The sequence below is a fragment of the Melanotaenia boesemani genome, chromosome 3 (genome assembly GCF_017639745.1).
Source record: "Melanotaenia boesemani isolate fMelBoe1 chromosome 3, fMelBoe1.pri, whole genome shotgun sequence".
Taxonomy (NCBI): Eukaryota; Metazoa; Chordata; class Actinopteri; order Atheriniformes; family Melanotaeniidae; genus Melanotaenia; species Melanotaenia boesemani.
This window is the reverse complement of record NC_055684.1, coordinates 30,606,739-30,748,766: the sequence shown is the minus strand read 5'-3', so window position 1 is coordinate 30,748,766 and position 142,028 is coordinate 30,606,739. Positions and strand designations below refer to the sequence as shown.

At 37.9% G+C, this 142,028-nt stretch overlaps 12 protein-coding genes across 20 annotated transcripts in view; 5 read left to right on the top strand and 7 right to left on the bottom strand.

Moving 5' to 3' along the window:
* The window catches only part of tsfm (Ts translation elongation factor, mitochondrial), a 4,080-nt gene extending 2,577 nt beyond the window's left edge, over positions 1-1,503 (bottom strand). Inside the window, exons 1-4 of the mRNA XM_041981626.1 lie at positions 1,373-1,503; positions 627-779; positions 381-509; positions 145-267 (exon numbers count right to left, since the gene is read on the bottom strand). Of these exons, the coding sequence (XP_041837560.1) occupies positions 145-267; positions 381-509; positions 627-779; positions 1,373-1,426 (459 nt within the window). The 5' untranslated portion in view covers positions 1,427-1,503. The remainder of the gene's footprint in view (positions 1-144; positions 268-380; positions 510-626; positions 780-1,372) is intronic.
* A 906-nt stretch (positions 1,504-2,409) lies between these two features.
* On the top strand, positions 2,410-8,725 carry endou (endonuclease, polyU-specific). The gene is made up of 8 exons (XM_041981438.1): positions 2,410-2,520; positions 2,629-2,751; positions 6,252-6,423; positions 6,509-6,714; positions 6,809-6,922; positions 7,892-7,998; positions 8,088-8,230; positions 8,387-8,725. Exons 1-8 carry the CDS (start codon positions 2,463-2,465, stop codon positions 8,502-8,504), a joined length of 1,041 nt encoding a protein of 346 aa, XP_041837372.1. The 5' UTR covers positions 2,410-2,462; the 3' UTR covers positions 8,505-8,725.
* Positions 8,726-12,474: 3,749 nt separating this feature from the next.
* Positions 12,475-15,802, top strand: LOC121637046 (neurogenic differentiation factor 4-like). Its single transcript, XM_041980943.1, has 2 exons — positions 12,475-12,574; positions 14,701-15,802. The coding sequence occupies exon 2, from the start codon at positions 14,707-14,709 to the stop codon at positions 15,703-15,705; it is 999 nt and encodes a 332-aa protein (XP_041836877.1). The 5' UTR covers positions 12,475-12,574; positions 14,701-14,706; the 3' UTR covers positions 15,706-15,802.
* A 13,952-nt stretch (positions 15,803-29,754) lies between these two features.
* Positions 29,755-57,208, top strand: LOC121637487 (zinc finger protein 385A-like). Of its 2 annotated transcripts, XM_041981681.1 has the most exons (8): positions 29,755-30,169; positions 42,692-42,837; positions 46,720-46,830; positions 54,361-54,541; positions 55,066-55,374; positions 56,025-56,212; positions 56,292-56,378; positions 56,466-57,208. In XM_041981681.1, exons 1-8 carry the CDS (start codon positions 30,160-30,162, stop codon positions 56,691-56,693), a joined length of 1,260 nt encoding a protein of 419 aa, XP_041837615.1. In that variant the 5' UTR covers positions 29,755-30,159; the 3' UTR covers positions 56,694-57,208. The 2 variants fall into 2 exon arrangements, with proteins under 2 accessions (XP_041837615.1, XP_041837614.1); XM_041981680.1 differs by having other exon boundaries at positions 56,292-57,208.
* A 5,150-nt stretch (positions 57,209-62,358) lies between these two features.
* Positions 62,359-64,326, top strand: gpr84 (G protein-coupled receptor 84). Its single transcript, XM_041980774.1, has 2 exons — positions 62,359-62,447; positions 62,949-64,326. The coding sequence occupies exon 2, from the start codon at positions 62,950-62,952 to the stop codon at positions 64,177-64,179; it is 1,230 nt and encodes a 409-aa protein (XP_041836708.1). The 5' UTR covers positions 62,359-62,447; position 62,949; the 3' UTR covers positions 64,180-64,326.
* A 1,515-nt stretch (positions 64,327-65,841) lies between these two features.
* Positions 65,842-77,472, bottom strand: stat2 (signal transducer and activator of transcription 2). Of its 2 annotated transcripts, XM_041980281.1 has the most exons (24): positions 77,217-77,470; positions 76,718-76,860; positions 76,466-76,610; positions 75,936-76,031; positions 75,409-75,501; positions 75,215-75,293; positions 74,999-75,078; positions 74,726-74,877; positions 74,462-74,620; positions 74,273-74,362; positions 73,916-73,975; positions 73,758-73,778; positions 73,561-73,654; positions 73,362-73,409; positions 73,186-73,269; positions 72,951-73,049; positions 72,705-72,840; positions 69,374-69,426; positions 68,973-69,058; positions 68,299-68,435; positions 67,981-68,169; positions 67,777-67,831; positions 67,511-67,602; positions 65,842-66,567 (listed from the first exon to the last, which is right to left on the bottom strand). In XM_041980281.1, exons 2-24 carry the CDS (start codon positions 76,846-76,848, stop codon positions 66,350-66,352), a joined length of 2,397 nt encoding a protein of 798 aa, XP_041836215.1. In that variant the 5' UTR covers positions 76,849-76,860; positions 77,217-77,470; the 3' UTR covers positions 65,842-66,349. The 2 variants fall into 2 exon arrangements, with proteins under 2 accessions (XP_041836215.1, XP_041836216.1); XM_041980282.1 differs by lacking the exon at positions 67,511-67,602 and having other exon boundaries at positions 66,374-66,567; positions 77,217-77,472.
* Positions 77,473-79,151: 1,679 nt separating this feature from the next.
* Positions 79,152-81,393, bottom strand: LOC121636916. Of its 2 annotated transcripts, XM_041980776.1 has the most exons (3): positions 81,253-81,393; positions 80,918-81,016; positions 79,152-80,771 (listed from the first exon to the last, which is right to left on the bottom strand). In XM_041980776.1, exons 2-3 carry the CDS (start codon positions 80,974-80,976, stop codon positions 79,421-79,423), a joined length of 1,410 nt encoding a protein of 469 aa, XP_041836710.1. In that variant the 5' UTR covers positions 80,977-81,016; positions 81,253-81,393; the 3' UTR covers positions 79,152-79,420. The 2 variants fall into 2 exon arrangements, with proteins under 2 accessions (XP_041836710.1, XP_041836711.1); XM_041980777.1 differs by lacking the exon at positions 80,918-81,016 and having other exon boundaries at positions 81,253-81,392.
* Positions 81,394-82,438: 1,045 nt separating this feature from the next.
* On the bottom strand, positions 82,439-85,044 carry LOC121637044. 2 transcript variants are annotated; one of them, XM_041980940.1, is made up of 2 exons: positions 84,999-85,044; positions 82,439-84,517 (listed from the first exon to the last, which is right to left on the bottom strand). In XM_041980940.1, exon 2 carries the CDS (start codon positions 84,484-84,486, stop codon positions 83,179-83,181), a length of 1,308 nt encoding a protein of 435 aa, XP_041836874.1. In that variant the 5' UTR covers positions 84,487-84,517; positions 84,999-85,044; the 3' UTR covers positions 82,439-83,178. The 2 variants fall into 2 exon arrangements, with proteins under 2 accessions (XP_041836874.1, XP_041836873.1); XM_041980939.1 differs by lacking the exon at positions 84,999-85,044 and adding an exon at positions 84,664-84,762.
* Positions 85,045-86,184: 1,140 nt separating this feature from the next.
* LOC121636906 lies at positions 86,185-88,818 on the bottom strand. 2 transcript variants are annotated; one of them, XM_041980764.1, is made up of 2 exons: positions 88,745-88,818; positions 86,185-88,263 (listed from the first exon to the last, which is right to left on the bottom strand). In XM_041980764.1, the coding sequence occupies exon 2, from the start codon at positions 88,230-88,232 to the stop codon at positions 86,925-86,927; it is 1,308 nt and encodes a 435-aa protein (XP_041836698.1). In that variant the 5' UTR covers positions 88,233-88,263; positions 88,745-88,818; the 3' UTR covers positions 86,185-86,924. The 2 variants fall into 2 exon arrangements, with proteins under 2 accessions (XP_041836698.1, XP_041836697.1); XM_041980763.1 differs by lacking the exon at positions 88,745-88,818 and adding an exon at positions 88,410-88,508.
* A 15,544-nt stretch (positions 88,819-104,362) lies between these two features.
* On the bottom strand, positions 104,363-109,623 carry c1galt1b (core 1 synthase, glycoprotein-N-acetylgalactosamine 3-beta-galactosyltransferase, 1b). The gene is made up of 3 exons (XM_041980334.1): positions 108,690-109,623; positions 106,073-106,737; positions 104,363-105,417 (listed from the first exon to the last, which is right to left on the bottom strand). The coding sequence occupies exons 1-3, from the start codon at positions 108,910-108,912 to the stop codon at positions 105,106-105,108; spliced, it is 1,200 nt and encodes a 399-aa protein (XP_041836268.1). The 5' UTR covers positions 108,913-109,623; the 3' UTR covers positions 104,363-105,105.
* A 2,305-nt stretch (positions 109,624-111,928) lies between these two features.
* Positions 111,929-123,161, bottom strand: os9 (OS9 endoplasmic reticulum lectin). Of its 3 annotated transcripts, none has more exons than XM_041980589.1 (15): positions 122,965-123,161; positions 122,412-122,594; positions 120,953-121,016; positions 120,800-120,876; positions 120,095-120,193; positions 119,066-119,267; positions 118,725-118,880; positions 118,263-118,372; positions 117,809-117,869; positions 117,623-117,705; positions 116,731-116,934; positions 116,448-116,643; positions 115,867-116,034; positions 115,364-115,473; positions 111,929-113,141 (listed from the first exon to the last, which is right to left on the bottom strand). In XM_041980589.1, exons 1-15 carry the CDS (start codon positions 123,130-123,132, stop codon positions 113,004-113,006), a joined length of 2,019 nt encoding a protein of 672 aa, XP_041836523.1. In that variant the 5' UTR covers positions 123,133-123,161; the 3' UTR covers positions 111,929-113,003. The 3 variants fall into 3 exon arrangements, with proteins under 3 accessions (XP_041836523.1, XP_041836524.1, XP_041836525.1); XM_041980590.1 differs by having other exon boundaries at positions 117,623-117,702; XM_041980591.1 differs by lacking the exon at positions 115,867-116,034.
* A 741-nt stretch (positions 123,162-123,902) lies between these two features.
* On the top strand, positions 123,903-140,695 carry b4galnt1b (beta-1,4-N-acetyl-galactosaminyl transferase 1b). Of its 2 annotated transcripts, none has more exons than XM_041980724.1 (12): positions 123,903-124,249; positions 125,674-125,761; positions 129,403-129,626; positions 129,732-129,908; positions 130,451-130,557; positions 132,179-132,216; positions 132,291-132,471; positions 133,716-133,808; positions 133,907-134,094; positions 134,169-134,309; positions 134,392-134,629; positions 138,832-140,695. In XM_041980724.1, exons 2-12 carry the CDS (start codon positions 125,711-125,713, stop codon positions 139,047-139,049), a joined length of 1,656 nt encoding a protein of 551 aa, XP_041836658.1. In that variant the 5' UTR covers positions 123,903-124,249; positions 125,674-125,710; the 3' UTR covers positions 139,050-140,695. The 2 variants fall into 2 exon arrangements, with proteins under 2 accessions (XP_041836658.1, XP_041836659.1); XM_041980725.1 differs by having other exon boundaries at positions 123,905-124,249; positions 125,674-125,775.
* Positions 140,696-142,028: the final 1,333 nt, after the last annotated feature.

Here is a 142,028-nt window from a genome sequence, read left to right as displayed (position 1 = left end):
TATACCACTGAATTGGCTGTGGTCCAAGGCTATAAACACAAAGTTTCCCTGAGGACTTTCCAAAGGGATTAATAAAGTATATCTTCTTCTTCTTCTTAATGCAAAGTTTGATTTGTACTGCATGCCATCAGTGGGCATAGTTACCTTTACATATCCTTCCTGGCTTTGAGTTTTACTTCGATGGTGAGCCAACGTGGCAAATGTCACATCCTTCACCAGCTGCTGGAACTTTTCATTCCGAGCAACAAAGTCTGTCTCACAGTTCACCTGTAACAAACAGACAAGAGTCCAACAAGAGAAATCACAGAACGCTGAAAAAAGATGGGCAGGTGAATGAAAACAATGATGTTGTAAGTTAATTTCTGTACAAATAACCTTACCTCCACCATCACAGCAGCATTTTCTCCTACAAATAGGCCGATGAGTCCCTCTTTGGCTTTTCGACCTTCTAGCTTGTTTGCCTTGCTCCAGCCCTCCTTCTGGGCCTGCTCGTGTAGCCAGGTTTCAGCCTGAATATTTGTCAAATTACATATCAATAACTCTGTCACGGTTTCTTTTTTCAGTAGTCTCCAGATTTGTTAAAATATAACACAGGTGAGGACACACAGAGGCTGGGAGTGGGTTACCTGTGTTATATCATTATCAAACTTCTCCAGAGCTTTCTTGCAGTTAATGAAAGTGTAGCCGGTACTTTTTCGCAGTTTCATCAGGAGGACTTTATCTGCAGCCAGGAGTTGGCATCCCATGTGTAATGATTGCACATGCTGGCAAACGTTGCCCTGAAAATGACAAATGGCAAACATGAGCTTTAACTGCAGTGTAGTGGAAGTAATACTCTACCTTTTACTAATGTTTGTCATAACTTATGATTTTATGTAATAATATCACACTGCCATAACCTTTACAATAAAAATAACTTGTGTATATTTTGTAATGACCAGCTCAGTCCGCAATAACATGTTTGAGCTTAACCATCATTTATTTTGAAGACACACACATACACAGAAAAGCAGAAGGTGGACTCTTTCTTGTTACAATCTCCCACTGTCACGGTGTCAACAATAAAACCGGAACTACAAGAACTACTTAACATGAATTTAACAATGGATAAAAGTAATTTGATAACATCACTTGACCTCAACTGCTGACAACAATCAAAGGACCCTGTTAAAACATGCATACCCATGAGTCGTTGCGGCTATGTTAGCTTAGTACAATATTTCATATAATATTTTAGTTCAAGTTTTACTGAAACCGGCGTATGAATGTTAAATGGGAAATAATAAAGTGGGGAAGGCTAATATTTAATATCAAATCCATCTAACGACCAAATCAGGTATAAAGACTCTAATTTAAATCTGTATCTACTCACCTTTACAAAGTCTTTAGTAACAGTTCTGAATAAAAAGGTTAACGACATTTTCATTTCAGGAATAGCGAAATGTCTTGCAAAAGCTCAGAATGTCATTGAAACCACGCTGGGAAAGAAAGGAAGCTTTAGAGGGACAAAAAGACTCAAACAAAAAAGTTTTAGTAGCTTTTTAGCACCACCCACAGGACAGGAGGATAACTGCACCTTCTACGTCCTTTGACAAGAAAGAAAGAAAGAAAGAAAGAAAGAAAGAAAGAAAGAAAGAAAGAAAGAAAGAAAGAAAGAAAGAAAGAAAGAAAGAAAGAAAGAAAGAAAGAAAGAAATTCTTCTTCTTATTCTTCTTCTTCTTCTTCTTCTTCTTATTATTATTATTATTATTATTATTATTATTATTATTAATAAGTACACCCATGCTGGGCTTTAGTCAGACTAAAGGTTAGTGGAGCAAGTTGCATGATCATTATGTTTCTTATAATCTCAGTCGAAGACATATCTTGTAAAGGTAGATGTGCTGAGCAATACAACTCTCAGAACAAGTGCCACTGCAACCCTAAGTGCACCCAGTACAACAACTGCTGCAGCGACTTTGCAGACCTCTGTGACAGTAAGATTATATGCCACCTGTTGCTGATGCTTTTTATAAATTACATAGTTACCCATTCTGTTCTTTAATGTTTGTTTTCCTATAATTATCTTCTCTGCTATTTGACATCTGGTAGCTTTCACACAGTGGAAAAATACAAGCTCCCTGATACAAACTAACCAAAATTTTCTTAATCTTTATTTTATTATTATATTAAAATAAATTTATATATGATTTTTTTAGAAATGCTTGAAGCTGTAGTGGGTATGATGGGTAATACATTGCTTTAGTCATATTTAGCATGTAAAATCTTTCAGAGTTGAGCACCTTTTTGTAAATTTAGTTTGAGGTTTGAAATTACACAACACATCACAAACACCTCCCTATGCTGAAATGAATGGCATGGGTTCAAGTGTCTCCATGTGGATTGGTCAGGGGAAAGCTGTTATAAAAGGAAGGTTGTGATAACAGTCAGCTCACCTTGTTTCAGGCTGCAGCTGATCCAAGATGAAATTCGTTCCTGTTCTTGTACTTTGTATGACCCTGTTCTGTCAGGGATACGGCAGTAAGAGATTTCTTTGCTCTATTATCATCATAAAACAACTTTACTGGCAAGATTGGATCTATGTATTGTTACATTATTAAGGTATCAATCCATTTCATTGGTTTGCAGACAGTCTAGACTCATGTCAGGTTCGGTGCGGTAATGGGATGGACAGCAATTTCTCCTGTCAGTGCAATCCTTCATGTGAACTCAACAACGACTGTTGTTCAGACTACACTGAACTATGCAAAGGTAAGTGACAAAACAGTCAGACCAAAGGTTACTGGAGCAAGTCACATGATCATTATGTTTTGATGACTGCTGAGAGTGTAAATATCAACATGCGGTTTTCTTCTAATCTGAGTCGGAGCCATATCATGTAAAGGTAGATATGATGAGAAATACAACTCTCAGAACAGTGCACCCAGTACAACTGCTGCAGCGACTATGCAGACCTCTGTGACAGTAAGATTATATGCCACCTGTTGCTGATTACTTCTTATGAACTCCATAGTTACCCATTCTGTTCTTTTTTAATGTTTGTTTTCCTATAATTATCTTCTCTGCTATTTGACATCTGGTAGCTTTCACACAGTGGGAAAATACAAGCTCCCTGATGCTAACTAACAAAAATTTGACACACACATTCACAGGAAAAGACTGTTTACTTCTGTTTATTGTTTTATAGTGGCCACCTGGTCCTTACACAGTGTTGATCTGATTTCTCTAATTTTTAATTGGATGCAGTATTAGTTGGGGGTTTTAATACTCATGTTGATGTCATGACAGCCTGGGCATAGGGTCATGTTCTTTAGTGAAATCAGCAGGTTTTTCCCTCAGTTTATCACTGAGCCCACTCAGACCCTATCTGGTTTGAACTTATGGTGTATAAACACCATATAACCAGCCGCATACTATTCACAGCTAATTGAGGGTAATAAAAAACAGTCCAAGTTCCAGTTCAGCAATGCGGTCAGATTAACTAGGAGCCATAGCACTATTCCTCTGTCTCACTGAAACCAGTTTATGGACTTTTTCTTTGATAAAAACCTGTCAATAAGAGCTAAAAGACATTTTTCTTGTCCAGCAGCTATCATAGCTGTATGAGTACTTTATGATGTTTGAAAACAATGAAAGACGCTGTTTAGACTGCTTCTTCCCAATTAATCTGCCTGAATTAATGTCGAAAGTCTGTCTTAAAATCATCAACTTGCCTGTTTGACCCTATATTTACTAGACTATTCAAAGAAGTTCTACCAGATTAACCAGATCATTACTTCCTGATCAGCTGACGATGTACAAAAAGCCTTTAAACTTGTTGTCATTAAGCTATTGCTTAAAAAGCCAACTCTTGATTATGTATTACGTTTACTCCAAAACTACTGCAACAAATCTTGACCTAAATTTTAACCAGGACTTATCTTTTAATTCAAAGATCATATCAGTTTCTAAAGCAGCATGTTTTGATCTGAGGAATGTTCCAAGTTCAGGAGCATCCTCTCTGAGGTGATGCTGAAAAACAGACACCCTGGATAGGTCGCCAGTCCATCGCAGGGCCAAACAGCCACTCACACATGCACTTACTCCAAGGGAGAATTTAGAGCCACCAACTTACCTAGCCTAACATGCATGTCTTTGGACGGTGGGAGGAAGCCGGAGTACCTGGAGAGCATACATGGGGAGAACATACAAATTCCACACTCCCTCAACGTTCAAACCTCCCCCCAGCCGAGACTAGAACCAGCGACCTGCTTGCTGTGAGGCTGCGGTGCTAACCATAACACCACCATGCAGCCCGTCTGCCAACTTAAGTCTAACAAATCCTACAACCCGGCTTGTGTTTAATTCACCATTTATTTTGCCCTGTTTTCATTTTCATATTTATGTTCTTTTTATATTATTTGTTGCTTTTAGTGCTATAAACAATATTTCTATTAGCAAGTTTTAGCACTGTGTGATGCACTTGTGTTTGAAAGATGCTACATAAAGTTTTATATATATATATATATATATATATATATATATATATATATATATATATATATATATATATATATATATATATATATATATATATATATATATATATATATATATATATATATATATATATATATATATATTTAAGCACATATGGCATATGCACTCCAGTCTTTTTTATTTCATGCTTGTAAATACAACTACTCCATTACATTCATGTAGTGAAGTATTTCAGTCCTGACTCAGCTGCAGTCTTTTGGAAATTTAATAACTGACATATTAATTTATAAATTGAGGCTACATTATATAAATATTTTCTGCTGGGTGAGAACTCTATGTGAATATTTTTGAAAGCACCTTAACTATACTTATCTAAGAATTAAAAAATAAAAGAATGAATTTAACTGATGATCAAGTATTTATTCACCGTGTGGACATGGAGATTGATTTTTTACCTTTGTAGTTTTTAAGAGCAGCATTTCATGGTCAAACTTCTTTTCAAAATATGACCAGCAGGTGCTGCTGTTTTGTTTCATTGCACAACAGCAGCTGCATCCATGTTAAGTAACAGTTTGCATTGACAGCGTTTAGAGTAGTAAATTATGAACAAAAAACATGCAGAGCAGGACTACAACACAAATATGAGTACTAAAGGACTCATTTAGGAAAATTGACTTTGTATATGAGTTTTCTGCTAAAATATTGAATGTGAGAGCTAGTTTCACTTTATATTTAATAAGGTGATGATTTTTTTATGTATATAATTTTTGCATCTAAGTTGAAGTTAATAAAAAAAAACACACATAAACACACTAAACAAAAAGCCAGTGATGCTGCTACCATGTCTGAGATCATTTAAAACTAATTGAAAGCTGCCAAAAAAAAAAAAAAAAATAGATAAAAATAATATATACTAATTAATATGCCAAACAGATATACAAATAATAATTTTAGAAATTTGTTTTGTAATTTCTAAAAAGTGACATACATTTGATATTTCTATAGTAATTTTCAACTGTTATAATTTAACATGGAATTAATACCCCCATTTATTTAATTTTCAAATTTTCAACTGTATTTATTTAATTAATTGATTCCCTTTAAATTTCTTCCCTTGTCTTATTTTTCATCATGTATTTATTTCTGTATCACTTTTCTTTCACATTTTCTTTCTACTCTAAATGTTTTATTTCTCTATTTTGTTTTTATTTAACACTATTGATTCATAAATTTATATATTTATTTCACCATTATTTCTAATCATGCATTTACTTCTTTTATTTATTTCTTCAAGTATGATCATTTCTGTGTCTCAGTCATTCCTGTATCTATTTCTGCTGCATTATGTAAAGCAGAGGGGTGGTCTTTCAAGGCACGTCTTGGTCAGCCAACAGTTGTGCAGGTCACAGGCAGGGATAAATTTATGGATGACAATACCTGTAGGGTTCAGCCTCTTGCCTTGGTCGGGTGACAGAGGTGTTTTGTGTTAAAAGGAGCAGCAAAGGACTGACTTTCAACGGGAGATTGTACCAGAGCTTTGACACATTGCTCTCTGAGCTGAACGTCACACCGTCACAGATGACTACTGTTTTGTGTGTGTTGGCTACAACATTGCCTGGACATTGACATGGAAAGTTTTTAAACGCCATTCCTAACGAAATGGCTCAGATAGGTTTATCTGATAAATATGTAGTACTGTACAGTCATTAAAGTGGATATTTAAGTGTTATGTAATGCATTATGTGTTTGTGTATGTTTGTAATATCCTGTAGGTGATGGAGAAAATAGGGCCAGTGTGATCACTGATGCAGAGATCAAGGCTCTCTCTGAGACACTTTATGTTCTAGACTCAAACAAAGCTTCATCCACTGAGTTGATTATTGATCCTCAGGCTCTGGTGTCAAACTCCGAGACAGGCTCCCAGACAGATCTCTCCTCAAAGCCGTGAGAAGACAGCTTAATCATCACACCATCATCTTACTAACTCCTGCACTTCTCTATCTGAATGTATGTGTTTTTGTGTTTATAGCTTGTTCCGTCACCTGGACGAGGGCATTCTGTTTTCCAGGCCTACCTATGCTGCTTTACTGTCTGTGCTGGACAACTACAACAGGATGACTGGACAGACAGAAAACTTCAGTTCTCAGCAGCTGGCTGAGCAGGACAAATTCCTCCAGGAAACTATGTCCAACACTGAGCTGGGCAGAGAGCTGTTTACCTTCCTCTACTCAAAGGGTAAAAGGTCCATGTGCATCTTGACATGTTTCAATTGACAAACTCAGAGACACTGTCACCAATGTTTGCAATCTTTATTATCCTATATTTAAAGGGGTTTACGCATCAGAGAAAGAGTTTATTCAGGACCTGAAGATGATGTGGTTTGGTCTATACTCCCGTAATAACAACAAGATGGACTCCAGTGGCTTTGAACACATCTTTGCAGGTTTGGATGATGCAGATTTCTTTCAAATGTCTATTATGTTAGTTTGTTAAATATTAAAGTTCATAATAACACAAAATAGATGAATAAATATAGCTTGATTGTAGGGGCTGTCAGGAGAAAACCTTTTCTTTCTAAAAAGAAAATGACAGAACAGCTTACATTCTCAGAGTTTCATATTAACAAATCAAAGGACTTTTGCAACAATGTTCTTTGGAAAGACAAGACCAAAGTGGATATGTTTGAACATAACAGACAGCTCCATATTAGATGAAAATCAAACAGCATATCAGTACAAACATACTGATTGTCAAGCATGGTGGCAGAGAACCGAATATTTGGACTATTTTGTAGCAACAGGACCGGGTCACCGAGCATTTTTTGAGTTGACCATGAACTCCTCAGTATAGTCTTTAGTCAAATGCGAGGAGATCTGCCTGACTAAAATTTGGCTGAAATTGGCTCATGCAACTGGAAAATGATCCCAAGAAGGGCACAAATCTCCAACAAAATGACTAGAAAATAAAAAACATGAAGAAGTTTTAAAGTCCAGTTCCAACCTTGTTAAAATTATGTGACAGAACTTAAAGAGATGTGTCCAAAAATGACTGTAAATCTCAACTGAGTTAAGAAATGTAAAGATAATGACCCAATATTCCTCCACAATGATGTGAGAGATTGATGACAACATAGAGAAAAAATTAAGACATTGCTGCTAAGAATGGTTATAAGAGCTATTGAATCACAGGACAGCACTAGATTTACACAAAGTACTTCAGCATTTTGACTTGTTGTTGTTGAAAGAAATGATGTAATGTGTTGTTGTTTGTCTGTATATATTTACCAGATTTAAAACCAGGTTAGTCTAGACAGTGTTTACTTCGATTACTATTATTATTATTATCATTATTATTGTTATAAATTATATTTCTTTCTTTTTTTTTGTTTTGTACACGATTGAAATCTCAATAGGAGAGATTAAGGGAGGAAAGGTGTCTGGTTTCCACAACTGGATCCAGTTTTATCTTCTTGAGAAAAAGGGAGAGGTGAACTACTTTAGCCACAGCTTTAATGGGCCTGTGAGTATCCACACACAACTTCGGTATATTAATCTATTTTGGATGTGCTGCGCCGCTTTTAATTCCCCTCCCCCTCCTCCCGCTGCCAGTGGACTACATATCCTGATGTCTTAGGGATGCAGTTCAATTGGGATGGCTACTTCAAGCAGGTTGGCTCTGCAGTCATTGGCTGCAGCCCTGAATTTGATTTTGCTATCTACAGCCTCTGCTACATTACTCGACCTGGAAAACGGTGAGTAAATCTACATATCAATGAGATTTCTGTGTCCATTGATTTTTTTTTTTTTTTTAACACATGACTGAATAAAGATATTAAACTATGAACCACATGTTTGTTTTTATGTGTATCTCATCGTATTTCTGCTTTTTTGCTGTCCGTCATCCTTAGGTGCCGTTTAAGTCTTGGAGGGAAGGAGCTCATCATCCAGACTTATACCTGGGATAACTCCTTCTATGGTGATGGAAAGAAATTCATCGGCTCTGCCTATCCTGCAACTCCTAGCTGAATGATAAGCCATTTGGAGAGCAGCTGGCTTCTGTTTCAAAACCCTTTTGAGATAGATGTTTTGAAATGATGTTCCCAATAGAAATCACTTTCATCAGGTATTACAAAACTTGAACAACAGCTTTAAGATAAATTAAAAGCTAACCGGTGACCTGAATGTATCACACCATCATAATTTAATTCCCTACATGCTGCAATAAAAAAAAAATCCAGAAAAATTAATCATCTTCTGAAGTTGCTTTCTTTCTGATGTACAACACATTAAGCTCATCAAACCAGTGCCTCTCTAAATCTATAAAACCCTCTAGAGCAGGTTTCATAGTGCATGAGAATGTGACGCTCTCACTGGGGCATGTCCAAGCTGTGCCTAATGGGGCAAAAAATGGGCGTTTACACACCCTTAGTGGGCACAATGCTGACACTAACCCTTTAGTTGTAAGAGCATGTGTGCATTTGGTACAATTCCTTATTGTCTTATGTAAGAGCAAAACAAAACATTAAAAAAGTAGATGCAGATTTTGACGGTATGAACTACAGAAACAAAAAGAGATTAACAAATCTTATTCTGCTTGACCTGCTCTGAACAGTAGCACCAGCTAAACCTGTTCTTATCAGCTGTCTGTAAAACAGTGTGTGTGCGTGTGTGTGAGTAACTCCCCCAGTGTGGGGTTAAGTGTCTGTGTGTATGCGAGAGCCTGTATGAATGGGCGCATCCTTGTGTGTGTGTGTGTGTGTGTGTGTGTGTGTGTGTGTGTGTGTGTGTGTGTGTGTGTGTGTGTGTGTGTGTGTGTGTGTGTGTGTGTGTGTATGTCCAGCTGGAATGGGGGTTGATTTTACTCTTTCACTCATCTAGGGTGACTAACAGGATAAATTCTGGTCTGCCGACAGAACAGGGGGACACACTTGCAGGCCTGTTTAAAGAAAGTATTACAGGAGATGGATCTGCCACTGATCCTATTGTTCATCAGTCTGTGTGCATTCATGCAAAAAAAAGAGCACAAGACCAGTCAGTTTGGAGAAAAACTCCAGCCTTCAGCAATTCATCTGATTTGGGCCTCACAAGCAGTCAATGTGTTTCAGCAGCAGACAATAAAGTTAGCCCTGGGTGGAATTTCTCTTGCAGTTTTGTCAGAACATATTACATTTTCTGAGCTGGTGACTCTAGAAATTAGAAGAGTAAATCTTCTCTCCTTTCACACTGCCCTCTTTTTAAAGCCTCAATGGAATCAAATTAAATCACAGAGTGGCAAATAAAAGGAAAAAAAAAGACTCAATTGTTTCTTTTGTCACCCACACAACTTCATAATCAAATTATAACTGGCCACCCGCCAGCGTGTCCTCGCATCTCCCCAAATGGGCTTCTCCTTGCAGATCTCGTGAGCCACCTGACTTTTGTTTTGTAATTATATTATCCCGCTCTCTCTTTAGCGTGTTGTGGCTAATGGCTGAGCGGGCTATCCCAGCTGCACATGCAGAAACAAAGCTGCTTATGGTGCCAGACAATGGACCCGTGGAAAAGGGACGCCTGAAGGCGGTCAGCCAATGAGCACGCACAACAGGGGGGCCAACACAGGGTTTAGGAAAGGGTTAAGGGGGTTTAGGGGTTCATGCAGAGGAGGGTGTCAATTTCATCCAGTAGTTAGGTCCATCAATGAGATGGTTAGTAGAGGGACACATGGTCAACATCACCTATGTCTCCCCAGGGTCGGTACTGGGCTGGAGGGAGGTTCAAGTTTGGCTTAGATGCTGGCCATTTCTAAAGTTGACAGAGAACCATGAAATACAGAGCAACATTCATTCTATGGCGTCGTTTTGTTTGCTTTCTGAACAATCTGATGACCAGATTGCCATCGCTGTTGCCAATGGTTTGGATTTTAAAGCGTTTTCAGTCATATGCAGAGTGAGAGATCCATTCTTGGTCAGCTGAAGTGACCTCAGGCTGATGCTCTTGCATTGTAGAAAAACTTTTTAGCTGCTGCACATGTAGTCTGTCCTCGTCCACATACATGAGTGCACACACAAACACACTCTCTGTGCTGTGGTGCTGGCATCTCTCCGTGGACTTCCAGTATGACAGATGGGCAAAAGCCACTTTTCCCCCACTGTCATACAAAACACACAGGGAATTTGGAGGAAGGTCATGCTTGTGTGTGTACTGAAGTGAAGTTTTATCTGTCCATTTTTTTTTCATTATAAATAAATTCCCATCTTGTAAGCATGGCTAGAAAACAAGGATGGGACAGAGCAGTCAAGTGAGAATAGATGGGCCTCTGAGCCACAGATTGTTAGGAGAAGACCATCTGCAACAGGACTTCATCATGTGAGTCCAGCACAGAGAAAACAGGGGACATCATGGCATACATACGGTGCTAGATTTGAACACCACTGGTGGAATATAAAGATTGGACCTCTTAGTGGTGATAATTTAGAATTAAATTAATTGAAAGAAAAACAAAAGATTAGTTCTGTTATGTGAGTTGCATAATTTAAATGCTTGGCTCCAACTTGCATCCAAGTTAAGATGAAATATTAACTGAAAGGGATTTTCCTTCTTGCAAACTATGCTATGAGCGTGTGCAATGGGGACACAAGGCCTCAGTTACATTCCCCTGTTGGTTTCACTCTGGGGATGCAAAAGCTTTGCTATTCCCATCTCAGGCTGCAGGTGTGGAATAGGACCGGAAATGATGCAGGGGGAGGAGCAGCAGGCAAGGTGATCAGCTTGGGAATGAAACAGAGTGAAAATCAAACTGTTTGGGTTTACAGCAGATCACCCTGAACCTACCTAAAGCCTCACTGTTTAGAGCATGCAAGCCCCTTACATCACATACATGACTTTCTCTGTAAATTCTTTGAGAATCTATTTTACCATCACAACTGGGACATGATCATTTAGACAAATATTCTCACCTAGATAAAAAAAAACAAACAAAACAAAACAAAACAAACAAACAAACAAACCAAAAAAAAAAAACAAAACAAAAAAACAAGGGTTGTAGTGTCATGGTTTGGGTCTATTTTGTTGCATCTGGAAAAACAACTTTCCTGTTTATATGGAAGATAAAAGAAATTGTAGGAGGTTCATTTCCCTTTTCAATGGTCCTCATCACCAGACGGGGGCTTGAATGAATAGACACTGTACTTGAAGCTTTTACAGACATTTTCTGATTTTGTTGAAATACCATGCAGTGGTGTTTTTGTCAAGCATCAGCTCTGAAACATGAGGATGCTGTGGTGGTTGTAAATGTGATGTCTGAGAATCAACCTTAAAACTGATTGGGTGGTCTGAAATGTTAACAGTCTTGCACTAGAAGTGTTAAACTTTAAGAACAAATTGACATGATATGCTGATAAGCAAAAACTCCTGAGGTCCCGCTGGATACATTCAGCAGCCTGTGGGGTTATACTCTAAAATACAGAAACTCAGCACCTATGTACTGTAAAGAGAAGGGGGTGGAATGACTCCCCAAGGTCATATTACCCATATAACTGCACACCTCATACGAACCTTACCCCTTCTGGTCCGAGCTGGCTCTTGGGAGAGATGAACTTGTTCAACAGCCTATCTCAGCATGGGGAAGGGATGGATGGCTGCAAGATGAGATGGAGCAAACACCTGCTCTCACGCAACTTCAAGCTGTCACATACAGTTAGGCTCACGAGACTGAGCGCGTCTCCCCTCCGTTCAATGCAAACGTACTGCGGATTTAGCGGCCGCCCTGGCATAGCAACAAAAGCCCGGGCCTCTGCTGTTTGTCTGGACATCTTTGACACACACGCGCACGCACACACACGAGAAGTGGAACTCCAGGGGGCCCGAGCCACGGGCCGGCCACGCGCGAGCTCGAGCGCGTCAACAGGAATTGGATGGGAGTGGGAGGAGGAGCTTTGACGTGGAGGTTAAAACCGGGCGCCCCCGCAGTGTGACCCGCACTGAGACTGAGGCACAACTCTGCTCATGGACACACAACCGAACCTCAGCGCTGTTTGATGAATAGACTCCAAATCCGTGGGAAAAAGACAAACATCTGACGAACTTTCTAACGCGGTCCCAGGACATCACCAGCACGGGTGAGTTTCTAAGGACACATAGGAGGGCTCAAGTTTGTGATGTGTGCCAAGCAGACAGTTGTTTTAAAGGTGAAATTTGTTTTTTAGTTTTGGAAAATTATAGACATTATTTATTTATTTTTTTTCATTTTCATTTTCTTTCTTTCTTTCTCTTATTGTTTTAAACTAAAAGACAAGCACAAAAAGCCAGGAAGCAATTTAGTTATACTTCGTTCAATATTCGGAGAAAAAAAAATGTATATAGACTGCAGTTTACAGACGTTTCATTAGGCATTTTGTGGCGACACAATAATAACTCGGTCTTTGAAAAAGTCCCTTTAAATTCTACCGGAGCTCTCTGTTAGGCCAGTGATCTGGGGGGATGTCGATCCTTCATTTAATCCCATGGTCGCCGCTTCATCCACTGAGTAAATCCTGCACTGCCCCAGATTGAAGTCCTGTCAGTGACTTGATCTTTCTGGAGCTTTAGTAGTTCACAAAATGACCGGGATTAGACTGCTGACCCCGAGCGAGGCGGAGAGGGGGGGACAGCAGGTACAATAGAAAATGCATTTATGAAAAAGAAAAGAAATTAAGTCTAACATATTCGAAACCACCTCTTCTTGTTGCTTTGATATTAAGTCAATCAGACAAACCCTCATGAGGGAACTGTCCGGTGCTGAAACTCATCGGTCCGTTTAAGGGCGGCTGTGATAGCCACGGTTACAAATTTAATAATATTATTGCTGTTTATCACTTGTTGCACCGTATCGTTCCAAGTTATAACTTGTAAAGAGGTTTAACAAGGCATTTTTGTATCACTGACCTTGAGATGTCTTGAATTCATCCGTAAGTCAGTAAAAAGGCAATGAACACTGTCTGTCAAACTAAATATTCAACATGATCAAGTTAACTTCTCCTCATCTGTGGAGAAATACTCTGTCAGTCTTCATTTTAAATAATTTCATCATTCTGTAAGTCACAAAGAAATCATACACAAAGACCTTCAAAATGATAGAAATCTGTTAAATTCAGATTCAGTAAAACAGCCAGCAGGTCATTAATACAAAGACTGACTATTGGTAAAATGAGTTTGATGTCAAGAATGAAAAACTGATAATCATGGTACCTTAACCCAGCTTAATGTAAACCTTGCATTTTTTATATATTTCCACAGTGTCAGAATTAAACCTTTTGAGACAACTTTATACTGAAATGAGTTAAGGGATGTGATGAGTGATGGAAAGAGTATCCAAAACCTTTAAAGGAACTGAAGCCTGATTGAGAGATGCGCTACAAAATAAAAAGTTTAAGCTTAAAAATATATTGAGGTGCAAAAGTATTATCAGAAAGCACTAGTGCAATGATTCATCATCCAGATCACATCAGTCTAGGTCTGTCATGACTTGAAGTTGTCATCTAGAAAAATATAATGCAACAAGCAGTAAAGAGAGTTACAAAAAAGACTTCTATGGAAGCTGTGAATGAACACCATGAAAACAAACTTTATAAACTCCAAGGCAACATTGATGATTATTTGTAAACCTGGGATAAACTGAACAAATGTACATATGTGTGTGTAATGTGTGATTTTTAGAGGTTCGTGGTGGTCGGCAGATGAAACACACAAAGTCAGAGTGCTAGAATAAATGTGTCAGGTTTATTCCCCGCAGCTCATGACACTCATCATTACATCTCAATGGGTTCAGCCTTATAAGCATAGCATAGCTTGCCCTACCTTTGACACGGACTGGAGAGCCAACAATCCCGGTAGAGTGGCTTAGAAAACCCCGGCTGGGCGTTCGTACGTAACCCGCAGCAGACTCTCCCGAGATGTGGGATTTCCCCGTCTTTATACTTATTTAGAAAAAACACAACATCGCATGAGAGAGAGGATGGCCGGTCCTTCCCACAGGCGAGGATGAGTCCTGAGATCCTGTCTTGTAAACATATTTACAAGACACCCTTTTCTCACCCTTCCAAAGATAGGCAGTTACACAGTTCCCAAAACAAGCAGAATAATATAACATGCAGGTGGTCACTTGGGAACAAGCAGTTATATAACACCAATAGTATACAGATGGTCATTTTAGGACACAAATTAGATATTCCCATATCAGTGTGATAAAGTGTTTTTTTGTTTGTAGAGTACTATGATGATTAAGCCATATGTGAGACAAGTGGAAGGAGAAGAGGTTGTCAGCCCTCTACAGTGGATGGATGGAGACATGAGTTCACCTGATGGAAACCCTTCAGTCTCATCGCACCGCTACAGAGCTGGTGGAGTGAACCAAAAAGCCAGAGAAATGGGAAGTGAGGATGCAGAAGAAGATGAGGAGGATGTAGAGGAAGAGCAGGAAGATGAAAATGAATCCAAGCGACGAGGGCCTAAGAAAAAGCGAATGACCAAGGCCCGCCAGGAGCGTTTCCGTGCAAGACGCATAAAAGCTAATGCTAGGGAGCGCTCACGTATGCATGGCCTGAATGATGCACTAGAGAACCTGCGCAACATCATGCCCTGTCACTCCAAAACACAGAAACTCTCCAAGATTGAGACACTACGGCTGGCCCGCAACTACATCTGTGCTCTGTCTGAGGCTCTAGAGGGGGGGCTTTCCACAGAGAGCAGGGCTTTCATGGAGACACTGTGTAAGGGCCTCTCACAGCCTACATCTAACCTGGTTGCTGGCTGCTTGCAGCTGGGACCAGCTCCTGGAACTGGGATGCGGTCCGAAGAAAGACACGGAGTCCGTCCACTAGCCAACCCTCTGGGTGGCTTGGTGAACTATACCTCTCCAGGCCTGCCAAGTCCCCCATATGGTACTTTTGACTCAGCTCACATGCTTCACTTGAGGGCCATGAAAGGAAGACAGTATGAGAATCATTCCCCACATGAGTATAATGCTGGTGGTGTGGGAACCCCTCCCTATGATGGCCCTCCTACACCACCTCTGAGCATCAGCAGTACCCTGGTGCCCAAACAGGAGCCTTCACCCCACTACCCACCTCCACATCACTACTCTCCTTCTCCTGTAGACCAGGTGCTCTATCAGACTCAGAACAGCTATGATGTACACTTAGAAGGGCCGTATGACTCCTACCATCCACCACACATGCCCCCACGACAGATAACCTCAGTCTACAGAGATTAAGAAGAATCTGGAGCTACAGCCATCATTAAATCAAGTAAATAAGTTGTATCTAAGATCCTTCATGAATTCTGACACTGATTTCTGGAGGACTTTTAGATAGAAGGATCTCTCTCTGTAGACAGACTGCTATTAGTAGAACAATAGTTGTTCAGTCTTTTTTAAGTGTGGTGCATTTAGACTAGCACTGCTCGACATTGTTAGACTGTGTATTAAAATACATTTGACTTGAACCAACACATTATTTCCAAAACTGATTACCAAATGATTCAAAGGCCTTTCAGGTCCCACTATGAAATGTTGCTTTAGCCATTTTGGCCTGTTGTCCTTGGTAGTATAAGATAAGCACTTCTATTTTAGCTTTGGTAACATCAGAAATTCTACATAAAATATCTTTTATTTATTCTTTAATTTAATACAGTGTATATGGAGTTTGTTCTGCCCTGTCCTTTTTTTTCATTTGCATATATTTCATGTTAAGACTTTTCTTTGTTTGCCTAGTTAATCCCCTCATCCTTCTTTTGTGTCCAGTGCCCTCTTTGCCTTCTATTTGATGTTTCACACTCGAAACACATTCAAAGGTAGATTTTGTGACCATGATGTAATTGATCTTCTTTGGGCACTGAGAGTAGAAAGGAAGGTGTTTTCATTCATGAAAATGTGGAAAATGAACTGGAGAATTTTGATGAGGAATGATGGTAAGGAAGCAGAAATGTAATACTCAGGTTAACATAATGGACATTTTGCATTGGATATGATGTTTAGTCTTTTTCATTTTTGTTTCTTTGGGGTAAAGGATGTTATTTGAATAAAAACTTAATCATCAAGTCAGTGTATTCTGTGCTTACTTTCTGTTAGAGTGGTGACAGATAGATAGATAGATAGATAGATAGATAGATAGATAGATAGATAGATAGATAGATAGATAGATAGATAGATAGATAGATAGATAGATAGATAGATAGATAGATAGATAGATAGATAGATAGATAGATAGATAGATAGATAGATAGATAGATAGATAGATAGATAGATAGATGAGCACCACCAGCAGTGTATCCTGTTTGCCTGCTACTTTGTTTCTCATTTTTCTCCCCGGCTCTCTGTGGTTTAGCTGCACTAATCCCAGGGCTGTCTTTTAATGAAGGACTAATGCGTGAGGCTGGATTGTAAGATAAAGATTTATGATTAACGTAGCTGCCGGCCTGTGCAGACTTTCCTCTTCACTGACACTGGGTTAGCATAATCCTTTCCTGACATCTACTCAGACCACAACTTAATATTCCCATAAATACCACTGACAGTTTATATAGACCCAGAGACAGACATTTCTAATACCTACATAAAGAACTAGAAGAGCTGGAAATTTCAGTTTATTTTTTCCTTAGAGTCTAAAACACAGAGAAAATTGATGAATGAACACATACTATAAAATAATAGAATATGAACAGAGTGATGAATAAGTCAATGATAAAAATAAAAGTGGTCTGGTCTGAGAGCAGCCACTTCTGTTGGGTCATTGTCCTTGCTGGTCAGTCTAAAGGCCACCCACTGAGGGGTCAGTTAAAGGGGTCATAAGGCCACATTGGGTCAAGGCTCACTGGTGGGAATGGTCACCAGTCATATCATCACATTTGTTGGACACCTTCTTGTGCATTTCTGTGCAAGATTCAACAAATTTCTCCATTTAGAGAAGAGAATTGTAAGTATGATGCCAAAGGTTACATTATGGATGACATTTTCATAATCCTGATAAACATGCTGATGAACATCCCATGCTTGATCTGTGCTGGGAGAAATATATCGCTTTGTTTTCACAAGGATTAGTATAAGCCTGTGTGTGTGTGTATTTGTAATGCATTTGCACTACTAACCAGGAAAAGCGTGGGATGACTTTGAAGGGCCGGGTTGAATTACAACAGAAGGACGTATCTCTGCTCGCTGGACACAGACTCTAATGGACAGAACATTTGGCTCTGAACTGCTGCTTCAGACATGACAAATGACAAAAATTTAATAAACCAGAAGCTCTGTGACAGAAAAAGGTTTGCCTTTTGAAAAGGCATCAAGACAAAGAGAGTCAAAGAGAATTCATTCTAAGCCTTTTTGACCCTTGACCCCTCTGACTTATATTCTGTGAGACACTTTTGACAAACACTGCATTTTGGTAATGCCTTATCTTTTTCCTAATATTTCTACAAGTTACCCTGACAGAACAGTGTTATTTACTGCAAAATAAAAAGAAATGTACAATTTTAAGTAACTGAAAAGACTGTGACAAAGTCTTGATGTTAGCAGAGGACAGGTTAGTTGAAAGAATGCAAACATTTGGCTGTGCTAAATTTACTGCATTTTTAGTGTGTTTTGTTTGCCTTGTTGACCACTTACAACCTTTCACCCACTTATACAGGGGAACTTGTTTTATTCTGTACATCAAGGGATTTTCTTCCCATCACCCATACACTCACACTGATGAACTCATTGGGGGAAAAGTGAGGTTCAGGATCTTGCCTAAAGATGTTAAAAAAAAAATCAAACGACCAAACTTAGCTGGTTGATCACTGGTTTTAACTCCAGATCAACAGCCACTCATACAGTGAAAAATGTGAATAATAAGCAATCCATCAATTAAAATTAACATGGATATAAATAAGGTTCCTTAGAGGAAATTGGTGAATTTATTGTAAGATATATTCTTAGATTTTCTTTTATAGAAACTTACACAATAAGCTTTACTCCACTTGTGTTTTTATCAGAGTGAAACTATTTATGAGAACATCTTTCAACAATGTGACTTTGCACTGCTAACTAATGTTAATGTTTATGGGTACAAAATGTGCATGTTTATATCTTGAGTCAGTCCTAATTGTTTTAGCCTCCATATGAATCAGACTTAACTTCAATCTTGATGACATATCACCGGCATATAACACTAACATATAAATCATTCAAAGTTATATTTACCCCAGGAAACAAACCAGAGTTGTGTCTTAATGTAAAAGACAACTTAGCTAAGAACCCATTTTAAACTGTGTTATGAGGAACTTTATAAACAACCTATTTCAATGACACATACTTTGTTCTCATTTCTCTGGTTGCATTTAAAATAAATAATAAAATAAAATAAAATCCTTAAGATAACATAATTTGACGGACATGTAAAAGTATTTTTGTGTTGACATGGTGATTTCCAAAGAGCTGTTAGCCAAAAACATATCTGGATATGATGAATTCAGAAAATTGAGCACATGTAGGAGAAAAGAAGTTCTACAGCAGATTGTATCCCAACATGATGTTCTTAAGAAACAGGAAAAAGATCCAGGAAAAACCTGAGGAATGCTAAATTATACAACACTACAGAAGCAGTGTGCGATCATCTTGATAAAGAATGGAACAAAAGACATGCAACAGCCAAGGTCCACCAGTGAATACCTTTTGTGTTACATTATTATTATTATTATTATTATTATTATTATTATTATTATTATTATTATTATTATTATTATTATTATTGTTATTATTATTATAAGAAACATTTTGTTAAAGGTCAATATGAAATATCATCATTTTTCAGAAGAGTTAAGGAAGAATATTTTTGAAGGGGGCTGTTGAACCTTTACTAAAAACTACTTACAGAAATGACAGGAAAGCTTACTAATAAAGGTTCAGACTATGCTGAAAAATAAATGTGGTCATCATGTGTTCAAGTGACCTTCAAACTCATTAGAATGGTTCTTGTTTTGCACAGTTCTGTATGTGCTGCATACTTGTCTGTGAAAGAAGGCCCCATCTTGCGTGCATGGTGGTTGTGTTATTTGGGATAAAACAGTATTAAGCAGCTGATCAGAGCTCAGTGTCTGAATGGTTGCATTAATTCACTAATCCTGCAGAGAGAGGGGCAGTCAGTGCATCACCTTCTTATCTCTACTCTTTTACAACAGTATACAGCAACAGCAGGGCATCTAATACAACAAAAAAACGTTATCTAAATTTATACAAATGTCATGTAAAAACATTTTTCTATATCCACTTATTTGATGTCATGAGATGCATTTGCCTTAAATAAATCAATATCAGAAGGGAAGAACTGCACTGCCACCCAGTGGTGAAAGCTTTCTCTTGATTTAAAATCATGAGCTGTATGAAAAAAAATTGGCATTTGTCCACTAGGTGTCAACAGCAGACAACCTAATGTATCAGAGACTTCTTACTGAAGCCTTGAAAACACCAGGAGAAACACTAACAAGATAAATGAATAAAGATTCAGTCATCTGTTAAACATGCTCTGTCAGAAAACTTCACGTCCTGCGTTAATCTGCAAATGAAATATTTGTTGCTAACATGTTGAATATTTCCTGCATGGTTGTTGTGGAGAGTCAACTAAACAGACATTTGGTGAGAATCCATCTCTTAAAGATGGCGTGCCAGCAGAGTGAGTGGGGAGTTGGAACAGCAATTAACCTATTTGCATGTAAACTGGTTGATGGAGTGTGTTTGGATCAAAATAATCACGCTAATGAAGATACCTGGGGACTGTGCTCTATCAGAAATCTGCACGCTGTCCTCTCTATCCAACAAGTAATCATATCTGTAATTATTTAGCGTGAAGGGACATGAAAAGGGATTAATCAAGAAAATCTGACTGATTAAATCTTCAAAGGAAGCACTGAAGTGCAAGGGCTAATAGGGGAGAGGGATGTGGTCGGTGCTTTTATCCTTGAGGTGGAAAAAGGAAAGAACAAAACCTCTCCAGGAGAGCTGGCATATTAGGGTGGAAAGAAAGAGGAGAAAACATGGCAGGAAAAACAACAAAACTGGCACAGTATCCAGGGGATATTGTAGTTTGATTAACAGGTCTTTGATGTTATATAATAATTTCCTTATAGATAGACACAAATAAAGTATGTTAATGTCCTCCTGTAGATGAGTGCAATATCCAGAAATAAATTCAAGGTGGTTTAATTTCTATTTTCAATTCTAAGTATAAATTTATCATTATACTTTACTCATAGGACAAATAAACACATAAAACATTAATTTACAGTCATACAACCCAAAAATATGTAGGTGTATCAAATAAGAATTTTCAGTTGGGAACTATGAAGAGGGATTGAAAACTTAAAGCAAGATGATAAAGGAAACTAAGTCATATAAATTTTTTTTGTAATTGAACTTTTTATTGACTTTTCATTTCAAAATACAAATACACAACCAGTGTGTCAGTTAAAGCGTTGCAAAAAAGACCAAGTCAACATTTTAGAAAGGAAAAAGGGCTAGCAGACCCAATGATAACAGAGAAAATAAGAAGCATAAAAGAATTAACAAAAAAAAAAAAACAAAAAAACAAAAAAAATTAAATAAGGTGCACATTCTTGACATTCACATTTAACATAGAGAAGCATTACATGACATTTCTCTTCCCTAGATTTACATACACATAAGGTCCATAAGGGAGTGTACGTGTAGTAATTACTTTCCAGTTATTCCTAAAAAGGGAGCCCACACCTTCAGGAAAAGACTGAAACCAATCTTTTCATGCGATTTCCAGTGTCTCAAAACTATCCTGTTTCCTGTTGCGAGAGCTAATTTCACCCATGTGCATATTTGTGTAGATAGGCCAGATGTCTTTGGTAAAATCTCCAAAATACACAAAGCTGGCCCTCCCCTGAGCTCCACCTTCAATACTTTATTGATACATTGGATGACAGCCAACCAGAGGCTGTGTACCATCTCACATTCATAAAGCATGTGTACCAGCGTGCCCCTTTCCTTCACACATCTCCAACATTTATCATTTTCCTTTAGTCCCAGCCTTGACATTTTTAGTGGGGTCCAGTAATTTCTATTTAATATTCTGAAACAAATAAGCCGTGTCTGCATGTCTCGGGCTATAGTGTACTGGGACTTAAGTGTTTCCTCCCAGGCCTCACAGTCAATAGATGCCCCAAGATCTTTTTCCCATGCTAGTTTAACACCTTCATAGTTCGGTGATTGTTGTTTTCTAAACATGTCATAAAATCTGGATGCCCCTTCTCTAAGCTTCCAGTCTGATCGCCATAGCTCTTGAATATGAGAGACAGGTGAAAATTTGACTTTTCTATCTGCTGTTACAACTCCAATACAACTCCTTAACTGAAGAAATTCCCAAAAATCTCTGCTGGGGATGCCATATTTAAACTGACTTTGCTCAAAGGAGATAAAATGCTTCCCGTCAAATAGATCTTCCAGTAACATTACTGAGTCATATTATTTTTAAGATTATAATTTAGATTCATATTATTCATATTATTCATTGTACTCTATTGGCTGGAGGATGTTTGACAGACAGTTCATACAGCAATCCAAGAGAGAGAAAAAATATCCAAGAGCGCATCTGAATGTGTCTGAGTATGAGGGAAAGAGACCAAGCTTGAGCGCAGGAGATGCGAACCTGCAACATTAAACTTGAGAAGAGAAGCAGAGTTTTGAAAGGAAGAAGGACATATCTAAGAGCAAGAAGGGACTTTTTGAATGTGAGAGCAGTTATGAAAGAGAGCAAGATGATATTTGAGTGTGAAAACAATAAATCTCAAATCTCTCAAGGCAAATAATTACGCTTTTGATTAAAGAAAAATATCCCCATACTTTAACCAACATCAACCCAATATCAATTATTACTGTTGAAATGTTCTCATGCTTTTCTTCAGGTAGTCATCTCTATATATTCCCAGTAGATCTGTAGCATACAAAAGTTTTGCCATTATTTTCTCATTCAATACAGATTTGTGAATCATCACTGAATATCCCTTTCATCAAATCATCCACAGTTCATGAGCCCTTTTCTTTAGCCCACTTTTATCTTGTTTTCATCTATTTAAGCATTGATGATGGTTTATGTTCAGCATTTCTGCATATAAATCCCACTTTTTCCAGATGATTTTCTATCAATATCCTGGGTCGGGTTGTGGGGGCAGCTGCCTAAGCAGGGAAGTCCAGACTTCTCTCTCCACCGCCACAACTCGTCCTGGGGGATGCAGAGGCGTTTTAACAAACAAAATTTCCAATCGCTGACACGATCAAACTGAAAAATCATGACAAAAGGTAAAAACTGATTGCATACATCATTCTCTTAAATAACATTTTCAGGGGTCATATGGTTAAGAAACAGAAGAAACTTTTTTGACTGAGGCCTTCATAATTTCATTCACTAATTATTTTAATTTTTGCAGAAAGTGCTCAGCAGATGGTCTTGTACTACCTCAATGTCAATACATGACAGATGCCAACTAACACAAACATAGGCAGTAAGCAATCTTGCCAAAATACAAGTGTAGCTCTGGGGCCAGCTGAAAATTAGTTTAGGGAGTTGTTACGTCAGTCCAAACAGCTCTGCATATCGAGGGGAATGGAGACCACATAAACACTGATGAGCCATATATACATCAGAGAGACTGGAATGCAACGTCCTGCATAACTCTGCAGGATGTTATGGTGAGCAATCTTGTAAAAAATTTATGACTGAGACAGAAAGAGAAAGGTTTTAAGAGAGCATAGAGGCGTTATGTGTAGTAGTCAAGCTGTGGGGACATAAATGTCACACTGTGAGGAACTCAGCTCTCATTCTGTGACAAAAAAATAAGTACATGTAACACTATCAGGAAATCTGGCTTAAGGCAGTGGTGCCAATGGTTACAGTAAGTCTCCAGGAAATCAATGTAAAGTCAATGTAATGTCCTCTGAAGTGATGGAAACAGTTTTGTGTGTGTGTGTTTGTGCATGTGAGTGTGTAACTGTATCCCCTGGTGAAATGTGCTTACTGCTCCAGTTTGCTGTCCTTCCTCACTGTCCCTTAACCTAACCTCATGGCATATTGCCAGTGGGTGTTAGTGTGTCTGTTTTTGTGTGTCCACATTATGCAAATTCAATTTAGGTGAAGGGGTCTGACTGAAATCAAACTGGCATATGAATTTACATGCAGACTTCCTGCCAAGTCAGACAAGACTGCCATCACTGCTTTTACTGTTTGCTTTAAACACTTGGTTTTTTAAACTGCCTGTCTTATTTACTTTACACTCTAAACATCTTTAAAGTGTTTATATTACTCAGGACTGTACTTAACCACACATTTATTCCCTGTTCTCTTTGTGACTTACACAAGGCAGAGTGCAGCCCATTTAACATATCAGAATTAGACTGACATTTACTCGACATTGCGCCATGCGTCAAGCTTACCTTAGCCCTTGACTCCTGCTCGTCTGCTCAATACTCGCCTCATTGAAATGACACTTGCAAGCACATTTAGGATATCCGATCTTAATCTACACCTTAACTGGCAGCAAGGAGGGATCCACTTGCTAGAACATAGAAGTCCTACAGTATCATGTTAGCAAATTTTGTGTGACTGTGTTCATGTCAGAACCATCCACATTCAATTTCAGCTATCCCAGCACCTCAGTTTGGATGTTTCTCTGGATGACAAATTGAACTGCATATTGAGTTACTGAGGGGCTGAAAGTGTTGAGGATTTGAAGCAGACGAGCAATTTAAAGAAGACAGCCATGTTAGTTTTATCGTTTGGTGTTAGTGGAAAGAAATCCAGGAGGCCAGTATCAGATTTAGACAAGCAGATTATGTCATCTAACATCTGGTTTAATGTCTGAGGTCGAGTCAGCAGCCATGCAAAAAGATTCCAGAAAGAAATAAAAAATAAAAAATTATGTACTTTTTTAATGGTGCAAAAATAAAAGTTTCATAGTGAAAAAAACCTAAGTATTGTTTAAATAATTTCCCTTAATTTTAAAAAGGATTCAAGCATTTTTGAGGTTACAGTCTATTGTGGTCCACAACAAAGTAGTGGACCACAGGTCAAGTCGTGTGTGATATTGTTTTGTTTTCTTTCGGACAGCTGTTTGGTTTGTTTTCTTATTTACTCTATTTGATTAGATTTAAAAATTAAAAAAACTTAGGGTTAGGTAAATACAAAGTAATTTTATTCACTACAAAAATGTGTATTTAGGAACGTGTTACCTTTTATTACTTCACTTAAGTTTCTGACGCAAGTCCAGAGACTGACAAGATTGATAAGTTGTTGAGGCAGATTCACCTAACTACCAGCATGCTTACTCAGATCGTTGGTTCAGTCCTGCTTATCACAATCTTTTCCACAATCATTTTGCTTTTCTACTACTCTTGTAGTTTTGAATTTACGTTTTATCTTCACTCACACTTAAGGTGACGCAGTTAAAAGTAGATGATTAGAAGGAAAATGGTCCAAAAATACTGTGACTTTTATTAGGAAGCAATACATTAGCCAAGTTTACATACAAAATTTCTTCAGTCAAGTAACAATTCTGATGAGATATAATTTAAAAAGTTATTCTGATTATGATGTGCTACAATGTGTTACTTGTTTGAACAAAACAAATAATTTTGACATGCACAGAATTGTCTATCTTTTCAGAAACAGCAATAGAAGAAGAAACAGTGATCCAGACAGTTTTTTATGAATGTGCATATTTATTGCAGTCTCACTGATGTCAGTTTCTCCACATACAGAGTACATCAGTATAGGTCAGACAGCCAGGTCACACATTCCTTATTATTTTTAGTCACTAAGAATCTACACGTTAGATATGAAAAGCAATTGGGCCAAGCCATTTGTGTAGGAACTAATTTGTGAATTAAACAAACACAAAATAACATTTCTGCAAGTATACCATCTGTTTCATCCACCAGTCCTTTTGCTCCATCATGTCAACATTTTCTTTCAAGTTTTGATGACTTGCCATCCCCATGCTCATCCACAACTCACACCCCTCAATCCTTATTTCCTCTGATCTGTCATCCATAGCTGGGTCTCCCTTCTCTTCCTCAGTTCTGCCCCTCCTTCCTCTCACATTTTCTCCCTCTCTCTCTCTGCATGCATCTTCCCCCCCTTCCAGAGTTGTCCTCACATATTAGGTTCCCTCGTCCTAAGAAGCAGAATTAGCCTCTGGAATCTTGTGCACTTGTTTCCTTCAATCCCACAAAGGAGGTGACGGGATGAAGGGAAAACAGAGAGAAAACACACACAGACCCAGAGAAGGATTACAACCAATTTGAAAGAAGGAGGACAAATACAGCAAAAGGAAGATGAACAAGCAGATGCTTAATGTTTGATGCAGCTACACTGTGGGCATGTGGCTGCCTTCACTGAGCCTTTCCCTTTCCACTACCCAGCTGACGGGTGGAAGCTCTGTGCTCATGTTGCTAAGAGCTACTTGATTTATCTCTCCACAGCAACATCAGCATAGTTTCATCTTCCACTAAAAGAGGACATATATCCATGTTCCTTTATGCTGGCTGACACATTGACCTCTGGACTCTACTGTACAAAAGGTCTGGACTGCCTTGAGCATTGTGAAGAGCAGAGACAACCTATGTGGGGCTCAGGTAAGATTCAAATTGTCCACTGAATATTGAAACCCACCCTCAACTCTGACCATTCATCCTTTGATCCCCTTAAAATAAACTGAGAAGCTATAAGCTGGGATTCCCTCATTATTACAATATTCTGAGTAGAAATACAAAGCATGTGACAGAGAACGCGAGGCTTTGAAGGTTTCCCTCTTTGATGAAAGTTAGGGCAGTTTCCTGCAAACATCAGCACTCAGTGCCACACAAGTCTTTGCACTTAGATCTGGTCTGACCCCAACCTTTCACATAAATCACTAGTAGGTTGCAGGGATGGGGTGATACAAGAATGAGGGGTTGGTAAAAAGAAATAATAGGCAGAGAGTTTGGGCTTATATTAAAAAGAAAAAAAAATCATATATGTTTCCTGACATTCAAACTGTTCCTCCACTGGCTTTGCAGCATGCTAGAACAGTTGTGCACATGCACAAAGCCTCAGGTGCTGGAAATGAAAAGTCAATAAAATTCCAATTCAAGCATCAAATTTTGCCTGAGGGAGACATGTAGTTGGTTAAAATGTCAAACATAAAAAAGAACTATGATTTCAGTATGTGTGCATGTATGGTGAGATTTTGCTGAATGCATCAAATTAAAAGGTTAATTTTTTCTTTCTTTAACTAGAAAATGTTGACCTGGCAACAGCTTGAGCAAATTATGAAATACATCTTGTCTTAAAGAGATAAAAAAAACAGGCAAGTTAAATTGAAAAAGTATTGTTCACTAAATTTTTATGAAATCTAGCACAAATATTGATTAATGTGGCATTATATGATGTATTAATATATGACAGTTTAAAATACCTGATGGTTTTTTGTTTAACTGTTTATTTGGATCACCACAAGTTACATGTTTTATTGGATTCCAATAACGTGGGAAGCATTGGAAATACTTAAGCGGGACTGCTCATTTATTTGCATGTCTATTGTTTCAAGGCCCAAGATTGAACATTGGAATCTTTTTTAGTTAAAATTTTTTTTTATCATATATGATAGAGTGAAAAATGTAATAAAACAGCATATTGTGCATAAAAAGAAATGATATCAGCTCAACTTATTGTTTTACGTTAAAGGATTTAGGACTTTAGGTGCATGTGCTGCTTATCTGCTCATGTTTACTCTCCAAAGGCAGTCAGGCATGTCTGTGTGTGTATTTATGTATGTGGTCATCCCCAGTCTTCATTCTAACAACCCTTTTTTTAAACTCTGAAGCGCAGTAAACTGCCACTCACCCGGCTCTGTGCCTGAGGAGTCCTTATTCTGCTCACGCAACTTATCACACCAAACAAAACCAACTTGAATTTTTAAACTTTGCTTCAGTTTGCTTTGGGTCAGTTGAAGGGTCTAAACACAAAATACAAAGAGTAATACCAGAATCAAGTAACAAACAAAAAACAGCTGTATATTATTTTCAAGAAGCATATTTTTGTTCATTTACATGTATGACAAAAAAAGAGACAGTTAAGTGAGATTTTTTTGCTGACTCATCTTTGCCTGATACTTTAACCTTTTAATGGCTGACTAAATGTATGTGCTTTAGTCCATTTCACTGGTGCTACACATTAAATTGAAGACTTCATTTTGACATTGGTAGGACTCTCCTTTGGACTCACTGTTAACGACCAAAGCTAAAATTAGAGTTTAACAAGTCTGTCGACACAGTTATGGTCTCTGGAGGCAGGTTGTGAGAATTATAGGATGTTAGAGGTCCCAAGCACATAATCACACATACACACACACACACACACACACACACATACACGCAGAACTACTGACTACACTGCTCTCACCTAACAGATCGTCACAAGATGTGGTCCAAAACATGCTCTTCAATTTTAACATGTTAGAAATAGGTGGTAAGACATATTAAAATCTGATTCCTTACATTTGACTCACTATACAATGTTAGCCCTCATTAAGCGCAGGTAAAAAAAAAGCTATATCTCTTTAAATGAGTTACAAAACTTTCAATCAGAGCTTTAAAACTATTGTTTCATCATTCACCAAGCAAATGAACACAAGAACCACAAATAATGTATCCATCCAATAATTAAGAGGTCAAACATTGCACTTAAACTGCAAATATGAAGCACATGGTGGTGCTAGAGAGAGCATCAGGGGATCACAAGCGTGAGGTGGATATATGAGCAAGGAACCACAAATACCCATTGTAAATTAAAACAAAAATCTATTAAGCCTGCATTAGTCTTAATAAAAGTAATGGGAAAATGTAATCCATCTGTCTTAACTTTGTGAAATTATAAAATCACAAAACCTTTTTAGAAGTTTAAACTTTCCTAAAAACGAGTTTGAAAGTGTTTTGTTTTTTCTTCTTCTTCTTCCCAAAATCACATTTACACAAACATGAAGCGCTGTTGTTTACCCTTGTAATGCTATTAGATGATAAACTTCTAGTATATATATGAGAAGAACCCATGTTTGAAGTTAACAAGAGAATCCCAGTAACATAACTTTGTTATAAATCCAAAAGTAGCATACACACTCACAGTTAACACACATGCACAACGGTTTGTCACATGAGCCCAGTGGTCCGGTTTCATCTTCCCATGGCGACATCCATTAAAGTCATGCTGTGTCTGACCCTCCAGCCTTAGACAGCCACATTAGCACCTGGCCCATTGGCCACAACAATACACCTGCCTACATTATTCAGGCAGGCTCTACTAATGAGGAAACCTTATCACACAGACACACAAGTCCTATTCTGCATTCACAAAGGCTTAAACACACAGAGACTGACACACAGAGTCATTATATTTACTTAATATGTTAACCTGTTGTCAAGATTACTATAAAATTCCATAGAAATTAATTTTGCTGACTGTCTGATGTTGTGTGAAAGTGTTTATGAAACCTTTTAAAAGTTCATTAACATAGTGTCCTACTTTTAATACATTATTCTGGTGAATGTTGGTGCAGACATCCATGCAGTAAGCTTAATATTTGAGCTAATTCAGCAGTCTCCGTCTCTGCATGTCAAACAGCTGTCAGCGTCCCCCTTCATCCTGCTGTTTCACCATATCTTCCACATTTCCTCTCCCAACACTTTCATCCAAGAGTCAGTCTGCATTAACCTCAATCTCTCCTCCCCTCCCCACAATGTTTCATCGAGTCTCTCAAGCTGTCAGTCTGTGTTGCACCTCTGTGTCTGCTTCCCTTTTGTTCTTCTTGCACAGTTGTATGTAGTGGCAACGTTGTGAACTCAGCATTTTTCAAAATATGCCACTGACCTAACAGCCCACAGACAGGTAGAAAGGGACACTAGGGGTTACACGGGGGAGGATCCTGTCAGAGCAGGCATCAATCCAAGAAATACTTCAGCTGACAGGAACGAGGCTGAGTACAAAGTTAGACAAGGGGAGACGCGAGAGAGGAAAAACAGTCAATAGTAAACAACAAAGAAAGGGTGATGGAGAGAAAAGGAGAGCAGAATCGACAGCAGCATTATCACTCTGCCTCCTGATTCAAACATCACAAGAAAACGCTCAGCTCTGACTGTTCTCATTGGCTGCACCGCTGGCCAATCACAGCTCGGGAATGCAAGGTGCCTTTAGGTTATACCCAACCCCAAAATATGAGCGAGAGAGACAGAGAAAGGCATGCAGTAGTGCAGAGGTTCCTCCTGTGAGGCAAGCCTCCATCTCTCTGGTGTTCCTCCTGCTGGAGTGAATATGTAACAGTGAATAAATTACAGGCTTCATTGCAGTAGAGTGAGTGCATGTTGTGTTGCAGCCTCAGCTGCTGGGTTTCTCCTCTGGCAACAGCTGGTGGAACCGTGTTTCGACATCAGAGGCTGAAGAAGCTTGTGTGGACGAAGGGTACCGGGAAGGAGAAGGGATTTAGTGTAGAGACACAAAGTGTAGGTTGTGATGTTGGTTTTCTTTTCCACACTGAGTTTTAAGTGCCAGAGAGGTGGGCGCTTTAGATTTGAGTCACCCCAGTAGCTGATCGAGGAGGAGAGGAGTAAAGCGGGAGGATAACGTGGAAAAGAGAAGTGGAAGGATACAGGATGATCTTAGGTAAGACAACATTGGAAGACTTTTTCTCCTCTTTGCCTTTAATGTTCTTATTGATTCACTTTTCAGTTACACTTCTCTTCTCTCAGGATGGTCACTCATGTCTGACGCAAACTTTTGGCTGCAATTGTGCTGCTATATCCAGATCAGCTTGTAGGCATCTGAGAGGATATAATTTGTTGACATGCATGATCAGTTACCCTTTAGGACAATCTGGCCAGTGGGCACACGATTTGTTTTGTTTCAGAACTTAACTCTCATGGTCATTGCAGTCATATATGTTTGACCTTTTCATTCTGAAACGTAGAATAGATAAGACTTATTATGTTATAAATATGTAAACATGAGGTTTTCTAATTTTGTAAGACACAAACAGGAGGGAAATAGGCTGAGGATGCAGAAGATTAAGTGGCATTTTTTGCCCATACAAACTCTCAATTAATCCTCATTCATTCATTCATTCATTCATTCATTCATTCATTCATTCATTCATGAGTTGACATCAATAAACCATCCACTTAATTAACAAGTTTATCGTAAACCAGAATCATCATTTTTAGTTTTCACATTCTGTCTTCAGCCAATAATTTTATTTTTCTTTAATTTTACAAACCTAATTGGTTTTACTGCTTCAATGTTCCTGCATGGCTTCAACATAATGCATCTATCAAAAATGGTTGACTTGTATCCACAAAACAGGATTTGAAAGAAATACTAAAAGGCTGTATTACTATATCTTCTGCTTTAAAAGAAACTAAAGGGATGTTAGTAGAAAAACAACAAAATGTTGCACACATTTAATTTGACTTGAAGTAAAAAGAAATACATATCTGCATATATGCAAATGAATGGTTATTGTTTTGCTCTAAGCATTTTCTATGATTGGTTACATCTTGCTGATCTGCAAAATTTTACAGCAGCCGTTTAATGTCCTACATTTTTATTAAAAACCTGCTTGTTTTAAATGGATATATTTTACCGTTATAAAGGAGTAACATTTAATAGACTTTAAGACATGTTTCTTTTCAGTATCAAAATGTCATCTTCTCTGTTTACCAATGTCAGTGCCTACATCAAACCTTTCAGTGAATTTGATTAAGTGTGATGACCTTGTTTTATGTATGTGTGTGTTGACTAAATATTTGCTTGCTCTTCAACTGCTCGAGTCTTCCTCTGATCTGAGTGTGAGCTTGAGCTTGTGGTAATCCTTTTCCCAGTCCCGAGGATTTAACTCTGTGTATATCATAAACGCTAAACACACAGAAACATGATCACATCAGTACAGACTAATAAGTATAAGTAAACTGTATTAGTTCTCCTTTAGAAAGAGAGAGATCAAAATACCAAAATAACATGTGTGACAGTAGCAACAAAGATGGAGAGCTCTTCAGAGAAAATATCCACTCCTGTATTCAAGGTTTGTTAATTCTCTCTGTCCTTCCATCCATCATCTCACTGCATCTTTTGTTTTTTAAAGATGGAAAAATTCAAAAGCGTTGACACAATCTGGAGTGGAGGCTGAAAGAAGTGAGCTAAAGTTGGCTCACGTCCCTTGATGCAGAGCAGAGTGGAGCACGGTTTAGTAACTTGTGTGATTTTTATGATGAATATTTCAGACATGGGGATTTTATTTATTCAAAAGTGAGCCAAGGCTTCCTCTCGTCTGACGCAAAGAACTCACTCAGCAATATGTAAAAGTTCATTGCTTGCATCATTTTTCAACCAGTGGCACACATGCACAGATATTTGTGTGTCACTGGTTGAGTGTGTCACTGAGCAAACGTGTGAGTGCCTACAACCGTCACACAAAAGGATTTCACAAAAAACTTCCCCAGTCATCAATGCCTTCCAAAAAGAATCACAGGTGCATGCTGTCCCTGATAAACAGCATGACCTTTAAATCGCAGCAATGCAATGAAGGGTGAAAAGTCTTGACATTTAAAATAGAGAAATGTGCCGGCCACTCTGTATGTTTGACAAACTGACACGTTTAATACATCTGGGTAGCTTAAATTATTTCATAACCTCAAGAGGCTGCATGAAATCAGATATGAGAAGGTCAAATAACAAGATCATATACTTATTAAGGATTGCATATATTAGTCTGTGAACTGGAGATCTATGCTTCCTTCATTGCAGTGTTGATCTCTTCAAAGCTATAAATTGATGAGGGTGGACTAGAAAGTGGACAAAAGTATGTTTTTTAAACTTTAAGACAAATACCTTTAAAACAAATTATCTTTAGAGAGGCCACCAGCAAACTGATGGAAGGAGTAAACATAACTATATACAAACCGTGGGGAAAAAACAAAACATACTAATCTAGTACTTCCTTAAAGAAGAAGAAGAAGTTGACTTTATTTCTGTGCAGGACACCCACTGGCTTTAAGTGGTGTTGCATTTAGAGGAACTTCATGCTAAGCAGCTAATGACTATATTATTATACAGTCTGAGATTCTTACTAACCTAATCTCACAGATGCATGAGAAATAAGCATAACTGCTTTAATGATGCAGAATTTGGTGGTAACTCATAATGTGTTGAAATGATGAGTTTTATGTGTGAATGTGAATTTCATGCCTCAATCAAGGAAGCAAAAAGAAAAAAAAACTTAAGGATAGTGGTCTGGAGAGACATAAAGTTTTTCAAACAGATTAAATGAAAAAGAAAAGTTCCATTCATCTAGTCCTGTTTTTCATACTTGTTCTTTTAAGGAAAACATTACTTAGGTTTAGGCCCCAAACATACTTGGCAGACGTTAGGAAAACGTATATGGTTTTAAAAGCCAGGGACTGCTAATTAATGTACTCGTCCGTGTATAAATGAACCTCTGACCTTTCCACACGAGTAATGACGTCAGCTCAGAAGTAAGCGATTTGGTTGGTTTGAGAGTTAAACATAAAATCATTTCTTTCCACACTCCAGTCAGCCAATGAGAACTTTGCTAATTTCTGTAATGCCAAGATGTGATCTAAAGTTTTGCTTATGTCACTTTCTTCTGACATCATATGCTGCCATAAAGAAACTGTATTATCCCTTTCATACATAGTGACGACTACAGTAGACACTTATTCATTATAGATTCATTATTATAGATCCGTCACTGGACCCACAAATTGCACTTGTAGAAGTAATTTCTCATTTTGTGTGGTGCAGCATGTGACAGTGGACGTTTCCCAGGATCTTTAGGATGTTGCAGCAAAAATGCTTGTCAACACCATTTTTTTGTTTGCTATCTCTGATGATGTGTCATATGACATTGGCCTACAAGAGCCCTGTTTACACACCTGTAAACATTGCAAAATAAAGTAGATAGGTTGGTGGGACTTTGAAATGGAAACAGATAATCAAACAAATCTTTATTTCCAAAACTCTATAATAAAATAGTCAAATTTGGAAATGTATGACTGCTTATAAGCATCCATATTTTCAATGTTTTCTTTCTAGAATTGTACATTTCTGATTCTATGATCAGCTGATCTGACAGTATAATCTGCAGCCTGTGCAACCATTGGGTCACAGGTCAGCAAATGATTATGTTTGGAATTTTGATTATTTATTAATTTTACAGTCTTGAAACATGCAATGATTAGGAATCAGATTTTTGTCATTTAGTGACGAAGTTGACCATTACGACAAATGAAAGACCTACAACGCAAAACATTCATGTCTATCATTAGCTAGTCTTGAGGATCCTAAAAGTAGAATGAGGGCACATAGGTCGAGCACTGATTCTGTTTGTTGTTTGATGCTTATTGTTATAAAGTTATGTAGACCACAGCTGAACCACCGCCCAGTTCTTACTTTGTATAACCCTTGCATGTATAGCATATAACCACACTCTGCCTCTCAGAATTCAATCTGCTCCCAAAATACAGCCTATCATTTCTACTTTTGTGGAAAAACATATATACTATAAAAAGTTTAGCTGTATAATCACCTCTTTTAAATTTTCTGTGTTAAGTATTTCTTGCCTCTGTTGTATGCACTGATGATGCATCTGTTTGCAGTTCATCTGAGGCCATTGTTGTGTGTTCAGTTGTTAGCACATGGGGTTGCTTTTGTGTACTTGCACGTCCTGTGTACTTTACATTCTCAGGTTTCTGTAGGTTCGTATCAACAGCCGTGTGTTATTCTACCTCCCAGCAGGTGTGTAAATGATTTGAAAGGAGAAATAATAACGTGGATGTGCAGGTTATGTTGACATGGTGGATCTCTTGATTGACCTCACTTTGCTCTCAGTGGTTTTGTCCCCTGTTTGCCTCAAAGTAGGAAATGTTGTGTCCCAAATATAATGAAAAATAATATTGGTTGCCAGATTCAGGATGTTCCAACACTTTTATATAGACTTAAGTGGAAATATGGAATGGGAAGATCAATGCAAACCTCATTGTCAAACAAAGTTCTTCATGATGTTACATCATTCACACAATATACTTTAAAACTGTATTACATAAGAACTGTATGAAGTATCTTTTTGCTGTGTGGCTGAAGCTAACCTACAGAATTAAGTTAAAATACGCAAAACATTGTTTGTTAGCCCCCTAGAACAACATTATTCATCCCTTAAAAGTGGAAATTTCTTTGCCACCACACATCTCACACAATGACAAAAAACACGAAAAAACATGAAAACATGAAAATTAAAGGATTTTATAATTAGGTCATTTTTGGGTTAAAAACTCCCACAACCTTCATTGTCCTGGATCCAGAAGGAAACTCTTACTTAAGATTAAGCAATGATGGTGGAAACAATTAAAAATGCAGAGGTGTGTGGACAAGAATAAACAGAATCTGTTGTTCCTCAGTATCACCTCACATTCTTCTCTACTATTATCTACCATTTTTGGTTGTCTCAACATAAACATACAGTAATTAATGCTGTTATCAAGTTGTTCTTTAGGGGGAATCTGTTGGGACTTGAGGAAAAGATATATACTTGCCATTTTACTCTTTTCTAGTTGAATTTTTGCATCATCTGTTGCATTATCATTACAAATAAATGGATTTCATCCAGAAATAAAGAGCAGGACTACACAAGATTATTTTTCCAATGCAATTTCCACCTGCTCCTGTTTTTGACCATTGTCTACCACCAGTTTCCACATATTCTAAACATTCTGACTATCCTCAGAATTAATCATATTTGCCTTTTTGTTCCAAAAAACATGTAGATTAGTTGAACTGATTGTGTTAGAGTGCCTAGTTGTTTAATTCTGAGTTGGTCCTTTGATGGACTGGCAACCTGTCCAAAGGGTACCCAGCATCTTGCCTTTTTGCAACTGTTATAGGCTCCAACCAGCACTCCCCTGACCCTGAACAGAGAAACTGAATGAATGATCACAATGGACAGTCTGTCAAGATGTGCGACTCCTGTATGACTTTTGTACGGTAATCCCTGCATCAACAATTACCTTGAATTCATTTGTTGACACCATTATTGTGGTTAATTTTCAGGGCTAATGCCTTCCTGCAGAACATTAAAGCTATCTACTCCACCCACCACCAACAGGACCTGCAGGGTCTCAATCCTAAAACAGTTTGCTAATTCAAGATTTTTGGCAAAGACACAGTCATTTGGGCCAATCAGCCATTTTTTTAAAACCAAAAGCTACAGGTGGATTACAGGTGTGACATGGTGCTTTTTAAACAATTAATCTTGATGCCCTTATTGAAAGACCAGGCTGTACATATTCCATCATGAGCTATAAGTTGTGCATACCATGATATTTTATAGATAAACATGAAATGAAAATAGAAGAGGAAAGACAGGAATTTAGAAACAACAACAACAAAAAACAGTCAGGCTTGGAGCTCCTGTTGGTCAGCAAGTCTCACTCCTTAGCTGGTGGCACATTAACCTTTGACGAAAAACAAAAACAAAAAAAAAAAAAAAAACAAAAAACAAAAAAAAAGAACATCAATATAGCAATTGCAGCCTCGCTTGATATTTTAAGGTTAAAAACAGAAGGAAAAAACAGGAGGAAGCTAGAAACACAGATTGCTGCTCTGGTTTTTTGTGGCACCATGGATGAAAAGCTTTAGGATAACGCTTTCATGTTCTAAGCTGGCAAAATGCTGAAACATTTTATGTATTAAATTGATTTCAGCTTGTTTGATTTGATGCTAACTCAAAAAGGGACATGTCAAAAGATGTCCCTCAAGGAGAGCAGCAAAATAATACAAAACTGTTCATGCATGTATGACATTGTACATATGACAAGCAAATGTTTGACAGCTGTGTTGACTAGATTTTTCCTCTACTCTGACAGTTACAACAGTGTCTTTGAGGGACATATGCCATGTTGTAATCAAGTTGCATGGTGTGTGGGGTAACTGTCTTCAAAACAGATGGCCTTTGTTCTGTACATTAACCTGCAGGTTAACAGTGCTCTTTACCTCCTTTGGTCACCTTGAACTCACCTCAAAACATGCAGCTCCCTTCCCCCTCTTCCGATGCTTTCCTTCTCTTTCTACCTCATCTCCCCCTCCTCATCCAGACCTATTTTCCTCGCTCAGTTGACTCTACCCACCATCATTATGTCTCACCAAACTCCTCTTGTCACCTCCAATTCCTTGCTAATCTTTTTTTTTTAACCTCATGATGTTTCAGAATCAGGCATAAGAAAGAAATGAAGAATTCTGCATGAGAAGCTTTCAGTTTGGAAAAGTCTAAACAAGCAATATCCAGCTGTATTATTATATAATGATTATAATTCTAAAGAGAGCTTTGTAGAAGTACTAGTTAATCACAAATACTGCATAAAATCAGAGTGGAGCTGCAAAAGGACTAGCTAATCTCAAGAGCGCTGTATAGACACACATGCACACACACGTTTGCAGTGAAAGAGGACCTCTGAGAGTTCTCTGGAAGGCGGCATTTAAGTCTGGCCACTGGAGTGCAAAGCATCTATCATTAAAACAAAGTGCAGGCTGAAATCAAATGTGTTCTCCTTTACCAGCACCGGGCTTCTCTCTTCACAGTGCCCTTTCCTCACTGTCCAGATCTCACAAACACCAACAACATTAATCAGCACTGAGCCTATAACTTACCACTTTAAGATCATCATTCACTCAGACTATAAAGGTTTGTATGTGCAAAAGTGTGTGTGTTCTGTCGTCTGTCTCCAGCCTATGTTGAAATAGCTGCCTTTGACTTGAGGGTAAGCTGAGCTGCAGTAAATTGGATTTCATGCTCAGTCCTTCGGAGAAGCAGTATGCGACACTAACACAGAGCCATCTTCTCCCCATATTCAAGGCAAAGTTAGTACTATGAAAGGTTAGAGTCTTAAACACAGCTGCATAACATCTACACATGGATAACTGACGTGACAAATGATTTAGTACATTTATTTAGCAGAGGATGGGTTATGATGTCAGCTATGTCAAAATGTGGCAATGAGCAGTTCAGCATTCCTGCTGCAAAAGTAGAAACAGGGGTCATAAATCAAAAACACACTAATGGTACCATCTGCTACCAAATGTGCGATCAACTCTTTCACATTGTTTTGTGCACAAACCCGCGGGGAAGGCAATCCAAAATGCAATGTAGTGGTTTTCTGCTTAACAGACACACGGCCACCACAGAGCTGCAGCTCTGCTGCAGTGACAGTAAGCAGGCTATTTTGTTAGGGGAAGCTAATCCACCGAAGACACTGATTTCAGAATCATCTTTGCGCAGCAGGCCATTTAGATGCAGATGTGACATGGGCGATATTGTGCTCCAAGACAGTCCAATTGAGCTGATGGGCCTGGAACTAAAGATGGCTGCATTTTTTTTTTCTTTCTCTCTGTTTTTTTTTTTTTTTTTTTTTGGCAAATCCTGCAGCATTTCTGCCTCTCGTCAGATTTCGTTTTTGGTAAGCAGCATGTCGCACAGTCTTCTGTCCCCTTCCCACCTGGTGCTATCATGGAGCAGAAAGATAGAGGAAGACAGGGAATACAGAGAGGCTCCCAGGATGCCACTGACATTGACATTACCTCTATGATCATTAAATCTAAATTGGCTAAATGAATTGCCAATTTGAGAGCCCTTAGTCACCTCATATTGGTTTGTGCATGCCTGCATGTGCACACAATGTAGCTTTGTACTATATGGACAATAGGATTTTGTCTCTGCTTGTGTTTTTATTTCTTTTTCTTACGCATCTCTTCATTTCTATCCAGCCACCTCTCTATCACAATCTACACAAAAATTCAATAAGCTATTACACAGGCATTGATCTTTTTATCACCCAAACATTTGCATTAGAAAAAAAAGTCTGTAAAATGAGGCAGCCGTCTGTTCATTTCTGTGGAGGGAAGGAGGTGTAGATATTGGTGCCTGGATTTATTGACTTTGGCAGCTCTTTAACACTTTAACGCTCCTCAGAATGTGTCCAATCAATGCTCTCCCTCTCGGCGTGGTTGCTGCTGAGGAGTCGCAGCATTCACTTATCTGATGTCATTGTAAATCACTCAGGAGGCGGGTAGGTCAGAGGATGCTGCTGCCACACTCACATACCACACTGAGCAGCTATGGGATGGTGCAGAACATGACAGTGAAAATAATGTGTGGTAACTTTAAATACATCACTCTAGTGTGAGTGCCTGCATTGTAAATATAGATTTATAATAGAAGACGTGCATTGACCTTTCAGTTGTAATGTAGCGTAAAATGAGCTTCAGATTTACCAGAAGCGTGTCAGGAATATGCTTCACTACCCAGAGGAAACACAGTGATGATACCGACACTAATCCACACAGCTGAGACATTATTGGCCCACTATTCACTTTGTTGACCACAGGTTTATTGAATCTATATCTATTTTTCTATATATCTATATCTATCTATCTATCTATCTATCTATCTATCTATCTATCTATCTATCTATCTATCTATCTATCTATCTATCTATCTATCTATCTATCTATCTATATATATATATATATATATATATATATATATATTGCTGTATTGCTGTCACATTTTGCCATGATTAAAATTCATTACGTACATCTTCAACCTCACCTGAGATTCCTGACAGAAGACAACAGTTAAAAGACCGATGTTAACATTAGGAAGTCTTCCTCTAAAAGGATCTGTTTCAATTCAAATAATTACATTACCAGGCAACTATGTTAACACAGTATTATGTAGGTGACCTTTATTCAAACCATTAACATGATTGCATTTACAATAAAAATGATTCATGGCAAAAGAACAACATGAACTATTCAAATCTTAACAATTCAAAGAAAACTCTTATGGTCAAGAAAATGTTATTCAGACCCACCAGTGTCATGTAAACTGGCAGCAACAGTCAATAAATGCCTGTAAAGAGGTTACTGTATTGTACTAACTTTATAGTAAATTATAATCTTTCTTTATTAACAAAAAGAAAAAACGTGTTCTGTTTAGATTTTTTGTTTTATTTTTTTAATTTTTATCTGCAAAGCACAACACATTAAAAAATCTAAATTGTTTGACATAACCTAATAACTTTGATTACAAAATCATAAAATATAATTGTGTGTAAACAGCTGGATGTAACTGGCCAAAAATGCCCCAATTTTCAAATTGCTTGTCATCATCTTATAGAGTTTTTTGACTCGTAAACTTACACCCTTTAATGACTTTATGTTTGTTCTTGTCTGGTTGCATGCTTGTCCTCTGCTGTGTTAATGGCATATCTACCATGTGCACTTTTTGTTTGAAAGGCTGAAAGGTAATGGTAAAGGTATAAAGGTGAGGTGAATCATTTTTAGTAGCTTTATTATGCAATAGAGGCATAAAAATAACCGGAGACAAATTGGTAATTGCAGTTATTTTTACAACAAAAATGCATCAACTATTATATTATAATAATAAAAGCCTTTCACACAGGTTTATTAGGAAGAAGTTCATTGATCTGAACAAAGGTGTGTTTGGTTTAGTGATAGGCTGTGGTTTTGATAGACAAGTCAGCAATGACCTCCAGATTTATCTTCAGAAAATGCAGCATGCTCAAAAGTATCCACACACAAGTGACAACATCTCTGAAGGACAGTACCGGTATGAGGAGAGTTTCCCCTCCATCTATTTTTGATCCTGACAGCACATTTTTTGTGTCTTCCCTGCTGCCAGTGACAGGAGTTTCTGCTACTGCCATGAAAATAGCCTTTTCTTTTCCGTGGGTTGAGAAGTGATCATTTTTGTTTTTAAAGTTTAACAAATCTCAACAGTCATTGTACAGAAGAAATTAAATATATCAACTGCATAAGAGTGCAGAAGTGGAATACAGAGGCAGGCAGACTGAGTGAGAGAGCATGAAATGGGAAAAAAAATGTACTTGGAGAGGGAGAGGCAGAAGGAGAAATGGAGAAAAGACTGATATCTGCAGCGCCCCAGCTGTGAGGCTTTAAGGAGCTTAGCCCTCCTGCCCATCACAGTAGACTCCTCAAGAGCCAGCATTCACCGCTGCAGAGCTACTACTGAGGGTAAAACGAGCAAGAGAAGCAGAGAGAGAAGAGGTGTGGGTGGGGAGTAGGGCTCAACACTGGAAAATAACAGTGCATGATGATGTGGGTTTAAAATACAGTGGAGTGGTGAACTTTTTTTAACAGCTATAGAAAAAAAAACACTGACATGAGTCATAACTTGTTCTGCAGCAAGTACCCATTTTTTACATGATATACAACTTTAAAGAAACAGCTTCAACATTTTAGGAAACACTGAATGCAATGAGTTAGATGATAGGACTAATACTCTTAAAACTGTCACATTTGTATGTGTATGTAATGTAATGGAAATATGAAGCTGGTTAACATGCTTAACGTAAAGATTAGAAAAAATTTTATGCCGTACAACACTTTTTTAAGGTTGCTAAATCTGCAAAAATACACCTATAAAGCAGGTTTATTCATGTTTTACATCTCATGTGATAATGCTGTATTAGTTTGAAATAAAAGTAGAGTTCCTGACTGCAGACAAGATGACAGACAATGGACAAGCATGCTGCAACAGGGAAAGGGCAAATTGCGTAGCGTATCTGGTGAAATGTGTTCCACTGGAGACTGTGTGTTGTGTTCAGCCCATTCTTTGTGTGCCCTAGAGGTCAGGTTCAGATGGCTGTATTGTGTTATTATTCATGCTTTATCTTATGCAGATACATTATTTTGGTAAGATGTTTTTGTGTGACAAAGGGCAGCAGCACTGAATATGATTGTAGGATCTTTAAATAGCGTTTGTCTTTCATTTGACAGGAAAAAAATATGCTGTTTACCGATTGATAACGTACACACTGATACAAAATTACAGTGATCCATCACAGCTTTCATGTGGAGTTTTCTGGCAAACGACCTAATTTCTGAGTCGCTGATCGAAGAGCTGCATCCCTCACCATCAATCTCTATTTCTTCATGTAAATAATTTGAATAACCTCTGTCCACATTAGTTCATGTGGCTTGGCAGGACAAAGAAAACAGATGGAAACAGATGCTAAATACTTTGAGACAGGTGCAATTGGTGTAAAAGATTGCATTAGCAGTTTGCAAGCATTAAAGCTTTGTAACTCTTCTACCCATCAGACGTAAACTGTGTATGTTAGTGAACATATACGTACTTTCTGAACTGACTGGTTGTACAGGTGCTAATACCACACTTAAGAATGTAAAACATATCTGGCGTGTTAAACAGAGATAGGAAGCCACGATCAATTATTTTATTAATCTGTAATGGATCCAATCTATCCAATCTATTGACACATTCTATTTATCGCATACAAGTTCCTGGTTTCCATCCTCAACTTTCAACTCTTCACTTTTCTCAGTTTTTTTTTTTTTGTCATAATAATTTTCTGTGGTGGTCTTACAAAACTATTTATTTGTTGACTACTGAAGCTTGTTACCATAGATACCAAGTTTGGAAATCACCACATCACATCAGAGCTAAAGCAGCAGCTTTGATTTAAAAAGGGCGACCAACTCATTTAAGAGCTTTACATAAAACCTTAAGTTTGCAAATAGTCCAAGAAAAGTTTACCATCCTTTTAAATATTATCTGTCAACTTGTTTAAATTCAAAACTTTTTATGTTTGAAAAATTTTCTCAAAAAAAATGTTAATTGATTTGAGTCAGGTTTAAATGATAAAGCTAATTTTATTGTAACAAGTAGCTATTCTTTTTACTGTTTGTTTTATAGTGCTGTAGTCTGCTGTGTTGACTGCAGACATCCTCCTTAAAATTCCATGAAGTAAATAGTTCAGCATGTAGGCTACCGCACCTATATGACATTTCTAGACTTTGCTTCTAGCTGAACCTGCACATTTACAGCAATGACATGATCAGTAATCTCATTCATCTCATCCATCTTTAAACTATGTGCAATAAGCATTTATGCAGCAAATTATGAATTCTTTGAAGTACTTTATATCTGTAATAATCTTACTTGTGTGTGATTTTCTGTACGTTATTAGTTCTATAATTACTTGGTCAGGTGTAAATGTTTCTGCCTTTCTATCTTTTATAATCTCTCAAATGTCTAATGTCCCTTTTTCTCTGCAACAGGAAGTGTAAACCGACCAGGGCCGGTCCCTGCCTTCCTCAGGAGCCCACCTGTCATCCCAACCCCCCTGGATATGAAGCCCTTTCTTCAGTTTCCCTTGGAATCGCCTCACCCAGCAAGCATTGGTCTCTTTCACAACTTTAATACAGTAAGTGCTCACACACCATCAAGAGCGCCTGTTTTCGTGCTGTGTGTCTGGGATTTGTTATCTCTTGTCTTAATTGACAAGAGACACAGCTGGTATTCAACGGTGCCTTTGGCTTACTGCCTCATTGTGAATAAGACAAGTGATAAAGTGTTAGGAATTTATAGTATGTAATCTAAAATGATTAGATGACAGCTGTTTGCTTTTTATTCAGCACAGTGAGTTTTAGAATAATTGAAAAAATGCCCAGCTGAGTGGTCCACTGCAATAAAATGACTTACAGCTAATCAATTGAAAAAGAGGCACAGGCTGTGTTCTCTGCAGTCAGCAATTTCTGTGGCTCCTTCTCATTTCTAGATTGGGTTTCATGTGAAGGTCAGCGTGGTCACAAACAGAGATGCACACACATAGGCACAAACATACATTATCAGTCAGCTTATCTGCATGCTCTCAGGCAAAATGACCCCTCTGCAGGTTTATGATTCATCCTTCTTCACTGAGGACATTTAGCGTGGGCGCTATCGCTGCAGCATCTTAATCCAAATCATTCTTTCTCTGCACATAAACATTTGAACATTTATATGAGTGTACAGTAGTGCATTCAGCTGATCACAAATCCATGTAAGCCATTCTTTAAACAAAAGTCAGGCTTGGCTTTAGAAGCTGACATAGCTGTAAGGACACAGAGAAGGGCAAATTGGCTATTAACACTTGACTACAATGATTATTGTTTCATACATAATTATATTCCCATTCTTTGACTAATGTTCTTCAGGGATTTTGTGAGTTTTGCAGATATTTCTCATGCTCATTATGTTTAGGCATTTTCTATGTTCTTAACATTCTCCAGTATGAAGAGGTCCCGGTTCAAATGAGAAATAACTACACTGCAAGAAAAAGATGTTTTGGTTGTGCTATAATTCTTCTTGTCTTAGTCAAAAGCGAACTATTTAAAGTGACTTTAAAAAAAATTAAGACTATCTTGATTTAAGTTGTTTAGAGACTTTTTTACACACAATATTAGCAGGACCAGGTTGGGACATTGTCAACCATTGCCCTTTCACATATTATGCTCACTCCACTCTTGTTCCAGGGTAGAGTCCACAAGGGAATGCACAAAGTGTACTGCTGGAATTGCAATGTTGCTTAAACAGCACACTAAGGATGACAGACAATGTTACTGACAAATCAATGCAAAAACAGGCTTCATGTCAATATTAAAAACGTGGATGTTTAGTCAATATTGCTGAAAGCAGCATACAGGCATGCAGAAAGAGTATGAGGCAGAAAACACAATCAACACTTACACTTTGCATGAATTCTCTGGATGATTACCTGCTCTATTCCCACATGCCTCAATCAGACATTACCTGCATGTATTACTGAGAGGTGGGAGGGTAACATCTGCATAATGTCTCATCCAACTCATTTAGATAGTTGTGCTATCACAATTTTCCCCGGATAATGTCAAGCTAATTTTAAATATGTAGTGTATGTGGTAAAACAACTCATTTTAGCCTCTCTGTACACCCCTTAGAAAGTCTTATGTTACCATGGTAACATTGTACTGTTCCTGTAAATAACATTTATATGCAAAAGTATATAAGTATGATATGATAACACAATGTTAAACTATACATATGCATAAAATGCTGCTGTCTAATACTACTTGTTTTATTTTTTTACACAATTCACTTTTTTCCCCCTTTTTTAAATATATATCATAGACTGAATGTTCATTTTGTCTTTATAGTTTCCAAAAACAGTTTATACAATGGCCAGTCAACTTGGCTATAGCTGCCAATTTTTTATAATGACAGAGTCCAACTTTCATACTGAGTTTTCACACAAACAGTTATGAAGATATAGAAAACAACACACTCATTTATGAGTTTAGTACCAAAACAACATTGCTGAATCTCAACTACACTGATTATTAAGCCTGGTCTCAAAGTTATGTCACTTGCGTGACTTTAAACATAATGCATTTCATTTATTATAATGCATTATAATAAATGAAATGCATTTATTATAATGCATTTCAGTAGGATGTCTACTTACCTGCTTGTCTGTGTTTAGCTGAAAGGCAGGACTCTACAGCCTGTAACCCTAGCAAAGAATATTTATGCAAAATGTTATTAAAGTATCTGCTAACATGTTTAATATGTAGTCCATGATGTTTTACTAGCCTCAGTCAGGTACTTTGTAAAGAGTAAAACAGTTGCAACACAGCAACTGATTGCTAAAATGGCATTTCTTTAAAAAGAAATAAGTTCAAACTTGTTTTACCACCCAGCCTTTAAATGTTGACTTTTTCATCTAAAGAAAGAAAAAGAAAGATTCCCGTCATTCTCCTTCTTCCTATTAGATCTTCTCATTTATACGCATTAGGTGTGATAAATTTACCTGTACTGGATATTTATCTATTAAAAGCTAAACTAATTTAAAAACATGAGACGCTACTTAGAGACAAAAAATCATAGAGAAAGAAATGTGGAAAGAATGTTTATACACCATGACACAAAGTAAAGTACTGATGAGACAAACCTCTGTATGAGGGAGGAGGAAGTGAAAGAGGAGACAGAATCGGGACTGATAGGTTAATGAGGTCGTAACAGTAGAGACAGAATGCACAGACGGAGAGCCTGATGAGAACAGGTGGCCAAAGAAAGGCAGCAAAAGAGGCACAGTGATGGGACACCAGAAACAGATCAACAGGCTGGACTGCAGGCACCAGTAAGAGAAAGAAGGGACACACACACAAACCCAGACACACACACACACACACACACCCACACACACACACACACAATGTGCACACATGCATTTATGCATTCACAAACACACAGGCTTGGCAAAAAAACTAACATGCAAATAAAAACTTACAAATTTAGAAATGGTACTACTTGAAAATAACTGAAAAGACAGAGGGGAAGTAGAGAGAAAAAAAAGGGGCTCAAGTCTAAAAATATTCCTCACAGTGGAGAAACATGGTTCAAGTTTTCAGACCAATTACACAATGTCCCTTGGTGCCTTAAGCTTAGCAGTGTACATGGTCTCATTTGGCAATGAGCATTCAGTCTGAGTCTGAGATGAGAGGCTGAGTAAAACCACAATGCACTTTTGGCTGTTTAACGAAGGCAACACCCAGCACTGTGTTTTTTTAAACCCTGCCAATAGGTCAGAGAGCTTCCACTGGGATTGTATTTAAATGACAGGGTATCCTTTCATAAGACATTGACATATATGTTCTTCATCTGAAAATGACAAGGTTGACTGTTATAAACCAGAGGTTTCAGTTTGGAATATGAAATTAAAGCTATTTAGATTTCCTGCGCATTTTTTATAACAATGTTTTGTTTTTTGCTTTGCCCTTGTGCTCATTTAAAATGCAGGTGAATTCATTCAGAAATCACAACTAAATCTCATCAAAGTACAATTTTACCTCTTATCTAACACAAAACATTTACAGTCATGTGTTTTGGACTACAAAGATATGATAACATGAATAAAGAGATGGTTTTGTAACACAACAACAGTAATTCTTGAAGATAGGGCGTGTGTAATTAGGCCCTTCTAAAAGCTTGCATGAATTAAAGCTTTTGAGCAGCACCCAAGAACTCAGTCAACACAGTCAGCAGCTCCAACTGCTACTGAAAAAATGCACGTCTTCCTGTCTCGCACTTTAATTTACCTTTCTCTTCTATATATTTCTCACCACTTTTAATGGTTCCCACCTGTCATTCACCTGCACTTTTTCTTCAACACCTTTCTCTTTAATCTGTGTTTACTTAGTTGACTGTTTCGGCGCTCTGCAGCTTAGCTGTTTGAAATTCTCATGTGTTGCTGAATCATTGATGTGACCTCTGGGTTTTCACTTCTCAGATGGACCCTGTCCAGAAGGCAGTGATGACGCACACCTTCGGGCCACCTATGGTGAAAACAAAGAGACCAATAATCTCCTGCAATGTGTGTCAAATACGCTTCAATTCTGAGGTATGAAATCCTAAACAAATAAAGAGATGACTTCTGTACATAAATCTCATTAACTGACCAATCCACACCACAAACCTTAATTTGCTGCATTGCTCAGTTTAGGGGTGCTTGAAGCTACAACTCATGCTCAGACTTACAAACTTAGAAAAATGTGAAAAAATGAGCATGTTAGGATAATTAATTCATTAACTGTGCTATTAATTACACAATAAGGTCAGTTCTGGGGTAAGCTTGTGCAGTTATGCTTCTATGTGTGCATTCACACAAACCTTTACAGAAAATAGATAGGGTGTTTATTTATTTATTTTTGTTAAAGAGCACCAGTTCTTAAATTGGGCATTGAGCCCACATAAAATGAACAGTAGATAAATAAAGACCAGTAGCATTAATTAGCCAAAAATATTTTATTCATTCATTCATCTATGAAAAATCAAATATGATATTATAAATATGTGGGTGGCAAAAGTATGTGAATCTCTAGAAGTAGCAGTTAATACAAAAGTGAAATTAAAGTCAAACTTTTATCAGAATAACATGGAGCTGCAGTGATGTGGATGTCAGGGGTAAATGGAGAAAGGTACTGATCTCCAACACCACTGCTCTGTGAGGAGGTTCACCCGAGATGTTACTGATGGGAACCGTTATAGTCCTGCAATCCACCGTCATTTCAGTTTGTTTCATGTTTTCAAACATTTATTTAAAGAATTCTGATTGGTCACTTTGCCTCAGTACAATCATAAACTACAAGAGCTTTAAGTTTGACTGCTGTAACTGTGACTGAGAGATTTACAGAACAAGCAGCTGGTTAAATAAGGCATGTGATGATATTCATGTAAGGTGAGAATGTCCTGTTGATGTAGTTCGAGGGCCTTGTGGGAATATTGCACCTGCACTCTGCACATGCTAAATAATAACCTAAAAAGTGAATGATCTGGACCCAGAGTAAATTTGTGATTGACAGCACAGCTGGAGCAGGTGAAAACTACGTTAACAGTATCTCAACTCCAATTTTAACTTGTTGCAACAGAAGGGTGGGGGGTAGAAAGATAGAAATCTCACTTTGCTTAACTTACACCATGTTGTCTGGCTGAAGTTCCCATGGAATGCTGAGCGATAGAAATTCCCATCGTGACAGATAATAAACAACAGCCAAGAGAAAAAAGGTAATGTAAGATGTAAGAATCTGCAAAAGTTTTCTAGTTGCTGTAGATTGTGTGTGCAGATGTTTTGTTAGGTTAAAAAGTGTCTAGCTTTGATAAGCATGTCGCAGGTGTTGATATTAAAACTTAGCATAGGTCCACTCCAATGGTTTTAATGAACTGTGGAAGATGTGTGAGCATTGGTGTGAAGCAGGAGGATGAATCACAGCTTGTCCTCTTGGCTACTTTACAGCTGATCAAGCAGATTTTCTGCATTTTACTCTTGAAGCAACAATGCACCAAAGAGGCAGGGGTCTGACATAAAAGAAGCCAGAAGGAAAGCCATGAAACTTTAGGCAAACCATTTGAGTGTCCCTATTAAATTATCAGTAGTGATAACTAAATTTGAAAAGTAGATTCCTAATAATAAAATCATCCAAGTGGTTGACAGTCATGCCACTTATTGCATGTGCTTATTTTAAAGTTTTATTTATTAATTTATTTATTTTAGATTTAAATTTTACTTCTTCAACAAGGATTGTCTTAAGAAAAACAAAGAATTTACATTGTAATTTATATATATATATATATATAAATTACAATGTAAATGTATATATATATATATATTTATAGATATTTGATATTTTATAGATAATTGAAAACTCATGTCACAAGTTTTTTTCCCAACACAATACTTCAGTTTAAATAGACTCATACATACATACATATATCTCAATCAAGAGTTTTTTGTCCAAAAATCAATACAGTTGAGTATTAAAAGCAACCAGGAACAACGTCGTCTATGACAAGAATTGCATGGTCTAAAGAATGTATTTTAGCCCTAACTATGATTGTAACCAAGTAGTTTCTATTTCTGTGAATGACTACAGACACTGCTCTTTATCATCCAACATCTCCCTCATGCATCCTTATGAAGGTGTTGTGGTAGCTCAAAGGAAAGACTGGAGTAAAAATACTCAAACAAGTCATACTTGATCTTTGCCATTTGTAAGGAAATTTTGTTTGTAGTTTACAATGTGGCATTATGGATCAAATCTGAACAAATAACCTATGTGGTTTCCATTTATAAAACTTGTTTCTGAACGAGTTGCACCATCAGCAGTATGCATCTAACCTTAATTAATGATAATAAAAATATTCTAAAGTCGTCATACAGTACAACAAAATTCAATATGAATTTGATTGACAGTTAAATGCTAGAAGGCCTTTGACTGATGGAAAAAGCCTGGTGTTTATGAACTGCCACCATAACCTCTGACCTAAACATGAGCAGAAATCAAACAAAAGCCTGATATACAAGCCTGGCTAAAAATATTTCTCCATTCCTGTGCTTAAGTGCTAAATATTTGTACTCTAAATGCAGTGGTGTGTAAAGGGCACAAGCAGGAAAGGAGTCACCTGAAACTTGTGTAACACTGCCCTGCTCTCAGTGAGAGGCCACTTAATTATATCTCCTCAACTCAGACCTGCATGTTCTCGCATGATCTACATGAGCACACCATGCCTGAATATGGAGCATTTTTATTTACTTCATCATGTTCATATTTACATAATTAACACTAGAGATCATACAGTATACATCTATGGATGAAAAATGCTTGAGCCGCCTTTGCTCATTTCATGCCTGGGTTCCATGGTGAGAAGTTTAATACTGGGACACCTGTTTGTCCTTGTTGCTGTTGTAGTAGTGAGCAGTGATGTGCATCTGCTCTGCTGCAGTTCTACAGCACTTTCCACAGTAACCTGAGAGATAGGAGCTAACACACTGTGGACATTCTTTAATCACGAAGGGATGCTCTGCTTACAGTCCAGTGCTGTGTTGCTCTGGCTGTCTGAACTGCTGTTCAAAAGCAGATAAACACTTTATTTTTCATCACGTTTTCTTTGGGTCATTAGATGTTAAGGCATGAATATCAACACTTTTTTTAATTGATGTCTGGCTGAAGCTGGTGTTTAAGATGAAAGGCAGATAAGTTAATAATAACGAGAGGCGGGTGCTTCTTACTGCTGTTTCACTGTATCCCCACATGTTGTCATCATAGCACTGCAACTCATTGCAGGCCACAGAGGACAGATTAGCCTACCAGTGTTGAGCTCAGCTCTGCTGCAAGGCTGACGTCACACCATGCTGCATTAGCCATCGTCACTACTGCTGTAGCACACTGGACATCCCTTTCTTTCGCTCTCTTCTTGTTCTCCTCAGACAATGCATGTTTGTTTTCTACCACCTGCCTGTTAAACAACTCTCTTTTTTTGTTTTCCTCATCAGTTTTCCTGTTCTTGCTTCTCCCTCCATGGGGTTTTATGCTGCATACCATCTCCCTCTTTTCTGCTCTCAAGCCTCTTTCCACCCCCTCTTCCTGTTGATGCTGCCTGTCCTTCGTACAGTAGATTTGGCTGCTCGACCAGCTCTATCTGCTTTCTGTGCCTTTGTCGCTTTATAGATAAAACATCAAAGCACATCCTGCTTAGGGAGAAAAGGATTTTAGGAACACTGACTTGCTCTCATTTTCTCCTTAAATCCCATTTCTGCTTCATCATTCATTTAAATCCTTCTTTTTCATGGTTCTGTCATAGCTTCTAAGTCTGTTTCACAAACTATGCTGAACTAAATACATATTTTACCATATTTATATGTTATCAGCATTATCATGTATGCTATACATATATTCAGTGATTTAAAACAATTATCAATCGCATTGCCTGAAATAAAAGGGGAAAAATCACAATGTCACTCTATTTCTTTCTGTAAAAAGCTTATGTGTAGCATATAATATTCGTTTAGTTTTGCATGTATTCACCATGCAGGAATGGCTTAATTTTGCTTATTTACACAATTTAGGTCAGCAAAGCAACAGAGCTGAAAACAATGCATCAATGATAGAATAACTTATTTCGAACTGTTCCTACATCAAGGCAGGCTGCATTCATTAGGAAACATGCATTTTTAATCCCTTTTCATGGGTTTTCTTGTTTGAATTTGAAATATTTTTCTTTGCAAGCCAAATCAACGGTATTGTTCTGATTAACCCAATGTTACAATGCTCAGCTGAACACACCAAGACAGGTGGCTGCCTTTGAGTGTTGATGGACAAGAAGGAATTTTTAAATCAGAAAAGGGCTCACACATTATGACACAGTCGTAAGCTTTCTTAGCAGATGTGAAAACTTATTTATTGGAAAATAATCACATATATTAAGTTTAATTGCTTTGATTAGTCGAAAAATTGCTGCTTTTAAAAGTAAACCAAACACCAGCTTATTAGAGTAACTTGTAATCTGTAACCTTTTACATTTAAATTTTTCTTCAAACTCCCATCCTCACATCTCTGTCAAGAAATGTACACTTGATTTGGTTTCCAGAGAACTTACACAGAAGGCCATTGCAACATCACAAGCATTAAAGCCAAAGCAGAAAGAAAAGAGACCTGGTTGCAGAGCAGGGACGGTAAAAAGGATGGCAGCACAAAGTCTAGATTAAGAGAATTGGGTATTTCTCCCTTTCGAGCTCCCTGCTGCCACTTGTGTCTAGATTAGCAGGCCTTCATCTCCTTGTCTAATTGTGGGGCTGCAGGGAGCAGCAGGGGGAGTAGTGTTACATGGGCAGAGCTATATCTGCCTATCTGTCATCACCAATCAGGATGAGAGCTATATGGGTAACTATCATTGGCAGTTAATACCTCAGGCTTACCGAGGCATCCTGGACACGTCTCAGACGACCTGTCACGCGCTTAATGTAGGTCCCTAAGCTGTGTTATTGATACAATGAAATATATCTAACTCCAGAAGCTTTTGGGTTGTGTATTCACATGCACATAAAGTCACGCATGGGGTCTTGTATTACTGCATTAAGGAGCTTATCTGAACTCTATTTGTGCCCTTACACCTCACTTTTTCCTTTGATTTCATTGATGCTGGCATGCAAATATACAGCATATCTTAACTTGCAGGGCGATGCTCATTTCTCAGCACATTTTCCCTTGGACAGCTCTGCGCCTCCAACAACAATGTTAAATAAGTGTGCATGATCTGTCTGTGTCGTCTGGCAGAAAGTGCATCGTGTGGAGGTATTGTGTGTATTGCATTAGACTTTTTTAGGAGAATATGTAGTTTTGTTAAGTGTACACTATTTCAATCACATCTACAATCTTTCCCATACCTTAAACCTGTGTTTTAGTTTGCTAAATCACATTAAATCTTAATCAGATTTGCCATAAGAAATCATTCCATAATCAGAAACGTGTTGTCATGTACAGCTGTTGTAAAAGGCAAACACAGTTTTTTCAGAGAAATGAGACGGAAATAGTCAGCAAGAGCTTCTATAAATGTCTTAACTTTTTCATGTTTTCTGGGTTTTGAACTGATCCTCTTCACATTATACATTTCCTTCCTCTTGGTCACTGTCAACTGTCACTGGCAGGCTCATTTCAGATAATGCCCGCACTAGATAATTATCATCTACTCTGCAAGCCAGTTTGGTGATTACACCAGTGGTGAAGATAGACTAGAATATTCCAGAGGCTAATCCTCCTTGACAGCCTCATCACCACTTTATACCTGCAAACCTTCAGCTCAGCTTGTGACATCAACTACGGGACCCACAAGCAGAGGACACACTCAGCAGACAAAAACTGAGTTTACAGCAAGTTACTTTAGAATAGAGATGGGGAAATATAGCTAGAGGCAAGCTTAGAAAGTGGGGGAGATGTGTGGTAGGCTGAGCAGGCTGAGTAGCAGGTGGAGTTAAAACACTAACTCGGACTGGAGTGGATTGGCAGATAAAGGTTGTTGTGGCTTCCCTATAAAGAAATAGTAATCATGTTATTAGAAACATGTTTAACCACAAACTGGTGAGTGATGGATAAGAGAACAGGAGAGATACTGCAGAGGTTGGCAAGAGGATAATGGAGATCAGGTGTGCAGGCTGATTGCCGGAGAGCAGCTCTCCCAGACACACTCCCAGATGGACACAAGCCCCTTTTCCTATTTCTAAATTTACACTCTTGATTCCTCCTGTTCATTCTTCTCCTCACATTTTCCTTACCACAAAAGTTGTAAGCAGATAATGATGCACAGACACAAGAAGAAAGGAGTAGAGGTAACAAGCTTGAATGAGACATCCCTGCTTCATTTTAAATCAGCATCAGATTAATTATGATACATGACACATCTGCATGTAACCACTGTTGTGTTGCAGATTATTGTTTTATTTAGATATTTACATCAGTTTAGCTTTAAATCTTTTCGTGATAAAATATATCTTTACCTTTAATTCAGTTTTCAGTGTAGGATTACTGTTTCACAATTGCCAAAAAGCTGGTGTATTCTTACTTATAGCTCCACCAACAGGCCTAATTTCTTCCTGATCCTCTCTCCTCTTGGTGCATTTAAGTGAGATGAGCTTCAGAATATATGATTGTGAAGAATTTCCTGATCACAGTCAGAAGAATATAATGGACGAAAGATAAGAAGCTGATAATTAGACGTATGACTAAAAAACAGAGGAGGTGGGAAGAAACAGATTCACATGAACTGAAAGAGATACAGCCAGAATCATGACAAAGCAAGATGCTATGATGCAACAAAAACATGAAGCTAACAGAAAATGTAGTCATTTTTCCTTAATTTAATGTTTAGTTTAGCGTTTACTTTAGAAAAAATTTCAGTTCCTGCTGAAATCTGAAACATCTACAACTCAAGTGTGATCCACAGACTAGTTGGTCATTCTCACCAGTTGCTTTCCCTGTACAGTCAAACAGTCCATCAGTTTCTTGTGTTTATTAAGCAATTGTATTTGAATATTTTCTGTTTCTCTTTTTGCAACACCAAGTCTTTTGCGCTCTTCTCCTGCCTACTTGTGTAAGACCTCAGTTCTTCCCTTAACTTCTGGCATCTATCTGCCTATGGTGTCCTATGTTTTGCTTTTCTCTTCATAGTCTTCATCTGATAGTACTTACAGCATGACTGGAGATTTTTGGAGCTAAGCAGTCAGGTATTTGTTCAGTCTACAGGTATCCTGTCAGTAACTGTTTGGGGGAAGAAAAGCCTTATATACTATTTTTCGCAAATCCCTCATTTTACCTCACTGATCCAGGAATTTCAGCAGGCCTCACCAATATGGTCACAAAGATACTTCACACACACTTCCACTGCTCAGGTGAATGAAGAAAAATGAAAGCCACGGGGGGAATTTTGAAACAAGTAAATAAATATTAAATAAAAAAATATGATGTTGCAAATTCTTGTATTTTTTTAGGGACCTGGATGGCTGGATAAAAATAATGCAAAGAAAAAAAAATGAAAGCATGTTTAGAAAATAGAAATAATAGTTAGAATGAAATTGAATTAAATATCCTCGTTCTTTTACCAGAGTCAGGCAGAGGCCCATTATAAGGGGAACCGCCACGCTCGAAGAGTGAAGGGTATTGAAACATCTAAGACAACACGTCCCCAAGATGGAGACAAACAGCATCCTCCCCCATCTGCTTCACCAGCCCCTCCAGGACTCTTGCCGCCCAGTCCGAAGCCCGATCCTAATCATAATAAGCAGGGTGAGCATCGCCTTTGAAATATGATGTTACACACTCACAGAAATAATCACTCTGAAATTAACTGACATGGATGTTCATGTACAACATGACTGTGGTACAAACTAACAGAATAGATGTAAAATTAGCAGAAATGAAAGTTTGTGTTTTAAAATTCTACAAAACTGCAAATCTCACCAACAGGAAATAATTTGTGATTATTTTGTAGTAAGCTGCATAACTGTCACATGAAGATAAAGCTGAGCTATGACATAAAAACAATAAGTCACTAAGCCTCATCAAGATAACATGTCCTGTCCAACTGGCCCAGCCAGACCTGCTTGCAGGTCCAGATGAAGCCACGCAGCAGTGTGGTTAATCTTAGGACACAAGAAAAAAAAACAAGGACACAAACGTAACACTGCAGCTTGAGGCATTGCATCACTTTCAAACTTTTATATGATCAGAAACAGGATGATTAATTGTTGAACTGGCGTTTGGTTTTTAATTGACAATTCACTAACCAGAAATCTTTGCTCTGCTTACAGATGACACTCAGTACTGTCTCAACTTGAAAGAGCCACCTTTGACTCCAAACTGTCTTCCAACACCCACACTGAGCTCAGCAGACATAGAGTGCCCCCTCAGCACACCGTTGCCATCCTCTCCTTCCCCCTCTGCAGCCTTCAGTGTCCCCTCAGCAGATCCAGCAGCTGCTGGTCTTCCTGACACCCCTTCCCCAGCACCCAGCCCGTCTTCAGGAGAGTCGGAGGAGGAGAAAGCCAAGAAGCTTCTTTACTGCTCCCTCTGCAAAGTAGCTGTTAATTCCCTCTCACAGCTGGAGGCACATAACAAAGGTTAGTCTAACATGCAGCTGGCAGAAATGTCTGGTTGAAAACATGGTTTGACTGGGTAGGAAAATGACCAGCAACCATATGGTCTCCCTCGTGTAATACAATTACTGGAAAGTCTTCTATCTAAATCTGATGTGTTTTATAACTTTGCAGAGTTCCAGAGGTTTCCATTATGTTACATGATACTCATGAGGTTTATCCTGTTATAATAGGACTGCAAATTAACATTCGTTTCCCTTTTTATTTTAAACCTTTTGAAGGACTTTTCGCCCACATGGGCTTGCATGATGAGTGGATGAGCTAAGCCTTGGTGATTTGCAGTGTCTCATATTCCCTTTTTGTTTGAGTCATCTATGGGTGGGAGACAAGGATGGGTGAAAGGTGACAAAATTATTAGTTTTTCTTTGTACCTTCAGCTAAGAATTCAGCTTCTTGACATCTTTTCTATTTATTTCTTTCCATGTCCCTTTAATTATTCTGAATGAGGAGAGTCAGATATTTTTGTTTAGTTACCACAGTGGTTATTAGTTCAAATAACCACAATGCTAAAATCAAAAGTTCAATCTTGAGTTCACAAAAAACAGAGAAAATAACGGTAGGTTACGTTAGTATCTAAGTCACGCATAACATGGCCTCACTTTTCTTCTTTCCAGGTACCAAACACAAAACTATCTTGGAGGCTCGAAGTGGACTGGGACCGATTAAAGCATACCCACGTTTGGGTCCTAAACCCAGCCCTGAGCAGGGAGGGGAACTGTCCTCCGACCCAAATACTCAGGAACGCACCTTCCACTGTGAGATATGCAACGTTAGAGTCAACTCTGAGCTGCAGCTTAAACAGGTGAGAAACCCACATTAGAAGACAACCCAAATACTTTAAAGCAAGCCTTGTATCTATCCTTTCTTCTCTTGTGTTGCAGCACATATCGAGCAGAAGGCACCGGGATGGAGTTGCAGGGAAGCCTAATCCTCTTCTCAGTCGGCACAAGAAGCGCACAGACTTTATGGTATATATTGTCTTTTCACTCATAATCTCACTATCATCAAGGTTTAAAACTTATTTTGCATTGAAATTCTCCCTGTCTCTCTTTAAGGAACTTCCAAAAACTCTGGGGCCTGGACTTTTACCAAATCCCCTGGCTGTTGCTGCAGCAATGGCAGCAGCAGCATCCTCAAATCAGCTGGCACTACGTCCTCCTGGCCCGACCTCCCACCCTCACCACCATCCTCACCTCCTACAAGGAACACCCCTCAGCCTGCTGAGACCAGCCCCAGGTCCCATCCGCACTACACACGGGCCAATCCTCTTCACTCCTTACTAACAGCGAGGAAACAAAGATGAATCAGGAAGAAGCACACTGTGAATTGGAGGCATCCATGTGCCATCGAGAGCCAAATTGGCTGTTTTTGCTGGAACTGTTGATTCATTATGATAAGACGAAAATATTACTCGTCATTGTGTTGAAATGTATGTTTCTGTCCTCTCCGGTCTCTCCTCCACACCAAACTGTCAGTGAGTGATCGCATGTCTGTGCAGGTAGTTTGAAGAGGAACCTATATAAACATGTTTATATCAATCACTTCCTTGAGTATCTTCCAAACTGCAACTAAATGTCCTCATTTATAGTAACATGTGATCCACTGCATTGGACTTAAAACCCTACCTCTCCTTTGTTTTTAATGTTCTTCTCTGCAGTGATTCATCACTAAAACAAAGCATTAATCCTATCAAACATGGAGTTAGATGTAGTAACTGCCTCTAGCTGGCTAGCATCATACTGTAGCTGTCATAGTGTAATGGATTACACCACTGTAAAGTTCTGCTTTTGTGGCCTATGAAAAAAAGGATTCCCACAATTTCATTATCCTTCTGTAGTTTCTATCAAACATTTCTTAGTATTGTATGTCTACATTTTCACAGCTGGCCTATATTTACATCTGTGGGACACAAAAAAGAAATCAAAAGGATCAGCAAATGGGTAAAAATGGCACCACCTAGAACAGAAGAGATCACCAACCACATTTATGATTTGGATAATGTTTTGTTGTTGTGAAAAGCATCTCTTGGTGCACTATGCAGCTAACACGTATTTTCCTTTCAATAGTTTGCATATGATGCAGCGTTGTTGGGGGGAGTAAATAAGAGGGGAAAACCCATGCTAGGTGTGTTTATTTGGGTACAGGATTCAATGTTACCAGTGAAGAGTGAAACTGTTTCTCTGGTGAATCATCAGCAACCCTTAAGACAAAGGTCTCACAAAGCACACAAGTAAATATCTGTGGTGAGAGGTCTGCATGTCAACGTCCTCAATACATTTAAAATGATAACCTGTCACTCTTTCATCTGCATAGCACTGCTGGAAGCTTTCAGTGTTTTCATGGGATAACATTAACACCAGGAGCACAGCAGGACAAAGGTTCATTTATGACTTTAAATGCAGGAAACTGCAACATGTGCACACAACAAATATCACATTTCACCACAATCCCAGAGGAGGAAAGTGAAAACAGTGGGATAAAAGGCACCAGCATTATGCTATCAAAGGACAAGAAAAGGACCACAAACACAGATGAGTAGATGTATGCAAAAGTAAATAAATAAAATAAAATAATTTTTTATAGTTTGATAGGACTGTACTGGGACAAAAGTAGTTTTGTTTGTCTGCTCTGCCTTGTGTACTCTGACCTTTCATCACCCAAAATGTCCACAACAGCTTGTGACATATTTGAGGGGAGCTTTAGGAAATGGGAAACGTAGCAATAGTTTAAGCACTCCTGCTATCTTTTCTTGTCAACTGCAATAAAAAAGAATATGTCAACAAATATATTAAATGTTGTTTAGGAGAAGTGTATTAAAACTTTGCTGTAAATGTAGATAATAAAAAATGAGAAGTGGTTCATGTTGGGGCTTCCTAATTGTTAAATTTAAAAATAATTATATATAATATCATTAAACTGAATTTATGGTTGTAAGAAATGTTGATTTGTGATTTTTGTTATTCTTGGTATGTAAAAATAAATTATTGATTTATTTAAGTATGAAAATACTCATAAGTCTTTCAACATGCAATAACTAGCCAATAAACCTTTGATATGCAGCAGTAAACAGCTAATGATATTTGCTGCTTTACAAACTATTAAAGATCAGAAATGGACTTATTAGAAGTCTGATAAAAGATGAGATAGTAACTGCTGACAATGACACTAACATGGAAAAAACTAAAATATCACCAGCTTAAGGTGACAAAATGATTTCTATTGCAATTACTTGAAAAAAAACCTTATCAGTGTGTAATTGACATTTAATATTTCTTCAGCTTAGAAAATAGCATTAAACATGATTTGCTTTGTTATTTTATTTTACTCACCGTGACAATCATGATTATGATAAAGAGGCTCTTTCCTTCAAGTGTTAAGTAAAGGTAAAATATATAATTCAGAAATTCAAGTGATAATCATGAGCTTTTGTTTTGTTTTCTTTGCTCTAGTGACCATGATCTATTGCCGCTCCTGTCACTGCACTACCATCAGCTTCCAGTTTGTACACACTGAGGTAACTATTGATTGTCAAAAAGCACTTTGTTGATTAATAATCTGACTCCTGTCAAATATCTGAATGCTTATGAATCAAGTAATACAGGTACTTTGCTTTGCTGTGGGCATGTACAGTAGCAATCTCTAGCACCTGATGACTATTCTAGTCTTCGCTTTGGATCCACATGCAGAATCTTGGGCCTGCTTCTCTTCATCAATTACATTTCCATTCTCACCATGTGTCTGGTGGTGAGCAGATACCTCCTGGTTGCAAACAGAGCGTTTGACAGTGTATTTCCTAACCATGGACTTATTTTGCTCTTGATCTCAGCATGGAGGCTAAGCCTGGCCAGCTTTGGCCCACTCTGGCCTGTCTATGTTTTTGTCCCTCAGGTGTGTGCATGCAGCTTCCCCTTCATATTAGGGGTTGGCCTGACAGCACCACCCTGCTATTCCCATACTTTGCTGGTCTGAGCTGTGCTGCAGGGCTCTACCTGCTCATTTACAGATGAAACAAAATCACATCAGAAGTGCTGCTCTGCTACAGGCTCATGTTTCAGACATCTCGTGTTTTTTTTTATTAATTTGCTTATTACTTCTCAACTGATTTATTATTTAGTGTTTAGAAATTCTCAAAATAGTTTCTGAGTTCAAAAATATCACCATTCCAGTGTTTACTTTGTCCAACCCATACCTACTGGAAGATGGAAAAGTTTTTTTGTTTGTTCACATTGAACTTGCTTGAAGTGTCATCAACTACAATAACAACATTTTTTAAAACACGTTCTTTGCTTTATATTTTATTTTATACTTTTATCTAAATTCTAGTTGACTTAAAGTTTAAATATTAGAAACTGGAAGTATTTAAAAAATGTACAAAGACCTTAAACTCCAACTCCAACTGCAAACATGTTGGAATGATGTATAAAACTATATATAAAAACAGAACGCAATGATTCAAACATCTTCTATATTGATATTTTATTTATGATACAAGATGGAAAATGTGTCAGTGTTGAAAGTGATAGATGTCACTGTTTCATTAGAAATATTCACTATATATTAATCATAAATATTTCATTCAACACACTTCCAGAAATGACTGAGTGTGAACATAGTTGATCCACACAAAATGTGAACATGGTGCAGAAATACTTCTGTCTTCTCTGGGCCAAAGCTCATTTTACATAGACTGAGTGGTATACTGCTGCAAGGAATGAAAATGTATAATTTTATAAATAAAAAGTGGACACCAAATCATTTGCACTAAAGAAAACAGAGACTGAGTACTGAGATTTACATTTTACAGTGTCCCAGCTTATTTGGGATTATGGTGGCCATATTTAGATCACTGAAATAACTTAGTTTGTTTCCCCAGAAGTAACTATGTAAGGGTTTGTCTTCAGACCTTAATCTAAATTGGCAAAGGTTTTATATTTTAACAAAACATATTGGTTACATGTTCATCATGAAAATTCTGAAGTGGTGCATGTCTTTTGTCTCTATGTTAAATTTGAACATTTAAAGCCTGAATACTTTGGTGGACTATTTCTATCTTTTCCGGTAAAAGTAGATATAGTTGCTTGTCTTCTAGTTAAACCGTAAACTTATAAACTGTATCTATCTAGGTTTAATACAAATACCATGACATCAGAAAGCAAATTTGTAGGCAATGACCTTCCAGTCTGTGCTGACTGTGCAGTCTGTTACGCCCCCTGGTGTTCATCTCCAGTGTAACTGTCTGGTTATCTGTGTTGAACATTGACTGCAACAGTCTCTGTTGTTCATGAAAATGTTACTGCTCTAGACTGTAAACACTTTTATCACCCTCTAGCTTCTGGGAGTGATGGTTAGTTAGTTTTATTTTACATTAAAGTACTTGCTTGGTGTCTTTATACTTAATACTTAATACAATAGCTTTAACTAACTGACTATTGTGTTGTGTTTACCTTCAGTTAACAACTCTACTTTGAGTCTGCTGTTCAGGCTATTATACCAGTGTTGCAGTATACACATAAATGAAACACAGCCATCTTATGTCTAGATCATGTCATAGTATAACAAAAACAGGAAAAAATATCAATTTTGACCACACTGAAGCCTTAAAGTGACTCTTTAGCAAATCAGAATGCAAATAACTATCAAGTCTGCGGTCTCATGTAACAATCTAAAAAAGCAAATGAGGACTTCAACATGTTTGTTTTATATATATATATATATATATATATGTATATGTATGTATTACAGTGTTCTACATTTGTGCGTAATCTCAATTTCAACATTTGGGATTTTACCAAGTGTTTTGCTTTGTGACAGAAACAGGAAGTTTAAACTTAGAGCAAAAGGACAAACTGTGCGTGTTGTTAAGGTTACCTCCGGCTGTGTTGAAAACAGATAAGATTCTGTCGTGTAGGCATTGTATAAACTGAAGAGCAAGTCTGAAAGCAAAAAAAAATCAAGTTTAAAACAAATCTATCAATCAAAGAAAACTAATCTAATTTCTTTTTCTGGTTGAGAATTTAGAAGTTTTGATTTCTCTGTGTACCAATTTCTGACTCATATTGAAAGTTGTCTACCTTATGTGGCATGTTTTACTTCCTGTTAGGCCTATTTAAGCTCCCTTTGGGCGATGTACATCTAGCTTTCTTTCGGTTGTCAGTTCATCTGCTTCAACCTTGGTGTACAATCAGCTGCTTTCCAGCCTGGCGTTTATCTGTCTTTATTTTATTTGGGACTCTTTGGATTTCTTGCAATTTTTAACATATGGTTTGTCATAAGTTTTAAAAAGTGTTCATTTGATCTTTACATGCCTGGCTCCCATATATCTGCACTGGATCTGGGTTTTGAGTTTACAATAATAATAATATCTTACCAAATTTCAAAATACTCCAACCTTTGTGTGTGATGTGAAATTGGTGTATTGGGGATAACTCTGGAGCCCCTGAAGCAGAGAAGAATGCTGCACAAGTTATTGAACTTAAGTGACAATACTTCATCTTCACAACCCAATGAAGAAACAACAGTGTGTTCAGTGAGAGGCTGCTTCAGGTGTGCTATAACACAACAAGACACGGGAGCTCATTCTTGCCAACAGTCATCCCCTCCAGGACAAGATCTTAAATTAATCATTTTTAATTGACAGTTACTGATTCAGGATTTTAAAAAACTACTAGAACATTATAATTTCCCTTTAGGAGTTGCCTAATCATTTTTCATTTAATTAAACTTTTCATTCACTCATTTGCTTGCCTGCAGTTTAGATTTGTCACTCACAAAACCTATCTGGCCCATGCTAAAACCACATTAGTGGTAGATTATCCTCATCAAAACAATGGGAAAACACGCAACTTCTCTTTTCCTTACTTTAGACATGAAATAGGAACATGTTACCTCATGCCATTTCATCATGTCAAGGGTACTTCAACATTTAAGAAGCACACACAGTAATATAAGCAGAAAGAGAAACACTCAGCCCACCAGAATACCAGAAGGTAGACCAAGAGACACATCAACAGCTAGCAAGACAGCAGAATAGTCTGAAGGTAAGAAATTTTTTGTCTATTCCTTTAAAAACAGACTTTCAATTATTTCTAGTTAAGATTTAAATAAAAGCAAACTGTTAAATCAATACTTAATATTTGAGTGTTTTTCTTAGTATGTTTCAGTTAGTTCTTGTTTCATTCACTATCTGGGTCAATGTGTAAGTGAGGTATAAGTTTCAGTTCAGTTTAAAATAAGATGAAATATACTTAATTAACCATTATTTATACAGGTAGACCCATTGAGGCAAGCAGTCTCATTTACATGAGAGACTTATCTTAAAGAGACAACCTGAAATCCACTGCAAGTATTACTGTCAGTAATATTACTGTCAGGTACGATTACAGAAATTTGTATTCATGAAAATATAAAGAGACAAACTATAAATTGAAATAAAACTTTTAGGTGAAAGTTTCAGTTATTTAGAGCAAAGGGAAGTGGTAAAACAGTTTAACTTTCCATGAGCACATGCTCATGATGTAAACTGTTTTTTTATTTGACAGAATGCTGATGAATTACACAAACCAAACCCAGGAAGACCTCTTCTCCTGCCACAGCGCTTCAGTTGAAGGCTATAGGTACTTTGCTGTACTGTGGGGATGTACTGTAACCATCTCTGGCACAGTGGGGAACCTGATGACCATTCTAGCCTTCGCTTTGGATCCACGTCTGAGGACTCGCTTCAATGTGCTCATCGTCAACCTGGCTGTAGCCGACCTCCTGTACTGCACCATACTGCAGCCCATCTCAGTTGATTCCTATCTACACCTCAGATGGCGCAGTGGTCAGCTCTGGTGCAGAATCTTCGGCCTGCTCCTCTTCCTCTCTAACTCTGTTTCCATTCTCACCCTCTGCCTTGTAGCAGTGAGCAGATACCTTCTGGTTGCAAAAAGAGCTTTGTTTGACCGTGTATTTTCTAACCATGGACTTATTTTGCTCTTGATCTCAGCATGGGGTCTAGGCCTGGCCAGCTTTAGCCCACTCTGGCCTGTTTATGTTTTTGTGCCACAGGTGTGTACATGCAGCTTCCATCGTACCAGGGGCCGGCCTTACACCACCATCCTGTTATTCTTCTACTTTTTTGTTGGTCTGGGCTGTGTTGGAGCGTTCTACCTGCTCATTTACAGACGAGTCAAAGTCGCATCACGAGCGCTGCTTCGTTACAGGCTCAGCCGACGCTCTTCCACAAGGAAACCTGTTTCTTCAACCCATGGAACAGATGACAGTGGAGTAGAGAGTGGAATAAAGTCATGCAGCTCCGAGATGAGCAGCCAAGTTGAACCGACCCAAAATACTGATGAATTACCAAATGGGAAGTCAACCCTGGCTATCCAGAGCACAGGCACAGCCTTAAATTCATCAGCAGCCAGCAAGCTTACTCCAGATGTCGTCCAAGCACATTCTCCTGCACCTGCTGTTCCCTCTACACAGTCTGCAACTTCAGGAGATGATAGTGAATTCAAGCGTGTAACACGCATGTGCTTCACTGTTTTTCTGTTTTTTGTGTGCTGCTATGTCCCCTTTCTGTTGCTTAACATAGCTGACAAACACAATCGTGCCCCACAGATCCTGCACATGTTCTGCGCAAACCTCACCTGGCTCAACAGCTGCATCAACCCTGTCCTCTATGCAGTCATGAACAGACAGTTTCGACAGGCCTACCACGTGCTGCTCACCAGAGCTTTTTCGCCTTTCACCTACCTCTGGACTCAGTGGCAGGTTCAGAGATCCTAACTTCCTGGAACTTTAAACTTTAAGAATTTTTCATATAGCATATTGCCAATTGAATTCAGTCACTTTTATTTCTAAATCTCTTTTTATTAATGATTTATTTAATTATTTTACATATTTCAGTGGCATTTTATATAATTCTGTTTCATAGGGTGCTTTACAAGTATTTACTTTAAATTATACATTATATGTACTTTGTATACATAATAAATAATACTTTCACATACATTTGTGGTGGATGCACTCTGAATTTGGACCAAAAGCCTGATTACATCATGACAACACGAAGTCTTGTGTCCCTTCATGTCACATAATAAAAATGACCAATGTTACACAGTTGCAGGATATTCGTAGCTGACGCATCATATGTCATTTCAGTAATTCAGGAACTTGTGACTCTCCATTGTGTCTCAACTCTGTACTGTGTCTGCTGACAAATGAAGAAAAGACCCAGCTAGAATATGAGAGTGTTTCTCATGTGCGGGCATGCTGGAGCTGTGTTAAAGCATTTCCCTTTCAGGAACTGAGACTACGTTGTGCATATACATTTCAGAAATAGTTCCTCTGCAGATGAAATGTGGAAAAATATTTTATTAGAGCCACTTCTATCGGAGACAAAATGAGAGCTTTGTCTTGGTTGGTGCCAGCAGCTCAAATAATTGACTGTTTTCCTCAATTAATCAGGTTCAATTAGTTGGGTAACAGAAAGTTAATCAGATTTGTTTTTAAGATAACGTGAGTCATTTACAAAGCCCTAATAGTACCAGATTCCCTTGGACCACTCTTTTCACTTATTATTTATTTGAAAATTATTTACTTGCTTAATCATGACAGAAACAATTCTCTGCAGTGTTACTTTACGCTTTGACCTTTCTGGGGACCACCAAGATTACAACAGTGCATGGCACAACAGGAAACCTGTGGCCTCAATAAACGCAAGGGAGTTTAACACACACAAACACACACACACATAGTATCTCAAAGTACAAGTCAAACTACGCAGCCCTGTGGAGATTTCTGATCTGTGCAGATGAACACGGATTATAAGCTGATATGATTTAATTGCAGGGTTGGGGTGTTACATCACTTTTATTAAGAATTGCAAAGTTAGATCAGATTACAGTTGCTATGATTTCTGCTGCCATCTTATAATCTGCAAAGTGTGGCACCACAGAAACGTGTTTTATTTTTTTAAATAATTCTGTTGAAGCATGTTTGAAAAGCAATGTCTGACTTTCATTGGTTGAATTTGATAGAATTTTTATTTATTATTTTGACAGATTCAAGTTATTTCTGTGACCATTGTGTTTTTCTTTCATTAACCGAAGGGTACCAACAATTTTGTCCACATGTGTGTGTGTATATATATATATATATATATATATATATATATATATATGTATATATATAAATAAATCATAGCAACTGTAATCTGATCTAACTTCGCAATTCTTAATAAAAGTGATATAACACCTCAACCCTTAAATCATATCATCTTATAATCCGTGTTCACCTGCACAGATCAGAAATCTCCACAGGGCTGCGTAGTTTGACTTGTACTTTGAGATACTATGCCAACTTTGATAAGGGCTAATATAATGATATAAAATAACCCATTTTAATATCATTACAACTTTGTTGGTAATGAACAGAAAATACAGTCAATTTTGATGGGAAAACTTTTTATTTTTATTTATAAGATCAGATTAAAATAAATGCATACTTAAATCTGAGGAGTGCAGTTTTTGAGTGCAATTCTTCACATGTTGTCAGTTAAAACAATGGCTAAATGTTCCACACAAATATGGAACAATACATCCACTGAAAAATTTGCTGGGTGGATACAAATCTTCCTATCATTCTCTTACCATGGTCAGTTTTCTAAATCATTTTATGCCTGATATTAAAATAACAGGGAACCAAAATGAGACATTTGCAGAGGCTTTGAGTCCAGCTCAACCAGTTGGCTCTGTTCACATTTACCATCAGTAATCATTATCACATGGTCTGTTAAGTAACACAAAAGAATTAATAGCAGACTATCTGAATATGCTGAATTTGCTGTCTAAACCACTATGTATGCTAGGATGTTGTATATGAAGTAGCTAAGAGTGCTGACAATGAGTTATATCCAGTGCTTCAATTACATATAGACATCTACAGAAAAATACTTCTACATGGCTGTAAAAAGACCCACGTTAAATCCTGGGAAGCTGAAATCAGCGCTTGGCTCACTTGGCAAGACGTCGCTGTCAGTAAAGCCGCTGAGGTTGTTGAACATAGACAACATGAGTATATCCTCATCTTGTGGTTCAACAGAGCTACTCAGCATTGGATCATGGCGATAGGCTTCCAGCGATAACTGTAGAGGAAGAGGATCCTGTTCTTGTTCTGAGAGCAAAGAAAGTGAAAAAGTGAGATGTGTGTTTCTACTGACATGGCTGTGTTGTTTATTAGTAGTACTGCTTTCACAGGGGAACTGAAAGTGATAAAAAGTGATGTTTGGAAGCGTTAAAAGGACAAAAGTATAAAGTAAGAATGCTAAAATCAGCAAGTGTTGATTTCCAAATAAATCAACATATCAATTATATTTTCTCATTGTGTATTTTCTGTTTATCTCTGACAAGATCAATGCACCAACAGACCCAAAATATAACTTAACAGCTAGAAAAGCTGCCAAAAGAGAAAAAAACAAACAACAGCTGAAGATTAGCTCTTAGAAGCTGTCCAAGCCAGAGGAGACTCAAGAATAAATTAAACTGGGCATATTCCTCTATGACAAGGGAAGTGAGAAATCAAATATAACTTTATTATTGCACTTTAGACATTTTTGTATTGGAGGATTTTGTTACCACTTAACATTTTTTTTTTCTCCAAAAGGTGCAGGGATGCTGTCAAGTTTAATATTTGCTTGACTGAAAAAAGAAAATATTTATCCAATTATATTCATATCAATAATATCTTTAATTTCCATTGTTAATCAATAATAGTTGATTTTATTTTTCATTGAATGAAATATAAAAGTACCAGAAAGCAGAATCAAAGTGCTGTAAAATGAAATCAGTGTGTTAGTAACGGTGCTGCATAACCCAAATCTCTGCAGCTGAGAGATTTTAAAAGTGTAGCTGTGCATGAGCATGCAGCAGAAGCAGCCAACAGCCCTACAAGGCAGAAGTTTAATGTTATTACAGCCACCACCAGACATGCTGCATTTAAACTGCATGTTCCCCGCCGATATCAAACTTGAATTAATGACGGTTCTTCAGTTACAGGAGAGGGATTTGTTTGCCAAAATCTTTAGCTGGACTGGACAGCAAGGAGAGCCATGACTCACCAGCTGCCTCTCCACACGGGCCATTGATTGGCTCCAGGCCTTCACCCTGTACCATGTCAGAAGACACAGGTGACTTGGCCTCCAATGTGTTCCTACATGACCAATGACAAACAGTCATACATAAAAAAGGGTGTGTGTAGACTAATCCTCAGGTGAAGTGCTATTAAGCCTGTAGAATTCAAGGGACGGCGTCTTCTTTTTCTGTTTTCAATTTAAACAAGTAAACCATCTAAATCAGACTGAATAAATGAAAGAAATAAACTTACTCCTTTGAAACAAACATCAGCTTGGTTTTGATGTACTTTATGTAAGGGCTGTCATCTGAAAGAGAGAGAGTTCAAATGGGCAAGACAACTAAAAAATGATAAATAACAAAGAAACATGAGTTGTGCTATGGAAACTAAACTAACTTTTCCCAACATATTTAAATGACAGGGAAAATATTTCACCCAATGACACATTGGCCTTACCTCCACTTTTCTCACTGTAGAACTTTCCAAAAGCTTCATCTTTTGGGGTGTTGGGATACAGGTAAAGTAAAGGATTTTCTGGTACATTGTCAGCTTCCAAGATCTGGTAATTCCTGATGATTTCGTGAAAAGGGATCTGGGAGAGGTCGACTTTGGTGAAGGGCTGGACAGTCTTAATATCAGGCTCACCTAAAAAAAATATAAGAAAAATGATAAACAGAAGATTTGTGATAAACAGGCAGCTATTTCAAATTTCTGACCACCATGCAACAATATCAAAACTATTTTTGAGGTCACAACAAAATGAAAACATCTTACCAATGGAGTTGATTTCCACCCAGGAGAAGGTGATTCCTCCAATGACGCTTTCACTGAAGCGCAACAAGAACGTGCCCCTTTTCATTTTCTTTAGGAGGAACTTCTCCTTGCCCTTGCTCACAAAACCCATGATGAGACTGCATTTTAGATACAAAAAATAAAGCAAAACCAAGTTTTACTTAAATACAACACTAAAATAGAATCTGTTCTTTCTAGTAAAGATGACAAGAGTCAATTTATGAGCAAGAAATCCTTAAACTGAAACCTGTGCAGTGAACATTGACCTAATTTTAAACTATGTGTTAGAAAACTAAATATGCTAATTTAAATGACCAAAACAAAAAAGCTCAGCCTCACACTGTTAAATAAGACATTAAAGGAAGCGCTAATAGCATGTTTGTGGTTTTAACTGAGAGGATTCTGATGAGTCTGCTGAAAAGTCTCCCAGCATGACAACTGACTAATCAACACATTAAAAGGTTAAGGTGTGAAAAAAGTAGAAACATAATAAAGCTAAATGTTTAACACACAACATTACAAAAAAAAAAAACATACAATGAACACGGGTCAAAGAAGCAATCACCACAAAGCATGGGAACAGCTCACTTTCTCCAAGCCTGAAATAGCTACAGGAGCTCTGTTATGTATAAAATGACAAAGTTCAGCACACTGACCCTTCCCTCCAAATGTCTTCCAGGTATGTTTTCACCATCATCAAGATGCCATCAAACCACACCCAGAAAGTGTCAGGACCATTTTCCTGTAACAAAGGTAGAAAATTAAACAGCTGATAACCCACACACATTCTTTTTTTTTTTAAATGGAGGGTTTGTGTTATTAAATGGAAGGTGCGAGCAGAGGAGGAGGACTAAATCATTAATTCACTATCAAACATAAACACATGTTCATTTTAAGGTAAACCATTCCATTTACGCTCTTGGACTGCAGTTTGAGAAACACTTATAAAGCTGCAGCCGAACTGTAAAGACAAACAAACTGTACAGTTAGCTGTACAGAGTTTGGGTAAATGTCAGGAGTCATTTCAAACAGATTTACAAGAAGTCCACATTCCTACCTTGCAGAATTTTGACCATGCTACTTTGCAGGAGTTATAGTTCTGCTGCTTCCCTGGAAGAATAATAAAAAAGAAATAATAATAATAAAAAAAAGAGTTGTATGATGTAAATCCACTCCACACCATTATCTGTACTAAAACACGTTGGCAAGTTATTAAAGGACACTTAGTTATGTTGTGAAATCGTTATCACAATCAGATGACTTCACATGAAGTGTAAACACGCCCTGTTTAGTGTTTTTAGAGTTACACCTCAATACCACTGAGTCACTTTTCCACAATAGTCCAATTTATATGTTTTAGCTTCATTCTTCATTGACACTGGGTTTTATTGTTGAATAGTACAAAAAAAGAGAACTAAGGCAGTTTTGGCTAAAGGAGGAAAAAGATATAATTATAATGCTGCATTTCTCCTGATATTTACAGATAGTAACCCTCATTCTTTTGAGGATCCAAATATATTTTTTCATCAGACAAGGAAATAAATAAAACAGCTCAGGTCTTATAATAGACAGTGGCAGGTCTGAGACAAATATGAGAAATTTATGGGTTTTTTTCTGACTCAGATGTCATTTTGAGACATTAAAATGAAGCATCACTGAAAATATGACAATTTATATGAATTACAAGAGAATTTAAAACAACGGTTAGGTACTCTAAATGGCTGAATTTGAGAAATGGTTAACTCTTTACTTGAATAAATACAGTAAAATAGCAAAAGTCCACAAAGTGATACATGAATTAAATGGATTAATCAATGACAGATGCATGAGCTGACAAAGCCTCCCAGGTGAAAGTTTTTTAGTGAACTTCTTTTGGTTTAAGAGCTGCAAACTTTGAATGCAGAGGAAAGTAATTGTGAATTTAACGTGCATACAGTAACTTGTCAGATCAAAGTGAGACCATGTATGGTCTTTATGGTGCATAAAGACAAATGGGTTTGGACCAATTTGCAGAAAAATAAGCAAACAAAAAAAATGGTAACTAATCACAAAAAATGGGTACTTTCCTCAACTCTATCTGGAAATGTCCACTTGTTGCACCTTTCTGGGGTAAAGCTGTTAATGATCTAAGTAGCTTTTTGGTGCTACAATTCCTTTAAGCCAGGGGCCTCAAACTTCCAGATCCCGGGCCACATCTGGCCGGCCCAATACATATACCATGCTGCGCCTTTCATTTTCTAAAAGGTGCGCAGGTATCTGTGCTTAGCGGTTTTGAAGGAATACAATCGCATACTCCATTAGTCGACTAAACATGGGGAGCAGCATGAGAAATGTGCAGGAGATGAGAGGAATAAAAGAGCGACAAAGCTACACAGAGGATTAACTTCTCAGCAAAATCTTTTCTATAAGGCCAAGAAGGATGATGATGCTGCTGCTGAAGGAAGTTACGTGGTTAGTGAGTTAATCGCCAAAACAGGAAAGCCGTTCATTGATGGACAGTTTCTAAAAAGTTGCATGCTGCAAGTCTCTGGTATCTTGCTTGATATCTTGTGTCCGGAGAAGAGAAGGTTGTTCAATAACCTCTATCTGCAAACAAGGTGGCGGAGCGCATTAGTGACTTATCAAGTGACATTTATGAACAGTTAAACAGTTACGTGACAAAGCACAAACTTTCATTGCATACTCTGAGACTTTGATGAGAGCATAGACATAAACAGTGCTCTGCTAGGCATTTTTATAAGAAGTATCAATGAGCAGTTGGAAGTAACAGAGGAGTCACTGAGTGTGTGTCCAATGCAAGGACACACTACAGCCATGGATATATTTCTGCAGCTGTGTGACGCACTAGAGTGTGCAGGTTTGCCGTGCCACTGATAGAGCCCCATGCATGACCAGTAAAAAACATGAGCTGGTAGCACTGGTACAAAGTAAGTTGGAGGAAGAAAATGCAGATCCAGCGGCTGTTTTGCGCTCTATTATACACCAACAGGCACTGTGCAGGAAACGTCTGAAATATGAACATGTCATGTCCATGTGGAGGAGGGCACAGCATTCTGTGGGGAGGACTACGTGTCTGCTATTGATAACCTGCTGCAGCAGTTTGATCAGCGATTTGCTGACTTTAAGGCACACCATGAGACTTTCCAGGTATTTGCAGACCCCTTCTCAGCTGATGTGGACAGAGTCCAAAGTGTGTTGCAAATGGAACTTACTGATATGCAACAGCCTGCTGAAGACTAAGTTCAGAGAGGCACAAGGAAAAGCAGACATGACTGCACAATTTCTGAGGGAACTGCCTCTGTCCTTCCCAGAATTGTTAAAAGTTTTTAGTCATGTGATGTGCCTTATGGAAGCACGTATCTCTGTGAGAAACTCCACTATGAACTTTAATAAATGCAATTACAGGTCCAAGGTTGAGTGGTGACCATCTTAAAGTTTCAAATGTGACCTCTTATCAGGCCAAATGTAGCTAAACGGAGAAACGCTGTCAGGTGCCTAGATAGAAGTAAAATGCTATATGTGAGCTTGGGGATTTTTTCTTTTTCTTTTTTAGTGCAACATTTTTGCTTAGTGTCAAAGAATGGAAAAATCACCTGAACTAAATGTTCAGTACAACTACACAAAATAATGCATAGACTGCACTTTTTTTGCATTTGATTTTGTTAAATATGTGGGAACTGTTACAAATTCAAATAGAACATAAGTTTGGAAATACTGACTTTTTTTTCTTGTACTTGAATATTAACGTGGCCCTGCTATGAGATGATTGACTTTGAGACCCCTGCTTTAACCCCAGAACTGTCTGCTGGCTAGTAAATCTCAAATGCCAAATATTTCCAAAAGTCTGTTTGCTGTTATCACGGTTGGTTTGGTTACTAGTGGGTTTGGTTATCTAGTATCATCCTGAAAGTGTGGAAAATCAACAAATGTGCCAGCCTAAAAGACTGGGTTGATACAATGGTGGAGACTGCATCCTACGAGTCCATGCTACATAGACTAAGGGGGAATGAGCTCACCTGCTGGGATGACTTTTGTATGTCCAAACAATGACTAATGTGTTCTGGCAACAGCTCGTTTTTCTGGATTGAGTCACTACCTGCTATAGATCTATATTAATTGGACAACTTTAAGCATGACTTGTATGCATTTGAATTATTACTGTTTACTGTTTGTTGGCTGTTGCTTAGCACTCGGTGTGGAAGAACTGTCTTACGTAACTTCATGTTGTGTCTGTGAGAAATTTTCCTTAGATGGGTTTGTTTTTGTGTGTTTGTTGCTCCCGTTTTGTTTGTTCAAATTGAAAAGTTAATAAAAACTTGAATGACAAAATAGTTTTAAAAAGTTATTTGACTAACAGCTTAAGCAGAACACGATAAAAAAGGATTTACCAAAGAGCTTGACTGCTATCATTTCCAGCTGAGCATCATTCAGACCACGTTTAGTGGCAGAGAGAAACTGCCAGCTCAGCATCTCTGCAAACTGCGGCCAAGGAGCTGCAGGAGTGTTGGCAAAGAAGCGAATATCCTGGAAAAATACACCCATGATGACAGATTAATACAAACTCTGTCTAATGGTTTATGACTGTGTTCCACTACAAAATGATTACAAGTGTGTTAGCGAAAATGAACTCTCACCTTGGGATCCTGGCTAAGCATGTTGAACCAGAGGACTGACGCCCAGGCACTCTGCTGCTGGCTGGAGTTGGAGATGATGGTCACAGGTAGGGAGGAGGCCTATAAAGCAGATTATTAGTCAGGAAAAGACAAGTATGGTTCTGTAAACATAATCATATCATCATGATTCATTTCTACACTGAACAAAACGTTTTTAAAACGCTGCAAAAAAAGAAGGAAGCAAAAGAATCTTCACCTGCAACTCTACTGAAAATCCTTTCAGCTCAAATACAGTGGTGAAGTAGATGATGTGGAGCTCTTCTGTAACGCTCAGAGAAATCTGCCAATGCCAAACAAACACACATGTGTCAATATTTGCTTGTTAACACCTGCTTAAATGAGGAATTGCTAGTGATGGCATCTTTAGCTCACATCGCTGACTCCTTTTCCACCACCTCCAGATTTTTGTTCCTTCAGAGTCTTAAGATAAAAATATACAGAAATTCTTTATCACACTTTATCCTTTTAATAATTCAGATGTCAAAATTGCATAAAAGCCTATAAATCTTATCATTGTCAAGCAATTTACTAAGCTGACTTTAAGTTGTTTTTTCTTTTGTTTTTCCCTCACCAGATGTCTGAAATCTGCCACCATGCCTCCACTCTGGCTCTCAGCCATGTTCAAGGCCTTGGTTTTTGTTCCCAGGACGTTAAAACGTCGGTATCTACAAACAGCAGGTTACAATAAAACAAATTCACATCATATGAGAATACCACACAATGAGGAAGCTGAGGAAACGTAACTAAGAAAAGAAAAAAAAAACTTACCCTTTGGTAAGAGGAGCCTCCCTAATTTCAAGGGTGAGAAAAAGAGAGTTGTAACCACATGGCGGAAACAAAGCGTCATTCACTTTGTTTAGTTTTGTTTGAAGTCAAGAACTGAAGGCTGGCATTCATTTTGAGACTAAAATGAAAAGAAAGCTCACCTGTCCATTGATACATCCACTTTCATGGTGTGGTTCAGCTCAAGGAACTTAACCAGAAGTCTGAAATGCAAAGTTCAGTTTATTACACAAGTATAATAATATACATATATACATATTATGTAAGATACTAAACAAGGGACAGTAAAGCTTACAGTACTGAATGAAAAAGGTTATTGACCAAAACCATGAATGTTATATGCTACTAGAGCACCTTACAGTAGCCTGAACTCTTTTAAATCTTTTTGTTTGTTTGTTTGAGTCCAGGAAGCAGCTCAGTCACAATACCAGAGTTACCTTTCAAGTGTCTCTACAGAGTTTATAGTAATGGGTTATGTTACAAACCAGTGCAAAACTGACCTTGTCTTGACAGAAAACTGGACATTTGTACGCAGAACCAGAGGTCCTTTACCCTGCGGCATGGATGGTTGAGTCTCAACCACAAAGGAACTTGGGTCACATAAAAACAATAATGTCAGAGAAATCCTCAAAGAAATTATTTGGAAATAACAGGGCGGTGTAATATGCTGTGCCTTAATGTTGATATACCTCTTGAGTAGGGCTTTAAGAAGAGAATCTGTTTTCCTATGTAGTCCAGGTTTTTGGGCTTTTATAGGATCATTGCCATAGGACACTTTCTCTACCAGCTCCTCCATCTTATTCAGAAACTCGCGCACCTGGAACAGACACACTGCCATACATGTGAACCTAAAAAGGAAAAGGAAAACAGTTTCATCTATGTCTCAAAACATTGGACAGTTTTAGCAATATCACAGTTAAAAACTGACATGAAACCAGTAGAAATAAGCATACCACTTCTCCAGCTGATCCAAGCAAACATTGTCAGGAGCGCCAATGCAGGATTTCTGCTGCCTTCGCTGCCACTCCACCAGCTCCTTTTTCACCAACAGGTTGATCAGGTCCTCAGCTCGGTCCAGAAGCTTACTCAGGTCTGAGAGCGTGCTCTAAGAAGTTGATTTATGAGACAAATATTTAGAAAGAAAATGAATAGAAAAGATAGAGGGATAGTGAAACAGTGAACTAAAGGGACAGAGGTGCAGTTTTAGAAAAGAAATGGCTTCATACCTTTCTACATTCATTCAGTCTGTTAACGAGCAGTTGAAGAACTTTAATCTGCTCCTTTTTCAAAGCCTCGTCTACCACAGCTGAATAAGTTTCCATAGTAGGATGACATTTTCCATGTAAAAAAGACCAAAACAAAAAGACATGAAGCTGTGATTCAAACCCTTGTATTACTCATCAAAGAATGCAAATGAAGTCAGAACTCTTTAGTATGCTGACCTTCCATCTTGTGGGTTTGATACTTGAAATCAAACTCATCTTGCTGCTCTTCCAGACATATCATGGCATGTTCCAAACACTACACCACAAAGATTTAGAGGCAAAAAATAAATGTATAAATAAATAAAATGAATGACTTTCAGTATGTTTTATCAGTAAATCATAATATAAAAGCTGAAACTTTGTATCTGCACCTGCACATCGTTTCTCAGACCAGCCATTTTACGTTCAAGGTCCTGCTGACAGCTGGTCTCCATGGCTTCCTGCTCAACATGCAATGACTGGACCTAGGACAAGGAAAAGACTGTAGGTTGAGCAGCTATATACAAGTTTTTCTTTGTTCAGATGTGATACCAGGTAATACTGTTGCATGATAAGATTGTGAGTTAGGGGCATGGGGTCATTTTGTATTACACAAACCTGTGGTTTGTACTTAGTACATAAGTCCGAAAGTGTATAAGCACAAAGGTGCAAAACAAATTGAAAGAGACAAATTGATATGACAGTTCCCAGCAGACAAAAATGCATAATCTGACAAAAACAAAGCTCATATCAGTAGAAACAGCAAAAACATGCACATTTATGAAAAACATGCACGTGATAATTTATGACATCTTCTCTGAAACTTTTCTTTCATTAAAAAGTTGTGGATCTGGAAGTAACTTCACAATATATTTCACAATACAAGATTTTCAATTGGTTTATGAGCAGTTGACCCAACCTGTTCAGCCAGACTAGCGCTGTTGAGGATTTCTTTCTCCTTCTCCAAAAACCACAGGATTGTGTTTGCCAAAGCACAGGGCTCATCTTGATATCTCTGCAGGACAGAAAGGTCGGGTGAGGCTCAAAATAACAGTTAGGAAATTAGAAACCATTGCAACAGCAGCCAAAAAGAATGAAATTAATTAATTAATTAAAAGAAAATACTTTATTAATCCTAGAAGGGAATTGCAATGTTGTAGTAGGGTTTTTATTTTTATTTTTTTTTATTTTTTAAATTATTATAGCATCAATTATTATTGCAACAGCAGAATTAATGTTCACAAGGCATTCAGTTGTAACACCGAGTTCTGTGCTTTTACTTTTATAACAAGATAACATGTTTTTTTTCCTTGACTCATACAAGTTGCAAAGATATTTAAAAAAAAACATACAAACCAATGTAAAGGGAGACTGTTATATATAAGCACATATTCCCAATTAAAAGAGAAAAAAGTTACACAGTTCCGTTCGTGTTCTTGTTTTCCAAACCTGGAAGTTCTGTTTATATCGTCTGATGTTGTGCTGCTGTAAAAAGGACTCCTCCTGAACAAAGCGGCTGTGCTGGATATCCAGATTCTCAAGCAGGACCTGGAACAGCACCATGGCCAGGTCATTGTCCCGTGCTGCACGTTGCCTACACATCAAAATCAAGATACAGGTGGGGTAGTTTGAGTTCATGTTTAACATCTCTGAATGATGCTGGCTACTCGATATGAGACAAAATACTTGTACTAGTCTTACCACTCCTGCTTCTCTATCCAAGCTGCCAGGTAGTGCCGAACATCCATAGGCAAACCATCCCTGTCATACAGCTCATGTAATTGCTGTGTGTAATTGACAGAAAGTTGCCTCAGTTTGTCCCACTGTGCCATTCTGAGATTGATCTGGAAAATGACAGCATGTACAGAAACTAATTTTAGACTGAAATACAGTAGGCAGCAATATATTTGCATACTGTGTGCCAACCTGTCGACCATAAATATCACTAAGCAACAGAAAGACATGTTGCAAGTTTAACCACAGCTAAAAGAACACAGTACGATGTCTAGTACAACTGAGGATTTATGGTTGACTCCCTTACTTAACATGTCGTAAAGCATGTAATAACTCAATTATATGTGCAGGCTACCAAAAAATCTAAGACTTTTACGCACATTATTAGCAACTATTAACTAGCTCTTATAAGAACGATCAGCACCTCGACTTCAGGAGACACAGAGCTGATAAAATATTTACTCACCTTAAGTTGTCGATTCAAGTCTACGCAGAAATATCTCAGTAGCTAAAAGGTATATTAAAATTGGTACATAGCTTGCTCTTGTTTCGTATTGTCAGAGCTTGACTCGCTGTCTACTATTCGTAAAACAAAACAACTTCCAGCGTTTGCAGCCGTGAGTGTTATTTCCTTCCCCTTTTTATTTTATTCTCTTATTCATTGGACATCAATTTATCCCTCCTAAGTACTACCTGACAGCTAACGACAGGTGCCATTTTGGCTCTAATACTAATGACATTGTGGCAATAACAGACCCGAAATGTCAATTAGACTCACACAGTTTCCTCATCAGCTCAAAGCTGAGAGCTAATTGGTTAAAACTTTCACAGAACGCTGTGTTCTATTGGCGCATTTTGTTGTCAGTCTAAAGTCAGGGGGCGTGGTGAACAAAATAGAAACTTACGGCCCCGTTGCCATGAGAATTTCCAAGAAATGACGTAGAGAAAGTGATGAATCAATAAGGAGCATGTGACACACCAACTATCCACTAAAATGTTGTGAATCTCTGGCAACAAACTCCTAGTCTTCTGTTTGTTTGTTTTAACTTCAGTTTTCACTTGTGCTATTTTAAGTATCGAATGCATAATAATTAGTTGTGACATATTTTTCTATTTCATAAATAAAATGTATAAGTAGGCTACTTATCTCTTATGAACAGGTCACAGTATAATTTAATGTATTTTATCGAAGCTTATATTTATAATTTGAAGCAAAAGAAAAAAAATAAACGACTATTTTCTCTGTGAAAAGTGGGATAAAGGTATTAGATTGATATACCTACCTATGATGAAATAGTATTTAAAAAAAAAAAAACTTGCAATCGGCGATTAGAAGGAAAGTTTTTCTTTTTACATTTAAATTGTAAGAAACTTTATTATTATTATTATTATTATTATTATTATTATTATTATTATTATTATTATTCCAGTGCTCCAAACTTGATCTTGGGTTCTTTAAATAGCTTTATATGTCTTTTGAAAAACACAGATTCTTCATTTTAGCAAACATTTACACAGAGCAAAGTTTAAAGAACAGAATTGCCCACAAGGTATCAAAGTTGAATTTACTCAGCTCTGTTTGTCTTGATCACCAGGGTTTTTTGACAAAATGCACAGTCAGTAATTTTAAAATATTCTCTTTGAAATTATCAGTCCATTTGATATTATCTTAAATCCTGTAGAAGCAGGTCATGTTGTGAGCATGTTCTCTAGTCTGTCAAAGCCAGGGACTCACATATTTGCATGTCATGTAGACCAAATCATTTGCAAGAAACCATAGCAGATAATGGGAACTCAGTGACAAAAGCTTTCAGTAGATTTTTCATAAATATCCAAAACTTCCACTTACTGTATATTGTCATAAATAACACATGCAGCAATACCTGGAAAAGGAACAAAGGACTACAGCAGGCATGAAGGGAAAAATCGTGTTTTGATTCTGAAAATGTTTAATTTTTTATTCAATGGGTGTTGAGATTTTTTTTGTCATTCTATACAGAAAATATCATCCTGTTTACAATATGTCATTTCTTAAGAAATTAATGATCTAATAATATACTGAACTAAGACACTGATCTTCACAATATGCACATAAAAAAGTCATATACAGTTTATTAAGATTTAACAACAAACAAAACCATGAAAAATAATTACATTTTTCATCAATTTACTGTCCCTGCAATTTCTGGTGATGAACAGAGGAAAGAATACAGGTAAAAGACAAAATTAAAATTTTGAGGGGTTCGAGGTTTAGCTTCCTGAGACCAGTTCTTCTGTGTTGCTGCCTAATATGACAAATTGTTCAGATAGCAATTACAAACAAAAATATAATTTCTAAACAAAGTTTTAAAGCTTATTTTCTGAGGTTGTAGTTTATTAGGACTGGTGACGATTTACTCTAACTGAAGTCCTTACATTGTTAGTGTAAATTGTGAAAACAAAGGTTGCAATGACATGTAACAGCTTAAATAGCTTTTAAGCTCAGTTATGTGATATTAGTTTTGAGCACAAAAGTCACAAAAACGTAGCTTGATAGTCAATTAAAATACATTAATGTGTATACTGGCATTTTAAGTAACCTAGATTAGATAAACTCAATTTAAAGATGTATCTAAATATGGCAACATTTATTTAAAAAAGCTTCAGCAGTTGATTTATGGATCTTTTAGTCTACTGGATGGTGATGATGCCATCCTCTCTGCTAAACTGGTTCACCAGCACATCATCCTCTTCCTTCATGGAGTTGAGCAGATACCTGACTCCAGCTTTTACGCCTGTCTTCACTCCTGCACCCAAAGCATAGCCTGCCACCCCAGCAGTCCCACCTGTGGCTACCATCAGGGCATCTGTTCCAAGGTCAACAGCACTGAGGATGGCTCTTTCCTTAGCTGTTGCAGAGCAGTTGACTGAGGCATAGTACACAGCTGTCCCAAGGTTGTAGAGAGTGCTGACTCCAGGAATCCACTCCACTACGTTATACACTTGCTCCTCATTTTTGTTGATACAGTTCCTCTGAGGGCTGCGCTTCATTCGTTGACCTAAAGCTGTGGGGATCAAAACATCATCCTTGGCACTGCACTGGCGGATCCATGATTCAGTCTGAGGGGATGAAGATGGAAAAATGCGGCTACCTTTCTTTAGCACTGCTTGGTACATCCCAGGTGTAAGATGGCCACCACTGGTCACGCCAGCACACAAAATCCCCAGTCTTTCACAGCTGCTCACAGCATCCTCCAGTCCACCTGTGGTTCCTTCCACAACGCTACCCACCAGCATGGTTCCATTTACCCTGGTCCAACCTTCACAATGGGCATCCTGCATAGAGGTGCCTGCTCCCGCCAAACCCAGTTGCTCAATATTAAACATCACAGCATCCATATGGTGCCTCATTTCATCTCTCTCTGCTGCTGATGCAGGTGCTGGTGTAGATGCAAACTTGCTCATCCTGTGCTCTATGAGAGCCTCCACCTCCATCAGGAGCTCCTCTGTATCAGCCTCTCCTAGCAAATCATAAAGCTTCAGCACAAGGGTCTGAGCCTCCTTTGGGCAGCCTGCCACCACCAACACAGGCACTAAAGAGAGACCCAGCAGCTCCTGAGGGAACATTGAAGATAATGGATCATCCAACGTGCTTGCAGACAGCACTTCCTCACAGCTGACATTCCCTTGAGTGAGGGGATTATTTTTAATCTTCCCTTGAAGCTTTGCCCTGAGGATTGATGTCATTCGTTGAGCAGAGTGGACCCTTTCCTCTTTTTGTGGAACTGGTGAATCTGGTACAGATTTGTATGTGGATGAAGGAGTAGGCAAGGACTGGGTTTCCAGCAGAGGGTGATGATCCTGTTTGATTGTCTCTTCTGTTTCTTTAGGGGTGTGAGTTTCTTGAAACAGACTGCTCCTCCGCACCAAAGGAGGTGGTACCCTGCACAGTGCCTGCTCATTAAGCAGGAGCTGGATCACAATTAGCCACTTCAACTTGAAGGACATCATCCCACTGTTTATAGAGGTCTTTCCAAAGCCACTACAAAAACAGGACAGTAAAAACTTGACTTGAAGGAATATTTGCCATTTTAATTAGTTAAATGATACATTTGAAAACACAAGTTTATGCTATCATTTTAGACTATTCAAGGCTGAGTTCAACTTGCAGACTTTTGCTAATATGACCTCTTGTCCATTGTCCATCTAAACATTGTGACAGTTTGTGCACCTGCACACTGCTGCATTCACTAAGAAAACATTGAGGCATAGCTGTTTACGTGAGTTCTAAAAACAGAAAATTAGAATATTTGGTGAAATTAGATTTAGTTACAACAAATGAGTGAGAACAATAAACGAAGAGGTTCTCTGCCTGTCTAACCTTGATGAAAATCATTTAAAAAACAATGTAAGAAAAATGAATACACTGTTTAATCTTTACAGTATTAATGCATATATTTATAAAGATGGAAATTTTGTTCTTCCTGCAAATTCATCCTGTTTGTGAAAAGGTCCACACCTACCTTAGCAATAATCACAGCTCACGTTCCAGAGCGTGTACAGTCTGACCAAGATGGCTTCAGAATCAGGCATATATAGTGGTCTTCTTTCTCTCTTTGCATCCAATGGGAATCTCCTTTACGCATGACATCCCACAGCCCTCCCTTTGTATCATCTGTCTTTCAGCCCCCTCTTCTCTTTGGCCTCATTGCTCAACAAGGAGATCAGGGCTTGAATATTGATTCATGTGGGAAAAGTCTATGTGTACCAAAGAGGGTTTGTTTTTCTGTGTTGCTATCCTCGCATCCCCCCGTCCCTCTGCTTTTTCTGCTTTTTGCATTTGATTTTGTTAAATATGGGGGAACTGTTACAAATTCAACTAGCTCACAAGTTTGGAAATACTGACTTTTTTTTCTTGTACTTGAATATTAATGTGGCTCTGCTATGAGATGATTGACTTTGAGACCCCTGCTTTAACCCCAGAACTGTCTGCTGGCTAGTAAATCTCAAATGCCAAATATTTTCAAAAGTCTATTTGCTGACTATTTCCTCTATGAAAAGTGGGATAAGGGCATTAGGTTGCACAATCAAGTATTTATTTTGATAATGGTATACCTACCTATGATAAAATGGTATTTCTTTAAAATAATCTAGCAATCAGCGATTAGAAGGAAAGTTTTTTCTTGTTACATTTGAATTGTAAGAAACATTTCTTTTAATTATTCCAGTGATCCTCACATGATCTTGGGTTCTTTAAATAGCTTTATATGTCTTTTAAGAAATACAGATTCTTCATTTTAGCAAACAACTACACAGAGCAAAGTTTAAAGTACAGAATTGCCCACAAGGTATCAAAGTTTAATTTACTCAGCTCTGTTTGTATTGATCACCAGGGTTTTTGACAAATGCACATCAGTAATTTTAAAATATTCTCTTTGAAATTACCAGTTCGTTTAAGATTATCTTAAATCCTGTAGAAGCAGGTCATGTTGTGAGCATGTTCTCTAGTCTGTCAAAGCCTGGGACTCACATAATTGTATGTCATGTAGACCAAATCAATTGCAAGAAACCATAGCAGATAATGGGAACTCAGTAACAAAACCTTTCAGTAGATTTTTCATAAATATCCAAAACCTCCACTTACTGTATATTGTCATAAATAACACATGCAGCAATACTTGGAAAAGGAACAAAGGACTACAGCAGGCATGAAGGGGCACATCGTATTTTGATTCTGAATTTATGACAAGTATGTTTTTGTCTGTTTTACTGGAAATGTTTCATTTTTTTATTCAATGGGTGTTGAGATTTTTATTGTCATTCTATACAGAAAATATCATCCTGTTTACAATATGTCATTTCTTAAGAAATTAATGATTTAATAATATACTGAACTAAGACACTGATCTTCACAATATGCACATAAAAAATCATATACAGTTTATTAAGATTTAACAACAAACAAAATCATGAAAAACAATTACATTTTTTATCAATTTACTGTCCCTGCAATTTCACCAGAGCTGGTGATGAACAGAGGAAAGAATACAGGTAAAAGACAAAATTAAAATTTTGAGGGGTTCGAGGTTTAGCTTCCTGAGACCAGTTCTTCTGTGTTGCTGCCTAATATGACAAATTGTTCAGATAGCAATTACAAACAAAAATATAATTTCTAAACAAAGTTTTAAAGCTTATTTTCTGAGGTTGTAGTTTATTAGGACTGGTGACGATTTACTCTAACTGAAGTCCTTACATTGTTAGTGTAAATTGTGAAAACAAAGGTTACAATGACATGTAACAGCTTAAATAGCTTTTATGGTCAGTTATGTGAAATTAGTTTTGAGCACAAAAGTCACAAAAACGTAGCTTGATAGTCAATTAAAATACATTAATGTGTATACTGGCATTTTAAGTAACCTAGATTAGATAAACTCAATTTAAAGATGTATCTAAATACGGATGGTGATGACAACATCATCCCTGCTGATCTGGTTCAACAGCAAATCCTCATCCTTCATGGAGTTCAGCAGATTCTTGACTCCAGTTTTCACTCCTGCACCCAAAGCATAGCCTGCCACCCCAGCAGCCCCACCTGTGACTGCATTCAGGGCATCCATTCCAAGGTCAACAGCACCGAGGATGGCTCTTTCCTTGGCTGTTTCTTTGCAGTTGATTGAGGCATAGTACACAGCTGTACCAAGGCTGTAGAGAGTGCTGACTATAGGAATCCACTCCACTACGCTATACACTTGCTCCTCATTTTCGTCAACACAGTTCCTCTGAGAGCTGCGCTTCATTCGTTGACCTAAAGCTGTGGGGATCAAAACATCATCCTTGGCACTGCACTGGCGGATCCATGATTCAGTCTGAGGGGATGAAGATGGAAAAATGCGGCTACCTTTCTTTAGCACTGCTTGGTACATCCCAGGTGTAAGATGGCCACCACTGGTCACCCCAGCACACAAAATCCCCAGTCTTTCACAGCTGCTCACAGCATCGTCCAGTCCACCTGTGGTTCCTTCCACAACGCTACCCACCAGCATGGTTCCATTTACCCTGATCCAACCTTCACAATGGGCATCCTGCATAGAGATGCCTTCCCCCACCAAACCTAGTTGCTCAATATTAAACATCACAGCATCCATATGGTGCCTCATTTCATCTCTCTCTGCTGCTGATGCAGGTGCTGGTGTAGATGCAAACTTGCTCATCCTGTGCTCTATGAGAGCCTCCACCTCCATCAGGAGCTCCTCTGTATCAGCCTCTCCTAGCAAATCATAAAGCTTCAGCACAAGGGTCTGAGCCTCCTTTGGGCAGCCCCCCACCACCAACACAGGCACTAAAGAGAGACCCAGCAGCTCCTGAGGGAACATTGAAGATAATGGATCATCCAACGTGCTTGCAGACAGCACTTCCTCACAGCTGACATTCCCTTGAGTGAGGAGATTATTTTTAATCTTCCCCTGAAGCTTTGCCCTGAGGATTGATGTCATTCGTTGAGCAGAGTGGACCCTTTCCTCTTTTTGTGGAACTGGTGAATCTGGTACAGATTTGTATGTGGATGAAGGAGTAGGCAAGGACTGGGTTTCCAGCAGAGGGTGATGATCCTGTTTGATTGTCTCTTCTGTTTCTTTAGGGGTGTGAGTTTCTTGAAACAGACTGCTCCTCCGCACCAAAGGAGGTGGTACCCTGCACAGTGCCTGCTCATTAAGCAGGAGCTGGATCACAATTAGCCACTTCAACTTGAAGGACATCATCCCACTGTTTATAGAGGTCTTTCCAAAGCCACTACAAAAACAGGACAGTAAAAACTTGACTTGAAGGAATATTTGCCATTTTAATTAGTTAAATGATACATTTGAAAACACAAGTTTATGCTATCATTTTAGACTATTCAAGGCTGAGTTCAACTTGCAGACTTTTGCTAATATGACCTCTTGTCCATTGTCCATCTAAACATTGTGACAGTTTGTGCACCTGCACACTGCTGCATTCACTAAGAAAACATTGAGGCATAGCTGTTTACGTGAGTTCTAAAAACAGAAAATTAGAATATTTGGTGAAATTAGATTTAGTTACAACAAATGAGTGAGAACAATAAACGAAGAGGTTCTCTGCCTGTCTAACCTTGATGAAAAGCATTTAAAAAACAATGCAAGAAAAATGAATACACTGTTTAATCTTTACAGTATTAATGCATATATTTATAAAGATGGAAATTTTGTTCTTCCTGCAAATTCATCCTGTTTGTGAAAAGGTCCACACCTACCTTAGCAATAATCACAGCTCACGTTCCAGAGCGTGTACAGTCTGACTAAGATGGCTTTAGCATCAGGCATATATAGTGGTCTTCTTTCTCTCTTTGCATCCAATGGGAATCTCCTTTACACATGACATCCCACAGCCCTCCCTTTGTATCATCTGTCTTTCAGCCCCCTCTTCTCTTTGGCATCATTGCTCAACAAGGAGATCAGGGCTTGAATATTGATTCATGTGGGAAAAGTCTATGTGTACCAAAGAGGGTTTGTTTTTCTGTGTTGCTATCCTCGCATCCCCCCGTCCCTCTGCTTTTTCTGCTTTTTGCATTTGATTTTGTTAAATATGGGGGAACTGTTACAAATTCAACTAGCTCACAAGTTTGGAAATACTGACTTTTTTTTCTTGTACTTGAATATTAATGTGGCTCTGCTATGAGATGATTGACTTTGAGACCCCTGCTTTAACCCCAGAACTGTCTGCTGGCTAGTAAATCTCAAATGCCAAATATTTTCAAAAGTCTATTTGCTGACTATTTCCTCTATGAAAAGTGGGATAAGGGCATTAGGTTGCACAATCAAGTATTTATTTTGATAATGGTATACCTACCTATGATAAAATGGTATTTCTTTAAAATAATCTAGCAATCAGCGATTAGAAGGAAAGTTTTTTCTTGTTACATTTGAATTGTAAGAAACATTTCTTTTAATTATTCCAGTGATCCTCACATGATCTTGGGTTCTTTAAATAGCTTTATATGTCTTTTAAGAAATACAGATTCTTCATTTTAGCAAACAACTACACAGAGCAAAGTTTAAAGTACAGAATTGCCCACAAGGTATCAAAGTTTAATTTACTCAGCTCTGTTTGTATTGATCACCAGGGTTTTTGACAAATGCACATCAGTAATTTTAAAATATTCTCTTTGAAATTACCAGTTCGTTTAAGATTATCTTAAATCCTGTAGAAGCAGGTCATGTTGTGAGCATGTTCTCTAGTCTGTCAAAGCCTGGGACTCACATAATTGTATGTCATGTAGACCAAATCAATTGCAAGAAACCATAGCAGATAATGGGAACTCAGTAACAAAACCTTTCAGTAGATTTTTCATAAATATCCAAAACCTCCACTTACTGTATATTGTCATAAATAACACATGCAGCAATACTTGGAAAAGGAACAAAGGACTACAGCAGGCATGAAGGGGCACATCGTATTTTGATTCTGAATTTATGACAAGTATGTTTTTGTCTGTTTTACTGGAAATGTTTCATTTTTTTATTCAATGGGTGTTGAGATTTTTATTGTCATTCTATACAGAAAATATCATCCTGTTTACAATATGTCATTTCTTAAGAAATTAATGATTTAATAATATACTGAACTAAGACACTGATCTTCACAATATGCACATAAAAAATCATATACAGTTTATTAAGATTTAACAACAAACAAAATCATGAAAAACAATTACATTTTTTATCAATTTACTGTCCCTGCAATTTCACCAGAGCTGGTGATGAACAGAGGAAAGAATACAGGTAAAAGACAAAATTAAAATTTTGAGGGGTTCGAGGTTTAGCTTCCTGAGACCAGTTCTTCTGTGTTGCTGCCTAATATGACAAATTGTTCAGATAGCAATTACAAACAAAAATATAATTTCTAAACAAAGTTTTAAAGCTTATTTTCTGAGGTTGTAGTTTATTAGGACTGGTGACGATTTACTCTAACTGAAGTCCTTACATTGTTAGTGTAAATTGTGAAAACAAAGGTTACAATGACATGTAACAGCTTAAATAGCTTTTATGGTCAGTTATGTGAAATTAGTTTTGAGCACAAAAGTCACAAAAACGTAGCTTGATAGTCAATTAAAATACATTAATGTGTATACTGGCATTTTAAGTAACCTAGATTAGATAAACTCAATTTAAAGATGTATCTAAATACGGATGGTGATGACAACATCATCCCTGCTGATCTGGTTCAACAGCAAATCCTCATCCTTCATGGAGTTCAGCAGATTCTTGACTCCAGTTTTCACTCCTGCACCCAAAGCATAGCCTGCCACCCCAGCAGCCCCACCTGTGACTGCATTCAGGGCATCCATTCCAAGGTCAACAGCACCGAGGATGGCTCTTTCCTTGGCTGTTTCTTTGCAGTTGATTGAGGCATAGTACACAGCTGTACCAAGGCTGTAGAGAGTGCTGACTATAGGAATCCACTCCACTACGCTATACACTTGCTCCTCATTTTCGTCAACACAGTTCCTCTGAGAGCTGCGCTTCATTCGTTGACCTAAAGCTGTGGGGATCAAAACATCATCCTTGGCACTGCACTGGCGGATCCATGATTCAGTCTGAGGGGATGAAGATGGAAAAATGCGGCTACCTTTCTTTAGCACTGCTTGGTACATCCCAGGTGTAAGATGGCCACCACTGGTCACCCCAGCACACAAAATCCCCAGTCTTTCACAGCTGCTCACAGCATCGTCCAGTCCACCTGTGGTTCCTTCCACAACGCTACCCACCAGCATGGTTCCATTTACCCTGATCCAACCTTCACAATGGGCATCCTGCATAGAGATGCCTTCCCCCACCAAACCTAGTTGCTCAATATTAAACATCACAGCATCCATATGGTGCCTCATTTCATCTCTCTCTGCTGCTGATGCAGGTGCTGGTGTAGATGCAAACTTGCTCATCCTGTGCTCTATGAGAGCCTCCACCTCCATCAGGAGCTCCTCTGTATCAGCCTCTCCTAGCAAATCATAAAGCTTCAGCACAAGGGTCTGAGCCTCCTTTGGGCAGCCCCCCACCACCAACACAGGCACTAAAGAGAGACCCAGCAGCTCCTGAGGGAACATTGAAGATAATGGATCATCCAACGTGCTTGCAGACAGCACTTCCTCACAGCTGACATTCCCTTGAGTGAGGAGATTATTTTTAATCTTCCCCTGAAGCTTTGCCCTGAGGATTGATGTCATTCGTTGAGCAGAGTGGACCCTTTCCTCTTTTTGTGGAACTGGTGAATCTGGTACAGATTTGTATGTGGATGAAGGAGTAGGCAAGGACTGGGTTTCCAGCAGAGGGTGATGATCCTGTTTGATTGTCTCTTCTGTTTCTTTAGGGGTGTGAGTTTCTTGAAACAGACTGCTCCTCCGCACCAAAGGAGGTGGTACCCTGCACAGTGCCTGCTCATTAAGCAGGAGCTGGATCACAATTAGCCACTTCAACTTGAAGGACATCATCCCACTGTTTATAGAGGTCTTTCCAAAGCCACTACAAAAACAGGACAGTAAAAACTTGACTTGAAGGAATATTTGCCATTTTAATTAGTTAAATGATACATTTGAAAACACAAGTTTATGCTATCATTTTAGACTATTCAAGGCTGAGTTCAACTTGCAGACTTTTGCTAATATGACCTCTTGTCCATTGTCCATCTAAACATTGTGACAGTTTGTGCACCTGCACACTGCTGCATTCACTAAGAAAACATTGAGGCATAGCTGTTTACGTGAGTTCTAAAAACAGAAAATTAGAATATTTGGTGAAATTAGATTTAGTTACAACAAATGAGTGAGAACAATAAACGAAGAGGTTCTCTGCCTGTCTAACCTTGATGAAAAGCATTTAAAAAACAATGCAAGAAAAATGAATACACTGTTTAATCTTTACAGTATTAATGCATATATTTATAAAGATGGAAATTTTGTTCTTCCTGCAAATTCATCCTGTTTGTGAAAAGGTCCACACCTACCTTAGCAATAATCACAGCTCACGTTCCAGAGCGTGTACAGTCTGACTAAGATGGCTTTAGCATCAGGCATATATAGTGGTCTTCTTTCTCTCTTTGCATCCAATGGGAATCTCCTTTACACATGACATCCCACAGCCCTCCCTTTGTATCATCTGTCTTTCAGCCCCCTCTTCTCTTTGGCATCATTGCTCAACAAGGAGATCCGGGCTTGAATTATGATTCATGCTGTGAAAGTCTATGTGTACCAAAGAGGGTTTGTTTGTCTGTGTTGCAATCCTCGCATCCCCCCGTCCCTCTGCTTTTTCTGCTTTTTGCATTTGATTTTGTTAAATATGGGGGAACTGTTACAAATTCAACTAGATCATAAGTTTGGAAATACTGACTTTTTTTCTTGTACTTGAATATTAATGTGGCTCTGCTATGAGATGATTGACTTTGAGACCCCTGCTTTAACCCCAGAACTGTCTGCTGGCTAGTAAATCTCAAATGCCAAATATTTTCAAAAGTCTGTTTGCTGACTATTTCCTCTATGAAAAGTGGGATAAGGGCATTAGGTTGCACAATCAAGTATTAATTTTGATAATGATTTACCTACCTATGATAAAATGGTATTTCTTTAAAATAATCTAGCATCAGCGATTAGAAGGAAAGTTTTTTCTTGTTACATTTGAATTGTAAGAAACTTTTTTAAAAAAAATATTCCAGTGCTCCAAACTTGATCTTGGGTTCTTTAAATAACTTTATATGTCTTTTGAAAAATACAGATTCAGATTAGCAAACATCTACACAGAGCAAAGTTTAAAGTACAGAATTGCCCACAAGGTATCAAAGTTTAATTTACTCAGCTCTGTTTGTCTTGATCACCAGGGTTTTTGACAAATGCACATCAGTAATTTTAAAATATTCTCTTTGAAATTACCAGTCCATTTGAGATTATCTTAAATCCTGTAGAAGCAGGTCATGTTGTGAGCATGTTCTCTAGTCTGTCAAAGCCAGGGACAAGGTAGATTAATTAGTGTCATGGTCTGCACTTGCCATTGCTGCTTCCGCCTTTCTCCTTATTTGGAGGAAAGGCGGCTTCTCCAATCAGGACCGCACAGCTGAGGTGCATCAGGCTCGTTAGAAGGCAGTATTAAAACTCCAGGATCTTCTCTAGTCCTCGCTGGATCGTACTACTAAAAGTGGTAACCGGCTCTAAGCAGCTCTAAGTCTTCTGGTGTTTTCCTGTGCTCTAACCGACCTTATTCTCTTCCAAGTCCCCGGCCCTGGATAAATCCTTGGATTCGTGGATCCTGTCTGCCCACTCTCCGCTCTTCCTACCAGCCTGCTCCTTGCCTGGCTTCTCACCGGATTACACCTGGCACCAATGTCACTTTGTAAATAAAGACTCACAGAACACCAACCTTGTCTTCTCCTTCTTGGGTCCAGCTCCAGACCTTGACAATTAGGTTGCATGTCACATAGACCAAATCAATTGCAATTGGGTTTCTTCACATTTAATTTTGTTGGATATAAACCAAAAACAAATTAAATTAATATGTGATAAATTGTAATATGTAATGTTGTAATATGTAAAATGTAACAAATAAATGTGTATATATATATATAGAGAGAGAGAGAGAGAGAGAGAGAGACATATAAACACTGAAAAATTCAAAACTATAAATTCAGACTTAATACACAATAACAGTAAAGTATTTCTATAGATATTTCCACATCTTAAATAGAGCCTTTTGATTCTTGTGTATTTTTCTTGTACATTTTTTTAATGGTAGTGCAATTTAGCAGCAGATCAGATAAGTATCTGTAATCAGCCATATAAAGCAAGATCTGTGAAAACAGAACACATTTTGTTAAGGCAAGGCAAGTTTATTTGTATAGCACAATTCAATAACAGAGTGATTCAAAATGCTTTACAGAATACAAGAAGCATAATTTAACATTAAAATCAAAAGAAAAAAGAAAACTGGATAAAAAAAAGTATTAAAACATAATCAAATTTAAAAATTGAAGCTTAAAGAAACAGATGCAGATTTGGCCGTTTTAAAATGAAAACTTGAAATGCAGCAGAGAACAGGTGGGTCTTTAACCTGGATTTAAATAAACTGAGTGTTTCAGCTGATCTGAAGCTTTCTGGGAGTTTGTTCCAGACATGCGAAGCATAGAAGCTGAATGCAGCTTCTCCATGTCTGGTTCTGACGCTGGAAACTGATAAGAAACTGGATCCAGATGACCTGTGGGCTATGGTAGGTTCATAGTGGGTCAAAAAGTCACTGAAGTATTTTGCCCCTAAATTATTCAGAGCTTTATAAACCAGCAGCAGAACTTTAAAGTCTGTCCTCTGACGGACAGGCAGCCAATGTAAAGACCTCAGAGCTGGATCAATGTGGTCCACTTTCTTGTTCTTAGTGAGGACTCAAGCTGCAGAGTTCTGAATAAGCTACAGGTGTCTAATTGATTTTTTAGACTGACCTGTAAAAACACTGTTACAATAATCAAGCTGACTAAAGATGAAAGCATGGATTAGTTTTTCCAGGTCTTGCTTAGACATCAGGTCTTTTACCCTTGATATATTCTTAATGTGATAGTAGGCTTACATTGAGATTCCCTTAATGTGTCTTTCCATCAATACACCCAGATTTCTGGCCTGGTTGGTGGTTTTTAAGTGTATAGAGTGAAGCCCTGTGGTGACCTTTAATAGTTCAGGCACATCCAGTCATTAATCTCCTCAGTGCATTTACCAAGAGCATGTACGGGGCCTCGGTCTCCTGGTGACATAATATATATGTGTGTGTCATCTGCGTAGCTATGGTAACTAATTTTATTGTTATTTATGACGTGTGCCAGTGGGAGCATGTAGAAGGTAAACAAAAGAGGCCCCTGGATGGAACACTGGGGAACTCCACATGAAATTCTTTTCTGCTCAGATATACAGTTAGCTATTGACACAAAGTACTTTATGTTCTCCAAAAATGTTTTAAACCAGTGTAGTGCAGTGCCAGAGAGGCAAACCCAGTTCTCCATTTGTTTAAGCAATATATAGTGGTCAACTGTATCAAATGCAGCACTGTGGTCCAGTAAGACTTAGACCTTTATTTATACAGGTAGTCCCCCTGAGGCACACAATCTCATTTATAAGAGAGACCTGCTTACCTAGAGGTTCCCAAACTGGATACTCTGAGTTATGGTAGCAGTGTCAGGAACGAGGTGTGGAAGGCTGGTGTGAACTCAAACTAAGGCAAATGAGACAGGAGGCAGACAGGTGCAGGAACAAGGATTTAATGAACAAAAACTAAGCTAGAGGACATGGCCTGAACTTAACATGATGACTACAAAAAGAAAAGAAAAACAAAAGACTACAACATGGCATGGACACTGTCAGACTAAACTTGGCATGAGCTACAACAAATGAAGAGTACAAGATGTGACAAACAAATGGACTGACAGAGGAAAAACTGAAACTGAGGGGTATAAATACACAGAGGAACTAATAGGAAACAGGTGAAGAGAATCTGCTAATTAAACCAAGTGAACTAATGACAGGAAGCAGAAAGAAAAACAGAACTACAGTAATATGAAATGAAGTTCCTGTTTGTTTGTTTTTACCGTTACTTTACATTTTTAAAGGCAGAGTCTTTTATGCAAAGCAGCTTGCAAGTAAGAAACAGAGTCGGGCCAGTACAGACAGTAACTTGCCCAAGAACAGTTCAGCAACTGGGGAAGTTTGGCGTCAAACCAGCAAACTTCAGGTCTTAGCACAGTTACCTCCAAAGCTACAGCAAAAAATGAAATAAATAATAATGATAATAAATAAATAAATAAATAAACATTTTGCAGTTTAATTCCACAGAGCCCCGCCAGCTTCATTTAGTTTTGTGTGTGTGTGTGTGTGTGTGTGTGTGTGTGTGTGTGTGTGTGTGTGTGTGTGTGTGTGTGTGTGTGTGTAAGTGTGTGTTCCAGCCACAGGAGGGAGTATTTTCATCTGAGAGATTATCTGGTGGACACTGTAGAGTTTTCAAGAAATGACTGATTAGTTTTCCTGAGTTAGAATTCATGTTAAACATGTGGGACAACTATTTGAAGTACAAATAGGAAACTTCCGACAGGCTCAGCTTTATAAAGGGATGATGTGTCAGTTTTCACTGCTTAGTTTCAATGCTTTTGTGCAAAAGAAGGGAAGGAAATTTTAACAAGAGCAAATGCCATACCCACTGGAAAAGTTAATAGTTAAGAGAAGGTTTGAGTTTTTTTTATATGAACTCTGCCATTAATTCAAATTTAATGACGTATATGTGCACATGTTTTAAATTTTTATAGTCATGGAAAGATTAAATCAACACAAATAGATACACACTTATAATACAAACATCTGTATCTCATTTTCTTCTCTCTTTTATTTTTTTATTTTTTTTAAATTCTGCTTTGGAGTTTGACCTCATTGTTTCTTTGTTCTGCTTTTTTTATTATTTTCTGCTGACAGACTATGGTGGAGAAACTATTCAGCAATTTCATGAAAGTATTAAAGTTTAAATGTCTACATATGTCTCCCTGCTAAAACACACCTCATTCAAATTCATGGATCTTTAGCAGACTTGAGCAAAGCTTGTCAGAGAACCATTTAATTTGAATGAAGTGTGTTGCAGCAAGGAGACATCGAAGACCTGCAGGATAGTGTGCCTTGAGGACCAGGGTTGGGAATCATTGGGCTAAACCAAGGGTCCCAAATCACCAGGCCACGAACCAGCGGGGGGCTATGAAACATTTGTTTGTTTTTTTGTTTGGTTGTTTTTTTTTTTATTATTATTTTATTTTAGCAGACACATCAATACTTCTGTAGCTGGGATTTCATACATTTTCACCACCTCTGTCCCTGATATTAAGTTTATTTCTAGCAGTGAGTCATAAGTGCATCTTATCTAAATGACCTTGGTTACTCTGGGAACTGCTACACGGATAAAGTCAGCTTGAACCCCTCACAGTAAACTGACAAAAACAATAAATAATTGCCCTCTTACAGTCTGCATTCACTTAAAAATTTATTCAGATTACTCCTGTTTAAATTACCAAAAAATGATCCTGAGCTAGTTAGTGTTTTCTTTCTTATTTCGCACCTTGCACCTGAAACGCCCTCAAGGATGGTTCAGTTACTTTGTGTCTCTCAGTCCGTTTAAAACTTTATCAAAAATTAATGATACTATAGTGTTTAATTGTTACTTATAAGATTCAGTTTTATGTTTTTTGCACCACACTCCAAAACGAGACAGCAGTCTAAAGGGACAGGAAAATTTAAAGCTGAAGCTGCTTTTCTTTCCAAAAGAAGAGAACCATTTAAAACAGGAAGTGCATGTTAGCCAGCAGTTGCAGGTGTTTCATTAAGAGCTGACATGCCTACTTGTTGCCCCTACAGCATCAGACAGGACCAACAATGTACTCATGTATATGCATGTATTCGTTGTGAAAACAAGACATCAGAAAACCAAAGACATTGATACATTTACAAAGTTTTAGACTCCTGAGTTCAACACTCAAAAACACACACAGGTTCACACAAATGCCTTCTATGTAGTGTATCTAGTAAATCCTGCCCCACTCCCTCCTAAACATTATGAGCTATACAAATAAACTGCCATGCCTTGTCTTGTAAGGGGAAGTGGTTGTAACTGCTGCAACTTGCTGGTGCGTCATTACACCCTTTCACAGCTTTAAACTTCATACGTCCCTCCTCAAATGTCTCACAGGAAAATTAGACTGTTAACTGAATAAATTGGTAAATATATTTTATTTATCTAGAGTTTTTCTAGACTTGCTGACTAATCAAAGCACTTTTAAACTACAAGCAACATTTACCCGTACACACATATCCAGCCAGTTATAGTCTACAGCCTGTACAAGGCTTTTTACTTATGCACCTCTGGGTGAGCTGGAGTTTAAAAAAAAAAAAAAAAAAAAAACTTTTTTCTGAGGGGCAGACAACTTATCTTCCTCCTGAGCGCCAGCCAACAAGACATAATAAAAATAAGTTAAAGGTCCCATATTATGCAAAATTCACTTTTTAATGGTTTTGGAACAGTCATACTGGTCCCCCCGCATGTGTAGGAGACCCGTAAGTGTGAAACTCTTTCAGGCGCTCTCTCTCCCCCCTGCTCCACCTCTAGGGAAGTAAGCGCTGAAATGAGCTTGTTTGAAAGCGTGTACGTTATGACGTCATAAGGGACAATAACCACTCCCCACAGAGCGATGGACCCGTCTACCGGCTCTCAAAGCCCGCCCTCTAAAAATCACCTAGCGCCCAGTGTTTTTCCCTCTTCGGCAACCCTCGTTAGCGGACATGGCTAAGCGACAGAAGCACTGTTCTGTTTGTGGCTGCATAAATGAACACGAAAACGTTTTTTTACTTCCATCCACTGAACCCACGAGGACTGAGTGGATTAATTTTATTTTTGGAGGAAATGTACCCGGAAAACTTCCAAAGGTTTTGCATGTCTGTGGCCAGCATTTCAAAGAGGACTGTTTCCACAACATGGGTGCATGGAAAGCAGGCTTCGCCAACCGTTTGAAGCTGAAGCCAGGTTCAATACCAACTGTCCGTGACACAGCTGGAGAGGTCAGAGCAGTACTGTTAGTCTTCTTGCTCGAACTTCTTCAGGAATGGGTTCCGGTGTTCCGGCGTTTGTTTATCCTTCACTACGCTGTAATCAGCGTCTAGTTACCGCTAAGGCCTAACCTGTCAATCACCTCATGACGGGCGATGCGATGGGCGGAGCCAACAGCTGAGCTGCTCCACCAGGGTTCCGCCCACCATAAACGGCACATTTCTGAAGCTGCTAAAAAGAGGGAGGTGAAGAGAAGCCGCTGCACTCAAACTGAGGGTCGATTTGTCCATACCATGGCGGAAATATTTCATTTAGATATTAATGAATGGTCTCAGATTGGGAATAAAGTGTATAATATGGGACCTTTAAGTAATCATTAAGTCAGTTTAAAGATAGTGAAAGTATTTCACTATTTTCTGTGCTTGAATATGTGAAAATGACAAGTTGTGGCATGTGTGACAGCTGCTGTTATTTCAGGTTCTTCCCCTCTGCAGATGTCAGACTGTACAACCACCACCCTTTCCATCAGACCACAAAAACATTAAACACGAATACACTTAACCACACTGATGTATGTTCTACTGTGGTTGTGCAATATCTGTTTATATTACATTCAACTGTGCAAGAGCCATTTTTTTTATTTACTACAAAATATTGTTTTTCACAATTTATTCCTTGCCGTGCATTTATATAATTTTTTTGTATATTTGTATACAAATTTAATATATTTACAAACTATATTTTCAATTGTCTTGTAATTTTTGTGTCCAATTTCTGTATTGTTGTCAATGCTTTTTATTTTTGTATCTTATTTTTGTATGCATAGAGTCATACAATATGTAGAGTCTATTTCTATGCAGCTGCAAAAATGAAGATTCACTCCTGAGAGACAAATAGGGATTATTCTATTCTATTCTATTCTATTCTACTGACCTTTCCAGTCGCAGTAGGCACGTGGCCTCCTTATAAAAAAATAAAAATAAGTAATTAAAGGTTTCACTAAATGAGCCAAAGAAAATGAACTTATGTTCAGAAATGGTGTGTTTCTGACATGAAGAGAGCACAGATACGTTCATCATCAAGAAGACATGTTTTTCCTGTTCAAATATGACCATATAAATTTATTTGGTGGGTTTATGCAAGGTTTTGAGTTTTTCTTTGTGGAAGGAAAAGGTTAGCTGGAAGGTTTCCATTTGTAATTTTATTGCTCATTGAGTGAGAGAGTGTGGGAGTTACTTTCTTCTTTGCTCTTATGCACCAGCCTGTGATAGTGCAAACACTAATATCCGCTTGTAGGGTGGACAGTACTCTGCTTTCCAACTCTCATCACCCAGGCACATTAGAGACTCCATTTCCTGGGAGACACACCCACTGTGGTTTAAGCCTTTTCTTTCCATTTCTGCCTCTTTTGTTTTATTTATTTTTTTTTTCAAATGACTGTTTGCTGTTGTAATAATAATAACAATAAAGTGATAATCATCAGCTTCATGTAAGGCTGAACTTTAATGCTGTCTTGCAAATTTTCTTTTCTTTTTAATGCACACACCAAACTTCAGAAGTCTTGTAGTCATACAGAAATAATGGTAAAAACATATATGCACATGTCTATATATATGTAATACACAACAGTAAATACACAAAATGCTTATAACTATACGACTATAATTTGACTGACCCACAGACCCTGCAGATTTGTGAAATAAAGAATACACATTTAAATCAAATGCAAAGAATTTACATTGAATTGAATCCTCTTGAGACTTATCTCAATTAGAACCATCGAAAGTGTAAATATTTACTCTAATCTTGTTTTTTCTTTTTTTTCTAAAGTCAGACATGTCCACATACAGTGACTGTAAACATGATAATAAAACATGCTGATAAAAAGCAGGGGTTATGATGGTTCCCACTTTACAGAATATTGGATGATTGGGTACCAAGCCCTCCCCATCTGCTCATAAAGAACAGCTTTATGAAATTATTATGTATCAGTGATGTATGTATTACTTCAGATAACTACAAGTGAATGACTCCATCAACAATTCCCCAGTTAGTATGTTATTCAATTAAACATCTCTAAGTTAATGAGGATTCTACAAACTAGTGTTTGTGTGTAAGGGTGGGATGGGGGTTTGGGTGGCGGGTGGAGTGCTAATTAGATAACAAAATTACAAATGAGCTGATCAGAACTATAATAACTGAGATCCAGAGGCTGTTGAGAGGAAAGACTTGTTTTAACTCATTTGGGCAACCTGCTGAACTGATCTCCGGTTTTATACTGAAGAATCCAGCCAAGGTAAGACTTTAAGTAAGTTTGACATATTTAAAATATGTTATTGTGCTAGATACATCTAATGACCTTAGGGTGGTTTTTATGCCTTAAATGCACATAAAAATGGAAGTAAATTGAATGTATTGTCCCCTAGTTTGAGTCTGAAACCTGCAGTGGACTCACACCAAATCATCAGCAGTCTCCTGTTTAGACTGTAGCTGTTGGAGTTTTTTCCCCTGCTTTCTAAAAATCTGCTACAGAAACATGTGTTATCTTTTACCTTCACAGAGGACAGCAATGAAATAGAGAATGTATTTTAGTGACGTGGTTGCTGAATACCAAAAGAATTTTGGCATTCTATGTACACATGAGAAACAGCATATTAATCATTAACTAAATGATTAACTAATTTTTTTTTCATTTTCATTTCTTCAGAGCTGGATTCATGTCTGCAGGTGCAATGCAGCAGTTTAAATAGTTATGCACCTGCAGGGAAATACAGAAATGGTTCATTTACTGAAGGAAGACCAGTTAAAATCTCTTACAGGTCTTTTTATGGTCAAATAAGCTCTTTCCAGGAATCAGCAAAACTGCAGCATAAACTTTTTATAGTTTATAGAAAAAGAAGAGGACTTAATGTTTAGTCTAAAAAGAATGTTTGAATGAGTTATGAATTAAAGTAATCACTCAGACAAGAGCCACAAGAGTGGCTTGTGTTTACACAGCCATGAGTTTCAAATGGCTAGCACTGGAATCCATCTATGCTGGTAATTTATATTAAAAAATAATAAGGAATAAGGAGTTTAAAATGCAAAGAGATGCTGAGAACAGAAAATTGAACTACGTTCATCACACTCAAACTCTGTATGCCAGTTTTTACAAAAACAGAGAAAAAAACACACTCACAAAAAAAAAAAAAAAAACAAGAAATAAGGCGGAAGAAATAAGAAAAAGAAAAAAGTTTATGATGAATTTGATAATTCATTTCTATCTCACTTGAAAAATTAAAGGGCAATCAGTCTGCTTGAGGATCGGGACTGATTGAATTACAACAGAAAATTAACAGATCAGTTTCTAGTATAGTGAAAAATGGATTGTTGTTGAGTTGATTCACAAGATAATAAATACTTGAAAGGTTCATGCATTTTATATACTGCTGCATTTAAAGATGCTACAGTTTTAAGCAAAAGATTTTAAACCATTAACTATTTAGTTTTCAATTTATGAGTAGTTACAGCTCATGCAAAGCTAATCCCTGAGATATATACATGTTGGCACTACACAGCTGAGATGTGTCAGTTTAACTGTTGTTAAAAAGCAACTTTACCAAACTCAAATATAGATAGAAATTCCCACTTAAAATAATATATATATATATATATATATATATATATATATATAAATTAGCCCCTTACAAATATAATTATTCAAAAATGCAGCAGGTCCACCAGCGTTCTTCAGTCTTTCAAGCTTTAATTCTAATTCCCTGATTCACCCTTCAGAGTGATGGAAGGAATTCCACACTGTTGCACTCCTGCTTCCCTGGGTATGTTAATTATCCTGGCATTACTCCCCATGAAGTCTTGGAGTACAGATGGGAGCTACAAATCCCAGAGAGAGGTAAGCATCACCCTTTAATTCCAGCCCTCATACTCCATGCCACATTCAGATTAACAATTATAAAATTACATGATAATTAGCAACAAGCTCCCTTATTATTATTAGCTTTGTTTTCAGGCAAATGAAAATGCAATACTGAAGCGTTTCCATGAACTCGATGACAGTTTTGTGGGTCTAATGGGAAGGAGAAGTGCAGCTCCAGCAAGAAGTGAGTAGTAAATTGCTCTACCAAGGCTACTCACATTGTTCCTACAAGGAATGGATCCAGCAGCCTATGTAGTTCTGCACAATGACTTGGTTATTTGAATCAGGTGTGTTGGAGCAGGGAAACCTGCAGGACTGTGGTCTTTGTAGGACTGAACTGAGCAGCCTGGACCTATACTTTTACTAAGAATTAATCTCTAATCTATTTTGGACTGGATAACTGGATAATCTATTTTTATCTTCCCTATTTTTATCTTTATGCACATCAAAGGTTAATTAGAATTCAGTGGCTATCCAGGGCTCAGCATTTTTCCTGATATGATAGTTTTCTTTCTTTGGTCTTGTGCAGGCAGCATTGATGACATCCTTGCTGATTTGCTGAGGCAAAGAACAAGTGAGTGATACACGACAAGGCAAAACTGTGCTGCTTCAACATGACTACCTCGCGTTATTTCAATATCCCTCCAAGTTTTCACTACACTAGTCTGTACATTTTTGCAAGATAAACATATCTGATGATAATTCTGTTTTTACGTGAACATTTTGTAAGCGATATGGACAACAAATCTGTTGCAATAAAAAAATCTAAACACCAAGTTTAAGTTTAAACAGGTTTGCCAGCTTTGTCTTGTTCAGCTGCTCCATCAACAGTCATCACTGACCAAGCAACAACCATTAGTATGCTTCATTACACAAACCTGCTGTCCTCATTATCTACCTCTACTAAAATTATTTCTAATCATATTCTAAAAAGTTTGATAAAAGGCACAATGACCTAAAATATTCGGCTCCCCCTGAGACAAATCTTCTTACATTTTCTGGCCTTTAAAATATATGGTTAATAGTACATTTTTTCAGATTATATTGAAAGGAATCTTTAACCCTTGAAGAAATTCATGAAACAGCAAAGAGAAAAAAGTGCACTTTAATATCCATAAAAGTATAACCAAATATTTCATCCTTAACAGTAGCATATCAAGAACAAGACATGTTACTAGTATGTTATTTCACAGGACAATTTCAGCAGGAGAAACATTAGTGTGTTTGTTTGCATCAGTAAAGACCTCAGATGTTGCCAGCAGTAATTATCATCTCATAACATAAGCCAAAGCTGTGTTTTCTGTCAGTTTTCTCTTGTGGTCAGGACACCTCTCAACTTTAAACAGATATCTGGCATCCCTTTAACATTTTGTCGACTGGCACGTACCCTAAATACACTGTAATCAGTTTAAAAGTCTTTTTGCCATTAATCTCTGTCATATTTGTGAACATGCAGCTTCATCAAAGTTCAAAATACTAAAAATCTGAGCTGCACACCCCTTTAAATGTACCAAAAGTGTGTTCCTAAACCTCTCAAAACTGCTTTGTGACTAATAGACAACCCTGAAAGAAAAACTATTTCCATTCTGATCAAATTACCTTCATCGGGCTTAGTGTAGAAACCTTTTGCTTAGGAATGTGTTGGTGGGAAGACAGCATTGCTACAAACTGCAGGAACATAAGACTTTTTTTTTTTACAACAGGAGGGAATCATCAGTCTGCACAGAGGTGTTTGCAGAAGGAAGGGACTTTCAACCATGGAAAGCGTAGGTAAGAAACTCTGCCCTACATTGACCCAAAAATAAAGTAAAATGCACGCTGCCTTTTAATCTTTAAACCTTGTTTGTTTTTACTCAGGATCCAATGTGTAATGAAGAAGTCACACAACCTCCCTTGAGCAACAGTATTATGTAACCAGAGCAAACATCATTCACTAAGCATGATGTTTTTCATGCAAAAGATAAAAAACATAAAATAATGTAATATGAACAAAAAATAAAACACAAGATGTACAATAAAATATGCATTTATTTATAGTGATTAAAGAACCGTTCACTGAAAATGATCCTGTACACCAGTTGTGTGCTCACACACTGACAAATTTACACACTAAAGGTAATGACTTAATTAAGCATCAATACTAACATAAATACATTTCAAATATAAATACAGTATTATACACTTTTCCCTTTGATAAAATTTTAATTGAGATTGTCAAGGACTGGATGTGTGGCATCACCCCCATGGGAAACTTGACACAGCCATTATCAACAAGTCAGAAAAATTTAATTCAATTGCACAAAGGATCATTCATTTAAAAACAATTATCTAAAACATGCTGATTTGGTTAAAACTGATTTTGTTTCATTTGTAATACCTTGACAAAGGAACATGCTCACTGCTCACACAATAGAAAACAGGTATTAACATAAAATATGTTTTCATAGGCAATCCTTATACATCTTTAAAAGTGAACAAAATAAAGGCTTCAAGTGGTTAAAAGTAAAAAAAAGAAGAAAAAAGAAAAAGAAAAGTACAAAAGTGCATTGAATGCCTAATTGTTTTCGACAGCACTTGGTCATTACTGTATTTCTAATGAATGCAAGTCTTTGATTGCAAACTAGTAAAGCAACTTCTGTGAATCATTTAAATAAACATAATGTATGTCAAAAAGACACCATCTGACCAGTTCGGAATAATAAACTCAAACAGCTTTGTTAAAACTAATTGTATGAAAAGGGGGAGGCGGGCAACTAATAAAAAAATCTGTCATGAACAAGTCATCCACCTGACCAAAGGCAATGCACTTTACAATTGCAGGATTCAGTAAAATGATACTTCAACTTCCTGTCGTTCTGGTAATGTCACAGTGCAAAGTCACGTGTGCAGCTCATGGCTCCTACAATCTCATTTTACAAGGCACAAGCTTATGAGTCCACTGGGGGAGAAGGATGCAGGGAACTTGTTCAGCGTGTGTATCCGGTGCCAGTTTAAGGAAGCACAATAAGACAATTATGTGTTGTGAATCATTTAGATAAGCTCAAGTTTCAGTCTGGAGGGAACAAGCAATTTAACTAACTACTTCTTTGTTGTTTTTCTAGTTAGTCTAAACTGCAAAAAAAAAAAAAAAACATCTGATATTTTGAAAAGCACCAAAATTCACTGCATTAAAGCCGTCGTCCTTTAGTGTATGGAATCTTTATCTGGACTAAAAGTTCTGCTATTAGGACTTTTCCTTGCTGTTAGGTGTGAATTAATGTTAATGCATTCAAACAACGCTTTCCCAAATAACTATTCATACTGGCAATTCAGCTTTGCTCATTTTCTGGTAAGGGTAAAGCCTAAATAAATTCACCTGCCACTTTGTTAGATACCCATAAAACTAATGCAAGAGTAACACAATTAACACTTTTGTTTTAAACTGCAATTAAAGAGCAAATCAGTATGTTTCTGCATCTGTGCCTCTCTTAAAAACAGCTAAGACTGAATATGAAACTGAAACTGAATATAAAATATTACATTGCATTTAGCTGAACTAAGCATGCCTAATAAAAAAGCAACTGCATGCATTTTCAAGCACTTTAAATATAAGCTACAAATATTTTCTTAATTAATGGGACAAAAGAACTGCAACAGTGACTGACAGTTACTTACAGCAAACAGCTTTCATTCTCATACAGTCTTCAGAAAGAATTTATTTAATTATTAAATCATTAAAGTGGTACTCATGAGGATTTGGTGCTTTTCTTTGTCTTCTGTGACAGTAAACTGATATTCTTGGTTTTCTACTTCTACTTGTAACTCTTTCAAATAAGAAACTAGTCAAACCTTTTCAGAACATAACCCATTATAGTCCTGGTTGTCTGAATAAACAAATACCATATAAGATTTCCTTCATGTCAAATAAATCTTCATTTTGCTTAACTGAAATAAAATATGACTGATTATGTCAATTAAAAGTTTTGTACAGAAAATGTAAAGTCTTTCCCGTTGAGAGAAAAGGCTTTTAAACACAGTGAAAATCAAGGCTGGGTCGGTGCGTAGCTCAACTGGTGGAGCGGCCGCCCCATGTACAGAGGCCACATCTCCTCAGTGCAGCCGGCCAGGTTCTGTGCTGCAGGTCATTCCCCATTCTGTCCGACCCACCTTTCCTGTCCAGCTACTTTTAAAAAAATAAAGGCCACTATAGCCCAAAAATTGTTAAAAAATAAATAAATAAGACAAGGCTGGGAGGTAGCTCATACTATGTGACTGACAGAGCAAATATATTTGTACTTGCTTTATTACGGCTAAAAGCTCCACTGACAAAAGCACAATCCTCTATTTGTGGAATGAAGACAAACAAGTCCAACAAGTCAAGAAAAACAAAGTGGTAGAGTTGGTGCAACTGCAGTAGTTAATAATGTCAATAACAAAATATTTTTTTTATAAATTGAGCTGGAAAAGACTTGGACTGCTCACTTTTGTTTCTGACTAAATACAACCTATAAAAATGTACCCTCAGCCACAAGTAAAATACAGAAACATTTTAGAAAAATGTTTTGATAATAATTATAATAATAATAATTTAAAAAAATGTGTAAGGGCAAAACTCTACACCGCAGTCTAAGGAACAGTCTTGAGGTCATAGTTCAAATTAAAAGCAGTCCTTTAGCTCCAAATTTTCAGGAAATGCACTAGTAGTGAGAAACTTAGGCCTTGTACACACATAACGATTTTTGGGCTGTTTTTGTCCCGATTTTGCCTCTTCCCAACCTCGGACGGCAAATGCCCGATCATCCTGAGATTTCCCTGTCCAATCATCATTTGGTCTGCGGCGTGTTACGAGCCGATTTGTCCAGATAATCCGTCGTAGCCGACAACTGGGAACATTGAACATGTTCAATATTTCAGAGCCGATTTCTGAGGAACGCCAATAACTCGTGTATTCTGACTGCGTGAATGGTGACGTGATACAGAATGTAGCCAATCAGAGAGCGAGCTGGCTGGGGAACAAGGAAGTAAAGTCCATGTTCATGCCGTCTCCAGTCTGTTTTTTTTTTTCATTTCTGTATTTGTCTGTTAACAGTAGTCCCAAGACCACCATCATTCCCTCGTCCTGTATGTCCTCTTCCATGCTGTGTGTTGTGTTTTTCGGTTGTTACTATGTTTCTTCTTCTTCTACGTTTCGACATTGTTATGTGTGTGTTGTTCTGTGATTACATTTTCGGAGCACACCACACACAATACAATCAAAACTGATTGTTGTAATCTTCACAAGTGAGGTCTTGACCAGATAAAAAATCTCATAAGATTAAAAAAATCATTATGTGTGTAACATGCCTTTAGATCAAAGTGGACCATTTTTCTGCTTTTAACCCTTTAAAGCCCAACCCAATAAAAAAGTGGGGAGAATATATGAATTTTATTTATTTATTTTAATCTGAAGTCTTGTATATTTACTGTTCAGTGTTTCCCCCAGGTTTTTGGCACTGGGGTGGTAAGAATGGGGGTGTGAGGCGGTGATATTGCAGTGTGTGATATAGAGAGAAGAGGATGAAATTAACTAGACCTTCTTGTGAAGTTGGTAGGGGAAACACTGCTGTTTATTACCAGGTAATATGTCAAGATTATTGTAGTGCAAAAGGTATCCACTTGAGGGGAGGGCATAAAACAAGCATCAGATTGTATACAAGGTTTTGAGAGGTTTTTACCTTAAAGTGAAGCAAAAGGACTTCAAAAACTGTATGTATCAAATATGATTCACATTCAGGCATTAAAGGATTAAAGTAGTATGAGCCAAAATCATTACAATGAAAAATCAAACACTCAAAACAACCTCTATGTCTTAACACACCCACACAGTGTTGGTGTCATTTGCCTGCTGGAGCTTCAAGAATGTCTTTATTAGCTACAGGAGGGGGATCTGCATCTTGTTTCTGGTCAGCCCTAGATGGTTTATCCACCTCTCCTTGTTCTTTCTCCTGAGAAGCCAGCTGTTTTTGTCCCTCTGCAGTGTCCCAGGAACTCGACTGTTCAATTATGTAACTCTTAGGGGTGGGGGGATCATACCGGTATTTGTATCCAAAGGCACGAAGGTGATAGGTGTAGTATTCCAGTAAATACATGGTTGCAGCATCAACATAATGGAAAGACACCGAGAGATCCGAGCAACAGTTTGGACCCTAACAGAAAACAGAGCGTGTGATTATGCCACATTTGAAGATATTACGGCATCATATTTTTTGTGTTCATAAAACAAATTACAGTATGAATATGTGGTGCAAATGTAACCTGAAGCCCATCAAGCAAGCGCAGTGAGGTAATCCTAGGTAAATAGAAACTATCAATGCAGTCTGCTTATACAGTCGTTAGTTTTAAGCTTGTGTCAACTAACAATGGGAAAGAGGAGAAAAAATTTACAATAGAACTGTCATCCATGAGAAAAAAAAATTCTCTTAAATGTTAAACAGATACTTCCGTGTCTTTGAAGAGTGGCTGTATGAGGGAATAATTCATAGTTGCTGCATTAGCTACAAGCTATAAAATGGTGGAAGTAATTAAATTTAATACAAACAAAAGGAAATCATCAAGTGCAAGTGAATTTTAAAAAATGATCCGAAAAGATTGCTTTGTGGTTGTGGTGGTACTCCAGTTTGCTTTTCCAAATTACACCCCTGCAAACCACAATCTACTTTAGGTAATACACTAAGATTAACTACCTCATGCAACACTACTTCAAAGAAACTAAGCTATGGGTTCATACCGCTTTACAAGGATTGTCACTTTAGCAGGATTCTCAGGATTTAAGACAAATTCCACAAAGTCTGATGGACTTACCTCTGAAATAGGGTAGTAGCAGTAGCTCCAGTACCAGAAGCTTTTTGGGAACTTGGCAGTGAGGTGTTGCTCAGGGACAAAGGGGTGAAATGTCTCCCTGAGTGCAGTGTCTCTGGCGTCCCCTGCCAGCACCCCAACTTTCTCCATGCACTGACCCATTGCCAGATCCTCTACAGAGGTAGTGTGAGTGCACACTTTGTTTTGAAAACCATCTACAAATCTTCGTAGAGCCTCTCTGCTGAGTACATAGCCCGCACCACCACTCATGTATCCCTGCTTGGCGTAAGGTTTAAATCTTCTCCCAAAGTAAATTGGCTCATCAGGTGTGTGGTTTGCAAGCACCCAGCGCAGGTTGTCTACTATTACATAGGTGTCATCATCTGCCTTGAGGAACCAGTCTGCTTCATTAGCATGATGCTCGTAGGCATAATGGAAGGCACGGATCGTTTTCCAGTACAGCTGATCACGACCCTCCTTTGTGCCTAATCCAACCGTAGGGAAGTCAGGGTCATCCACAGAGCTCATGAAAACCACAATATTGCAGTGGCGGCTCCATGTGTACTTTATATGCCGGGCCTTCTTCTCCAGGTTGCTGGGTCCAGTCATCACCCAGCAAAGAATGCGTACCTTTTTGTACAGGGCATCAGCCATGTAGCTATCCTCACCTAAAAAGAAAGATAAAAACATAAACAACTCTGCTGAGGCTGTGTTTTTTTTTTTTTTTTTTACTTGAAATTTGCTCTTATTAGAAAGTATATTATTACTGCACAGTATTCACTCATAAGTTGTTAAAAAATCACCTTTAAAACAAGAATGTATATAATGGGTAATAGGGTTAATCAGCATGTAACAGAAAATCCTCACAAATCCAGCTGCAAATCAGGACGACTAAGACAATGATTAAAATAGTTAGGGAAAACAACAATTACTCTCAGTTTCTGTAGGTTTAGTTAACCCAAGGTTTTATCCAGTGTGCTTACGTAACCTTAAACAGCATGCTCATAAAATGTGGGTAACACAAGTAATTAAAGAACTTAACATTTGTGTGTTGTAGTTACTGTAAAGATGCAATTTACGTTTTACAACTAAACAGAAAGCACCCATTGTCAATAACACAGCAATTTGATTTGAAGTCCTGTTTTCTGCTTAACTGCACGTTGTCCTTGATCTCATTGATGCTCTGAAGTGTCATTACAGCTATCAGTTATTTAGAGTGCATGGTGGTGGTCTTGTGTATGTATTATGTTCTCAGTTAACATTTTCTGAGTAAATAATGCAAAACTAATGTACAGTTGTCTAATGATACTGGTCTCTACTTGTTTGTTCAACTCTGAAGAAAGGTTGTACTAAATTTGGTTAGTTTGCACTTGATTTGCATGGAGTTTGTAAATCGAGTTTTACCAAAACAAAACTGACTCAGAACACCCTTGGATTAAAACAACCAGTTTTCTCACTAACAAGACATTTAAGAAATCTTCTTAATAGAAAGCTAAATTAATTTCTTGATATATATCAATACACTGATTCTGGAAATCTTCGGTACCTCTGAACGAAGGAATACAAAGAAAATTCCCAGACAGATTTACTACACACTGCCAAGTTTTTTTTATTCATTTTAATAGGAAATAAACATGCAACTTATTATAGAAAACTGCCAGTTGAGTGACTGGAATGTGGATATCTTAACATTAAAATCAATACAGCTGGATGCTTTATACAATGTTTAAACATTTATTCTTCATGTCTTAATGAGTCAGCAAAGTAAAGACTTCTAAAAGCAGACATTAAGCTGCCCTGGATGCACAGTATGGGATGCTAAAGACTGTGATACCCTTGTTAAAATCAATTAAAAACTAAATAAAAATTATTTACAAGGAAGTATCTGGATATGTCCCTTGTTTAGCCTGCACTAGAACATCTCCTGATCTGTTAAATATCTGGTTGGTTTACAGCATAACTGGGGAACTACAGATTATTAAATGTAAAGAAGCCCAGAGTGGTAGACAATATCTGACTAATCGTGTAATTGGTGAACTATTTTGAGGGAACTTTGGTCTTACTCCTTGATATTAGTTAGAAAATAATCCATATTTATAAAGTCTTGTGTGTTAAAGTTAAAAGTCTCCATGTAATGCATTGTTACAATTTAAACTGCATTGCATTTGTTGTCGTCCTTGGGATTAGAGTACCATGAACAACAATGATTGGTTAAATTGACTGAGAAAGTTTAACATATGTATAAATGCACAGCTTTGAATGTTTTCAAGACTCAAGAAGAGAACAATCTACTGGATGTAAAGATAATTATTTAAAAGTAAATTTTAATTCTGAAAGTGTTAACACTGTATGACAAAGCAAATAATGGAAGGCTTTAGAGTGTATTTACTTAAGCTATATGGTGAAATACGGTTTAAATTGAGCTATGGTTAAGTTAAATAACTTAATTTCAAACTGCTTTTTTTAACGCCACACATCCAGATTGTGTTTTATACTCAATTTTCAGAACTTTAATTTCTTATTGCAATAAATAAAAGGTCAAAGTAACGAGGAAGACTTGCTTTGAGTCGAAATGGGTCCATATGGATATTTTAGAGCATATTTACTCCATATTACGTACCGATATGATGAGGGTGTTTCAGGTTGAAAAGAGCAGATCTCTCTTTCTTCCATATGTTCTTGTCTTCCTCAAAGTGTGAGTGTTCATGAAGTTTTCCCAAGCTGAAGGCCTGCTGCGCTGTCACAGTCCTCTCAAACCAAATCTGCCGCAGAAACACGTAAAGTGTGAAGGTTCCCACCACGAAACCCGCATAGAAGGAGAATCTGGATCCCAGGGCCTTCATGCTTGACCAGGTGTCTCATCGACAGCTGTTCAACTTGACATGAGCTGACCATCGGGGAGGGAAAGAGAACACGGATGTAAGGATATCGAGCTCTGAGAGTCTGATAGGCTGTTGTGATGGCGGCAGCGAAGAAATGACAAAGTGACAAGTGTTTCGTGACACTCCCCGTTTTAGGTGTGGTTTACTCACCAGTGGTAACACACACACCATACCGGCTGTATTATCGAACAACTACTTCATCACGACAGCCACTACAAACTCTGAAAAGCTAAAGAGTTAGCGTTTCCTCTGAACGACAGCAGCACAGCTAGCCAGCCATACTAAAACGATGCTAAGTTCCCATCTAGAGAGGCAAAACTACAAGCGAGCTGACCAAAACCAGACTGAATTAACTCCACCAATAAAAAAAAGAAAAACCGAATTCTGTTCAAAGTTATGTCTATCTAATAATTTCCTCCCACCCTGTGTTGGGACAGCTGTCGCAAGCTAACTGGCTAGTCCGTTATTTAATGATACTGCTAACGTTAACTTCAGTGTTAAGTTATTGACATCGCGGCTCCTTAGCTAATGGAAATTGTACAGAGCTAGCTGACCGACGGAGCTACCAGAAATGACAGTTTACTGTAGTAAAATAAGACTGTAGCAAAGATTAAAATCACAATGTAAAGCATGAACTAGTTCTGCCTGAACTAGTCTAACTTGTCTGCCTGACTGCTGTCTTCCGTCCTGAAAACCGTTACTTCCGGTCAAATTCGAAAAGGAAAACCCAGAGTTAGACCTCTCCTGCATAAATTAACACAACACTGAGGGATATAGTTCAGTATTTTCACATACTCCAAACAAAACCTAAAACGCATTTTTCCTTCCACACCTGTTATTTTCAGCGAGATACACAAAGTCATCCGTTCACTGAACAAAGTTTAAAAAGTACAAAAGAACAGGATAACTTTTTTTTTTCTTAATAAGAGATGGAGCATGGCTACAAATTGCTTTTGGGGGCACAACCTGGAAAAGGATGGCACATGTAGCTCTTTATGTCCTAGATATAAGGACATAATTAACTGGTCATTACAACTAAAGGGGTCTTATGTAAAAACCTAAGCAAAATGTGTAAACAAATATTTTTCTAATCAGTAACTGCTTACTTAGGATTATCCTATCGCTCTGCTGCACAAATACTTCTACATTTTTGGAAACGAGGGAAACTTGCTTTGAGCCAGCCTTTAGCCACATTTTTGGGCCATATCTTGTGGTTTTATTACTTTTACAGCCACTTCATAAAAAGTAAGCAGTTGGTCAGACAAATGAGCCGGTGAGCTGATGGTGCATGAATTTCCATTATGGTCAGGAAAACAGTAGTGTTAATGTAAAATGTAGGATTACATGCTGTATTCCACTGACCTTGGTAAGCTGTGGTTTACACAGGTAAATGTCAGTTAACACTAAATACTTGTTAGAAAATGATTGTCTCTTCTCGGGGTGGAACCTGGGGCAGGGCATCTCCAGGTGCCACCCCAAGCAAGAATTAATGGTATTACAAAAATACAAATAAAAAAAATCCCTACACACCTACCCACTTAAGTTTCTATGTAATGTCATCACAATATTAATTATATAGAGCATCTAATGACTTCTGGTGATTTCATGTTCAGCTTTTGCATTTTGACATTTAAAGAGATCACAGAGCTCAGTTATTGGCAGCGCAGGAATATCGGTTTCACCTGCTGAAAGAGAAGCTTAATGTTTGCTAGTCAGCCAGCCATGCTTTGTTAATGATAAGTCAATATGTCTGCTTATGTAAAAAAGCATAGCATGACATGTGGTTGAAAGGATTGTATTTATTTTAGGAGAAAAGAGGTTGACTTTTAACTTTTGTATATGGTCATTTTGTTTGAGCAGATTGTGTACAGACCACGACTGTTTTGGAATTCAGCCTGTAACAGAAAATTCCACATTATCTCCAGATTATCCCTTCCTATTTTTCTTTTTCTTTACGTTCTTGCAACAAAAACATGAACTAGCAGTCATAGCTGTTTGTTACAGCTATATACAGCAGTCATAGCTATCTGTCAGCTAAAGCTACTTATAAAACTGTTGGATAATCAGTTGAATTAGAAAAAGGAATATCTAGAGTTAATTCTAATTATCTCTAGTTTTATGACTACATGGTAAAACAAAGCAAACAGAAGATGCAGCCAGGCTACAGTGAGTGTAAGGATGGTGATAAAAGTTAGTGACCAAACTATACTAGCTTAAGCTATGATCTGCAAGTTAAAAAGTTAGAAGTTCCCAGGTTCAACAACTCTGAACAGAGAACTTCCAAGGTAGCACTCGTGGAGGTTACCAGACATGACATCATAGCTGTTACGGTAACCTTAGAGAAATTTCCTATACTGTAGCAAGACTAAACACATTGCAGGTCTTTAGCTGTCTCTATTGATGTACAGGAAATTAAGCTTAAGCTTGAAGATACCCATAAATACCAAATAATGGGTGCCAGAAATAATGAGACCAAGGAGTCATTTACCTCAACTTCCTGACCTGCTTACATTTGTAATTTATCTCATTTATGAACATTTTTTTATGATGGGTGTCATCCCCTTACACTACATCCTGTTACATGATGGCCTCTAACTTTTTGTTTGCTTGTCATAATGTGGAATAAGCAAGGAGGAGGGATACATTAGGAGGAAAATTGACTGTTTGCCATCTAAGCTGTAGATTTATGAAACAATCTTATCTAACAACTTCTGCATTGCCTTGGTTATTGATGCAGTGATGCTAACAATGTGCCCCAAAGCATCCTTTAAGTACTCTCGAGCAGCTAATTTTGATTTTCAAGAATAAAAAAGTCATTTTGCTTCAGGTCAGACCAGCTGCTCAGAGTGGATCAAAATTCTCTGCAAATTCATATGACAAAGTCAAGAAACACACCCTTATTACTTGGAGTTTTGCATCGTGTGAATAAAGAGAGTGCATATGGCATAGTTACACAGTAGAAAAGGCTATGCAGTCAGAAATTTTAAACAGGTTTATTCAGGTAGTTCAGTCCAGTCTTAAACTGCGCTGACATACAACTAATAAATTGAAAAACATTTCGATGCTATAATTATGTACATATTAAGCTGAAGCAGCCACAGTTATTCACACCATATAAATTAAGCCCTTTAAGTACACATCTGAAGGGTTTTGTGAGCATTCAATAATTTGGTATGCAGTACCTGATCCGTTATTGAAGCTTTCCTTGCTTTTCTTTGCTAAATCAGGGTAAATTACAAATTTTCTTGTTTAGAAAAAAAGAAAAATAGAAATGTACTCAAAATAATTACTGTGTTTTCATTTTTAGCTTTTATAATTTCTTTAGTGGTACATGACTACCTGACAGAAAACCAAATTATTCATAATACAGTGAATAAATTGAGTTTGCAAAAAGTGTATAGTGCATCAGCATGTGCACGTATAATTGTGTAGTTGTGTTTATTTGGGACATTTTCACTGAACAAAATATCAAGGTTTCAAAGACCAGCGAGAACTGGAATGTAAAGCCTCGAGTAATTGGACTCTGTGAACAATATGTGGAGCAATTTGTGCAGAAACTCATTCAGTTGCTGAGATACACAAAATTTCCCTTCTGAATCACTTACAGGTAAGGACTTGTCGATGGTAACGTCAAAAACAAAGACTGTGCTGTTTACAAGTTCAGAACTAAATGCAATGCTCAGTAAAACTGGAAAGTCTTTCTGAAAATGAGCTTACTTGGCTACTCTAGCCATTTATCAAAACTGTATCCCATCAAAAAGACAAAAATGCATGACTTCACTCAACTGCACAGGTACAGTTGACAGGTTGTAGTTTCTTCGTGCAACATATGAACAGTGCCAAATAAAGACACCAACTTTATTGCCTTTTCAAGACACTCTGACACTGAATGTGCAAACAGCTGAGCTGATATTATCCACCAGGTTTAACAGCAATAATTTAATCAAGTGGGCTCTTTTTCAAAACTGTGACAACACCTCAGAGTCCCTCTCCCTGCTGGTCTCCACAGGAGTTCACCGTCACTATAGGAACACTGAAAGTACTGTGTGGGTTCAAATGTCCACATCGTCTGAGTCTGATGTGCTGGATGACTGGGAATCTTCCTGGTTCTCTCCCCACACAAACCTATAATTGTTCTCCAACTCCTGCTGCCTCTTTTGCTCTTTGTAAATTTCTTCAGTGCCTCCAGTCTGTGGGGTAAAAACAGAAGAATATTTCATGAAAACCAACCACAATATTCCTGATTTATCGTCATCTGACATGCTTACAAAGTTAAGACTGTTTCTCAAGGAAAAATTCTGCAACAAACTAAAGTGATCCTGTTGATCTACTGAAGCAAGTCACAAAAAAATTCATCAACTTGTTAGGTTTTAATTTATTCACTAGGTCTTGTAGAAGAGTAGACATTATCAGCTGATGACTCTTTATACCTTCGTCAGACATCCTGAAGAACTCACTGTGGATCCCGGCAGAAGGATAACTTATTAGTGAAGTAACGTAAGTCTTTTAAAAACACATTAAAAGGTTTCCAGGTTCCACAGACTAAAAATGTTACTGATACATGGCAGTTAAACAGAGCTGTGGACGCCAGGAGTAAAAAAACCAAAAAAAAAGTTAAGATTAAATGACATGTATGGTCAGAGAGCTGAGGCAGATCAAACATGACTACATGACAGATGCATGTAAACAGTTGGTGCTAAGAAAAATCTAGATTAACAACAGAAATGGTTTGAGAGCAGATTATCTGCCAAAAAGACTGACTAAATGTGTTCACCCATGAAACAAAAACTGTCTGAATTTGTGAAACAACTATGAAAAAAAAACAAAAAACAAAAAAAAAAAACATGATAAACTGGATAATATTATAATCACTCATAAAACTACTGAGGCCCCTCAGGGGACACAGCAATTTTTTTTTTTTTTTGCGGTATCACACAATAACAGGCTGTGTGTGCTCTTGGATCATCCCTTTTTTGTGAGGTAACTCAAAAGTATTGTGTTGTAATGGAAAAGAAAACTGTTTGCAGGGTTACATAGCATAATGTTATTTTCCCCTAAACTTTTAGTTGAGGTTTCATCTAATTTAAAGAAAGAAAGAAAAAAAAATTACTAGGTGCGTGACTAAACAGTAACATCCACTAGAGGGCAGTGGAGAGTTTAGAATTCACCTCTGAATTTCAACATCATTTACAGACAATAGCAAAGATGGCGATGGTGGAGATCATGATAATTTACACTCTTGGAAAAATTTCTGTTAAAAAAAAAAACAAAAAAACAAAAACGGAGAACGTCCTAGCAGAAAATTACCAGGAGATTTTGCTGTTAACTTTACGGACACTTCTGTTAATCTGAAAACTGACAATTCTGTGCTTTCATTCACGGAATGATATGACACTGAATGAAAAACATAATATCTGAACCAAATAGAAATATTTGTTGAACTGGTAACTAGTGAATTAAGTTTATCCAAGATCAGTTTTTATGTTCTTACCCAGCATAATTTCTACTCCCAGTGAAACACAGATTCATAGAGGTTGTGGTAGTGATGGGTGTCACTTGCGCTGTCCACTGTACCCATGGTGCCAACGTTAACATTCAAACAGCAACATCCCAACAACATTGTCCAAACATCAGCAGTAAAGCACATAACTCAAATTCAGAATGAAACGATCACAAAAAAAAACATTTTCATGCTGAATATGGCTTTCCCTTAACTGTTGAACTTTGAGAGAAGACCAATCTCTGATGACACAGGACTTTAGCAATGTTTAAGTTGGACAAGATGCAATGCGCAAAAAAAAAAAACAAACAAAAAAAAAAACAAGTAAAACTATTTAAAAAATTTTAATGGGAATTTTTATTTATTATTTTTTACTTGCCATGTCCAGCATCGTAGCAAGCAGAATGATGGTCTCGCTGCTGTGTTGTTAAGAAATTTGCTTTGCCAAGGGGAGCTTTTTGGGTATAAGGCTCCATTATCAAAAGGAAGCATAAAAAAGAGGCGGTGCAGTAGATGGCAGTGGTATGTGTGGCTATCAAATACATTTTTGCTTTTTTTTCGTTCCTTTAGCTGCACAACATTGCAGCAACCACGTGGTGATACTGTTCTGCTTGCTACGTTGGGCTACATGTTCATAAGTCCTCTGAAAACTGACCAAAATATTCATAAAAAAGGATGCAGCAGTTGGACATAAGGTTCTGTCTGTATGCGTTTCAGCGTAGAGCTTAAATGTTTTATTGTAGTGAGAGTGCAGAAGTCCAGCTGTCTGTTCAGATTTACACAGGATGAATTTAGCAAAAAAAAAAAAAAAACTGCAGCACAAAACAGATGTCAAACACACTGTGCATCTGTGTGTTCAATTCAGACCTGACACAATGCAAATAAACCATAAACAATGAGAAATTAAATTACCAAAAGGTTTATGAGCAGTTCCCTGAAGGACTTTGTATCTTCCTCAGTCAGCCACTGATCACCTGCTTCCTCTGCATTCTTTCGGGTCAAGATCTTCACCTCAATCTTACCTTTAATGAAAGAAGACACGGGAGAAAGGGAGGACTTATTGGTTAAACACAGGAACACCCAGTAACTCAAGAGTAAGAAACTGTATCACGTGTTCATTAGAATGAAGTGTTTTGAGGCACAAGAGAGGATGAAAAGGAAAGCGCAAACACACACACAAATGACGCACCCTTCACTTCCACTTGTTTTAAAGGAGAGCTTAAGCTTACAGCCATCATGTGCTTTGCTTTTGCTGAGGTATTTTAAGCCCTCTTAAGGGCTGAACCATTTTATAAGATGTTCTGGGAGGTCTATCATTTTTTAGAAGATGGGAAGAGAATTGAGTGCTGCAAGTTCAAGATAAGAGATGGAAAAGAGAAAAGGCCGTTAGTGTTGAAGACACTCTCCTTTCATACCTTCGGCCTTCAGTCCTGCCTTCTCTAGCTGTTCTTTAACCACGTCCTTTATGTGCTGCCACTGGGGGTCTCCTTCGCCCATCTCCTGAATTTTGACCTCCCCTTCAGGGCTGCTGCCCGTCTTATACTTAGTAATTTTGATCTTAACATGGTCGTCAGCTGCTTGGTCTGGGGTGACGAGACAAAAGAGGGACAAACAAGACAATTTACCTCAAAACCCACCACCAGTGTCACAGGATGGAGACGATAAGTGCCATCCGAAAAAAACACTTTATTAACACTTCGACCGTGCACTGTGATGGATTCAATCAGTGTGATTGATTTCGGTCATTTCAATTTTAATTTGGAGTAATAAATTAAAGTCACCCTCAATTACATCAGCGGCAGCATAGAAAAGACCACCAACTGAGCCACAGATTCATCCTAATAAAATTACAAATCATTTTTTCATTGTTTAAACCCTACGTGTCTCTTCTGAGATGAAAGCTGTCACAACAAACACTTGCTGCGCACATGAATAATGAGTGAAGATGACAGCATGAACGGCCATGCAGGTGACATGTTGGCAGCTTCTTTGTTACCTGGCTGCTTAGGAGCCAGGCTGGGGCTGCCTCTGGTTGGGTCGCTGGTTCTTTGGACTGTTTGCTGCTCTGGATCTTGAACATCTTTCTCTTCTAGATGATCAAGTAGCTTATCCAGTGTTGTCTCCAGTGTTTGTGTTGCCTGAGTTCGATCAAACTCTCCTTTCAGACCCTCAGTCTCCAATTCCTGCTGGGCCTACATCACAGACAGAAGCCAGTCACATTAAATACAATTCATTTACAATGGGTTAGATATGTAGATATGTCATCTCGCATCTCAAACCTCATTTATGATATTGTCAAACTCCTTCTGCATTTCTTCCTTTATCTCCTCAATCTTCTCAGAGGGCACAGAGAGGTCAGCTATCTCATCCTCAAACTCCTCTAACAGTCGTTCATCCTCATCTTTCTCCTCCTCTCTGTGCTTCTCTGGTAACATTTGCCTTATTGGATCCTCTTCTCTGCTTGTTGCTTGGTTTTGTGCTTTCTAAAAATCAAATAATGAAAGAAAGAAAAATCTAATTGAATGCATTGTAAGAAACATAATCCCAAAGATGAGGCAAAAAGTATCACAGTAAGACAAGCTGTCATTAACAAGCTAAACAAATGTATAATTATCTTTTGAAAAGTTGCAAAAAAAAAAAAAAAGAAAGAAAGAAATATAAATCAGATATGTCTGCAATGATCGCTTTGAAGTAATTAAACTAGACTGTGCAGAATTATCAGAAGTTGTCAATATAGGGTTTGTTGTTAGTTGCTGTAATTTGAAAGAGGAAGTGTTTGTCTTAACTGGGGACAAAAAAAAATAAAGAAGAGAAAAATAAACATAATGACAACAACTTTGGAAGATGTCTACAACAAGAAGATGGAGAAAGTTCTTTTTGTGGAACTGCATTAATCTCTGGGAATATCTGGGATTTTCTGGGATATCTGGGAAGATGCTAGTTTGTTTGCTGGCTCAAAACAAAAACAGCAGCTAAGTAATTATGTCATTTTCATCAAGTTGTTCCCTCAAACCTTTTCTGTATCCAGTCTTCTACAACACAAAATCAACGCAAGCAATCATTTATTTTGAGCATTAGTGGATTTTTTTTGTTGTTTTACTGTTTCTGTTTACATCTTTTAAATATGCATGACAAACTTTATGGAAACCTCGGCTATTGACAAGCACTGACCTTCCTGTTACTCTCCTTTAGGTGTTGAACAAATTTCATCAGATCTGCTGGGTCGGTGATGATTTTAAAGTTGAATTTTTCTACTAGAGGAGAACAACATTGAGAAAACGCATCCTGCATTACCAAGAAGAATCAATCTGGACTTATAGTTTTATGACAGTTAATGGCACTGTTTTCATTGTGTACCTTCATCACCATCATCTACTACTTCATTATCGGCTGGTGAGCTATAGTCACTATCTGCTGCCTGCAAGGAAAAGAGTCAAGTTAGAACTGGAAAAACTACACTATCTAGTGGTCAAAAGGGTTTTAACTGCAAGGAACCCTCACAAATCTGCAGTCACCAATCTGCAACACTTACAAAATAAGACTGGAAACTCAGTTTTATAGAATATGTGACAATATTTTATTAATAACTAAACAATTTAGTTATAGCAACATATAATCACATCTGGAATGTATTAATGTAGGTTATTTCTGGAAATGTAATTCCAAATTTCTTAACACTGTGCACCTACATAAACGTGGTCTTCTAAAAATAAATAAATAAGTGAATAGCTCACTTCTCAAATTCAGTGATTCATGCACTGTCAAAGTCAGAACTCATCTGTATGTTTCATTTTAAAACAGATTTAAATACCTCGTTTTCCTGTTGGGAGGATGTTGTTTTTGAATTTTCTGGCTTTGTTACTCCCTCCCAGAAATCAGAATCTTCCGTCTCTTCCGACTCTCTATCCTCATCAGTATTACCTGATTGAAAGCAGAAACAGGAAAAGGTTTACATCTGGCCTTAATGACATAAAAACCACATATATGGATGACAAGTGATTGCCATTTATTTGAGAATCATTGATAGTATGTTTTTATGTTGGAGTAAGATGTGACTGCATGCATGTGCTCTCCCCTATATAAGGCCAGAGTCCTTTGTTCTGAGTCTAATGCATTTTGAAGCATGTGAAAATGTTCAAATCCTTCAGCTGAAGAATAAACCTTTATATAAAGAAAGTTTGTCTCGTGTGTCTTGCATTTGACTCGTCTCCACTAAAGGAGCATCCACACAAAGTGAATTTTAACAAACAATTATTCGGCGTAAAAAACGTACCATTTTTATCCAACGGGTCTGGGTCACTGCTGGGTGAAGGTGAGGTTTCCTCTGCTGCCATGTCCACTGGTTCATCTGTGCCTTCATTACCAGCCAACATCTCATCAAGGCTTTTCAGCTCTTCGGAGATCTGCTCTACTTTGCGTTTTGTGTCCGCTGGAAATAGACAGAGGAAGATTGGAAAGGGAAAGGATAGACAAGAGAAAGCTGTCACACAAAAAAAGTATTTTGGGTGCTCCTTTCCTACTATAAAGTGCTTCTTTAACAGGAAATAAGACCAAAGTGAGGAGGCACTCTCCAAATGCTGCAACACTATGACCTTCATCTTATTGCTCGCTTACAGACTTGAGCCTTGACGTAATCCATGTACTGCTGGGCACTTAGTGCTGGCTGGCACACAATACCCTGCGGCTTGGCAGTGGATGGTGGTCGCAGGAATGGATGTTGGCAGGTGCGACTTGTGTGAATCGTCAGCACATAGCGACACGACTGGGGCTCATCCACACGTGCAATGTAGTCGACCGAGCCCTCCTCGCACATAAACTGAAAATAATTAAGTAAATATTTTTAACTGTATAAAATCGAGTTATACAGGTATTTGCAACATACAAATTTCCACAAATGTAATAGTCATTGGATCTTTTTGGTTTGTTTTCTAAATAGAGTTTGGACCCTGCAAAGTCCTTAGGTCCTTACCCCTTTTCTGCATGTAAGAAAACTCTTAAGAGTTTATTCTTAATTCTTGAATTTCTCTGGGCTTTTTCCTTCAGATCACATGTTTTAAGATACTTTCAGGCTGATGTATTTGTGTTTAAAATGCACCATCTGATAGTCTGTGATCTTCAATGTGGGAAACCACTTCAAAAGCTTCAGCTTGCTTTGAAGCCCATCTGTTTTCAGTTTTATCAAACAGATTCATGCCGATATTTAGCCGATATTAACCTGTTATTCCCTCTGTCCATGTTTCCTGCACAACTAACTGAAAAACTACTACACAACTGAATATTTCTACCTCACATCACAGATAAGATTACTCTGAAAGACTCTTCCAAAACAACCTTGTAAGAGCATTAATACATTTTCAGATCTTCACTGAATTGCTAAAATGGAACTTAGAACTGTTGCATGTTACAGTGTCTGAAGAATCAGGGAATATTCCGGTTATGGAATTATCAACTCCTGATTACCTGACAGTTTCTTCTCTGCTATACAAGTCCTAAAAAAGTTAAAAAGGTGAGGGGCTTCCAGCCTCCAAAATTTATTCAGCTGCTTCCACAGTTTTAAACAGAAATATAAAAAGTAAAGAAAAAAATGAGTTCAAAACATGAAACTAGCAGGTACTCGGGCCATGTGGGATACAAACATCTCACCCGAACTTCGGTCTCTCTTGGATTTCCGTTTAGGTCACACTTGGAGCCATTTACATATGTCTGGCTGTGGTATCGTTTCAGTTTGTGCCGTTTGGAGGCCTGCAGGACGAACAGAAAAGATGTCATCATTTGTTATATTCTTGGACAACCATACAATCACTGTGTGGTATCTGTCAGCCAATTAATCACAAAACACACAGAAAATATAAAGGAAAACAATCAAAAGCAGAACTGGCTGTAGCTTCCACAATCATCATACAAGCAGTTCTCGCAGCAAGGCTCTGGTTAGATGGCATTACTATTTTGTTATTTGCATCTCATAAAGAGTAAACTTCATGTATACAAACACGCAAAAAAAACATGAAAATTTTCTGTCATTGACATTTTATACACAGCTGCTTTATGTTTGGTGTGACAGACTAAATAAAGATGGCTCAGCAGATTATGTGGGTTGTTATGTCCGTACAACTTTCTAAGAATACATGGCTGACATTTTGGAAATCAGAGAGAAACTCTGAATATAATGCATTCTCAGTTTGACAATGCATTCAGCCATATACTACTCACTGCCACATGAAAATCAAAGGGCGTAGCCCATATGACACAACCACACTATTGGCCATTTTCAGCATTCACAAGAAAACAGGAAAAGAAAAAGCAGAAAGGAAGAAAAAAAACGCAACCACAACATAGAGCCATCTTTACCTTTGCTGTTTCATTGCTCCAGTCAAACTCAGACTCATAATAACCCAGGAACAGAATATCCCCTTTTATTTCTGTGTCTGAGGAGAAAAGAAAATCTGTCAAAAAATGACTCCTGGAAAAGACAGCGCAGATTAAAAAGAAAGAAAATCTCACCTTCAAGGTGATACTGTCTGATATGTTGACCAGGACAGAACTCATATGTCCACCAGTCCTTGGTCTGCAGGCAACCAAGACAGCAAACAGCAACATATCATTAGGATTACTTGCTCAATGTCGTCAACAATACAATAAGGCATTCTGTTAGACTCTATTTGATTGAATGACAATAAAAAAATAAAAGTTCTTTACAGTTTCATGGAAATGGAGACATCATCTTTAGCACCAAAAGCACTGAAGAAACTGGCAGCTACGTATACGAACAACTTTATTGATCCTGAAGGAAACTGTTGAACCATTTTGCATGTTCACTAATTACTTAACTTCGTTAAGTTAAGATAAACATTTGACCTAAATTTCAACTGTTTACTAGCACTTACATTAAAAATACTCCACTTACACCATTTCTTTCCTATCTCCCTTGACAAAGCAGAAACACGGGCACACTAAAGACTACAATGTGGAAGTGTGTTGCATTTTTTAAACAACCGTACATTGCCTTTTGAGGAAGCTAACATCAAGAATGTCAGTGGCCACTGGACTAAAGAATGTGTTTATGTTTTGCCAGTAAACCTTCCCACCTCCATCACATTCCTTTGCGAGTTCAACAGGCTGAAGAGCATACTGAAACAGTATTAAGAGAAAATAATGCAGAGATTTCCAGACGTCTTACACAACACTGCTAGGTTACAGTCCCACCAAAGACATTTGATTAAATGTTTAGGGAGCAAAGGACAAAAAAAAGTAGCAAAAGAGTCCCGAGACAATGGACAAAATCACTGTATATCAATCTAAGTCACAGCTGAGCTAATAAAAATCTCAGGAGCAAAATCACATCTGCCTCTTCACCAAGCAACGACTCTGCTGTCCATTTAAGCCTAAACTGAAACGTCTTCTGTATAATTGGACTCAATATAATTACACTTGTACTCATTCAAAATGAAAAGGTAAATACTTCCACAGTTTTATCAGTGCTGTTTAATAAAATATGGGAAGCCTTAAAATGTATTATTTTCTGTGTTAAACTTTTGACTGGTACTGAAAGGCTTACATATTAGTTTACTGCTGATCTTATTTTCTTTCTCATACTGCTTTCATTCTAAATCTATGCCCAGTCTGTGAAGGATTATTCTGACATCCTAACCCTACTTAAAAGTTAGCTAATGAACATAAATGTGTGACTGCATATTAAGTCTCAAATAACACTGTGATGGGCAATAAGGATTCGGGGAATCTCTTCACTTCCCTAACATGCTTTTGAATTGCATTTGTTATAATTACATTACAACATCTGATAAGCGGTTTGCTTGAATCAGCTAAAAATATAATATATTACAGTGACAGCTGTTGTCAGTGTAATGTAGTTTGTGACAAAAAACCTCTTAATCACTTTATTATATAAACAGCTTAAGCAAATGGATTACACAGATAAGCAGAAACAAAGAAGAGAACCAACCTTCACTAGACATGGGGCTTTGTGCATTGGCCTGAGCAGGTCTGGGATGTCTGGCCCAGTGTACCCTTGTGTGTCAGAATCAGAAGCTGGATCCTGATGAAACCGGACAGCCTGGGCTGGCAGGCGACACTCGTAGAGCTGCTTGTACTTATTGGAAACCATCATAACCTCCTCTGTCTTGGTCTAAAAAAGAAATAAATACAATCATGTAAGCTGCACTAGCTTTTAATGCTGTCAGTGATACATCTACCGGACTGTATTTGAGTATGACTGAGTAAAAACCTGGATTGTTGCTATACTAACGTGTGAAGTGAGGAAGATGTTGTTATGACAGCTGTCACAACATGCTGCGTTCGTCTCTTGGGAACAAACACCAGCATTAGGTCGTCATGCAGCTTAATTAATTATCTTAAAATTCGTTTTGTGGCTCACTTACAGACTCGCTTATTCATTTTTGTAAACTGGCACAAGACAGAAAAACATTTAAGGCTAAATGCAGCCTACATTCTAGCTAACAAGCTACACGATAGCGTCCATCCACAGTCTCACTCACCTGCCCCAAGATGACGGGGTCGGGAAGAATTTCAATCCCATATTTCATCTCATTTAGCTCCTCCAAATTCAAAAAGGCTGGAACGCAGAGGGGGCATATTAACACAAAAACATACAACCTCTTCAGCCATCGTACCAAGGAGGCAGCCATGGTTGACCCTCTCCTCATTCCCCCATTTGCCTGACGGCAACAAAACACAGAACGACTGACATGGTGCAAGCCGATTGGTCAGAGCGAGAAAAGCTGTATTATTATTGGCTAGTGTTTGTGTCCATCAGATGATTTTTTTATTTTTGGGTGCGTTTGTTTAATACACCGGGACAAACTAAATAAAAAGCTCAAATGAAAAATCTGCTCTCAACGTCTGTTTTACTACAAAATAAACTCACATTTCAACAGGGAAACCATGCAGAAATATTAGCAATTGGCCTGATGGACAATGCGTGTCACCAGCCACTTTCATTAGATTATTGTGCTGATTATAGCCTTATCTGTAAACATTTCTTGTCTTTATTAAAGTACATTTTATTTAAATCTTTTTCCTTTTTTTCTTGATTTCAAACCTTAAACTGTATTGAGGTTTTAAGATTGCTACATTAAACAAGTTCAGTAAAAATGGACATTTCTAAGGCCGGCAAGTGCAAAGCTCACAATGACTGGAATGAAATGAGAGTTCGTGTAGCTATTGTAGACACTGAAACGGGAAAACACGCATTCACGCATAATATACGCAATATGTAACCAGACGCCCACTCACTCTTATCTACCCACATCTACAAGTTTTTAGGACTTATGGAGAAGCAAAAGAAAAGAAAAAGCACGGTGGATCGTTTTCTGTTAATAATTTTAATCAAATAATAATGATAAAAAAAAAATCTGTAATGTGTTTGCAATGCAAGTAGCAGCCCCTGCTGTGGGTGCGCTGCTTCGCTGCAGCCGCTGTTGCTGCAGGGTGGGGGGCATCCGTCCACGGCGTGCAGTGTTATGTGCGGTAGCCGGGTTTTTCTCATGTACGGCCTTTGTTTTCTACATCTAATCTGAGGAGCATATTCATTAAAAGGGTGGAGTTTCGTGCATGAGGGTGGCGACTGCTCACAACACGCGTCTCAGCTGAGGTGGACTGCATGTTCACGAGATGTTCTGTAATAAGCTGCTGATAATAGAAATAAATAAATAAACCAACAAAAAAGGCCCGGTCCTCAGCACGGCATTTGTCAGGATTTCCAGCTCTGGATGCACATTGGACTGTTTCATTGCTGAAGAAAAATGCGAGAAGGGAAGAGAGGTAAGCTATTTTTGGAGACGAAATTCTTGATTTATTAAAAAAAAAAAAACAATAATTCAAGACATTATTTGGTGGGGGGGGGGGGGGGGGGGGGGGGGGGGGGGGGGGCATGTTTAATTCCATAAGGCGTTCAACCGAAACACAATCAAGCTTCTGAATGCATGTTTTATCTTATAGTGTGATGCACGATAAGATAGGCCTACGTGCAGCCTGGAATTTCTGCCCACTGCTTGAGATTGCTGGACAGGGGATTGTTTTATTATCAGATTTTACTAGAGAATGATGGACAGTGCGGAGGCTGTGGGGCAGACGTAGGTTGATGGTCCAAAATTTGAATGGACCCCCGTGATCGAGCAATTCTCTTAAACGGACTTTGGGAGGGACCCAGGGAGTGGTATCTACAGTCTACGGGACTCTTCATAACTCGTTTTCTGATGTTATTATTTGTAATTTTTTTAACAGTCGCTGTCTTGTTTTGTTCTGATTGTCTCAGATTTTCGGTTACCTCTGTGGTTATGTGTGGGGATTAAGTAAATCTCTTAATTAGACTATTATTCAAGATTAAAACTTGACTTTCATGGGTTTAGCAGTAGCTAAAACCACTGGGTGGGTGGAGAGGTTTGATTAGCAAGAAGGAAATTATAAACGATATCTAATATGTGTTTCATCCCTGTATTTTTTATATTTGTTTCTATTAGATAAACTGAAATTGCTCTATTGCAGAATTTCTTCATTTTCTGTTATTCTGTTGTTCATATTATACAGATTTAGTTTGTGTATCACTGAGTTGAGTAGACTGAGAAAAAAAATACCCTATCAAAAGTGATAATTTTGGACATATGCTCATGATGTTTCATAAAAGGTAATTTAATTGTGTTTTATTTATTTTTAAATTGGTTAAAAAAACGTTGCTTATTTGTTATAGAGTCAAGATTATTAGTGTATTGTGAACAAAGCTGAATAATAGAAAGCTCAGAGAGTGTGAAATACAGAGATGAATCCTCTGCTAGTGGACAAGCATTGTACTTAAACATCTAATGGTGAATTTAAAATGTATTCATACGTCCCAAAATACATTAGAGATTTGCAGCTATGTTTATATGACAGACACTCAAACACAAGAGCCCAGATGATTGGTTGACCGTATCCATCCTTGTGCTTTACTGGTTTTTCTTCCCCATCTCAGCTTGCTACTGTAAACCTAAATTGGTATTCTCCACAACATACAGGATTTCCCCTGAGATATAGGATAATGCAAGCAGCTAATTGAGCACCATATGGGTATGCAACTCTGTTTTCACATAATGCTGGTGCAGTTATTTAGACCAATTTGTTTCAAGCAATGAATATTTCTTTACATTGTAATTAGCTATTATAGTCTATTTATGTGACCTCTCTGGCTTTTTTTGCCTTCTTGTTTTCAGATGGGGGAAGTGTTGACTCAGTGGTGTGACTGTCTGCATGGTTTCTGGAGATGCAGGTTCCAACAGAGGTTCCTCTTTCACTAACTGGGTAAAGCCAGTGAGGTACATTTCCTTTATATGCAGATAAAGCTGATGATTAAAAGGAGTCTGATTGTCTGATAGCGTCAGTATTGATTCAGCAAGACAATCAGCTTCTCTCTGTGTGTAAAATGCATTAGTTTTCCAACACATTCAGGGCCGGACTTGGACAAAAAGTCAGACCGGGAGACATTCACTCATTCAGGCCACCCTTACTCATACCGCACACATATGCTCACACCTACGTGTGCACAACCACAAATCCATGCACCCACATATGGGTAAGTAATCATCAAAAGTCATTTCAAATTCAAATCAAATTTATATTTAACAGCCATGAACACAAAACTAAAAGCCACCAGTTCAGTGCTTTTCACTTCCCCACTCACCAAAAGGTTCAGTACAACAACACAACAGGATTCCTGATGAGCTGAACAACCTAGCTTTGATTTTTCTGTTAATTTTTTCTATATGCCAGATCACTATAATAAATTTAATAGAAAATGAAAAAGTTGACTCAGCTTAAAAAGATAAGACACTGTCCAACCTTATCAAGGGTTCCCATACTTTTTCAGCCCACTTGTAGAGCCATGTTTGGTTCAACAGGACCCACCAAATATTTCATGATGTAAAACAAGAAATTTCATAACAGTGTGAAGACAAATGTAAATATTTGTTTGTGATCATCCCTGTACACCTTTTAATTTCTTGAAACATATAATTTAATAATCAAATGAGACAAGTCAGTGACGCTTAACCTAATACAAATTTTAGTGAGATTTTAAACAATGAAACAAAAGAATAATTTCCACACAGTGACACATGTTTTTGACTTAGAAGTTTAGCAGGTGATGTATTTCAGGTATGAAAATAAACAAGCAACTGGTAAGATTGAAAATAAAGTGCTTTGTATGTAAAATAAAATATACATAGCTTAACTAAACTTGGATCTATAGTTCAGGAGGTCAAGAAGGTGTTGCATTTCAGCTATATAAATATACATGCTACAAATAAAACGGAAAATAAAATGCGGAAATCTGTATTTTCAATTAAATAAATTCAGCTTTACCAAACTTATATAAGTAAAATATGTGGACAGACTGTTATAGCCAAGCAACCAGGTATTAAAATATCCACCTGTCAGTTTAATACAACACAAATAATTTACTAATTATTTTATTTTACCTAGGTTGTACCAGGAACCCCCCTAGTGTATATAAATGGTTAGCAAATCCATTTGTAGTTCTGTGTTTGGGTTTATGTGAGGTTTAATAATGAAACAACAAACCAGTGCAACATTTCCAACAGGATGAAGTTTAGACAGGAGCTAGTAGGCCTACCAGCTCATTGTTATAGCAACATAGAAGGGCTCTTGGAGAATCTCAACCAGTGATCATCATGTTATCTGCAGATAATTTGTATGATACAGTCTTACTTTTTGTCTGTAACAGAAAGCAAGGCACCATAATGTCTCTGCAAAAGAAGGGTTATGTCCCAACAGTATGAGTAATTCAGGATTACTAACAGGCATGCAAACAGATCTAGAGGACTTTTTTTCCATCACAGTGGGAGGAGAAAGAACATATTGTGTACTTGCAAGTTTTAACTATAGAGAAAGAGCTGCTTCTGTTTGCATGAGAGAGATAAAACACAGGGAAAATAAATGAGAAATGGGACAGAAAAAAACACGTTCTGCCCATAAAACTTCTCTGTATTAACCATTAAATGCTGAAAATTAATCATTGAGCTGCACTTTGTCAGGCCAACAGGCTCTGTGTTTTGTGCTGCTTCATTGAGACAGTCTGTTTAAAACTAATAAGCTGTGGGGGTTTAAAATGAATAAGCATGGCTATGGAACAAAGGGTCAGAAACCAAACTGCAGGCTGTTTGTTGTCTTTCAGACCACATTTTAATAGCCAAAATATTTAACAAGATACAGAGCACAGTTATCATGGTGAAACTATCTAGAGACTGTTTGAAAAAGCATAAAGCTCTGCCTACTTACTCACTCAAGCAACTTCTATGAATGTAACTACAGAATATTAATTTCTTCCACATCTCTTAAGCTGTGTGGAAGATGATTTATTGTCTCTACCGCAGCATGTCTGTTTATAGGAAACAGCTCCACTGTTTTGGTTTGGTTTATTGTTGTTTTTCTTTTTTTTTTTTTAGCGCTTTCCTTGTATACGTTATATAAAGAGTTAAAATGTGGTTTGAAGAGTTTTTTTTCCCCCCCTCTGGTTCTTTCTTTGCTTGAAGTTTCTCCAAGCTGCAGTTGGGCGGTAATGACAGGAAATTCATACCAGTAGTCTCACATTTGATTCAGATGATCTTAACCCTTGAATGTCTAATATATACTGCTTCTGATCCCTATTAAATCACTATGGTAAAAACTTTTATTACTTGTCTTCTGCTCCATGGTGAATACCATTTGCACTGCAATAATTCTGACATATTAAGTGCAATAAACAATTGAAATAAATTATTATTCTTTACATTTTATTAAAAATCCAAATAAAGACTTTAGATCGGGGGTTGGGGGGGACCATTTTCTGCCTTGTACATCTTGGGTCAGGCGGTCAAGGGTTAAGGTTGAGCTTTTATACGTTTACACAAAGAGTCTCTGAATTTGAGCATGTTATATTTGTTGTTATACCATGGTCTGAGTGAATACTCGATTCTGATTGGCTGGAAGGTGTCCATTAAAAAAGTGATAATGGACACCTATGAAAGAAGTTCTGGTCAAATAGACTTGTTGTAAATTATTGCGCTGACTAAACGGTAGTTGGAAACCGTGGCAATAGAAACTCAGATGCCAGGCAGCAGACGCCAGATCAGAGCAGCCTGCAGGCTCATTGAACGATGTAGGAAACTATCTGTGGACTTTGACTGTTTGAAATAACATGTCGCATCATCCTCTGGACACACACAAGCTGTAAGAGCTGCACCCGCCATCTGAAACGACACTTTGTGTCACATAACATAACGTTAAGCAATCATCTCCCTTCTCTTCACTGATCTGGTCTAATACAACAGCTGCGGCCTACCGATCTGCAGGTTCTGTGTCAGAGCCAGTTAAAACTCGCCCCTGGAGACACGCCAGATCACATCTGTGACGAGGCATGGCTGGTAAAGCAGCCTGCAGACTTATTTAACAATGTAGGAAACTATCTGTGGACTTTGACTGTTTGAAATAACATGTTGCATCATCCTCTGGACACACACAACCTGTAGGAGCTGCACCCGTCCTCTGAAATGTTTGTGTAACATAACAGCCCACCGAGCTGCAGGTTCTGTGTCAGAGCCTGTTACCTTGGCAATGCGTCACAACGAAATAGTCCACTTAGCCGCTTCTTGTGAAAAACTTACAATTTTACCGGTAAAAAACAACATTAACGCATTAATAATTTATTTAATATTTTTTTCTTTCTTAATGGACCATGGTATAAGCGGGATAATGCCCTCTGAGGTGGCCATTATTATAATATTAATGGACTCATTATCATAAATTAATGGACTTCGCAGCGGCGTCGTCCATTAATTTATGATAATGGCCACCTCGTCGGGTATTATCCCTTACTTATATTTGTAGATAAGTGATAGCACTTTTAAAGTAATGTGTAAGTCAATTAACAGATATTTCTCCATCAGGTTTTTAGGATGCGGTCTCTGAGAAAGACAGTATTGCTTGGCATCCTGGTGTCTGTGGTGCTTGTGTTGGCTCTCCTCCATTCATGGCCCACTCGGGCTTACACCACTGTGGATGTGTGGCAGCGACCAGGGCCAATTGTAGAAAGGCATCTAGAAGAGAGGCTCCCAGAACCAGACCACCAGTTAAGCAATATCCCTTTTCATGTGAGGGAAAGTGTAGCAAGGTAGGGGTTGCTTTTTTCACAATCTGAAATGAGCTATTTTAGTTACATCTCATAAAAACATATGTGAACTGTGACCTGATTACATGTGTCTGATAATCTGTCCAGCTTGTTGGCACGTAATGGTTGCGTCTGTGAGGGTGAAAGTGGAGGAGTAAACCTGCCCTTCTCCCAGCTCTTATTCCCACGGGTGTCAGCTCAGCCGTTGCACACTGCCTTTGATTCCTCTGAGCTGGAGGAAATGAAGACAAGACGGGCCAAAGAGTACAAGAGTTTTCAGAGGAGGTAAGCAGCACTATGCAAGTGAGAGATCACCTTCTACTTTCTGTGGCCAAATATCATCAAAACAGGATGTTTTTATTCAATAAAGACAGATTGACAACACTTACATAAATCAGCTTCAGTGTACCGCATATTTCTGTTACCTATGCATTCACATCTTTTTGAAAAATTGGTGCTTTACTACATAGTTTTCAGGAAAAACAGCAGTAATGTCATTAAACAGACAACTTGTATAAAGCCTTTTCTGCAGACTTTATTCATACGAAAAGCACATTGTATGAATTAATACTCTTATTTCTGCTTGCTTTTCTGGTTTGTTTTTTGTTTTTCAGACAAAATGATGATAATTTATTCTATTGATAGGTGATACTAAATTCTTTACCTCATAGTTTCAGTTAGTGTTTTTTGTTGTTGTTTTTCCATTTGTGTTTTCAAAGAACAATACATCCCGGTAGAGAAAATAAGTATATTTGACCATTTATTGGGTTCTTAAGGATGTTTTTGAATATATACTGTGTGTACCAAATGCAAATGTTTCTCTTCAGGTCAAAGACACCTGCAGATGTACTCATCATTGCAGAGGCCAACAATCCCTTACAGTACCCGACACAGGGTCTAGAGGTCCGGCCTCTAAAAACAATCATCATCCCAGGTATGACAGCAGATAAGCAACAGGATTTATGATCACAACTATGGATCTATATTTAGATGAAAATGCTATTCTGCTGTTAAAGTTGGTGATGTCACTGTTAGGAATTTAACATGATGGCAAAAAATATATGATCTGATTCTTTTACAATATATTCATCTCTGTTAGTTTTTGGAAGTATCACTATAATCTGTGATGGATGTTAGTAAAAACAAAACCATCACCAAAAATAAATAATGTCATGAAGATTTAAAGAATTCGTTAAAAATATAACTTGGGTTCAAAATATTAAAAAAAAAAAGTAAGCGAAAACTATCTTTTTACAAATATCATTAGATATTTTATTCCACAACAAAGAAAATATCAATATTTTATTTAAAAATAAAAATGAGCTCATCTTGAATTTGTGCCATTTCCTCTGGACTGATGAGAGGTTCATCTGGTTTGTTATCAGTGCTCAGTTCAAAAGGCCATATCTCTGATGGTATGTTGATGTAGACAAAAACAGACAGTGATACTGATGAGGTGCAGTTGTTTCAGTCCGTCTCACCTGCCGCTGCTCCCTAAACCCACATGGTTATTCTGAATCAACCTTATCAGTGTGCATACACATGTGTGGTTGTATATTTCTGTGTTGTCATCTGGTGACCTGAACATTATGTATCCTGTGTCTTACCTGATGGCAGCTAAGAAAGGCTGCCAGTCCCCATGACCCAAAAAATAAAATTAAGTAGGTTTAGAAAATGGATGGGTGGAGATTTGCAAGTTGTAGTTACATATTTCAACATATTAAATGGTGAAGTGGCAGGAGTCATTTGTAACAGAAAAGAGTGATGGTTATTTAGACCAGCTATGCTATTTGGGTTTCAGACTGTGCCAGAGAAAAGACTAATTAAATTAGGCTGAGTTAGGAACAAGAGTGGTAGTAATGAGAGTAGAAATAGGAAAAAAATAAAATAAAAATGTATTAGATTTATATAGCACTTTACACTGAATCCATTATTCTTTCACTCCACATTCATGTGTGATGATCAGCTACATGTGTAGCCACAGCTGCCCTGGGGCAGACTGACAGAAACGCAGCCAACAGCCTCTCCAACACCCACTGACTGAACATTCATGCACATACACCAGCAATCCCAACACTGGTAGGAAGGAGGATGAAGGTCTTGCCCTTCTTGTATATGGGGGAGCAAGAATCAGACCACCAACAATCACTGGATGGCCCACTCTACCACTGAACGTAGGACAAAATGAGAAAGAGAAGACACTGGGTGGGTTTGTAGAGGAGAGATGTTGGTTCTGGATGTTGAAGATGAAGCTCCCAGGCAGGAACACAACAGGAAGGTTAAAGAGGACATTTATGGATGTAGTGGGAGAGGACATGTTGTGAGAGGAATCTAAATAAGAAATTTGTCATGAATCATGTGTTTGTCAGGAATAATACATTTATTTACTCACTAAAATGTTTTACAATATATTACTTTAATGCAATAATACTCCAGTTACATTTCAGAATAAACTGGGAACATCTCTGCTGTAAACTGAAGGTTTTTAATAAAGTTTGTGCTGCAGGCAGTTTCAAATCCATGATGTCTTATCAAATCTTTATTATCATTTCCAGGCTTGGCCTTACATGACGTTCCCAGAGACCACTACTCAGTGAGTATTTCAGTTAGTCTTTTCTGTTAAAAATTTAGATGTGTTCACTCTTTTCACTTCGTCCACTTTTTCAGATAAACATCACTGCCACGCTTGGAACCCTAAACGTGGCAGCAGAAGTGGATGGGGTGAAAATCAAAGGTGATGGTGAAATGCATCTCACTCTGTGTAGCAGCCTGCTGCCGAACCTAAACCGTCAGCTGCAGTTTGTCACCTACACAAACACATTGTTTCATCCCAGCACTGCAGATACAGGTAAGACCTCCAACTCAACTACCATCTGCTCTCAATGAACTTAACCAAACTTTAAAAGAATCTATAAAATTGTTGAAAAGAATGTCCTACAACATCCTACTTGTTTTCAATGTATTTTCTTAAGTAGAATCGGGTTCTAGGCCTTCTGTAATCCATGACTACATTTTATAGCAATGCTTTAATGATGGATTGAAAACATCGGTGACCAAGTAAAATGAAAATACATTTGAAGTGGTAATCGGGAGGTATAACATTAGTTGTATTGACCATCTTAAAACATAACAAAAGATATGCTACTGACAGCATGGTACATGCACAATCAAGCTCTTAAACACAGACTGGCAAGTACTTCAGACTTGGCGCAGAGGTTATTAATGAAAAATTAGAATGCATATGAGGCACAGTGATGGACACTGCATAACATCGATAGTATGTGGTTAAAAACGTATTTGTTCCTCAGCTGCTATACAGGCCTCAGTTAGCATGTACAATGTCAAAGTTCAAGCATGCAATTAGAAAAAGGTTAAATAAGTATGGCTTGTTTGGAAGGGTTGACCAGAAAAAAGCTTCTTCTGTCTAAAAAGAGCATGGAAGCATGGGTAGGTAAAGTTGCATCTGAACAAATCAAGACATTTGGAACAATGTCCCATGTACATATGAAACCAAAGTTTTACCATAATGAACAGCACCATGTTTAATAAAAACCAAACATAGCATATCAATACAAATACCTCATTCCAACTGTCAAGCATGGTGGTGGAGGAATGATGATTGGGCTTGTTTTGCTGCCACAGGATCTGTACACTTTACAGTATTTCAGTTTACCCAAAACTCCTTTGTATACCAAACTGTTCTAGGCTGAAATGTGAGACTATCACCAGAATATGGGAAACAGATAATGTTTTACCGAAAACAGATATTGCTGCTAAAGGTGGTTTTAAAGGCTATTGAATGTGCTGAACCGTCTGTTGTATGATAGACTCGTAACATGTAGATATCTTTTATCATTGTAGTAGAGCTGAGAAGCCATACTGGATTCCGCCCAATAATAGACCTTATTTGTTCTGCTTTATTAAGAACAGGGATCAAATTTAAAGGCAGACAAATAACCATCTGTACCTCATTGTCATGCATGTCCACTTCATACTCACAAAACATGTAAACAGAACTTTATTATTATCCTACTGTATTATAATTGTAGCATGTTTATTTATACTGGGTGTCTTTATTCTTGTGTCTTTTAGTGCAGTTTGAGACAGAGGGGCATCAAGCCATCTTCAGCATCAAGATCCGTCACGGTGTTACGCCAAAACTTTACAACACTGGATCTCAAGGAGGTACAGCCTCATGTCATTAAGTTAAACATTACAAATATCAGCTGTTGTTGAAATAGGAATGCCTGATAAAAAGCCCTTCCCCCATCTGTTGTCTGCAGAATACAACGTAAGCGCTCTCGTGACTGTAGCTACAAAGACCTTCCTACGTTATGAAAAGCTTCAAAATCTTATTGACAGCATCAGAAGATACTATCCTACTGTCACTATCGTAATAGCTGATGACAGTGAAAATCCCAAAACGATATCTGGGCCTCACATCGAACACTACATTATGCCCTTCGGAAAGGTAGAGAAGTTCACATCTCTCTGCTGTACCTGCAAATAACCCCTGAATCTTAATCTCAGTGTCTTCTTTGGTAGGGCTGGTTTGCTGGACGAAACCTGGCCGTGTCCCAGGTGACCACAAAGTACATGCTCTGGGTGGACGATGACTTCATCTTCACGGCCAACACCAAGCTAGAAAAGCTTGTGGACATTTTAGAAAGGACCACTCTGGACCTGGTGAGGATCTGATTAATAATTATCTGAATGTGCAGTAAGGGTGTTACTTGTGAGATGTGAGTGTGATTATTTGTGTGTGCAGGTGGGCGGTGCAGTGCGGGAAGCTACAGGGTACACTGCCACCTACAGACAGACCATCTCCATTGAGCCAGGAGAGGAGGATGGTGACTGTTTACACATGAGGAGAGGGTTTCATCATGTCATCCAAGGTTTCCCCAACTGCGTTGTAACTGATGGAGTCATTAACTTCTTCCTGGCTCGCACCGACAAAGTCCAGCAGGTCGGCTTTGACCCACGTCTGACTAGGGTAGCTCATCTGGGTGAGTGCAGGATAAATATTGTTTTCATATCAAAACCACTGGCAGTTCAAGTAGCACATTCAATAAACAAAGAGAGATAAATGGCTCATTTTATAATAAAGATTTTTCTAGTTGAAAGTATCAGATTGAAGGACTGAACTAACAGCAAAGTGGGCCAGACTTTCTAAGACACACATCTTGATTTAGGATATTAAGATTCAATCTCCCGATTTTCTCACTAATTAAAGTGTGAAATTTTCTTTTCAATGCATGCCTAGATCAGAGTCAGAGCTATAATTAATACATTTATTTAATTCACCTCATTTTAATTTATATCTGATTTCCTACTTTTATAAACCAGTTTTGAGAAAAGTTAAATACAGTATAAAATATAAATAAGTGCACAATGTAAGGACCTGCCATCCTGTAGCAAGAAGACAGGTTCATGTTAAAAACAGCGACGCATCTGTTGAAAACTGAGGCATCTGGTTGCTGTTGTTTTAAAAGTAAAATGTTTTTCACTTTTAAATAGTATAGGTTTTTTGTTGTATTGTTTGGTTGGTTTTTGTGTGTGTTTGTGTGTTTTTTTTTTATTAACTACTGAGCAGTTTGGAGCATTCTTGGACATTTTTATGTTCATTATGCACCAAATATTTTCAGTGGGTGACAAGTCTGGAGTGCAGGCAGGACAATTTAGTACTTGGATCCATGTTTTTATGTAGACTTATGGCTCTTTTCCACTAGTACCTAGTCACTCAAATAGCCTAAAATCAACTCAACTCAGTTTTTAGGGTTTTCTATTGGGTAATAGCACCTGGTACAAGGTACCTTTTTTAGCACCCACTCAGCAGGGGTTCCAAGTGAGTTTAGTTGAGCCTAAAAAGTGACTGCAGGCCTCTGATCATGTGGTAACATCACTGGATGAGTCATAACAGTGACTCCTTCACAAGAAACACACCCAGCTGGCCTGTACTTTCCCAAGTGTTTTGTCTTGTGACCTGTAGTCTTCTCCAGCTCTCGTCTTTTGCTGTAAATCTGGCAAAAAAAGTCATAGGCTGAGCAGTTGCTATACGGTCACATGATGTCTCATGTTTGCGTTGCATATAAATAATATCACAAGGATTTCCAGGCCGCCTTTCTGTGACAACCCTACCCACACTGAGGTGGTACCCAGATGTAATGTGTTACGTATGGACCCCTAGGAGACAGGAGAAGGATATAACAGACTTTATTTTGAGTGCGTTTGGAGCTGGAGTATTTGTAACCGGGTGAGGTGATTGAATACAGGTGCGGCTGGTTAGGAGTCGGCGAGTGACTGGCTGGAACAGGTGTGGACGATCAGCAATCCGGAGATTGATCGCTATGGCGCCTGGCTGAACAGTGTGGACTTGACACTGGTGCAACATGGCACAATGGCCCAAATTGAATTGAGTTAAACTGAGTAGAAACAAGTAGGTACTAGTGAAATAGAGGCTTTTGTGGACATGCAGAATGTGGTTTGGTGTTATCTTATTGACACTGGAAGACCTTCCCTTGAAAAACAGAAAAACAGAGCTCAGATAAATCAGTGTTGCCAATTGAACTACTTTGGAACTATTTTTAGTGAGTTTTCAGACCCGGACCCTATCTATCAAATGAACTTTGAACTTAGAAGAGAAACAATTCCAGTTTAATTATTCAATATTTGACCCATATCAAAGCAAATTAGGCATAGAATACCATCAAAAAGAAATATTTTCCTCTGCTACTAAAAAGTAAAACACTAATGCCAACACTTAAAATTAGATCCACCTGATCTCAGCTGTGACCCGACAGATTAAACAAAAAATAGAAGATAGAGCAAAGTCAGTCTGATAAGCACAACCAGTAATCATACTTTATAATTATTAGACAGACTGAGGCTGTGATAAGGTAATCAAAGAACCTTAAGGCATATGAGAGAAATGTTCAGCACCATGGATTACATTTCACGCAGAACAACACAGACGCTCAGGGCAGCACAGATGCTTTCTGATGCTCTTTCCACTCTACAAACTTCTAAATCCCTGTCAAAGAAAAGCTGTGGTGGAACACTGCACTGACCTGCAGTTACTAACAAACACAGTTACTAGTCCTGGTGGGGAGGAGAATATTTAAAGAGTGGAACGGTTGTGCTGTGGTAAATGGGTTGAAAAGTTCTGTCAGGTACATGTCAGGACATGGATGCATTGGAAGGTGAGGAGTGAGACCTTGTATTCAGTCCAAGCAGAGACAGGGAGCTGGTGAGTGAAGGATGGGGGGGGGGTAATGTGCTCATATTACTGCACTCTCATCAGGATCCTAGCTGCACTGTTTTGAATGTACTGCAGCTCTTTGATAATTTGCTGGGAATTCAAATGAGAAGTGTATTACAGTAGTCAAGTCTGAAGGAGACAAAGATGTGGATGGTTAGTGAGGATAAGGGACGTGGTTTTGAAATCTTTCTGAGGTGGTGAAAGGCAGTCTTGCAGAGGTGTTTCATATGAGCCTCAAAGGTTAGATCAGTGTCAAATATAACAACCAGGTAGGTGACTACTGATGAGAGGGGAATGTCCTGGCCAGTCTATCAGATCATTGGTGACTCTGATCAGCGCTGCTTCTGTGCTGTGGGAGGAATGGAAACCAGATTAGTTTTTTTTAACAGATTATAGTTCTTAAAGGTGGGCAGGAACTACCTTTTACAGGACCATTGAGAAGAATGAAAGGTTGAATATGGGCATGAAGCTTGCTGGGACTTAAGGGTTAAGGAAGCATTGTTTGAAACGTGGTCTGATCATCACAGTTTTTAAAGCAAGTAAAACATGTGATCATAAGAACCAGGCAGAAGATATACTGAGGGAAATAAACTTTAAGTAGCGACTTTGAATAGGCCCCTTGATGGTCCAAATAGGCTACTTTATGAACAGTGAATCTAGAAACTTTGTACTACCTCTCAAGAGCATGACCAAGCCTTCATTCTCCACAGCCCATTGGTTAATCAGGGAACAGAACTGGGGGGATGGACTGTCCTAACTTTAACAGGTGCATGGACAGCCAAGATGCTGCCCACTGTTGTTGTAGAAATCCACTATTTCACTGACTGAAGAAGTGTGTAAAAATGGAGATACTGGAGGTCCACTGACAGGGTGTGTGGGTCAGTGTTGATTTTTCCCAAACAGATAAGATATTTAGGCTTTTTGTGGAGGGATGGAAATGGAAGCTTCATGGAGATGACTTTGTGGTTTGACACACCTAAATCATACGTGCATGGATTATTTGCAAAAGCAAAATCAGTTGTGTCTAGATCAAAGTTGTGTCCCCAGTTGTGTGTTGTAATGTCAGATATGGTCTGAGATCAAAACAGTTCGATACATGCAGATATTCTGCAGCAAGATCATTAGAGGACGTGTCCACATAAATGTTCAGGTCTTCAAGTGTTAAGATATTTGAAGTAGCTGCAAAGAAAATAGAAAAAAAGGTTATACATCTTTGGATTAAAGGATGGGTTTGGGTTTGGTGACTGGTAGATAAGCAGTGTTATCATGGGGAATAGAAACTTGCATTTAAATGCAAAACATTCAAAAAAGGACAATTCTTGGAGGGAAAGAGGGATCAAATCCAGGTACTGCAATGTAACAGCAACATGTACTGTAGGCTTTTTGGAGGTAACAATAGCTGGGAGGAGAGGTTGCATTTAAAACAGAAAAACAAACAAAAAAAAACATGTGGTTGATGCCAGGTGTCTACCAGGTACCAAAGAAGAACTTTGGAAAGTCCTCCAAGAAGCCTGGAGAACCTTTTAATGAAGCTGCTTAAAAAATTACAAGAAAGTTTGTCAAAAAGGGTTCAGGATGTATTAAAGAATAAACAATATCCATAACAAATATTGGCTTGTGTGCTCATTAGAGCTATTTTTGCCTTACATGCTATATTTCCATTTATGCTTACACATGTTTCAGTTGATCGCTGTGCCTTTTATTTTCTTTTTTTTTTTTTTACATGTTTCTGGAAAAACACCGTGTAAAGAAATAAAAAGGTGGCTCACAGCATTTGGACAGCACTTAATTGGTTTTGTCCTACTTTAAGTTGGTGCACTTGTTTTGTTTACATTATAGTGTTCCAACTTCTCTGAAAAGAACTTTGTGTTTTCCTGTCAGCCTTCAACGAGGGCTAATTAATAAATAGAATATAATTGATTGAATTATTTTTTCCCTCTACTTTTTTAGAGTTTTTCATTGACGGCCTGGGATCTCTCCACGTGGGCTCCTGTGATGATGTCATTGTCAATCATGCAACCAAAATCAAACTCCCCTGGGTCAGCCAGTCAGAGAGTGACAAGACTTATGCTAAGTTCCGGTATCCACCAGCCTCATCTGATGCCACACGCACAAAAAATGGCCTCCTATTCTTTAAGAACAGATTTCAGTGTTTGACTCATAATTAGTTCTCCCTCTCCTCTTCGTCCAAAAATGTCCCTCATCCCCTTCCTGAGTTGCCAAAGAAGTTCTCCTCCACCTCACCATGTCAGATAAGATTTATTACAAACATTTTGATTTTCCTTTTCTTCAAAAGATTTTGATGGCTTTTCTGATTTCTGTCTGAGCATGTTTCATCTGTCAGAGCTTCACAGTGAGCTAAAATTAAGTATATATTAAAAAAAGGATAAGAGAAAGATTAAAGTTTTAGCTTATTTCAGAATTGGCAACAGCAGAAAATCAGCTCTGACTGTAAAATGCTATTTTAGGGTTATAAAGGGATAGCGCATTGTCATATCTGATCTGGTTTCCATAGTTAAGTTATTCCAACACAAAGGAAAACCCAACAGGTTGCATCTATGTCTTTTCTCTGTCATCCTCTGTACCACGGGTAGAACAATATGTTTTCTAGCTTGGAAAGCCAATAGCGGCATTTGAAGGCTGGAGAACAAGGACTAAACGTTGGTGAGGACATAAAGACACTTCCCATGGACTGACAGTTCTTTAGACTGAGGGCAAATGTGTCTTCCCTACCAGTGCCACATAATGAACATATTCATAGACTATTTTGTGTGGTACTTGAGCTCTGTGACTAACTGGTCTTGCCAAAAGTATGACCGCTGTCTTTTGGGTGTTTCAATTTATTTTTGTTATGATTTTCTACCTCCTTATCTAAAGCTCTTCTTGTTATGTGAGTGATAAATCCCATCTGAGGAGGAGAAACTTTTTATTCTAACCATCAGGAGCCACATGTGTTGTAACGTGATCTGGAAGCAGCTTTGTTTTTTCCTGCTGCTGTCTGTCACTGTCCAGCTTCTTCAACAAGCATCTGAAAGAAAGGAACGTTTGTGTGTGTGCATGTGGGTGAGTTACAGGAAACTGCATCCTTTACACGCTGCCTACACGAAAATTTGAATGAACCATAAGAAAATATAATCAGAGAAAAAACAAGAACACTGAGAGAAAAGCAAATAAGCTGATGATCTTATTGAATTTTGAAACTTAGTGTGAGTAGTCAGAGTTTTAGTGGAAGACTGTGAGAGACAACGGAGAGGAGACGTGGTGAGCAGCGTGGTCCTGTTTTTATACTATGAGTGTAAGTCTGTCCAAGGATGTGATGCCTGAAGTGACAATGCTGTTGTTTTATACCATGGCCTTCAGATGGCGCCCTTGAGTCATTGTTTTCTGATTTGTCAAGTTATTAGCAACAAGGTGCCACAAGATTTTTGGTTTTATTTGTTTATTTTTGGAGGAGAGAAATATCTAAGAACTATTTTGTGAAATGCTTTCTGTCTGTTATGGAGTTTTATTTTTTCACATTAGTACTATTTTCTTTTTTGTTGTTCATGAACATGTTCTTTTAACTCTGTTGACACAAAAAACTTCAGTGTATTGTTTGCACTTTCCTATGTTTGACTCATGTTGAGATTTTAAACAGTGTTTAGAAAATTTGAATTTTCTTTAGCGGTGGCATTTGTCGTGTTAACACAGAAATATAATATATTGCCTGCTCCGCCCAGAAACCACTAACATGAATAGTTTGATCACAGAATTATGAGCCCTTTTTAAATTGAAAATATTATTAAAATGGCAGTGAAAAAAATGTGTTTCATTTTTTCTGAGGAAGGGTTGGTGAGGTGAAGAATGAGTCGTTGTGTCATTAATGTCAAATTTTGTGTTCTTTGATCACCTCACTGAAGTGTGAAGCACTATAACATATTTCATCAACTTAAAACATGTTTGAAGCATTTGACACCTTCACCAGAGAACAAATGAAATAAGAAAATAGAATATTTTAATTGGTATTTACACCAGAAAGTACTTCACACTAAGCAGTCTTGGTTATAATTAATGGTTCTACTTGCAAGTAAAAAATTTTAATAATTTTGGAAATAAATGCAAATAAGCCAGTTGTTCATGATTAAGGGGCTTCAATAACAAAACCTTTTCATATTGTTAAAGGGAAAACATAATTCTGGGTATCATTTATTGGATTTAAATCCATTCCTGGGTCAAAATACAGAGAAATAAAACCCCCATTTGAATAATTTTCAGACGCTCTATTTTAGTTAAAAGAAGTCTTTTTGCAGCAGTAGGAGTACATTATATTAGCTACTGACCAAAACAGAAAAACCAGACAACCACCTGCTACATCTGTAAGGAAACAGGAACTACGGCATCTGCAAAAAGAACAAAACTGCCAATCATCAGGAGTACCTGAATAAAAACAGACAAGCTGGAAAAAAAACAAGAATCAGCAACACCTAGAAAAACATAAACATAACTGTAGTTATTGGTGAATAAACCCACAGGACAACAAGGTGACCGTATCAGCATGCAGGTTACTGAATGTGGGAGCAAAATATCAGGAATGACTAGTGATCAGTAATGAGTTTGATCATACAAACGTATCCGGGCCCCTGCAAAGATCAGACGCAGACCATGGGAGCCCAAAGAAAAAAAAAAGATTTCAAACCACTCCTAGAACACCAATCCCAGCCAGCCCACCACAGGTATGACCATAAATCCACCCAGAAGATGGAAGACCAGAGGAAGGACCCAGCCAGAGCATCTTGTGGCCATGGATCCGGCCCCAGGGGGCCAGGGATGACAACCGCTGGCTCCTCTAGGCGCTACCCCTCAGAGTGCAGGTCCGAGGGCCCTATAAGGCATAGAACCACCCACTACCCAAATACCACCTTCACTCACCTAGTGTGCATGTCAATGCAGAGCTTGAGCCTGACCTCTAATACTTTTTTCTGATCGTGTAATTGAACAATGAGCCTTCAGGACATGATAAATCATACAGTGTGGATTAGAAATAAGCTCTGTTGGTTACAAGAGATTTGAGATGCTGCAATGGTTTTTTTAGAGGTGTAGAAAAACAGCCAGGAGTGAGAATTAATACCATGCATGACATCAGAGCAGAACGGTTCTTACTCAAAACA

Coding starts and splice junctions, on each gene's coding strand:
- endou (XM_041981438.1), top strand. CDS start 2,463: ATGAAATTCGTTCCTGTTCTTGTACTTTGTATGACCCTGTTCTGTCAG. Junction 2,521..2,628: donor GTTCTGTCAGGGATACGGCA/GTAAGAGATTTC, acceptor ATTGGTTTGCAG/ACAGTCTAGACTCATGTCAG. Junction 2,752..6,251: donor CTACACTGAACTATGCAAAG/GTAAGTGACAAA, acceptor AATATCCTGTAG/GTGATGGAGAAAATAGGGCC.
- LOC121637046 (XM_041980943.1), top strand. CDS start 14,707: ATGATGATTAAGCCATATGTGAGACAAGTGGAAGGAGAAGAGGTTGTC.
- LOC121637487 (XM_041981680.1), top strand. Junction 54,542..55,065: donor TCCTAATCATAATAAGCAGG/GTGAGCATCGCC, acceptor CTCTGCTTACAG/ATGACACTCAGTACTGTCTC. Junction 56,213..56,291: donor CTGAGCTGCAGCTTAAACAG/GTGAGAAACCCA, acceptor CTTGTGTTGCAG/CACATATCGAGCAGAAGGCA.
- gpr84 (XM_041980774.1), top strand. CDS start 62,950: ATGCTGATGAATTACACAAACCAAACCCAGGAAGACCTCTTCTCCTGC.
- stat2 (XM_041980281.1), bottom strand. CDS start 76,848: ATGGCACAGTGGGACAAACTGAGGCAACTTTCTGTCAATTACACACAG. Junction 73,410..73,560: donor TGGCAGATTTCAGACATCTG/GTGAGGGAAAAA, acceptor TTTTATCTTAAG/ACTCTGAAGGAACAAAAATC. Junction 73,270..73,361: donor GTGGAAAAGGAGTCAGCGAT/GTGAGCTAAAGA, acceptor TGGCATTGGCAG/ATTTCTCTGAGCGTTACAGA.
- LOC121636916 (XM_041980776.1), bottom strand. CDS start 80,976: ATGCAGCAGTGTGCAGGTGCACAAACTGTCACAATGTTTAGATGGACA. Junction 80,772..80,917: donor AGATGGACAATGGACAAGAG/GTCATATTAGCA, acceptor CTGTTTTTGTAG/TGGCTTTGGAAAGACCTCTA.
- LOC121637044 (XM_041980939.1), bottom strand. CDS start 84,722: ATGCAGCAGTGTGCAGGTGCACAAACTGTCACAATGTTTAGATGGACA. Junction 84,518..84,663: donor AGATGGACAATGGACAAGAG/GTCATATTAGCA, acceptor CTGTTTTTGTAG/TGGCTTTGGAAAGACCTCTA.
- LOC121636906 (XM_041980763.1), bottom strand. CDS start 88,468: ATGCAGCAGTGTGCAGGTGCACAAACTGTCACAATGTTTAGATGGACA. Junction 88,264..88,409: donor AGATGGACAATGGACAAGAG/GTCATATTAGCA, acceptor CTGTTTTTGTAG/TGGCTTTGGAAAGACCTCTA.
- c1galt1b (XM_041980334.1), bottom strand. CDS start 108,912: ATGAAGGCCCTGGGATCCAGATTCTCCTTCTATGCGGGTTTCGTGGTG. Junction 106,738..108,689: donor GAAACACCCTCATCATATCG/GTACGTAATATG, acceptor CTTTCTTTTTAG/GTGAGGATAGCTACATGGCT. Junction 105,418..106,072: donor GCTACTACCCTATTTCAGAG/GTAAGTCCATCA, acceptor GTTTTCTGTTAG/GGTCCAAACTGTTGCTCGGA.
- os9 (XM_041980589.1), bottom strand. CDS start 123,132: ATGAGGAGAGGGTCAACCATGGCTGCCTCCTTGGTACGATGGCTGAAG. Junction 120,877..120,952: donor CAGACAGTATCACCTTGAAG/GTGAGATTTTCT, acceptor TTTTCTCCTCAG/ACACAGAAATAAAAGGGGAT. Junction 118,881..119,065: donor TTACGTCAAGGCTCAAGTCT/GTAAGCGAGCAA, acceptor GTCTATTTCCAG/CGGACACAAAACGCAAAGTA.
- b4galnt1b (XM_041980724.1), top strand. CDS start 125,711: ATGGTTTCTGGAGATGCAGGTTCCAACAGAGGTTCCTCTTTCACTAAC. Junction 134,095..134,168: donor ACATTATGCCCTTCGGAAAG/GTAGAGAAGTTC, acceptor CTTCTTTGGTAG/GGCTGGTTTGCTGGACGAAA. Junction 134,630..138,831: donor GACTAGGGTAGCTCATCTGG/GTGAGTGCAGGA, acceptor CTACTTTTTTAG/AGTTTTTCATTGACGGCCTG.